The sequence below is a fragment of the Pseudopodoces humilis genome, chromosome 10 (assembly GCF_049639895.1).
Source record: "Pseudopodoces humilis isolate 2021_Gansu_Grassland_sample_001 chromosome 10, ASM4963989v1, whole genome shotgun sequence".
In the NCBI taxonomy this organism is placed as follows: Eukaryota; Metazoa; Chordata; class Aves; order Passeriformes; family Paridae; genus Pseudopodoces; species Pseudopodoces humilis.
Window position 1 is genome coordinate 14,415,661 of NC_142209.1, and position 137,486 is coordinate 14,553,146.

At 40.0% G+C, this 137,486-nt stretch overlaps 5 protein-coding genes across 9 annotated transcripts; 2 read left to right on the forward strand and 3 right to left on the reverse strand.

The window, feature by feature from the left end:
- Positions 1-7,626: 7,626 nt before the first annotated feature.
- RWDD3 (RWD domain containing 3) lies at positions 7,627-18,568 on the reverse strand. The gene is made up of 4 exons (XM_005520960.3): positions 18,484-18,568; positions 12,641-13,119; positions 11,836-11,951; positions 7,627-11,737 (listed from the first exon to the last, which is right to left on the reverse strand). Exons 1-4 carry the CDS (start codon positions 18,566-18,568, stop codon positions 11,623-11,625), a joined length of 795 nt encoding a protein of 264 aa, XP_005521017.1. The 3' UTR covers positions 7,627-11,622.
- Positions 18,569-24,946: 6,378 nt separating this feature from the next.
- On the reverse strand, positions 24,947-31,592 carry HCCS (holocytochrome c synthase). 2 transcript variants are annotated; one of them, XM_014250936.2, is made up of 7 exons: positions 31,496-31,592; positions 30,925-31,074; positions 30,088-30,236; positions 29,358-29,506; positions 28,143-28,262; positions 27,535-27,621; positions 24,947-27,292 (listed from the first exon to the last, which is right to left on the reverse strand). In XM_014250936.2, the coding sequence occupies exons 2-7, from the start codon at positions 31,037-31,039 to the stop codon at positions 27,094-27,096; spliced, it is 819 nt and encodes a 272-aa protein (XP_014106411.1). In that variant the 5' UTR covers positions 31,040-31,074; positions 31,496-31,592; the 3' UTR covers positions 24,947-27,093. The 2 variants fall into 2 exon arrangements, with proteins under 2 accessions (XP_014106411.1, XP_005521018.1); XM_005520961.3 differs by lacking the exon at positions 31,496-31,592 and adding an exon at positions 31,237-31,373.
- A 4,013-nt stretch (positions 31,593-35,605) lies between these two features.
- On the reverse strand, positions 35,606-65,592 carry TLCD4 (TLC domain containing 4). Of its 4 annotated transcripts, none has more exons than XM_088060479.1 (7): positions 65,570-65,592; positions 56,758-56,923; positions 52,143-52,232; positions 49,218-49,276; positions 47,265-47,359; positions 45,346-45,419; positions 35,606-42,044 (listed from the first exon to the last, which is right to left on the reverse strand). In XM_088060479.1, exons 2-7 carry the CDS (start codon positions 56,910-56,912, stop codon positions 41,729-41,731), a joined length of 789 nt encoding a protein of 262 aa, XP_087916605.1. In that variant the 5' UTR covers positions 56,913-56,923; positions 65,570-65,592; the 3' UTR covers positions 35,606-41,728. The 4 variants fall into 4 exon arrangements, with proteins under 4 accessions (XP_087916605.1, XP_005521019.1, XP_014106311.1 ...); XM_005520962.3 differs by lacking the exon at positions 65,570-65,592 and adding an exon at positions 61,850-62,024; XM_014250836.2 differs by lacking the exon at positions 65,570-65,592 and adding an exon at positions 61,440-61,548.
- A 10,637-nt stretch (positions 65,593-76,229) lies between these two features.
- On the forward strand, positions 76,230-96,828 carry ALG14 (ALG14 UDP-N-acetylglucosaminyltransferase subunit). Its single transcript, XM_005520964.3, has 4 exons — positions 76,230-76,629; positions 78,973-79,124; positions 83,335-83,457; positions 96,458-96,828. The coding sequence occupies exons 1-4, from the start codon at positions 76,497-76,499 to the stop codon at positions 96,686-96,688; spliced, it is 639 nt and encodes a 212-aa protein (XP_005521021.2). The 5' UTR covers positions 76,230-76,496; the 3' UTR covers positions 96,689-96,828.
- Positions 96,829-112,195: 15,367 nt separating this feature from the next.
- On the forward strand, positions 112,196-135,766 carry CNN3 (calponin 3). The gene is made up of 7 exons (XM_005520963.3): positions 112,196-112,353; positions 130,640-130,761; positions 131,211-131,277; positions 132,508-132,645; positions 133,106-133,222; positions 133,958-134,104; positions 134,660-135,766. The coding sequence occupies exons 1-7, from the start codon at positions 112,297-112,299 to the stop codon at positions 135,005-135,007; spliced, it is 996 nt and encodes a 331-aa protein (XP_005521020.1). The 5' UTR covers positions 112,196-112,296; the 3' UTR covers positions 135,008-135,766.
- The last annotated feature ends 1,720 nt before the right edge of the window (positions 135,767-137,486 follow it).

Below are 137,486 nucleotides of genomic sequence, written 5' to 3' on the forward strand. Positions count from 1 at the left end.
TTAATTAAAGTCAGTACACACTGTTTTCTCTTGATCTCCCTCATGTAGAAGCCACCTGCTCCAACAAGGGATCCAAGCAGTCAGTGGCTACACTTGGAGTTCACACGGGTTGTGAGACCAAGAGACATGAGTGACACTGCTCAGAGGAGGCTGCAGGGAGACACAGAAGCCTCACTGCAGCCTGTGGTCTCCACTCACGCTTTCTGCTCTAACACACTGTGTTCTGTCTGGCACTCTCTGATCCATTCCCTCACACTGGTTTTAGCATCAGTTTCTAGTCCAATGTCTTTTTCCTCCTCCCTCGTTTAGTATTTCGACTATTTCTTCTCTATTTTGTAATTCTTTGCTGGCCCCTTATCAATAAAAAGTGTCTTCCCAACTCTCAAATACAGTTTCAGGAAAAACCAAAGGTAAATATGCACTTTCATAGAACCATAGAATATCCTGAGTTGGAAGGGATGCACAGGATCAAGTCCAACTCCTGGCCCAGCACAGCACCATCCCCAAGAGTGACACCATGTGCCTGAGAGCGTTGTCTAACAGCTTCTTGACCTCTGCCAGGCTGGTGAAGTGACCATTGCCCTGGGGAGCTTGTTCCAGTGCCCTAACACCCTCTGGCTGAAGAACCTTTTCCTGATATCCAACCTAAACCTTCCCTGACACAACTGTGGGTCCTGTCACTGTCACCACAGAGAAGAGATCAGTGTCTGCCTCTCTTCCTCCCCCGCGCAATGAGGTCTCACCTCAGTCGCCTCCAGGCTGAACATCAATTTTGCTGCACTCAGTCTAACAGCAGCAGCTGTTGCCCAGAGCTATTTTGACTGCCACGTGCCCATGGCCAGCAGCATCCTGTCCTGTGTCTCTGTGGGTCCCCAGCTCCACAGCTGCCCTGGGCATCCACTGCCATCACACCCATGGGGCTGTTCTCCACACCACCCAAAGGCTGATGGCCGAACATGAGGAGTTAATTTTATAAAAGAGACAATTTTGTAAGCCTGAAAAAACTGATGACATTAGAAAGCTCATTGTAAATTTTACATAAAGAGGTCTTGTCTCTTTATCATGTACATAAATGTCACCCACTGGAAGACTGTTGTCACAAATGTCTCCCATGAGTGCCAGATCTGTCTGTACACGGCATATAAGATGCTTGCTCTTCTAGTATCTGCACTTTTCAGCAATTATTAATTCCTTAAACATTTAAAACAGACCTTTTCAATTGTGCTTTCACCTCTTGAGGTCAATGAAGCAATCTCAGCTTGTGTGGCTCATAGTCCCCCCTTTTAACATTCATTTTCAAAGCCATATAAAACACCCAGACAAACCAAGAGTCAAAAGCAGACTCCTGAGGCTAAGATCTGTTTTTCCCAAAAAACTCTTCCATATGTTAATATAGAACCCTTTTACCAGGTTTCAGGCATGAGACAAGGGATTCTAAAATATTCCTTATCTCAGGGAAAGCACAATAGTCAGGATTTTTCCCCTTTCAACTCTCAGCTATTCCTCTCCATGAGACCATAGGCTGCAAAGATGATAAGGAGAGTATTCTAGCAGATCTATCCCACTCTTCCTTTATTATTAAGAAAGCAAAAAAAAAATAAAAAACTCATTACTACCAAAAATGGAGGTAGGCATTTTGTGAGATAAGCCACTCCTCCACATCATGTATTCCACCAAAGGGATTCATACTGGGCTCAGTATCTTCTAATGGTTTCATCAGTTAACATTAAATTGGTTTCAGATAGGAAAAAAGAATTTTCCTTGCACTGCACTAAATAATACGCCTTTATAGAGACTGCATGAACTATATTTCTGAAGAGGAAAAACAATTATTGTTCCATTTCTGTAAGTGACAGATTGACAGTTACATCCCATGCTGTCAGTAGTATGCTGTCTAGTTGACTTTCACCATTCAGTTATTTTCTTACTGCTTACAAATGGAAAGTCATTTCATGGTAAAAAGACAAAAGGATGGTGTTTTGTAGCACAAAGCTCTGGAATTAAGGTCTTCTCATCCTCAAGACAGCAAGACAGTCCCTTGTGTCAGGGTTAGAAATACCTTTATACACAAAACCACTCATGTAACGTGGGCAGTTGACGGGATGTGGCACATAATGTATGTGGGGTGACAGTCAGGTGTCCCCAGGCACTGTCAGTACCAGCTCTCACGCAGCCCAAAACCAGCTCTGATACCCACCTAACCCATTGTGCCTGTCACAAGGTGGCCAGGAACAACCACGGCTGGGAACAGCCTCTGTTCCTTTTGCCTGGACAGAAAGGACATCACTTTCTTGTTTCTTGCAGCTCCAGCTGCCAGAGCCACTTCCTCAGTTCTGGGGCCAGCCAGATTGACATCTTGCCCATCTGGTGTCCCTTCAGCCAGCAGCTGCACCAACACACACTGCAGGAGAAAGCCCGGGAGAACACTGCTCGCAGCATGTGCCTGCCCCTGGAACAAGCAAACCTTTGTTCTTTCTCCTCTCTAGGTCATCACTGGCAAATGGAGACACTGAGTAACACCCAGCCTGTCCTGACCACAAGCACCCTCCATGGCAAGTATTGGCTTTACTATGCCAGCTACAGCTTTCCAGGGAAATGACGCTTCACTAAAAACCTTAGGATGCTGCCATCACAAGTCAATCACTACACCTTTAATTATCATTAATAATTAAATTATAATTGATAATCACTGGCCCTTTAATTACCCTCCTGCCTGCATTTACTACACAAGAGGTTGTGAAACCAAACGGACCGAAGAGCAACGTTAACCAAAGCACATTTCTGATTTTTTACCATATTGTGTAATGATCCTCCAGAATTGCCAAAGCTTCCTGTTCTCTGAAGAACTTCAGTCTTTGGTTTACCAGTGCAACATCCACCCTTCTTACTTTGTATCCTATTGTTAAAAAGCTTCCCTGTCCGACCATCCAGGAGCCAGTCCAGCAGTCCCTCTCGCACCACCGGAGCTGGGACTGAGGCCCCTCCGCAGCTGCACAGCCCACACTCAGACACACCAGGCTTCCTTACCTCAGGCACACCCAGCGTCCCCATGGCAGTCCCAGACCTCCTATTCCCGAGAAACATTTAATCATCGTGCAATAACTAAGTAACAAAAGTAACAGCTGGAGCTGGTGCCTCCCGAGAGGGACCCCGAAGAAGGGAGCGCCAGGTCTTTTATCCCCTCACAGGCCAAAGGCGGGAAGGCCTGGGGGCCGTGGGCTCCTGCCGTGTCCCCCAGCGTCCAGTCCCCGGCTGTGCCACAGGTCAAGGGCCCTTTGTGCTGCCAAGTGCCGGCAGTCCAGGCCCTTTTCCTGGGGCTTGGGCTCACCCAGAGCTCCCTGCACTGAATGAATTCCTCAGCAAACCTTTGGAGCAACTCACATCATGCTGGACCTTGAGTGGTGACCTCCGGTTTACTGATGGTTATTTGTTCTTGCTCAAATGTTTCAGCACATTCCAGCAACCCTTCTGGCTTTAACAGGAAAAAAAAACTAAACCAAGCCAAAAAGCAGCCCTTACCTGTGCAGACAATAATCCCTGAAATACACGTGCACAATCCAAAAGCTATCACTTCAGATTGCCACAAGCTATATTTTACTGTGAAAGTAATCTTTTTTCCCAGATTGTTCTGGGGTTTGCTTGTGGTTTGGTTTTGAAACTTACGAATGAGGCCTACAGATTTCTAAAGTTCCGTCACCCCTTCGTGGTATTCCAGAAGTATATCCCTTTTCTTTCTGCTATCGGAAAGTTGGCATAAATGGAAACACTTGCTGCTGGCTAAGAAAAAAAAAAATGAATTCTTATTACTATTCAGAAAATTCTGACCCACCCCTGGTTTACTGCTAATCCCAAGGGTCCCTACAAAATACTGGATAACAGGAGTTATACTCACAACTTTCTGCTGTAGTTTATTCCACAGCAGCTGAAATTTTCTAGTGCTTGTTGCAGTGCCTTAATGATTTAATAAGACATTTTTAGGGACCTGTAACCCATTCCTACCTCAGATCCATAAGAAACCTAACATTTAGAATTTCTCTTAGAACTCTCTCACATTCTACCTAAAGTAGGAAAACTTTTGGCTGATAAACAATTATCCACACTCATTTGTTTCAACTTAGCAATGAATTTCTGGAAAAGAATCCATAACTACATAAGCAAGAATCAATGTTTTTTCCCCTTTTTGTCACAGCTATTGCTAACAACCAGGCAAAAAAATCCCAGGGATTAGTTTTTCATTGTCCCAGCTGCTAAAAACTATCCAGTTTTCAAAAACCAGTGTTCTCCAGTACTGAACAGTTTTCACCCTCTACAATCACCACCTCTCTTTGGGTATGATTACAGAATTTCAATTTTGTTACCTTTTCTAATTGATTTGATCAGTTAAATAAGAGCCAGTACCAGAGCTCCTGTGGACTACTGACAGTGCTACACAGCAAGTAGCCCAGCTTTCATGACTGTTGAAAAGCTGAAACCCTAAAAAATGTCAGCATGCTGCCTGTGCTTCCAAGCTTTGCCTTTAGCTGTCCCCAATGTTCCAGCAAAAAAAAAAAACCTTTAGTGCCAGCAAGCAGGCATTACTGAGTAGAAATACCCGTTCTTCTCTGCTAAGCACTAACATCAGCTTCTGCCAGAACTCGGAGAGATGGTAACTCTGGACCAGTGGGGGGACATCTTTATTCCCACTCTGCTTTATGACTCTTCTTCTTGTGACAGATCTTTTTTTTCTCAGCTCCAATATGTAAATGAACAGCTTCTCCTGAGATTTTCTCTCTGTTCCATTATTTGTTTTAAAAAGCATTCCCCTGCTTCTTCAAAATTAGTGTGAAGGAAACCTGTAACATCTTTTAGTATCGTAAGAACAGAATTCATAGCAAGCAATTGCCATCTTCCTTCCTGTAGCTGCTTTCAAACTAATTAAAAAATTAAAGGGGTGGGGGGAATAAAGGAATCTGGTGCAATGCTGGCAGAGAAGACACACATACTGAGCCAAGTACAGTACAGGCCAGAAACTCTGATTGGCACCCTCACAACCCAGCTGAGTTTACAGCATTTGGCTCCTTGTCAATGTAAGGGTAACCCTGAAGTTCTCCTTTGCTACATCAGGACCTCAGAAACACGACTTTTGGATCTCTTGTAGCCATTCCAGTGGAGCGTTTTCCTTCCCTCTCATGTTTGCTCTTACTAGATGTGCCTTGTCTAATTCATACTTAAAAGTTGTTTCTCAATTCCATAGCAAATCCTTGATCCAGAATAGGTGTGCAATACTTAAAACTTTTCAAGCCACTGACCACCAACATCACCCAAAAATCTTCTTAATTCATGTGGAACTGAAATATATCAGGTTCCCAAGACACTAGACACTATTTGAGCAAGAACCATCTGAAATCTCCATACCAGTTGTCTATAGTATCAATACAGAAAAAGTCTTGTAAAAATTAAACACTTACCTTTATTCTCCGATTCCACAAATAAGCAGAATCTTTTTTCCCCAAAAGTGATTTGTCAACCCCCTCAGCCCTTTCTTTCCAGAATGCCCAAATTTTGTAGAAAATCTGCTCCTGGGAGCTGCTAGTCACCTCTTCCATGAATCTTCCCAACTGCTTGGAGCCACAACAGCCTGGTTTTCAAACAATGAGACTTTTGGAGTTTGTTGCCTCTACAAAGTCTCTGTCATTTCTGAGTCATTTGAGGACAATTTCTAAGAACTGCACTAATTTCTTCATGGACAGCCTACAGCTCTTGAGTGAGGTTTGTCAATTCTATACTTGTGAAACCTTCCCCTACTTGTTCTCAGTTCTACACGCCGTTTCTGCTGAAAAGAGAAAATTACAATGAAGCTGCATATTTATTTCAGAATTTCTACTTGAAGCTTGAATACAGTAGCAACTTCTTTGCTCATACTCCCAAACTTCTTTCCAGAAAGAAATCAACACAAAACCCCCTTCCTTTTGGCTTCTCTGAGAGCCACATCACCAGTGTTTTTATTGCCGTCTGTTCCTTTCTAACACCTCCACTTCCACCAAATAAAAATCAGCCTCTGGCACAGCTCAATCCATACAGCTCAGCTTCTTTCAGCATCTCACGTGGACAGTGTTCTCACAAGAAACTCAGTTATTTTACTTCAAAAAAGAACTGCTTTTTATTTTATCTTGACTGAAAGGTAGTCATAGCACCATTTCCCATAAAAATCTACCCTGCCTCTGTATACCAGCACAGATGAGTGACTGATCAGTGACCAACAAAATCATTTTTCATTCATCTTTTTTCTAAGTACAAGTAAAAAATTGTTAAAGTACACTGAGTTTACCACCTTCAGTCTTAAAATCGTGGCACTGATTTTGCTGTGCAGTGTTCCCTGGGATAAGCACATGTGCAAACTTCAGCTTATTACCCTCCATGGCACTAACATGAAAGGAATACCAGAGAGCTTTCCTGATGTAAAGCTCAGATCAAGCAGCATCCAACCATTCACCTTCTGCATTGGTGGAATTCACTCCATCGATTCTCTATGCGAAGTTCAAGAAATATCCAGCTAATCCCTTCAGTGGCAATTAGATGTTGTCAAAAGTGGTCCCAACAAAGGCCTGGAGAGCACCCTGCCTCCACCCAGCTGGCACTGAGATCTAGTGTAACACTGGGTTGGCCTGTTAAGCTCAGCTCCAGAAAACTCTGATCATTGGACAGCATCCCATAGCTGCAGGAATGTAGAAATTGACAATAGGGAAAGCAGCACAAAGTAGAGTTACTGTTCTCATGCAGAGACCTTTTGTAACAAGCCTCACCCTAAAATAACACTTTGCAATCAATTATAATAGGTAATAATGTATATACAGAAAGAATCATAAATATTTAGAATGGGAAATACTAATAAAATATTGACCCAAATTCCATGATCAGCTATGTTCTAATATAGGATACAAACAGATTATAGGTATCACATTAAGAAACACAGAGAAAATTCAGAAGTGCAGCAGTTGCTACCTTATTAGCATAAAATTAAAGCAACTGAGTGCATAATTAACTCAAAACATTAAGAGATTCATCTTTAGAGTACAACAAATTCCTTAAATTAATGTATTTTAGGCAAATTTTTCCGTCACCCTGAAGACTTCTCTTCACTGCAGGTTAGTATTTTGAAGTTAGACAACACCAACTACTATAAAAGCCAATACATGAACACAGCACAGAACAATAGCTGCAAAATGATACCAGCATATTTCTATTCCAAGTTCCATTTAAGAATATATTTAAGAATATAAGCAATCATAACTCTTGCATAAGATAACAAAAAATTAAGTATACATACAAAATATTAAACCATAACAGAGTGCTGCCAGTGTTGCCTGTGTTATACACAATAAGACAGGAAGATAATGCTTAGTACTACTGTAAGATATATTAAAGTTGATTCCAGCAATTGCACTATTTCATAATATAAGCAATTTCAGTCCCAAACTGGCAGAAATACAGTGAGTGCAACATTTCATCATCTTATTTCAAATGTACTATAGCATGATTATGTTTGTATTTTCACAGATAAAGCTGAAGAAATCAAGGGACACTAGGCTTTAAATCATCCATATGTAGAGTTTATTAAACTATTTTTAAAAGAAACAACGTAAACAAAATATTTTTTTCCATTATGAAGTTTCTTAAGCCTCATTACAGTATCTCTGCATAGAATTTATACTAATCTCAGTGGGTTTTGTGGGTCATTCACACCAGAAGTAAGAGACAAATGCTCTTATTATAGGAAAATGAGATGTAACCACAAAAATCACCCTTATTCACGAAATAATCACATCTATTTTTAGTTATTTTTAATTCATTGTATCAAGGATTTTTATATGAGCTCTTACAGTGTCCTGTCCTCGCTGTAACATAACAAATTTGGGGGGGGAGGGGGGGGGAGGAATTAATGAGACAGAGTAAGTATGAAAACCAGGCAAATTCCCAATACTGATGATGCCCCCCATTTATTTCCCTCCTCTGGATCATTCTTGTTTCATCAACCTTTTTTTGTTTTCTTCATAATTAATAAGCCAAGGTATTCAAAAAGACCTTTTTTGGTCTTTTAATTAATTAAACCAAATTAAACCTCAATTTTGTCAAAAAAACACTTGATTATTCAAGTTGTCAGCTCTATCATTCAATTTCATTTTAGCCTGATCTTTAAAGGAAACACAGGCTTTCATTTTAGCCTGATTTTTAAAGGAAACTATGGTTATATGTTTGTGCTGTCTATACAGAAGCATGCATATTTACCACAAAGTTTTCCTACAACTTCTGAATTTAAGTAATTTCAATTAAAATGAGAGGTTAAGAACCCGAAAGAAACCAGGTACCTACAACTTTGATGAAAAAGGTAACAGGTGAAAAAATGCTATTCACACTTTAAAGATCCACACAAATAATAATCAATTTATGCACAATTAATACCAGGTACAGGGGAACCCACCTGGGAGAACACCATCAGGAAAGTATCTCCTGTAGGGAAGGCTTCATGTGTGCTATAGCTGAAAAACTAGCAAGGCCACAGGAAACAAGGCTTTACTGATCATGCTGTTAGAAGACACCATATCCACAAGAAAACGAGCTTCTAATTTGTTAAATCACCCTTAATTTGTGGATTTCTTCTTCCTTGCAACTGAATTGTCAGACTCCAATAGTTCCTTACACTTCACTAACTTTTTACACGCTGATGCATTTTTCCCCCTGCTTCTTGTTCTTCTCTATCTGTGCATTTTATTCTTCTGTGTCTGCTTCAGCTCCCTTGGAAGGCAGAACATGCACCACAGGACCCATTCTGATTACTTTTGTGCCCCAGAGGCTTGCAGGCTAGCTCATCTCTTTTTACTATGAATGCAAACAAACCATCAGTTAACAGACAGCTGCAACATCCTTTCAAAAGAACAGCCTTTAAAAATATTGTTTACTTGTCTGAACAGAAGACATCCTCCTACCCTTCAAAATAAGTTACTGATTGATAGGTAGGAAAAAGCATTTGCTTCAACAGAATAAGACTGACATCAGTTTTCATGTTCTCTGCTGTCTGAACTGTATCAAGCTGATCAGATTTGTAATTCTCCTGAAGCACATCAAGCCAAGCTATAAACTGTAGTCCTTTCCTACAGTGAATTTGTGGATTTGTCCAGTGTGAGCTAGTGAATAACAAATTCAACTATGGTAAAAATCCATTGTATGAACTGCATTTCCATCTCCTGAAACACAGCTTCTTACAACTTCCTTTGGCAGAAAGATGAACACAGATCAGAAGAGAGCTGCAACTTACCCAACTGTCATTTTCTTTTTACTTGGCTGTTGCAGAATGCCAGGTCCAGCCAAATAGCTGACCAAGAAGGCATCAGGTAAAAAAAATGAAAAAAATATATGGCTTTATATTCAAGTGCAACTGGCAGCCACTGACACCATAAATGGCTTTTCTAGTAGGGAGGAAAACCTCAGTAAGTCTGCATCTAATCTTGCAAGAAAGATGATCACAACAACTTAACACCGCAATTATTTTTGAAGTCACGTACATCTGGCCAAATCTTACAACATTTAGTTTTGCAGAGAGATTATGTTTTCTTATGCTATATGTGCATAGGCCTTTTCTTTAGTTTGATACTTGTCCCATCTGTCACACAGTATAAAGAGAGGCCTTCTGCAGTTTTTCCAAACTTTATACTTCATTGACATACGATTTTTCAACACTTATTTTACCTGAGAACTGCTCGATTATGGAAACTGTAATTTAAAATACATGTTATTTTAATATTTTAAAGATACTTCTGTTTTATTCTGCTTTGTAAAAGTAAGAATTCATCTTCAGATGCACTTAAAATGATAGAAAATTAGATTTCCTGCCTCTCAGGAAGCCATTTCAAAATAATATACAACAGATTTATAAAACCTGTTCAACCCAGTCTCTTTTCTGCTGAGCCTGAAGTACTATATGCAGTAAACATGAAAGACTCATTAAGAAAAACTTTGCTATTATCTCAGTAAATTAGTAATTAGTAAATTAGTAAATCTCAATAAATTAGTAAATCAGCACCAGTGTATGAAATAACATGCAACATATATATTTGAGACACTCTATATTAGGAAAATCATCAAATTCCTGAAAAGCTTCACAAGCTTTCAAACAATCTACAACCCTTTATGCATCTGGTATATCAAACAGTAAAACATAAAAATCTTCCTAGTCTGCTTCAGCTGCTTTTCTAGAATAGATAGAGGTATGATCTCATGGTCTGAGCATGAAATAGGAAATTAGATCTAACATAATGTTTTGCCAAACCATACTTTGTACTGGTCAAACACACAAATTGTACTGGTCTTTCCCCAGTACAATGGAAATAGATTAGTTTATACTGAATTGATCAAATCTGTTTAATTACAGATTACATGAGACATTTGGCTTCTGAAGAGAAGAGACTGAACTTTAGAGAACAGTAAAGTTCATGTTTAGCTACATGCTAAAGCCAATTGAAATGGCAAATGGCAGAGCTAGTTATTAAGAAACTCACGATTGCAAAATTTTTATTACTGGATAATTTATCTAGTCTTGTTAGAGAATGGTTTCAGATAAAATAGAAACAAAAGAACACACAGTAATCGTAATAAATAAGTATCTAATCCTCCCTAGGTAAACAGAACTTGCACAATTCATAAAATTATGCGTATAATTTGTAACACTATACAGATGTAAAACATAGACTACTGATAAAAAAAATTACAGGATGGCCAATTCCAGTGATTGATCCAAAAAATCCCAAATAAACGAACAAACAAAAACAACTTGTCAGGAACCCTGAAAGATGGAAGACTGAAGTCTGTATATATACTGCTCTAACAGTTTAATTGAATCAAGACATCTAAAGCTGCACAGACAGTAAAATCAGGTGAAGTGCAAAAAAGACATCTGTAAACTATCAAAGAAACTATTACAATTGGCTTTACCTCAGCTTTTTATCAATTTAAATCCTCCAAGTGGGTTTTTTTATAAATTTTAGAATGAAAACTAATATTCAAAGAGACACTTCTCAGTTTTTTTTCAGGCCCCAAGTGGCATGAGCTTTTTCTTCAAATCAACCATCGAGCATTTATAGTCAATTAAAGGGAGAATGAAAAATTAGCAAATGAACTCCTGAGGGATATTAAGTATATGCTGTCCTCACATATTCAAATGTGTGCTCGCTATGTTTTCTTATGGAAATATCTTCATACAGTCTTCCAAAGCAAAATTAATTATGCTTTCTAACAGGCCATTATCGACAAATTCAGCCATGAGAGAAACAGAACACTGAAAAACAGGAACTGTAAAACAGTCTGACTAGAAGACTATTTTTTTAAACATTATTTCTTCCCAATCTCATGCTTGCCATGCAATTATCGCAATCAACATCACACTGCTTTGAAAAAGTTATCAATACATAAATGTCAAAAAATATCAATTCTTAATGTATTAATTGCCTTCTTCTTGCAAGAGGATGACTACTACTGGTAATTTTTTCAGAAAAGCTTCAACATTGTTTTGCCACATTAGCCCTTTTATCTTCCATCAGCATCTACAGTCAACCACTGCTTTGGTCAAAGGTCCAGTGATATACTTTAATTTTATTTTAAGAGAGAAGGCACAAACTCAGAGAAAAGAGTTGTAAGTCCTGCAGTTTCAAATTCCTTTTGTAGCTCCTCCAGTGCCGAATATTCTTTGACTTCAAACATCTGAAACCTACATTGTAAAAGGGAAACTCATGAATATGCCTGGATTTGTCAGAATGTAATTATCGATTCTGTTACTTTTCTATCCACAACAGTACTAAATTATACCTTTTATGCTGTGACTGTACTTCTGTCTCACACAGTACTCTCATCATTTTCTCTTTGCATTTCTTTCCACTTGAGTCCACATCTACCTTAGAAGTTTTCTGAAGAATCAAGTACTCCTAAATGACAAAAAAAAAAAATTCCCAAAATATTAAATGCCACCTATGATTTTCAAAGTTTAGTAAAATGAAAAAGCTCACTCAAAATGTAGTCTTTTTCTTAGAACATAGCAATCAAATTTTGAAAGTACCCATCCCAGAAAGTGCACAACTGCTTCTATTCATCAGTTTTAAATTAAATAGGCCTAACTGATTAAGAGAACTTGAGTTAGAAAAGCCAAAACATTCTCACAAAACAGTGGAAGTTTTTACACACAGACAAGAATTCCAAAGCCCAGGCATGCACTAGGAGCACCATGTGGTTTTAAGTCAAGGAAAGAGAAAGCAATGCGTTAGAAATATATCTGTTATTAATTCCTCACCAAATTTTTTTCCACTTTCTGGGGTATTTGGGAAATTCAGGAAAGTGAATCTAGGCATATTAAGGTCAGGAAACAAAGGGATATGGGGTTATAAATCCAGTGGGGAGCAAAGCAATACAGGGCACAGGTCTACAGGTATCACTGTAGATGGAATAGAATGCTTTCTTTTTTTTTAAATACAGAATAAAGTTGCTGGGTCTTCCTACTCTCATAATGATCAATTTGCTTCCAAAATTGTTAATCTTAGAAAAACACACATAAAATATTCAGACATGGAGGTTTCAGTGGTAAATCGATAGACCTAGTCAACATTCATTGTTCCTGCACCTTAATGCTGCTCCTATCACCCTGAAGAAGAATCAATATTATCTTGCCCATGAACATCAGTCTTCCAGTCAGCCTTAGATCTGAAGCCCATTTTTCCACAGTTTTCACATATTTTGCCTTTGCTCTCATGTGATCTAAATGCAAAAGGAGCATCCAGATACCATCTTCTTTTCCTTTTGACAAAGTAGTTTTTTCATTGCAAACTGCTGCTGGCTGCTTAATGACATCTTTAAGATGCTGCTGTACCCAAAGAATCAGATCGTGTACCATGGGCTCAGAAAGATGCTTCTTTGCTTGTTCAAGTAATTTCTCTTTCATATCCATACACTGGGCCCTTGTAAGCTGGTCTGAGTTAACAGAAATATCTGGCAGAGCTGATGGGTAATTGACTGGTAAATGAAATAACAGCTTTAAAAGTACATCTGTGTCCAGCAGTTCTTTCACACTGATTTGAATTCTAAATGAGATTCCATGTGTCTCTGGAAAATATAAAAAAAAAAAAATAATAAACATTAATAGTTTGCTTGAAGCTGAAATACATATATATCATTAAATCAGCTTATTTTCTTTAACAATTCAACTAAAATAACTGACATTTCCTATAAAATAAAAAAGGATTTTTTTTTTCTGCAGGTTGGGGGCTTGCAACCAATGGCTCAAACTATACCTGCCAGGAATCCTGAAATGAAACATTTCTGTACCATAGTAGAAGGAAAATTAACACATTCTAAAAAGCATTCACATCTTTTGGCTCTTCCAAAGTCTAGACAAGCCAATAATAAAGAATTGTCTCTCTCAAACACATAACTCAGCTTCCAAAGCTCAATAGCAAGGAAAAGCAAGGACAACTGAAAACAGACACTTTTCTGGACAGACTCAGCACTGCCCCAAGTTTTCTCCTAAAGAAATCTCTAAGACTTCTAACATCAATACTAATGTAAGAGAAATAGACTTGCACCAGGTATTTTTTAAGACAATCATTCAAAAGCAGTTTCACACTAAGCACAGACTTGGAAAGAAAGAAGTTAGATTCTTTGCCCCCTACCACTTGCAAAGAAAATACACTTAAATCTTTTCTGCCAGCTCCTCTATAACAATTAGACTGACATAAGGAAAACATCTCTGCTGGACACCTGACCCTAGATACTACATATATTAATATGCATCTACTCATATTAATGTAAGTTTATATATCTTCATATCTGCTCAAAATCTGTTATAGGTCTACTTAAGACTAGAATTATTTTCAGAGTGGAAAGGATACACTCAGTATGCAGCAGGAAAGGCTAAAGACCACATTATCCTGATAAATCATATAATCAAAGATGCTTAATATGTACAGTTACATAGTTATGTACAGTATTTCATGAAATAAAACTTTCTTAACTAGAAGGTTCATAGAAAAACAATACAAAACTTGACAAAGTGAAAAGTACAGACAAAGTCCTAACCTACTTTCACTCCTCTGCCATGAAGTAAGAGGGTATCAATCAGACAAAATATGATCTTCTTCAGATATTCTCTGCTTCACCTCTTTGATGCATTCTAAGAACTTCACCCCTTTTCTTTCAAAAATTGCTAAAATGTCAGGTTGAGTCACTCTATGAGGGCAGGAGAAGCCAGATTTGAAAGGCAGATGAGAGGAGAGCTGAGTTTCAGAGCAGGTCTTTTGAAGTGACTTGCACTCTTCCCCCCCACCTTACCTTACCTTCCTTCACATGACAGTCAGATGAATTACGTTTGATTAGTATTGCTGATGCCACTAACCAACCTCTCACAGTGCCTCTCACACGAAATGTATGATTTTATATTTGAAACCTACTAAAACAGTGAAATAACCTGAAAATTACTTGGACAGACAGAAGTACTTTAGAGAGCTTATCTGAGGGCTTGTTTCCAAACCTCCTTCCTGGGTCATACAAAGAACTCTCAAGGTCAGAGAAGTCACAAAATAAAATCAGAAAATCCTCCAAACCCAATAATCAAATTCTAGCAGTAGTATAAAGAAGTCTCCAAATATCTACAGACCACCACTACCTAAAAGTCAAATCCAATGGTGAAAGCAGCAGATGAAATTCCAGTGAATTCAACAAAATCACACCCAACCATGTCTGCATTTATAGGCACCACATGTCAAAAGAGTCGTTTCCTGCCAAGGAGTTTGTCTTCAATCGTCCAACACCCTATCAAAAGTTCCAGACTACCTTCAAGACAAATGTATTCCTCAGAAAAACATCAGCCTTGGAAGAGACCCTTGCACATAGTCAGTAGCTACAGAGGACCTCAAGTTTTCCCATTCCTAATCCCTGTCTTCTGCTACCCTGCCAAATGTTTTTTCCTGGGCCCCAGCAGCAGCTCCTCTGCCATTACACCGGGCTGAGCACACAATTGGAGACACAGGCAGAAAACCTGTCCTGCATGTCCTGGGGCCCCCAGCACCCTCCTGGCCACCACGGAGGTGTCTGCACACACAGCCATTGCACCAGACACAGCTGCTGCCCCATGTCCCTCTCAGGGCAGCCCCACCATGTACACAGCCACCTGGCATCTGGCTGAATGGGGTGAGCATTATTGTACTCCTGCCCATGAATCACTTTGTTTTAAACTATGTTGCCCAAGAGACTTTAAAATGCACAACCTATATAAACTGAAAAATACTACTCTATCACCAGCTTAATTACGGTGACAGAAAAACATGTTACCTTTCTGATAATCCTCCTAGGATTTTTTCACTAGCTTGTCACAACAGATCTCACCAACTCAGAAGTAACAGAGGCATAGACAGGCCAACCCGTGCCCCTTCGACAAGGGCCTCCTGCTGCAGTGATCTTATTCTTAAACCTGAAAAAATCTCACACCTTTCCCTGTGATGAACTAATCTGAAGGAAGCAGAACAGCCTCGCATCCCAAGGTGTATCACCCTGAGCCATCGGGAAAACCCCAGCCGTGCTCATTTACATCTGCTTCAGACTTACTATTAAAAAGAAGAATCAGTTCATAACGTTTGCAGGGCTACAGCATCTGAAGTTTATTTAAACCTTGCAGCATCCATTTTCTGCACCAGTGCTGCAGACACTGGCAGAACAAAGAGCAAACCACCGGCGCCCTGCGCAACCTGGCTCCAAAGAAATATTTCCTTTGTTTGCACATGCTACAAGGGCCGAGTTGTCTTCACAGCAACATGGTGATTATTTCTGAAATAAAAGGTTGGGTATGACTGTTCTGCTGGCATTTAATGTGCTAATCAGACTAAACTCAATACATTTTAACTCATTTTCCCCCATAGCTGCATGCTTATCAGTATATTTAGCTCTAGCATACTTCAGATTTTTTCTTATGTTCCATGTCAACCAGACAGATATCCCCCTCCTCTCCTGCCCAAAGGCATTTTATGCAACACATGCAGTCTATTTTTAAATTCAGAAAATGGCACCTACTAACGTACAAGCTTAGAATATCTAAATATATTTTTATAGCAATCTTGGCGAACAGACCAAAAGAGGGCAGATTAACAATTAAATTATGGATTTCTATCTGTAACACTAATCTTTGCAAATAGATATGTAAGGTAAAAAAGATATGCTGTAATTAGTTTATTTAAATTCATCCACACATCGGTTTTGATAAAAACACATTTTACATGCTGAATACTTCATTGTTAAATTCCAAAAAGCCAAAGCTTTTACCATACCAAGAGACTTGTAAAAGCATTCTTACATTCCTCAAAACCATGAATCCCCAATGGCCTCCTTTTTGATCCCATGGATCTACACACAAATTACTCTTAATGTCTTAAGAGATTGCATAACACAACAGTTTTCCTGGAAGTTATGTCTGTGCACCCTTTGTCCATGACAATTTACATGGTTTGAAGAGATAAAGCAAATATAAGCTGTAACTGGAGCAAAAGTTAATTGTATACTGACTAGAGATTCTGCAGCTCCAACAAAGTAAGTTCCAAGAGTAAGAAAAATACCAGTAATCATTGTTGCAAAATAATCTTTTCAGTTCCAGCAGAAAACTATGTAAACCAATTAAATATACCTGATTGTACCACATCATGAGCACAGCCTGGTTAAAGGCCCTCCAAGATCACAAAACATCAATATAAGTAAAATAGCCTACTCCCATTGTGCACTTGTGGCACCTCACTTTATCTCCAGGAAGGTTTCTACACCTTATAGATTTTGATAACTTATAAACACAAGATCATTTTCCATATATGAAGCACAGAGAAGAATGTGCCTATATTTCTCAACATATTTGGAGGAACAGACGTGTATATGCAATGTTCAGATATGTTCACGTTTTTTAAAATTAACATCTGATAAGCCTGGATATTGCTTTTTCAAACTACGCCCAAAATAACATTCTTGAAATTTTTCACTTAAAAATAAAGCTCAGTTGAAACATTTCATCAATCATGTTTTAAAAATACAACCCTAAATACCAATTTAAAAAAATAAAATGGCAAAATTACATGCCTTCACTGGAGCAGAAGCTGTCTCATGCGTATCTAGATACAAAATTCTGGTTTTAGATTACTGTGGTTAACTGTGCTCCCTGCAGACACTAATGCCTTCATCCAACCTCTCCCCTCAAGCACAGTCACTTACAATAGGACAACTGCCCAGGACAATGTCCAGATATTCCGAGTATCTCCAGTGAGGAAGACTCCACAAGCTCTCCTGGCAGCCTCCAGCACGCAGCCACCCTCACAGTAAAAAGTTTCCTTATCAATCCCACTTCTTTAGGGCTGAACACAGACACGTGCAGACAAAATCTGACAGCAGGCCACCACATCCATCTTTAGCAGCATTCCCCAGAACGTCACTGCAGTCCAACAGCAGGAAGCTGCTCCCTGTCCACCACTCTGCTGGGGAGCTGGGCAGAACTCTTCAATAGCTCGCAGACACTGCGGACTTGTGGAACACAATACAGGCACACTGTGTGTAAATGTGCATGTGTATCTCTCTCAAACAAGTATCTTAGTTGTCATATCTGTGGTAGGCACTAAGCAAGATTTACTGATGGTTTGGATCTGAACAGACACCAGCACTTGCATATCCTACCTGACATTTAAGCCTGACAGAGCTTCTACTGCACACTGGAACTACTGAGATTTATTCTCCCTTGCTGAAGGCACTTCTTCACGGTACCGTACAGCACAGACTGATCAAAGCCATCTCTTAATACTATGTTCTGATCAGTGGCCACCACGGCCGGTGCAGAAGCCATGAAGACATCTACACTCCCTGCACTCCTTGCCTACAGCATCCAGCAGCTAATGGGAGCAAGTACTACAAACCTGATCATTCCACCCACGGCAAACACGACATATCAGCCTCAGTATCCTGTAAAACCTACAGCCCTACACATCTTGTGAAGCCGGAGAACATCTGGCATGTCACGGTTCCCAGGGTGTCAGCTTACCCCAGAAAAATACAGAGGTGACCTCTTCTCATGCACTGCACGAGCCGTACCCCTATTCAGTATTACCGGATAAACACCTGGTCTTGTTAACGCCTACAAGATTCACCTGCTTGTTTACCCAGAGAGCCAGCGCTGCCCCTCGCTCGCCCCCAGGGCACTGCGGGGACCCTAGCTAAAACCGAGCGGGGCCCGCCGGGCTCCGTGCCCCACGCGAGGCCGGCAGCACACACACGCGGCGGGACAGGGACAGGCTACGAGCGGCAGCACCGAGCGACTGAGCCCGTTCTGCCCCGGGGCTGATCCCTGCCGTGAGCGGCCCCCGCAGCGCTTCCTCCCGGGGCTGGGCCGGGCCGGGCCGCGCGGGGCAGCGGGAGAGCCCGAGCAGGGGGCAGAGATCGCGGCCGCGTCACCTGAGGCCGCCAGCACTTCGCAGGCGCCCGGCTCGCAGTAGATGGCGGCGAGCGCCGACAGCTCCTCCCGCGCCAGCTCCGACATGGCCGCCGGCGCGCGCCGCCGCGCCCCCTGCCGGCAGCGGGACCTGCACCATGGCCGCCAGGGGGCGCCGCCGGCCCGGACCGCGCCGCAGGGAGGAGAACAAAATGGTCGCTCCGTGGGGCCCGCAGCCCGCGCCGTGGCCCCGAGTCCGACCGGCCCTGGCCCAGGATGTGGAGCGCCGTTCGATGGTGTGACACACGGGGAGGAAGAGCCGGCTCGGCCGCGGGCTGTACACTCGGTCGCAGCCGCACACACCCCTGCTCGAAGAGTTACTAGAATATAAAATAATGTTTCTTATAATCAGCTGCTGTGCTTCGCAATCTCTATTACCAGCCCTCAGACCGAGTTTGTACCACAAGAGTGCCCGAAAGATAGGCTGGAAATAAATCCCCACAGACCGGTGTCTATAGAGCAGGTATTTGTTAATTGCAGCACTGGAGGTGAGGGGGATATTTCCACCTAACTCAACCACCTTTGTCAAGTGCTGTGACAGTATAGTAAGTACAGTAAGTATTGCTTAGTATCACTATGTGATGACACCACACGCCTGAACTAATTCACATAGTATGATCTCATGGTTATTTGATAGTTATTTTGCACTGCATTTGCATCTCCCCAATTTGGGGGTCGTGGGGGTCTTTGATGAAGGCTTCTAAGGTCTTCTTCACGTCTGAACTTTCCAACTTTGTCTTTAGAGCACGCGCAGTTACAGTGTTCCTTGGTCTATCTGCTCTTAACTGGCCTAAATTCGTTGTTTTGTGGCTCACTGGCTCTGCACTTGCCAATTTTTCATTAGCACTATACTTATCTACCTCTAAATCTATTCACCTGGCAAGTTTTTTCTTCTTTTTTTGTCTATCCAGCATTAAGCAACTAGTTAGCGATACACTAGCCATTACATTGTATAAAAAGTTATTTCTATCAGGTTATATAGGTATAAAAGTTATGATTCAGGTTACATAGGCATAAAAAGATTATTTGGGTTATATAGGTATCAGGTTATATAGATATATAAAAAGTTATGATTTAGGTTATATTGATATCAGGTTATATAGATACATCAGGTTATACTGATATCTCATAACTCAAGCTATATAAGCACCTTGGAACTTTGATCAAAGTCATACAAGCATCAATTAACTCCCAGGTAAAATAATCCAGTATCTTCTATTATTACAAAATCCCTTTTAAAAGCAAGTGCTGGGGGTGGTTACTTTTCAGGAGAGTATATCCTGCTATTTCTAACCCCCTAACTTGTGTTGGAATAACAAGAACTATGAGGTGGCTGAGCAGGGGAGGAGGAAGATGCTGGGAGGGAGCAGCACAGCCAGGCTGCTGTCAGAATGAAGGCTGTGGTGGAAATTAGCCTTTGAAGTGCCTCCATTCTATTATTAAGAACTTCCTTGCCCCGGTCTTTCCCCCTTCTCCTCTGCCACTTTGCATATTCCATTTTACATGTTTAAATAAAAAAGTCGATGTAAATGTCTTTTGAATTGACACTATCACAAGACATGGAGGTCTCTATGAATAAGTTACTGCACTCTGACATTTGGAAGTCATCAAATGAGACAGTATAATGTCAGCTTGATATTTTTCACTCTATGAAAATATCAGCTTCATGTCCAAGATCTAAATTCCATCTTAATGTAATAAATTTTTGTGTATTCACAGACAACTGAAAATGCTAAATATTTAAATTTGAAATGAACATCTACAGTTACAATCTGGCCTTCACATTGCATTATTATGAAATTTTAAGTCAAGATCTTATTTCCCCTCTTTATTTCTTCAAGCACTGAAGTGTTTGATAGAATTTTAGCCATATTTTCTAAATGGAAACTTCCCCATCAACATGTGGCAAAGTTAAAAAAGAAAAGTCTTGCTTTTTCAGCCTATATTAAACCAGCTCCTATATTAAACATCCTGTCACAAAATGACTGTGCCACAAGTATCTTCCACTTTGCATGACAAGGCAAACAGAATGCAACCTTTCATACATAGGTTAGATTAATCTTCCAAGTGTTATTTGCAAAAGCAGTATCCTTTGCCTTCCACACACTACATAATTACAGCCTCAATTAGGTGTTGTTTCAACAACCACTAGTGAATATATATAAAATGGTGCATTTAGACTGGTTTTTTCCCTAGCCTGAGTGGCAAATCGGAGGAGGAGTAGACAGACATTTGGAAAAAAGTAAATTTGTAACATCCATCTGTATCTTTTTACCATCAATTCCATTTGCCACCTCCTCAATCGTAACTGCAGGCGGTGCTAAAAGCACATCCTCCAGAAGGCATTAAAGGACCACTATGAAGTCTAGAAGTCGCTGCAGTTGCCCATTTGAGGTTCACAAGATCAACACTAATGAGGAACCCATAACCACAGCGAAGGTGACAGCTGACCAGCGCAGCACAAACCAGCTTTTTGGCACTGCTGCAGGACAGCTGCAGTGCCCACGCTTTCTGATACAAGAGTGCTGCCAGCTCTAATGCAGCCAGAATGGCATTCTTACCAGTCACAACTGTCCTTACCTGAATTAAATAGCACCACTTTTTCAGAGACCTGAGAAAGAAGCTACCATTTCTCTAATAACAACTGTAAGTGGTACTGCAATGGTAGAAGTCTTACCCAAAATGGCTTGTACAAAAATAGCAGGGAGAAACCAACAGGAAACCTGTAAAAATCTCTCCAATAATAAACTAAGAGGCAAAAGCTTGAAGAAAACAGAAAGAGAAGCAACCCCAATAATTGAAAATACATGATAAAACATGGAAGTATTTCCCCCCCAGTATTCTTATGTACAGCTAGTAGAAAAGTTTTCTTTTTTCTTTTTTTTCCTGTGTTTTTTTTACAGTAAACAAACAATTTACATTGCAAATTAAAGCTGCCAAAAGTTGCATGGTTTGCTGTAAGATTAAATTCAGAATTTTTATGAGGTTTTGTTTTTCAGTTCTTGAAAATGAGGTAAAAAATTCTCATTGATATATAACAAAAGATTTTTAATTAAAGGGAAAAACAAAGCAGAGGAAAAACCTTTTCTATTTCTTTTCCTTGTATGTATTTTAGAAGCAAGTTTTTCAAGGATTTGTGATCTAGCAGTGCTTTTTAAAGGCACTTGCATTTATTCTCCATGCATCAAACTGCTCAAAGTCAATTCCCTGAGACACTTAATCTTTTGGCAGATGGAAACTCATTTTGAAAGTGAACTAATGATCAATTAAAGCATTAGCTATTTCTGCAGACAGGAGGTTTATGGGGTCATAGTCTTCAGAAGCTGGAGGCAAGAACAGCAGCATGTTTAGCAAAATAGCTAAAACTTTCTGTAGTTACCAAAAAAAATTGGCAAAACATTGGAAAACAAAAAACATTAGTCTTTTTTTTTTTCCATAATACATAGAAAACAAATGTGATGGCTTCTATTTTATGAGAGAAGCCATGGTCTAAACTGAACATCAGCAAAAGAAATAATCTAATATTTTAAATTTTCTTAATGCAGCCTAATAATTTTCCTAATACTTCCAATAAATTTGCATAATCCTTTGAAAATGGGATTCATTCCAACTCCAGTCAAAAATATATACCTTCACTGCAAATATGCAGACCCATCTTGTGGGGAGCTGCCAATGGAATCTCTGGCTCCCTGGTCATAACACGTCATTTCACACCTGCTCAAGGCCCCACCATAAGGTCTGGAGTCAAGTACTCTGCCCAGATGTTCTTATGTAATGTGACATATAAGTAGCAACACCAAATAGATGTAACTGTCACATTCATAAAAGAATCCAAGATTCTTCTCTTAGGAGTTTGACAAGCCATTTTTTCTCGAAAGAGAAGCACATATAAGTGATTAGCCATCTAATGCAAACTAAAAAGGTTGCTTTTTATGACCTGTCATATCTACTATGACCACAGATTCCTAATACTAACATTGATGAGAGAATCAATACTTACTCAATTCACTGCATAAAAATCTTCACATGCAATTTACCTTGTACAAAGGTAGAATAATAAATAGAATATATTTTCTTTCAGTGAGAGTAAAAATGCAGGAAGTTGCCTAAACATTTGTAAAAAGCTAGCCATCCTATACATTTTTAAAAAGAACATATGTAAAGATAATTGTGGGTAGGGAAGGGTATGATACTGAACAGATAAGCACATCTAGCATTGAGGAGTGTATTTTATCCTCAAAACATTCACCTTCTACATCAAGTATATTGGCTTGTGGAACCTTACTACATGGATTCTCCAGGTGCAAGCAAAGAAGACAGAGAATCAGCATGCCATATCATTTAGTAAGTGTTGGGAAGAGACATCTTTAAAAAGATGGTTCTGAAAGAGGCATTTCTACCTTCTATAAAAAACAAACTTCAGTAAAAGTCCAAATACTAGGCAGTGGTTCTTAGTCTGCCAGTTCATTTTTAGCTGCTGAGCTACAGCAATGTATCTGCCTTTACCTTCCACAATTAGCACATTAGCTACTCTTCCCCCACACTTTGATACAAGAGTGGAACAAACACAATGGGAGTGCAGAAGATGACAGACTATTTATGACCATTTTCAGAGCACTGAGAGGTCCTTTGCCACTCTCACACCTTTTGAAAGCAGAACTGTATTCATCAGTGCATTTGAGACTTCAAATTTACAGAGCACATTAAAGTCCTGATGGTAAATAAATTATGTAAACACTAGACAGAATTTCACACTAAACTAGCATGCCTCTTTCACCTCATAATTCAAAAGTGGTAATCCAGAACACTTTGCTTTGGCAGTAGAAAGAAGCAATAATAAGAATGGACACAACTATCTTCTTACAGCAACACAGTCTCTTTTACAGCAAAGCAGGGCAGAAATTTTAGGGCTTAGCTGAAAAATTATTAGAGGGATTGAAGCTAGGACCATGAACATAGTATGAAAGGAAAGAGCAAAGGTGTTTCTAGGGAACAGGGGAAAAAAAATACCAAAAGTGACAGAAGAGCTACAGCTCCCTGTTCCAAATTGCATGCAAGGGCGAATTGTTACAGGATAACTGAAGAGCCAGGAACTCCAGGCATTCCAGAAAGATCAGCCTCTGAATTACCCCCAGTTACAGGAGCACCCGTTTTGGCCAGATACTAGCAGCACAAACTGCAGAAGAGTAGAGAGCTGGTCCCTTGTGACTGAGCAGGGAAGGTGTTGGAGGCAGAGCACCCGGTCAGGTGCCCCTGTAGAGCAGCAGCAGTGCCAGGCACCCCAGTGCAGGGGAGCCACCACAACCAGAACCCATACCTGAACAGCTTCCTGCTCCAGGAAATAAAGGTCAGAGCCACTCCTGACTGCATGTGCATCACCCATGGCCTGATTACAGCTGGGAATGCTATGCTAGAACCCTTTTCCACCAGTCTCAGAGTGCAGTTTCTGGCCACTGCAACATCCTTAAGAACACATCTTCAGACCAGGAGGGCACCCCTAGCTGTTTTCATCCACAAGAGTCAAACACAATAGGTCAAACAGGGCATTGATACAATAAAGCAGAACACGGGTGAACTTTAAGTGTCTAAATACAGAACTAATTATAGAAGCAACCTTTCTTTAGTGAGTGTCTGCATTTTCCCTTTGGAATGTGCACAATGTTAACCTTAATTTGAGATGTTTGGTTCCAAAATTCTGCTTCAGCCTGACCAGGATTTTGAACCTGATGTCACTACAGAATTCCCTGAAAGAGCTTGATCAGGATACTTCTTCACTTTCTTGGGCTCCATGAACACTCCATACCTTTTTATGGAAGAAAAACATATAAAAGTATTTATTTATGCATATACAAACATTTCTTTTAATATAGCCTGAACAATAGTTTTTCAGTTAAAACATCCTTCCTAAGGATTAAAAAATACCCAATTAAAATCACAATTTTTCAAAATTACATTGGAATTATAATAATTTTAATTCTAACATCTATGCATCATGCATCAAGAAACCCAAGCCTGAAGAAGAAAACTCCATTTACTTCCTTAAGTCTTACTGCCTGTAGAAATTAATTATTTTCATTTTTTCTTCTACGATTTTTTTTTTCCATTTTCTTGTATTCCTCTCAAGCTAGCCAGACTCAGGACCAATTTATTTATTATCATATGCTCTTATTCTGAGAACTGCTGTTTCAGTTAGCAAACACTTGAATTTAGTCCTTGGGTTTTGGTTCCATATTCACCTGAAAAATGAGTATGCATATATTCAAAGATGTGACAAGAGTTAAGTTGTAGTAATTCACAATAATACATAGTAACAATATCAAATATATACTCTACATCAAGGTTTCAGCTGTAATAGACTAGAATCTCATATGACACATGCAAAAACTCATTTTAATAATTCTTACAGCTAAAAGCATGATCACCAAATACCAAAGTTAAGAAAAGTATATTTATTTGATTCTCCTTTTAGTTTGATGACAAAGTAGTACATTTCATCAACAGTAGCACAGAAAAGAACAATTTTGAATCTATGGAAGATGGAAGGTAACAGGAGATAGTAAACACATGAAGTGGCTTGTGACAGTTTCCCCAGATTTAGCAGCGATTACTATTTCCATGCTCTCAACATCACACTGCTGAAATCAACAAAGCAAACTGATGCTTTTGAAGCTTCTACTCCCTACAGTGGTGTAGCCTTTCCATATTTTGTTACAAGAAATAGAGACTCCTCAGTGTAGCAAGTTGTCAAATGCATAAACCAACAACTACAAAAAAATCCAAAACAAAAACAAACAACATACCACCCCAAAATAGTACTCAATCTTTACTGTTAGAAGAGAGGTTTCTTCATGAGTCAGATATGCTTTATACAAACTCACTTTTCATTTATCTCCTCCACACATTGCCTGTTTAGATGAAACCTTTTTCTTCCCTGTTTATCATATATATATATATATATGTATATATATATATATATGTGTGTATATATATATATATATATATGTCTGAATCACTGAAAAGGTGAAAAAGGAATGAGAAAGCGGGTATTGGTAAGAGCATGGTTTTCCTCGTAGCATTCTGGATAATATTTATTCCTACCATGCACAACTTGTCTCTGAAGTGGGAACTATTTGTGATCATTAGAATTCTAAAGAAGGAAAGCTTCCCAATTTTCTCCCTAAATGGGAAATGATTTTCCTGAAACATTAAGAGGGGCTTCACATCAAGGAGGAAAAAGAAAAAAAAGGAAAGGAAAGTGAAAAAGGTTCCAATGTCAGTTGAACATAGGCCACTTTCAGAAAATGAAATGTACAGCTAGTTTCCTGTTTAGGTTGGGGAGTTCCAAGAAGGCAGCTTCCCCATTTGAGAAGCTACAATGTTCTGTTCTCTAACTCCTTTCCCAAGTGTTTTGCACAGCACCTGAAACTTACTGAGTCGTGCAAACTTAAAGCTATTACAGTGGAAGGCTTAAATTAGTTTCCCTTACTAAGCACAAACAATAATCAATTCTTTCCACCATGCGTCGCTCTTAGAAAACACTCCAATCAACCTTCTCCCTTGGCACTTTTGATACTTTTTTTAGCCCTGTTATGTACACACCTGTAATACAACTCACTGTACTCACAAGTGTGACTGTGTAGTCACACCCTCTTGTGCAATTCCTTATTATATAAAAAAAACATGCTGTAATAAATATTGATGCAGCCAGGATGCCAAATACAGGTGCACTGCAGGAGGTTCTTTAAATAAGGCTTAGTTCTGTCCTGAATTCATTACATGATACATATTATGGACATGAAAATACTAAAATAATCCATTTTCTTACATCAGAAAACCACCTTTTAAATATTCAAATAAATAGCCATTAAATATCAATTTTATGTCCCTTTAGAAATGCTGTTTTATAAGTAATACTCATTACCTGCTTCTAAAATACGTTCTTCTGTTCAAGAAAAATTGCAGATTAAGGCATGAGTATATTCTCCTTTTCTAGACAACATACCTTCAAAATACTCATAGCAAGCTACACCTCCTTTAACTGATTAACTGAAGTTTTCTGAGGATGTATTTGAATAGGTAAAATGTCCGTGTGAAACCAAATACATGGTTTTACAGTGTAAATAAAACGTGTAACTTGAAAGAGTCCAGATCTTTTACCCCTTATTCATATGTGAAATAACTTATGAAATTTCCAGTTTTCACTAATCAAGTAATACTCAAAACTCCAGTCAGAATCAAAATTTTAATGTATTTGGAGCAGCACTGAACTCATTAAATGAAAAGAAGGCGAACTTATGCAGAATCTGAGACAAAGTAAGAAAGGCTTCCCAGTACTTAAGAAAATTAAGATACATGTTTTTGCCACTGTAACTTTATTATTGCATTTGAAACACCACAAAGCACTGGTGTACTCAACGAGAGATTTACCTGTCCTCCCTTCCCACCCCCAAAGAACAGTGGTGATGATGAAAGCAATGACAGCTGCAGCGAACTTCTATCTCAAGTCCTGATATTCACATGTCCATTGTCTAGGAGGAAAGTGGTTACTTTTTGAGTACACACCACAGGAGCAGTTAGGAAGTCCAGCGCCACCAGGCCACCTTCACTCTGTCCCAGACAGCTGAGAGCGAGTCCAGCGCAGGGCGCACGTCCAGGATGGTGAACTGGTAGTTCTTGTCCACTGCTCCGCCGTCGTAGTAATCGATAACGTAGCGCACCTCCTTCCCACAGCGGTCAACTATCCAGTCATGCCGATCAAAGGGTAGCTCATACCTGGAAAGGCCAGGGAACAGGCTATGGAGATATTTTAATGGACATTATGAACCTGGGAGAGGGTGTGGAAGTCCAATTCAAGATTCATTTGTCTGCAAGATCCTAAAAGTACTTCTCTATCTTCTGGCAATTCTAACTTGCAATACCCGCTTCGAAACATCTTTACATTAATTCTACACTACGTTTCCAGGCACATTTCTCTAGCCTCCCATCTCACTGCAAGACCTTCCCTGCCCACCTACCCCATCCATGAACGTATTCTGGCTCTTGGTGAGTACTCCTTTGCTTTGCCTCCAAACCGCATCAGTGACGGCCCACATGGGCATTCCCTGTGCACACAGTTAAAAAGGAAAACAGTTTTTACCTTTTAACACAGTCGTATTTTCAGTGATTAAACCAATATGGTAACTTGTCTTAGTAACAGAGAAACTGAGCAGAAGAAAGCAACAGTAAAAATTAATTACAAGTGACAAAAACCAACTTCTTTCCTTTCTTTAAAGCTTTGAAAAGTGACCCAGTTTCTGCCAGCACTTACTGCTGATATGATAAAGTATCTCTAATATGCTCCACACCATTGTTCTGTCAAAAAATCAGTTCTCTGCAAATCTAATCCACACATTTAATAGATTAAAGAATAGAAAACCATAATCCAAACTACTGTGTAAAAACGATCATGGAATTTCAGTGAAAATTTTATAGTACTGAATGTTTAACTAGTCTGTGTCTTGTAGGAACAGGGTCTATGCTGACCTAAAAATTAAGAATTTGCTTTACACCAGTCATGCTAAGTTTACAACTCCAACTTTGTCATAACAAATATTCCCATATGCAACATTTCATAAGTACATACATAGCATGTAGAGCTTCCCACTTCAAAATCTCCTTCCAAGCTTGCTCATTATTTTGATTATGAATCTTAATAATGTTGGTCATGTCTTCACTTGTTATGTCATCATCTTTCCACCTCCACCTAAAAAACAAGAACTTGAGAACAGTTTATAAACATTACAGCATGACTATTCCACCTTCCTAGGTTTATCTGATGAACTTTTGAATTGAGATTTAAGGTTGTATGCAAGACACAAGACAAGTATGAAAGCTTCTGCTTCATCTGCTTAAGCATCTTGAGAACCACTTCATTTTCTGTGCAGAAGTGTGGGTGTCCAACTTATCATCACAGAGATCCACAAAGTCTACATAGTTAAATTAACAGCTTAACTGCATCAGAAAGTTATCAAGAGTGTGCAAACATCACCACACCTACAGTATTCATAAAAATGCTTAGGAAAAATCCCACTTGCATTCCTAATGCACAGAAGTCCTGTATTCAACACATTTTGCAAACACTTAGAAACACTTTTCATCTCTCTTGACACTGCACTTTGACTGCATGTGTGCTTCCTTTTCAACTGGCATAACATTAACACATTTCAGTGTTTAAAGGACCAAAACTTGCATGTTCCATACAGGCTGCTTATCTCATACTGTGTTATGAACCATATCGACATGTAGGAAAAAAAATTACTATTGCTCCAAAAGTAAACCCCTGTAAAGTTCACCTGTTAGAGAATGACAAACAAATCATTACAAAAGAACAAGGAAACATCAGCACAGGAGGATTTTTAGTCTTGCCTACACTAAATTTTTGTAAATACCAAAAATATCTACTTAAAAATTTCCCCATTTCTAGCAATTCTGCAAAGTTAGATGTTCTTAGAACATCACAGAACTTCTACTATCATTTTACAGCATTACCATGAAACCAGCTGATTTTGAAAGTTGGCAATCAAGCAAACTTTGTCTACACCTGCATGGACTTCTGGGAAAATTTTCTGAGCCAGGAGCAGTTGCTTGACATTTTTTACCTTCCTCCTGATCACTAGAAGACACATGGCCTTTGAAACCAACTCACCCTTTAAAATAAAGATTACAAAAATAGTACTTTTTTAAAAGAGCTACTTTATTATTTACTGGTTAAAATCTACAAACTCTTAAAAAAAAAAAATTATACTAGTTCATGAATTCCAGGCTCACAGACACATCTGATAATTCACAGTGTATTTACCCTTTTCTTAGCATAGCATTCCAGAACATTTGCTCTGAAGGGTAGACCCATTTCTTGTCAGAATGTGCTCTAGGAATGGAAGATTCTTCTCTCACAGTTGATAATGGAAATGGTTGACCTGGGGATGGCTGCTGATTGGGAGGAGGCATCTAGAGAACAAGGAGAACCAACAACAAACTAGAGTATTTGCATTTTTTTACATTACAGTGTTTGAGAAAAATCAAAGCATAATCAATCAACTCCTACGAAGATCAAGAAGTTCAGCCTTTAAGTCCACCAAAAATTTTCTTTTTCTGCAGCAGAACTCTTTTCACAAGTTTGTCATTAGAGGACTACAGGAAAGCTTTCTGCCTAAACTTCAATTTTCAAAAGAGCAATGCTGTTTGTAGATCAGAGGAAATCTTGGAGATGCAAATTACGCTATTATGCAAAAACTAAAATCCACCAATGTATCATAAAAAAACATTTATGCAACTAGTTAACAGAGAGCAAAAGATACTTAAAAACAGGAAAATCACCAGAAATTTAAATTTTAACACAATGTTAAATAAGATGTAACTTGTTTTTAAATAAAAATTTGCACAAAAAGATGAAAGGCAGTCTCAATAACAATAATAAAAAAAGTTATTTCCCAGTTTCTAGCTTACATTGTACCACTATTTACATTTTTGGGTATAGTACTTCAGAAGAAACAAGACTAAAGAAAACACATGAAGTAAGCAAAAGTTACCATATTGCTGGGATCTATGTCATCTTTCATTTGAGATGCACCAGATTTCACAGGACATGCTACAAACTCATAAGCTCTTTCTTGATGTGCAGGAACATCATCTGTGTTCTCAGTTCTATGATCAGCAGTCTTCATGTGCATTGGACAACCTTAAAACACAACAGTAGTATACATTTTGCTACAAGATAAAAATTCTAATACATGAAATGGAAAAGATCACTGAAGGCTCATGTAAATGCAAATGGGTATTTCACTCTTCTGAGTTTTTCAACAGTTTTAACTGCTCTCTTTCCTGCATTTTAGGACACAAAATAATTATAATATCTGAGTTTCCTGTGTAGTCTTTGAATGCTCATTTCCTACCTCCATGCTGGTCCCAATACTTAACTGTTTGCACTTAAGATTTCCTCAGGGAAGCTAACCCAGTGCACTGACTGATCAAAAGAAGAGCTGATGTTCTCCAGGCATTCATCTCATTCCACCCTTCTGCTGCCCTTTTCCAGATGAGACAACCAGGCAACCAGTCACCATCTCTGTAGGGGCTCTCTGACTCTCTGTGTACCACATCACAGAACAGATTTGTAGGGCCCCAGTGAAATGGGACAACTGGGAGTGTCCCACAGGTTCTACAGCAAGCACCTCCTGTCTCTATAAACAAAGCAGCTTGCACAGTGTTCTGGAGAACAACTGACTCCTCCTAAGGAAAATTTATTTGAGAATTACTTTTGTTAAGCAAAAACCTCAACTTTATTTGAAAAATTCCTCCCTCCCACCCCAAAATTTTTATGACTGGTTTCCATGTTGAATTTATCTCATTTAGGTTTCAAGAGTGATTACCGCTCATTTTTTCCTGATGCATGGGACATTCTGAAGGTGGAGACGCCGTCTGATATTGCCTGGATGCAGCTGGTGGCTGCTCTGCAGCAGCCGGGGAGGATGCAGACAAACCCATGGCCTCTGCACACCGGGCCCTTTAACATCAAACTTCTAAAGAAAACAAAGCAAACATTCGTAACACAAAACTATACCGGTTATTTATTAAGGTGAACGCCAAGTGCAGGTGCAGTGATGCATCACCAATTAAAAAATTAATTGAAAAATCGATGTAAGTAACAAGCTTCCAGCCCAAACAAAAACCCAAGCCCCTACCAGAGCTATCCTGAGCTCCTCCCCGGCCGCCCCTCAGGGTCAGTGGCGGGGGGCTGTGCCCGCACGCGGTGAAGGGCAGCGGCTCCCGCCGGAGCGCCCCGGCCCGGCCGTGACCGTCCCGCAAGGTCAGGGCAGGCCCGCCCCTCTGCGCGCCCTCAGCGCCCGCCTGCCAGCGCCGCGGAGCCCGGAGCCGCCGCTGCCGTGCCCGGAGCCATTGCACACGGCGCACTCTCCGCACCCTCCTCCTCCTCCTCCTCACCTCGCCCGGCCCGGCCCGGCCCGCGCCTCCGCGGCGGCCCCCAGCGCCTCGCGAGAACGGGGTTCCGCTGCGCGGCTGCGCCCGCCGGCGGGGGGCGGGCACGGGGGCGGGCCCGGGGCCGGCTGCCCCGCCCGGCTCCCCGCCCGCCGCTGGCCCAGGGGCCGGCTGCCCGCCGGGCCCGGGGCTCACCCTCGCAGCCCGGGCGAGGCGCGGAGGAGCCCGCGGGGGAGCAGGGCAGGGGAAAGGAGCTGGCCCTAAATTTGGCAGCGACGGCGAACTGTGCGAGCCGAGGCTCGCGGTAAGCCCCGGGCAGCTGCGCTAGCGAGAGCTACGCGTGCTCGTAGCTCGTGCTGTGGGCTTGTCTGTGGAATCATTATCCCTTAAAACCGCAAATAATTGCTTAAGTACAGAAGGAGCCCACAACGTATTAGCAGCACGGATCGACACCGTAAAGGTGTATCCTTTTTACTATTAAACTTACGAAGATCAAGTTATTTAAGATTATTTTTAAACATCAACTAGCCAAGAAAAGTGTCACAGCTCTTTAAGATTTCCCAAGAATGTTGCCTTATCTCCGAGCCAGAAGATGCAGTTTATGTGTGAAGTACCGTGCCTAACACACGAAGATGGAGCTCACTGTGCATCAGAGGACGGAATACTACCGTCACCGCATCCCTTTTTGACCAACAAGTGATAAGACCTGACCACTGCAACAGTAGGTACAAGCCCCACAGGACTATTTTAATCTTCATCCCACCACGTGGACTCTAAAGCTGTCAAGTGCAAAAAGCAGGTAGGGAGCCAAGAAGCATTCATTATAGATGTATGACAATTAGAACTGATTTTAAAGATAACTTTTTTTTTCCAAATTCTATTTCACTGTACCAATTAAAAATAAAACTAAAGTAGAAAGAAATTTAATCTTCAAGTGCCACAGTTATTACAGTATTTTAGGATGAAGAAAATCCAAATTCATATGTGGAAGAAGGGTGTACATACGTACAGAAATGAGCTATTCTCTCCCATTTCTTTCAAAAAAGACAAATTCTAAACCACACTGAAATAGTTCTAAGCAGCAGTATTTCAAAATATGTAACTACCTGAATTTAAAAAGTTTTTATATGTTTCTCTCGAGTGTTTTTAACATAACTTTTACATGCCGTCTTTCAAAGTAGGATCTTTCTAACAAGGATATTGCCATTCAGTGTGAAGATGACATAAAAATACAAGTATAAAGCAATACCAAATATTCATCCTTTCAGTCATTTTTGCCCTTTTATAGTCTTTATTACTTAAGAGGAAATTGTTTTCTTCCCTTTCAGCATGCAGGAATTATTAGTATAGCATATTGAGCACCTTAAGATAGAAATTTAGCATCAGTTACGTCAGTAACTGAATCTCTACTATATAGCCTAGAAAAAATTCTGATTGCCTCTATCATTTCCCAATTTAGGTGTACTTGGCTTTGCTGCAGTATCTAAAGCTACACTCACAGTAAGAGCTGTGTAAGCAGCACTAAATCATTTTAAGTCTTTACTTGCTGCATGTACAGAACCACAGAACACTTTGGGTTAGAAGGGACCTTAAAGATCCTCTCATTCCCTCTGCCATAGGCAGGGACATCTTCCCCTAAGAAAGGAATGAGAAGGAAGTGTCTTTACAAACAAACTGTGGGCCTGATGGTAGATAAGGCCAGATACAGAGAGGTGAAAGAAGCAGTGGGCGTAATCATAATTCTATTGAAATTCCACTAATTGACACAGGGTCACTCAAGAGTGCGCTAAATCTCTGGATTTAGAGAAAAAGAACAGAGGCTCAAGGAAAAAGAAAAATGGGAGAGGGTATACATTAGAAGAGGGTCATATGTATTAGGCATTTTGGGGAGTCTGTACCTCTCAAGTACTTCAGCCAATGGGGAGAGAGGGAAAATGTGACCAGGTAATTCAGATAAAAAGGAGACTGTGTCCCCTAAAAATTTTTAGAGACCCCATGGGGAATGCCCCATGACCTCTCCCTTTATTTAAATGAATTTACAGAACTCCTATCTCCTTTTTGGACATAAACCTCTGGTATTTGTGGATTACTTTTCCTGACACCTACACCAGGCAGCTCAAAGCCTCATTCAACTGGCCTTGGACAGGGGCATCCACAGCTTCTCTGGGCAACCTGTTCCAGTGCCTCACCACTCTCAGAGGAAGAATTTCTTCCTAACATCCAATCTAAATCTGCCCTCTTTCAGTTTAAAGCCATACCCCCTTGTTCTATCACTACATGCCTCTGTAAAAAGTCCCTCTCCCTCTCTTGTAGTCTTTTACATATTGGAAGGACTCTAGAGCGTCCACAGAGCCTTCTCTTCTCCAGGCTGAAGAACCACAAGTCACCCATCCTGTCTTCACTTAATGGCACTGCTTGATAAGATCCTCCCACAGAGCAACTGAAATCTCTGTTTCTAAATACTTCAAGTCAGTGCCAGAAGGACTCCACAGTAAAAGATTTTCTCTGGTGTTCTCAAATGGAAAATTGGTTCTACTCCTTCCTCTCAAAGTACATAATGCTGTAGATGTCAGTGTGCCAGCTCCCTGCTTCCCACCATCACTCTCCAGCAGAAGCAACAACTGCACTATTAGTCATTGTACAAATAATAGTTTTCACCCTCTGTAAGATGAACCAAGTAGCAAATATTTTTTCACTCAATGTGAAGTCTTGTTTACAAAGAACACCAAGGTCCCAATCTCAATGAAGCACAGTCTATCCATAGGTATATTGCACTCCAAAAAAGCAGAGCAAAACAAGATACCACAGTAGCCCACCTTCTAAAATACAACATATCCATTGCAAATATTGAATACATATTTTTTTAAAATCTTAGTGCAAAATTAAAACACCAATATGAGGAGAGAAACAAAAGTTTTCAGCAAGAACACAAAGAGTAATAAAAAAAAAATTTGGGAAAATGAAAAGAAACTGCACATCCAAGTATGACAAAGAAGTGGGTATACAAAATACTTCCTATATCCTACATCTTAGGGAGAGATAACGTTTCTCACGCTTTAAGCAAGATTTGTAGAATGCATCAATTTAAGAATGGCTTACTGAAAGGCATCCCTTGTTCCCAGCCATGCTCAGTCCTTCCTTTCCACCATTCAGCATTACAAGTTGCCTAGTGCCAATACAAAAGCCTCCTACCAAGCCCCATTGTCCGTCCTCAAGCAGTTGGAAATCTGACCTATTTAGCACCTGACCCCAAAGAATGTCAGTTTCCAGAAATGCCCCCTCACTTGCTAACAGACCAACTAGTTAATGAGTAGTTTACTACACTAGCAGTGTCAAATTAGTACTTTAAATACATAATTTACAAATGCAACTAAATACCCTTCAAAAGATGAGAGGGGAAAAAAAAAAGTAAAAACACTGGACTGCTTTGTGTCCTCTTCTAGTAATTTAACCACTGCATAACAAATAAGAAAACACAAAGAAACATGGGTAATTCCTATGCTTAGAAGCCACTGGTTAAGATATAAAACAGCAGCAATCTCTAAGGATGCTCAAAGAAACCTGTAGGCTTTACCACACCATTCACACTTCCATACCTACCTTCACTGCACATGTAGAACCTAGGAACTGCCATATTGAGGAACTTAATTTCCCATCTTAGTATTCAGTAAGGAACTGCGTAGTGCATCGTATTTATAATATGCTGACAACAGCAGCTCTTTATCCCCAGAGCCTTCAGACAACTGTCCAGCCTATGCCCTGACAGATGTGGTATTACAAGACAATGCAATATAATTATATTGTCCAATACGTAAGTTCCTCCCAAATACACAGCAAAAATCTATAGCTTAAGTTACACTTATGGCCCCAGTGATGTCCTATATAGAATTTAGGAATTCAAAACTCCAGCCACCTGAGCAACAGTGGGGCTCAGACATCATACACCCATCTTCACCTCCTTTAAAACAAATAAGATACAGCATGAAATCTCAAGATACCATAAAAGCCAGTTGTTTCAGAATTGAACTCCCCCAAAACTGTTCTTTCATGATGTACTCATTATAGGTATATAAGCTCTTACCATATTAAGGAAAAAAACTCCACAAAATAAGAAACTGTGTTCCTTTCCTTTATTATGAAGTACCAATACCTTGCATACAACATGCAATTTATTGCTTATTGACATTATTGCATATATCAAAGGGAAAAAAAAATCAGCCAATATAATTTTATGCAAGCTCCTAAACTGTTCAAACAAAATACAGAAATGCTTTACAATATCACTGAAATGCTAACAAATAATTCAGATTCTTTCTTATAATAAAAAGTAAATTTAAACCCATAATACTTAATAATTCACTTTACTATGACGGATTACTTTTATCACCAATCTTCAGAATTGTTATATTGCATTTTTAAGTTCTTGTGCCATGATAAGGATTGCTACTACAACCAGGTCACATTACTAGTTGAATTTAATAATGTGATCCTGACATTTTGTGACAGTATTAGAATTTACTGCAAACCAGATTGTCAAGATTTACAGGAAATCAATCTAGCAGAATCTAGTTTTCATCCTTGCTCTGCACATAAGTTAGATAAACTCATCAAGTTTCTTCTTAGATAGATTATACAAACATTTTCGAATTACAGGCTTCATTACTTATGCCTAACTTGTAACTCATTTCTTCCAAACAGGTTTTCTAATTTGATTTTATAGCAAGTTAGCTGTGCTTATTTTACATAAATGGTATCTGTCAATATTGAAGAAAACACTGTTTGATAAATGCATGCTAGAAACAAATCCAGGACATTTGGATGTGTGGATATTAAGTGTGCAAATTATATAGCCGAGCTCATGATTAGCCCTTTTCCTCCCTTCCCCCTATGATTTGATAGATTTTTCTCATGAAACTGGAATAGGATTACTATAAACAAAACCACATTGCATTCAAAATTTTGTATCCTGTATTACAGCTTAGTACTCATATTTAAATGTTACTTTCAAACCTAGCAAATTTTTAAAAATACCAAAATTTAAAAACTTAGAAGACGGTTTACATGCAACATGTTCCATTTGGGTGCAGATTCTCATATACTTAAATATTTATAGGCTCATAAAAGCATGTCCTGTCCACAAGACAAGTACAATGTTTGACATCCCACACATAGATTAAAAATAAAGATACAATACAGAATATTTTATTTTCTTTTATATTTTCAATTTCAGTAAGTAGGAAGTTATAAATAGCACACTGAATCATTATAAGGTTGATATCAAGCCATGCTGATCTCTTCATACTTCACTCTCTCAAAGACACTTCTTTTGCTTACAACTGTGTTAAAAATGTATATACTTCGTATTAAACAGATGCCCTCTCAGTGAAGGACATCACACAATGAAACTTCTCAGAAAAAAATTTGCCAAAATATTTCTTATACCAAACAATACTATTTATTCTTCATAGCTACCTTCCATTCTTTACTGAGCAATAAAGTGCTTGGTTATTATAAATAGAGCAAGACTTTCAAAGGAGGTAGCTAGTAGAATTTTTTAATGGGTAAGAAACCTTACCAAGTGTTACCATCTAAAAGTATGACTTGATGCTTTATCCCAGGCAGCACATATTTCATCTTCTCTGCCATAAAAACAACTTTCAAGTTGCTTTCAGAAAAGCCTAAGAACTTCACCTGTCTAACACAGATTTTATCCAGGTTTGGGTGAATGCTAGAAGTTCATAAATATTATCACTATTTCTATCTGACTGCTGTCAATCAGGGTATCAGCAATGAAGTACTGTTCTTTTTCTGCCTTTATTCCATAGACAGAGAAAGCTGACCAGGAACAAACTTTCCCTTGTGGAGTTTCTTGTAGCCAGATAACGCTGTTGTACAGTAGGCTATTAAAAATATGAAAGGGGCTTACAATACTTTTCAAAGTCTTGTACACTTGCATTTTTTCATCCAAAAATTCTAGTCCCTTTCTATTTGCTTTGTTGATGGCCTTCAGCAGCAGCAGCCAACACCACACCAGACCCTAAGCTGGAGTAATTGTCAAGCAGCCCTTTATTTTCCTCTGAATGGCTCAGCAGAAGCATCACAAAACAATTTTTCAAACTTTTCTATTAAATAGTCTTTTACAGAAAGCTCGGACATACATATGCTTAAACACACACAAGGCCATGAGAAAATATCCTCTTCATACAGTAATCAACAACTGGTATTCCATTTTATACAGCTTGAAAATTTTAAAAAATAAAATTTCATCTTCCATCGTGAACAGACACAAACACCTAAACCTTTCTGCTACGTGTCAGTCTGCTGTTGTCCCAACCACAGCAGTAGGAAGACATCTGGATCTCTATGTGTGTACTCAAAGTCTCCTCCTCTCCTCTTTAAATCTGCCTGAATGCATCTGCTCACTTGTGTAAGCTTTTACTCTTAGGTTGTTAGTTCTGCACATCTTCTCCCATAGTTTTTTAAGTAAAGATGGAATTCATTCTCTTTCAAACACTGTAATTAATTTGACTTTTAATAAACTTTAGTACAAAATTTGGAATTATTAAGGTTTTATATATAAAGTCAGCTCCCCTCATTTTCCTATGCAAATATTTCATTATTCAACAGATTATATTTTTAAGTAATTATGTTATGAAATTATGGAGCTCACTCAAGATAGCATGTATTTATAGAGGTAGAGTAGGCTTCAGAGATGTAATTCTTACCACTGAAGAATTCACAGATAACCCATGCAGCATCCCTGCTGTGTGAGACTCTTCACTGAAAACCACTGAAACACTCTCTGAGAAAACGAGTATTTGAAGTAAACTTCCTCTCTGCAAGTACTGATTCCACAAATCAGTTACAGAACACCTGACCTACCATTCTCCTGTGGAGTTCTGAAAGTGGTATTTACTCATCTTTTGATGAAAAATTAAAGCCATAAAAAAGGGAAACTTGCATTTCTACATACACCCTAACCGGTACAAATAGTCTCTCCCATGATCAGCAAGCTAATTTTATGTCACCTGGTATTGAAGGATAGAAAAGAAAAACAAGTTATTTTTTAAAAGAGTCACCCCTTCCATTTGATATGCCCACAGAAAAGACACCAGGTGACATGCCAAAATGTCTTTTCTGCTTTCACAATGCATCTGTTAAAAATAGAAGTTTTAAGCCACTAATAAGATATTACATTCAAAAGCATTTGTTATGATGCTAATTATCATGCATTTACTTTTTTTTATAAAAAAGCAAAGACACAAGCTTACAACATTAAATTTTATCAATATTTCACCACATTTTAAAAATTAATAAAGTGCAATTAAAAATGGGTGTCACAGCTATCTAATTTGCTGTATTATAAGCTTTTAATGGCAGATATAAAGTGCCCTATATACTATTGCATTCAGTACGTCACAACTTTGCCACCTGTTTACTAAAGTCTTTGATGAAACCACAGCTGTTAATAGTTTTTTACATAAGAAAAATTTCTTCTGATTCATCAGGATATAATTGTAATAACTTTTTAAAAAAAATTATAAAATTTAAAGCTAGTGCATTGCAAAATAATTTTTAATTACATTAATTTTGTGCAGCAATCCAAAATACCAGCTGTTCTAAAAGAATTATCCCATTGCCCTTCAATCCTGGGCTGTTGGCCAAAGTGTAGTAACAAGAGTTTGGGGTTGTTTTTTGTTTCTAAATCTAGTTTCATCATCAACTGTATTATAGCTTGACTTATTTTTTTTTCTCCCTTATCAAACAGAAGTCTATCTAGAAGTGGAAGAAGTTGACCATTTTAATGAATGGTGAATTTAATGAACAAAATATTTCAAACACTGAAATATTAAAATCAATGTAAGAAATTATAAATTTCAGAAACTTTTCATGAATTATCAACCTATGAGTCGCTCCAAATTGTCTTCTTAATTTTTTCATCCTACTTCCCTAAAAGGAAAGGCAGACTTCTATTTTCAAGCATACTTCTCCAAAATGTTTGAATTTACTTAATTTTATAAAGGAACAAGCTTTTACAAAACTATTAATCACAGGGATCTAGTGATTTAAAAAGCAAAGAGTATTTCATATACACCTTTAAATCATAAAGGTGGTAGAAACAGCCTTTTTACAATTTTGCATTAGGTACACTGAAAACACATTTTAAAAGATGCCAGGTTCTGCAAATTAGCATAAAAGAGAGTTGCTTTGAGCAAAACAGGTCACAGGACTGACTCTCAAAGACTGGATTTACTGGTGTCCAATGAGGCACTGCACTCATTCAGATCATACAGCTCAACAGGTAACAGCTAACTCTCTCAAGGCATGAACACATCTTTTGTCCATAGGTCTGTGATGAATTAATAACCATGGGGTCCAAAAAACACAAGTACTAACAATCCTTGCTATCTCCCTTAACAAGGCAGGATTGGGAAACTTTTAGAAAAAAACCCTGCTGAGCTGAGCAATGGAACTAGACTTTCAAAAGTGCATTTTTCACAAGTCCAAACAATACCCTCTGACAGCATTTTAACTGGGCAACTAAATTCATTGCAGCTGCCTTGCTTAAAAGGTATTTCAGCATGTGCAGTCCTCTTGGGTCCTACATGCAACTTCTGGAAGAGGGGAATGCCCAGTCCCTCACCAGGGAGGTCAGCACAGGGCACTCACACCTGACTACGGAGGGGAGAGCTCATGTCACACAGCTTTATCAGAGGAACAGCGCTAATCACCCAACACGGGGTAAATATGCTATCTTTCAGTTTAAAAATAAATCACTTTAACAGATTGCTACAATAATTGGGATGTGCACCAAAGCCTCAGTGAAAATGGACACTTTTAGCACACCTACACCAAAGGAAAAAACCAGAAATTAATCAGTCACAATTCTGGTTAAAAGAAGCAAAACAAAACAAATTTACACATAAATATAGCTCTCAAAATAATTTTAAGTAAAACATAACTCAGAATTTTCTCAAACTGTATTATAAATGAGATTTAGGACTATTCCTAGATGGTGAGATTCCTCTCTGATGACCTCCAAGCCTACAAGTTCAAAGACAGAGTAACTGAGTATGTATTGACAAATGTGTGGTCTAAAACAAAAAAAAAAAAAAAAAAAAATTGTGTCTAAGGAAGTCAACCATTCCTTCTACAGAATTACCATACAGCTTTAGAGGAATTTGGCACAGTTAATTCAAGCGTGTTCTTAGTCACACCTCAGATTTCTGACTTGATTAACATGGAAAATGTGACAAAAAACCATCAACTCTTCGTATCAAATACAAATTAATTTTTGTGATAAAAGAGAAAGAAATTGGTTAAAGTTACACATCACATATACAGAAGATTTTTATATCTTTGCAATTAAATTTTGAATCCAAACAGCCAATGGTTAAAAATACTCTGAGAAGAATTGCAGCACTTCTCAAAGGGAATAGCAGCAAAGGAAAAAGCACTTCAGTAAGAACTATGCCATTTCCACACATCATCTACCATATTAACTTAAAAAAAAAGTTCCATGGGGAATTTATAATATGTACTATTGCATGTAACCTAGCACAGCAAATGGAAATCCTTCCCATCAAAGTGAGAATTTTAACAGCTTTTAAGATATCATGTGGTCTTATAATACAGCATTTTAGATAAAATTATTTCATAAATTTCCCAAAATGGTTTGCATTCATATAAGGCAGAACAAAAAGCAGTAAAAGACTTCATAGAATCAAAGCCAATTTTTTAGCTTTTCTTGCAAAAATTAAAAAGTTGTCAAGAATGAAATCTTGATTGTTATTCCTAGAAGAAAACATAGAAACGTGCCTGGAAAATTGCACCATATCAGGAGTTTGGGGAAGTTTTCATTTTCTAAAAAAACAGATATGTCAGTATTCACTGGATTTATAAAACATTTTAATCGGAGAAACCTGAGAGAAACACTTTGAACACACTGGTGGACAATAAGCAAGTAACCAGTCTGCTCCTTTCTAATTTCTGATGCTTGCAACTGCTTAGAACAGGCATGTGGAACTCATCTGTGTGAGCTTTTACTTTTATTCCTCACTGGACAGGATCCGCAAAGCGTGGCCCTGGGCGTGCAGGCAGTGTGGCTAGGGAAAGAGTAAGGTCAGTACAGAGGTAATACCTTGTTTCCATAATAGGAGCATTCCATGGCAGAAATGTGCACTGTTTCAGTGAACCCAAATTATTTTCATAGCAGAAATTTCATTTTATGTATGATTTCTAGGCAGATTTTCCATTTCTATGAGTTTTCGCTTCCTCCCGTCCAATAAGACAAATGACCTTGTAGCAGCCTTTTGCAATCTTGACCATCCACATCACATTCATAATATCCAAGACAACACTTGAGATTATCCAGGCGCTCTGGGCTGCAAATCCTAATCTCTGGAAACCTTCTGTTCCAAATGAAGAAATTACATGGCTGTAATATACAGGCATGACAGCAATCCTCACCACGAAGAACACAACCGTCATCAGCACACCATTGATGATGTTGGCCATTGAAGATTTGGGATATCCCAGTATTTCAAAAAACCACCTGCAAAAGAAGTGTTCACAAATACCAGGAAGACTTGAAGCCATCTCATTAAAAATTCTTTTACTTCATGTTTATTTTTAATTGATCATGTATTAATTGCTTCTACCTTTATAATGTCTAAATTATTGTACTTTGTCTTGTCTTAGTTACAAATCCTTCTGCTTGGCTGCACTTTTTCCCCACCACTTAAGCAGTGTATGATATCCAGAATATTACAGAATAACACATGGAAATCCTGATATGAATTGTGAACCAGCTAACAACCCATGTGCATTTCAGTAACTATTGCATAATATACAATAATAAAACTATCTTTTAGAATCATAAAGACATATATTTCTTGCTATTATAGTTTATATCAACAGCAGCTAAAATTCTTTGTCTTACTGATAGCATGTCTAAAATTGCATTTGGATTTGGTAAGCCAGATAGAGCTCTAATTTCTTGTAATTGGGATTTTCTGACTGCTTCTGTTCAGCCGAAAACCAGAAAATTTTCAGAACCAGACACTGTGAATCATGTGACAACTTGGAACATTATCCAATGGAAAAGATAAATCTAAAAATTGCCCCTCCATCATATACTGGGTCATAAGTGGTCTTTTTAAAAGTAAGCTTGCATATTTCTTCATAGATATAGTAGACAGGCATAACTTATCTATTGCCTAGCACACAGAACCTGAGGGTTGGAAAAGGAACAACAAAGTCCTCTGATCATTTTTGTCACTTTTGTCATTCCCACTTAAACCAGAATAAACAAAGTAAAATTTGTGCAGCAATGTCAGGCAGGACCAGAGCAAAATAACTTAAATCACTGTATTCATAATGGGGGATGGGGAAGAGAATGAAATAATCAGTTTTTCTCCAATAAGATACAAGGCTAAAATGATTTAACAAAAGCAGCTCTAAACCTGGCTTTAAAAGTAATTTAAAAGTAATTTTTAATTTAATTACCTACAGGTTACAACCTAGGTCATTATAAATACACCAAAAAGATTTTCCAGACATCCAGCTCTAACAGAAATATTCTAGAAATTCATTAAGCATGCAACTAGGACAATTAAAATCCAGGCACTCGAGGTGGCAGTCCAGCCCAGAAGCAGGCTGCCTCACCACAGAAACACTTACTGACATGATGAAGTGAGAGACCTGATATGTTTGGTCAGATTAACAATCAAAAGCCTTTACTTTCAATGATATGTACAATGCAGAATGTAAGAAATGGTTTTCAAACATACTGCAACATGCCAGTATAGGTAATTCCTAGCAAATTAAAAAAGAAATAATAAAAAAAAAGTCTGTAAATGTCTGTGAATAACAATTACCACTACAATTTTATCCACCACTGTTCAGAATTAATTACATAAATGCTGATACTAACATTAAAAGATCTAAATGCTTGGCAAGGAGACAACCTCCAATTAGAGATCCCTAACAACACAGACAGGAAATACACAGACAATTCTAAGATTAGAATATCTTTTTATATTTTAATAAGAGCTCTTTTGGTAGACTAAGAATGCAAACAAGAAACATAATGTAAGTCGTTATCATTATCCACTACTTACTCTCTTAAGGGTCTGATTCACTTCAGATTTAATGGAAAAAAAAAATCATGCACTAATGAGATCACATCCCTTAGTAAAGCAAGGGACTTTATTATCTCCTGCAGCAATTTTTGCTTTTCTGAGGGTGTGCTAAATGTCAGTATTCAAAGACCCATAATCTCACCATAGGCATTTTAAAAGTATAACATAAATTACTTTTAACAGCCAGACGTACCACAATTCTTTCTAACACCACAGTCTGAAAGGTAAAGCATCAGTGTAGGAACTCACTGGAACCCAGGATGATCCTATCTTGGCAGAAGCTGGGACAACAGCCATTCACTAGGATATGAATATCAATAGAAACCCTTTTTTCTTCATTAAGTTTGACAAAGTGTTTATTTAGTCTTTAGTTTCTCTGTGCACAGAGCTACAACAGACTGGTATCTCCCACTGGCATCTGCACTGGGGCAGAGGAGAGCACTCTCTGGAGAACTCCACTATCCCACCCTGTCCTCCTCTAAGTTCAAGTTTGCCAAACTAATGTTTAAAAGGGACCACAGCACAATCTTTTTTATTCCCAAGAGTTCTGAGAAATGCTACAGTGTTATAAAACACTTCAGAGACCACATTCAAAATGCAGTAATGGCCTGTTTGCAGGAGGAATAGTTTCTGTTTGCCTTATCCTTTCTCTACCAGATCTCTGGAAAAGAAAACAGATGCCACACATGTAGAAGCAGTAAAGCAGAAATACACCCTAAAAAGCATGGTTAAGAGAAAGGCATCTGATACACTGAAAGTTCTAATCCTACCTTGCAAAAAGTGAAGGAAGGGAAGAGTGCAGCTCTGCCCTGTACCAAAGCCCCTTACCTGAGGTGAAGTTTTTCTGGGGCAAATCCCTACCCCCAGCTGTGTGCTGGTGCCTACAGAGTAAGGCAAGAGGCCACCCTCCCCACAGCACCATGAAACTCCAATGACAGGTTTCCCCTTGCTGCAGTATGTGGCATTATCAGTCTCCTTTTCTGATGCAGCAGCAAATCAGGTAAAAACACTTGAACCAGCAGATGGGGCAGGCTCTAACTCTGATCTCTGCAGAAGCTTCTGCCCCTTTCTTCTCTAATCACAGGTGTGAAGATTAACCATTTCAGATATACTTAAGTGCTCAAAATAACTTGCAGGACTGTTTTTGAAAGCAAATAAAGAATATACATTTATATTATTCTACATGTTCATATGTATATATTAATATTGATCTACATGCATGGAATATTGAAAAATAAACTTTAAATTATGCAGGGCAATGCAACTCCATTTTAGGATTCTGATGACAATATTATCTTGCTTCTTTTCCTCATCCATGATACCAAGAAAAAACATCCATGCTGAAGATGGCTTTATTATAAAAATTAAATGAATATACAAAAGCTAATAAAGAATATTTTATTTGTGAATTTTTTGTTTGATGTTTTCATAAAAAGCTGACATTTCATACAAAGCCTGGTCTAATCTAAAAAGGAATTTGAGGATGAATACATTACTTATACTGTTGCAGCTATAGCAGCAAAACATTTCCATAGCTAAAAAGACTTTAGTACAGTAATCCTTAGAACAATATATATAAATTCCCTCTCAGTCGACATTCAACAACTATATAAAGTTTATATATTCAAAAACTATATAAAAAGACTTCCTGACAGAAGCAGTAATACAGATTAAATTTTAGAAGAACTATGGAAAACCCCCCTAACCACTTACCGCTGATTGACAAAAGGAGTGGAGAACTCTGCAAGGAGACGGAAGTTTCCAAAATAAGCCAAAAGACCTTTGCTCTGGTTAGCAAAACAAAACAGACATACAAAAATCAACAATGTAGATGTGAAATTGTCATTTGAGTCTTTAAGTATACATGGAATGATACATCATCTCAACTTCTTTAATCAAACTAAGTTTGCCAGCTGTGGCCACCTTTCTTGCACTTTCAAAGCAAGTTTTATCACAGAAGCTGCAACTGTCCTTCAGGTATCTCCAATCAGTAGCTTCTTACTTCAAATAAACCTTTATAAGACCTCCAGTTAAATGGCCATGAAAAGCTAACTAGAGAAGACTTGCACAAGTAGTCATAGATTACTAATTATCAAGATAGTATTACTGTTTGAAAGAATTATAAATATTTTTCCCTTTTCAATGTTTAAACAAGCCCTAACAGAAAAACTGTATGCTGAATAAAAATCTCCCTGCATTGTTTTAGGAACACATTTTGCCAAAGCGAAGACAAATTCTCAGCTCTAATTTGACAGCAGGGAAGGGGACATGAAGCCCTTTCTTCTCTCCTGCAGGTCCCTGCAGTGCCCATGGGTCAGACACTGGGCACAGCCCCTCTGTGGGGCACAGCCCCTCCGTGGGGCACAGCCACACCACCCTCTTTCCTCCAGGTGACACAGCACAATCTCTGATCTGCCTTATCAATTGGTTGTCCTGGACAACTGCTGGGTAAGCAGCAGTTTGCAGGTGTAGAGACAAAAAAATTAGATTTCCTGAACAACCTATGGAGTGTGTGGCATGATTCCTCTTTACCCCCATCAAGCAAGCAAATACCTGCTACTTCAAGCTTTTCATGTCAGTTTGCATCACACCAAACAAAATCTGCTTAACCAAATTCTTCCCTATCTTCAAAAGGCAATTTGAAAATAACAGAGGTAACTTTCTCTGAAGACAACAGACTGAGAGCAACACACTGACATCCACAGGCTGAGCTATATCCACACAGTAATAAATGCTTTTAAAAAAGTTCACATTAACATTATGCTTTTTGCTTCCTCCAGAAACAACTAACGGATTTTCTGCATGGGGGATTAGCCTTGGTAGTGGTATTATTATTTATCTAATATTCAGCTCTAATTCACTTTCATCCATGATAACATTAGTAAATTTAATTATCTTCAACCAGAGTATTTACTTGTCAGTATACTTCAGCCCCTTTAAACCATTACATGTGAAATCTGACAGTAATCTGGCATCTCAACACTTTTAATATTATCAGCCTGGGATTCATACAGTAGGCAGGGAAAACATCATTAAGGTTGGAAAACACCTTCAAGATCAAGTCCAATCATTAACTGTGCTCACCATTAAACCATATCCCCAAGTGCTACATCCAGACACCTTCAGACTCCCAGGGATGGTGATTCCATCACTTTCCTGAACACTTACCTGACCATCCTTTCAGTGTAGAAATTCTTCATACTATCCAAACTAAACCTCCCCTGGCACAACTCATGGCCATTTCCCCTCATCCTGTCCCTTGTTACCAGGGAGACAGAAGCAGAATATAACCACTTGAAACCATTTCCTTCTAACTTTGCAACTAAATATTCAAGCTTGTGGTTTTATTTAAAACCATGTTCTATAATCATATGAAAAGCCTTTCTGTCAAAGTCTCTTTACAGCAAAAACTGAGAAAAGTTTTTAAGTTCAACAAAGTTATACATTTTTGTTGGAGTGTAACATTGAAAAGGCATGCACTTACCACAAATAACTTCAAAAATAATTATTCAAAGTATAAGTATGCCTTTCATTAACCAGTGAAATTTTTTTTCAACATTAAGCAAGTGAGCTCTATAAAAGCTGTTTCTTTAACCTCATCTGCTCATGTTGCAAGGAAATACAGCACTTACCAGTACAAAATAGTAAGCATACAGAGCTGCCAAGTGATGTATTACAAAAAATTTGTCACCAATTGCCTTCCAGTAGTAAATAATAAGCAACAGATCTACAAGAGAACAGAAATAACTATAAAGAACTAATTATTATACAAACATTGACCTCAGAATAGTTTCTCTAAGTTTTAGAGATAAACCAAGATACGGCATCAGTAGAAACCCTCAGAATTAATGATCTCTGAAGAGAACATCTTTACCCTAAAGACTCTGAGTCAAAGCATTAGGCAACAGTATTCTCCCAACAATTTCCATAAATTATTACTTTCCACATCAACAGAAATACAGATGCAATAACTTTAGCCGAAGTATTTTGGAAGGAAAAGGTGGATCCTGAATGTCATTGTGACTTCACACTTATGACCTCAAAAATCTGGAACAAATGACATTAAAAAAAAGACGGGTCTCCAAGGTAAACATCCAAATACATGCAACAAATGCAGGGATCTATTACACAGAATCTCTGAATCAAAAAGTAAAACATATTAGAAAATTTGGAACCATTTACCAGAAATATTTTGCAAGAGGCATTTGGAATAAGAAGCATATTCACTTTATGAAATCCTAATTTTCTAATTACTGCAAAAGTGACATAGCAGACCCAAGATAGTGTTAAAAAGAAAGCTTTAACATAAAATAAACCAAAAAAAAAACTCAAAAAAGTCTTTACTCTCCCATGATGGTCTGAGAATTCAGAAGATTTTGTTCTCTGTACTGGAACAAGCAATTTCTGTCCCCACTTTCTGCAAATTAGTATTTTGGACTGGAATATTATTGACCAAGATTCCAAATCAAAGACTTTACTCCTGTGCCTTTCTTAAGTCCAATGTGTGCCTTGATCTCTTTTTATATTAGTTGTCCTCAGGCAGGGCTCTACATCATCTGACATAGCTGCTCACTTCCTATTAATAATTAAACATCAGCTATATAGGGAAGTGAGAGAGAATGAGTGGTCAGGTTGAGATGCCTGTTCAAAGGCATTCATTAATTCATAATGAAAGTTTAATGTATAATTATTCAAAAATAGATACTGATTAATTTAAATATGGCAGTTGAACCTATGAAAAAATCCAGACACCAGAAGTAATGCAGTTTAACTGAGTATGCTGATCACCAGATTATCACTTCCACTGGGTTGAGAAATCTAGTATCAGATAACCAAGTCTGTGGCCCAGTCTCTGACCAGAGATTTCATCTTAACATGAGAAGCTTTCACTGAAAATAGTCCAAGTCACAACAAGTTTTTGCTTTGATAAGCCAGTATTATCCCCACACAACAGAAAAGAAAGCTCCAAAGCATTTTGTAGCAAAATTCCCACACCAATTTTAGTTGACAGCAAAATTAAGAGCATAAAACATATGTAGGAATAAATAACATACAAAGTAAATATTCTAAAATTTCCATGTTTAATACATGACTGAATTTTGGCTTAAAGGGAGACTAAAAGATGAGCAGGCACAATCCTATGGCATCATTTGCCTCAGCTTGTATTAAGGGTTGCTAAAATTCTTCTGCCAGCATTCTGAGGTCACAGGAAGAAACACATGATAGAAAAGCTACAAGTTCTAGGCACCATGAAGAGAGTGAAAGGCACTGCTCTAACACCTTCTCAGTTGGCCAAAGGACAAAACTGAGCTGGGGTTGGTGGTTGCACATCAAACCATCACAAAGCCACACACTGGCATTTGCTCAGTGCTTGGGGAGATACTCCATCTTTCACATCTGCTAGCAAGATCCTGTGATTTCACCACAACCCACAAATCCAACAGCAACTTTAAAAGCCACAGTAGAAACTGTAATTGTATGCACATATCACATTTTCACCACAGTGGCTCAGGGTAAACATATAGGTATAGTGACTCAAAATAAATAAACAGGTTGTGCATGTTATATACATGTTGCATAATTACCAGAAATGAGGTAGCCTGTGGTAATAGCAATATTCAGCTTCACAACTGAAGGGTCACCCCTGTAAACATACCAAAAATACATAGTTACAGCCTAATTTGCAAAGGACATACACATCTCAAACACAATGTCCATCAGGACACATTATTCTTGGCTCATAAGTAAGAGATTATGCAATCTAGTTAAGAAGGGTTCTAATCATAAAAGTGGATTCCTTTCCCACCCAGAAGCAAGACACCTACTAACTCCCCTAATCAGGATCAACCCCTGCCTTGGCACAGAGCCTGCCACAAGAGCCTTGCTACACATTTGAACTGAAACCCAGCAAGTGCTCCAAGCTGGCTTCTCAGGAAACTGAGGATAAAAGAAAACAGCCCAGTCACTGTCTCTTAGCCCTTTAACCGACACTCTGTGTCTCCATTTTTGTTTTCTGCCAATGCTAAAACTTTGGTAAGGATGACAAAAATATCTTGCTCAGCTGGTGCTTTTCATATTCATAATCAGATGGATGTTTTATAGGGACAAACAGAGTAGAAGGATACAGGAAAGGAATTATTTGCCAGTTCTCTGGAGCCAAAGAACCTTTGAGCAGAAATGCTTTTCAGAGTAGTTTCCACACCTATCCCTTCCCTTTTGGTGCCAAATATTCAGCAGGCAAAGCTCTTAGAAGTACACACAGAACTTCAGTTCCTCTAGAATGTTCAACAAACCCAAACTTGTGAATGCAGCTCAAGAAAGGGAAGCATCCACATTACAGCAAGCAATGTCTGTTCTTCTCTGTCCTCTGTGCATTCCTACTTAGAGCAGTTTGGTAAAGAAAGTCTTTTTCCCTTGGCATAAGGATTGTAACTTAATTTTTTAATTAAGTTGTGCAACTAATCTAGCTATGTTTTGTGTAAATATGAATTCAGCTTCAAGTGACAGGTCAACAGATCCATGAAATGTGGACTGCTCAAGACAAGCTGTGAAAGCAATCCCTGTTGTAAACCTTTCCAGAAAAAAGGAACCTAACTGTGCTTACAGACAACTCCAATACAAAGATACAAAAATTCTGCCTCAGCCAGAACACAGTAAAGTGCTATTACTTAATTACTTTTTCTTAATCCTATTGGATTGGAGCAGTGGAAGGGATTTCCTGTATTATTACAATCTGATCGCTAAATTGTAAAGCTTTCTTAGTGTCTAAAACTGTTCCCCTCAGTGAAAGGGTAGTTTACAGGAAAATAGGACTCACAAAACCAGAATTCTGCTGTTAGGTGAAAAAAAATCACTAGTAGGAGAGTCTGGAATTCACTTCATCTCTTAAGATTTGCCATAGACATTCTTTTAAATACAGCTGAAATGAGAACATTTTTCCATGGCTTCAAAACTTTATTTCATGAGCTACCTATGTTGTGGGCTGAGTGCTTCTTTAGATTTAGAGTATAGATAGATAGGTTCTCATAAATTTAGCAGAAACTCTACATAGAGCCCTCGTGTCAGAACTCCCAGCTGCAGCAGCAGCATAACTAAACTTCTAAGGGGTCCCAACACACTTCAGTATATCACCACCAAGACTAAGCCTGCACTCAAGAGCCTTCATATTCTACAGAGAACACACAAAGGATTGAATTTATGAAATGGGTTCCTTGATAACAGTAGACATGACCTATCTGGATGGGACAGGGAATGGTTCACTTCCCTTCTTTTTACTCCCCAGGGAATGGTCACTTTGCATCAAACCTTATCTAGGCTTTCTAAACCAACACTTCAGCAACATATATGGCTGCACTGTCCATCTGTCACATCCCTTCAAGAAGAGTCCATGCTAGAATCCCAAATTATTCTCAATAAATGGAGAACTTTGAATTTAGTCTAAAACCTTCCAGATTTCCTGACCTATCCCCTTGAATGGAAGGTGTGATGGAATTAATGAGCCCTGATGTTTGCAGGCCAGTTTTGATACAAGCAAGAGCACAGAGTGACAAACAGGGAATGACTTGAATAAGCAAATGGGAAGAACTATCTCTTGGTGATTGCTAATGTATGTGTGGCAAATGACACATGAACATGCACTGGCAGATAGAACAAACAGAAGTCCTTATGACTGACTTTCTTCAAACTTCTTTGCAGATACAGGGTCACATAAAATGGTAATAAAACATCAAACTTGAAAAACTGCAATGACTGTGAAATGAACAGTCATAGGAAAGAGCCTGTTCTCCTATGAAGCTACAACTTAATCCACTTATTTACATCTTCTCCCTCTCCTTATCTGATCTCTACCACCTCCACATTTTCTACCATGTGATTCTCTCCACCACAGAAACAATTTCTACATCATCTATGTTAGTCTCTAGTACATATAGAAAAAAAGGAAAAGTTTTATGAGAACTCCTAGACCATCAAAAAATGTCACACAAAATGCTGATGCTTCTCTGGAGCTTACCAATGCTCCAGTCTTTGTTATGATCTACTGTATCTATTTTCAGGCATTACCTGACAGTAATAACACATTCTCTCTCCATTGGACCCAAACCCTTTGCAGGGCTCAATGGAGAACTTTCACATAGATATTTACACTATCCAGATCTGCTACAGCTCTTCAATTTAATTTTAAAATGATTACTGCAAATAGCAGAGTTTCAGTCATACTGACTTACAGTTATAGTTTATTCTTTAGTAATTTAATATGCTATTTCAAATCAATTACTTGTATTTTATCTATTCCACTTCACAGAGACACACTGAACTAAGACATTAATACTGACACAATAGTTATCAAATTTTCAAGTAGTACAGACATAAAAATGAACACATCATAACTGCATATTTTAATGGAAAATGAAACAATCATTCAGTACTTAATATATTGCAGGATTTTTTTTTTTCCTTCTCAAATATGTTATTTTATTGTGTAACCACAACATATATGTAACATGCCTTACCAGAGATGGTCAGCATTAACAGCATCATCGTACAATAAAATATATAGGCAAAACCCGCCAACCACCAAGGCGTGGAATGTGGACACTGTCCTGAAAAAGAGATCACAGTCACAAGGAGGTACTGCCATTCACAACTTCCCGTACTGTGCTTAAGGCAGGGTGTTTCCAAAGGCATTCTCAGCTGCAACCAGATACTTCTGTGGAAGACAATCATCTGTTCTCTATGCTACATCCAACCACTTACACAATAACAGGTGGGAAAAAAATAGTCAAAAAGAAGGAATCTCTTAGATTGGAGTGGGATTGGCAATATTAGATACAAAGTAGAGTCTTAAAAGTAACAGAGATCTAAACTTTCCTCCAATTATCCCATATATTAACGAATTCTTAAAGACAGTATGACATCTAGCTGTCTAACAAATGTTTTCTGCATTGCTCCATTTGCTGGAAAATGCGTATGCAATTTCATACTCAGATTAGCCCAGGAGTCCTGCAACAGCAGGTTTCTCCTTTCAGGCACCAAATTAAAAGACCTATAATAAGTCTAGTTTGGGTTTGGAAGGTGGCGTTAAACAAAAAATCATGGTAGATTCTGGTTTTCAAAGAGAAAACTTGTATAACAATACATTGTAGCTGAGTAGCCAAGGTATAATAGCTACATATTTATATCAATTAGAAGCTTTGTATTGGACAAGGGAAATATGAAATAAATGTCACAGTAATCAAAGTTGCCTTGTCCCTACCCGGGTACTAGACACACTTTTTTCCCCAAACACAACAGTCTCCAGTTTACAGGCTGCATGCACAGTGTAGACAAACTCTGCAGGTTAGCAAGCATGCACCTACAGAGAAATATCTACTTACAGAAACCTCAGCAGGGTTTCTGCCAGCACACAGGCCAGGGCCACTCCTGCCCTTTCAGGCTACAAGAATTCTTGGAAGGTAGAACAATGCAATGGGCACGGGTCCAAAATGTGCAACCTTTCTGCTCTAGCCATGGGTTTAACATGTCTATAAATTGCACCTAATACTGTGTAGCTACTGTCTGCTTTCCCACTTTCCAAGTGTCACTAGAAAGAAAAAAAAATGATGTGAAAAAATATCCATAGGGAATCACAGATATTGTTTGAAAGATGAAAACAAAGTTCAGTGCTGTATGATTTGAAACACTTCACACTATATTCACAGCACCAACAATATACACACAAATGCACCAATGCTGTTAGTTATTATTCTTGTCTTTGTACATGTAGAACACATGTATTTGGAAGTGATTAATATTTTAGATGTCCTTAAGGCACTCTCAGGAGTCTAAGCTCTACCATGCAAGATTTGAAGAAAACATCTTACTTCCTGCAGAAGACTTTCTAAAGTAAAGAAAGAGGTTATAATCCCTACTTCATTTCCAGGAGTTATATTATTATCTATTGGAAACAGAAGATTCTTTAACTTTTCATAAAGGAGACTGTATTTACAGTTTGATTCAAGAGTGCCGCTGTGCTATTTTCAGCAGCTTTTTCAATAGTGTTCCAGAAAATGAATGGAGATTAGTATTATATGAGTAGTCAAAAACTGGATGAGAACAATTAATAATCATTACAGCACAGGCTGCACTTCTGCCCTCTCTTCTTTTAACAAAGAAAAAAAAATTTAATTATCAGAATTTCAATGATAATTAATAGTTTAATTAAAAGGTCAACTCTTGTAACACAGGATTTAAAAAGATAGGAACTTTTTTTTTTTTTAGAAACAAAGCAGAGCATGTGATATTAGCGTCTGAGAAATACCTGGATTTTTTGAACTTGAGAAGACAACAATGCTGCAAGAAGGAAAATTTGTCCTAAAATATAGCTCATTAGTTTACAGCTGTAATTTGTCTTTGAAGAGTCTGTTTATCTGAGCCTTAGTGTTTAGAATACAAGCTACACACAAGTAAAACACTTGATGGTGGTGAAATAAAAGGAAAAAAAAAAAAAGAAAAGAAAAAGCAGCAGATTTCCTCTTTAACTGGACTTTGAAGCTTCTCCACAGAAGACAGGGAAGAAGGGAAATAGTACAACAGTCCATTTTAATAAGGAATCTAGGTCAAGCTATCAAGCTCTGTACATTTCCTTGAAATTTTTGTCAAAGCTTGCATCCTTTAACTCCTCATTAAGCTGCAAACAAAAGAAGTTGCACTGCTAGGTTGCAGACTTGCTCCTTTATTAGTATATGTATTTTTAGTATTCTATTTATATGTATTTTTTTTTCCACAACTACTTAATAGCAGTACAAGCATGTATTATAGGAGAAGTGACAGGAATATATGCATAACAACTTGAAGAGTTCTACTACATCTGTGACAAAATATAGTTTTTAACTCAATTTGAGTGTCCACATACTTTAGATGCCAGAAGCAATTACTTTACTGGTTCATAATTCTTGGAAGGTCAGAATGAACAAACTGACAGCATGGAAAATACAGTCAAGAGCTGCAGCTCAAACGCTTGATTACAAAGCTCTCCAAACTGTAACAATATATTTTCAATGCTACAGCTCATTTCAGGCAGATGCCCTCTTCCAGACCCAGCTGAGCTGATAAAAATGCATAACCATCCTCTGTGCCAGTTTCCTTAACACTGCCAACAGAATCATTTGTGTGTGCACTCCCTACACCAGTTCAATATAGAACAAAACAACAACCATCTACTTGTAAATAATTTAAATGAAACCAACTGCTTTTACTGGGGCATAGTAACATCTCTACCTGCAGAGCTCTCTGCAGAATAAATACATACTCATCTGTATTCTCTGAACTTGCAAGATACTCCTGGAAGCCTCTCTTCAAAGTACTGGGGTGACAGGGCAGTTTGACAAAACACTGTGTTTGGTTAGCAGAGCTGAAGTAACACAAGCACAGCTAGTCTTTCTTTCCCTTCATGCCCTCCTCAGTTAAAACATCCACAAGATGCTGATGAACCATGCTTTGTGTTTCACGCCTTCTAACTCCTGAACTGGATGAAGCCTGGGATCACAACCCATCCGTGTGCTAACATCTCCATCCTGCTATCAACCCAAAAAAAAAACCAAAAACATGTGCAAAGAGAAAAAAAAGGACATAGTCTGGGGTACTGTATCAAGTTGAGCAGTTAAACACCTCATTACAAAGTAGCCCAGAGATTATGGAGCAGCTTATTTCCTGCACACTTGTGATGTGTAAAACAATTCATGTTATTATGCAAAGCACTACACCAGCGTAGTGCTACCAGGCATGGGGTAAGTTCTCATAAAGCCTATTATGCAGTTCAAAGGCCATTTGATGTGGCTTATAGACAATAGTTCAGCTTCACAGGGGAACAATTTAGTTTACTTCCCCTGTCTGCCTCTATTGTTAATTGTAACAGAGCAATAAACCTAAGCCGCACTGATACTGTGAACTGGCATTCTACACGGTTGTTCTGGCAGATAGGTAATTATTCAAAGAGGGAACTGAAATCAAGATGGTGCCTTTAAGAACACTGCAAGTGGACATTTGCCAAACTGAAGGGCAAGGCTATTTGAGTTGCTAATGCTGCCTAGAACAATGGAAACAACTTTAAAAGCATCCACCTGATGCTAAACAGCACTGAGGAGGAGTAGAAATGCAACTAACACACTTTGAGTGCAGTGACAAACATACAGTACACATTTTTGAGCTTAAAATTTGGGAAACATCTGAAAAAATATTTTAAAATTGTAATAGGCTCCTCAAAGTTAGACTGTACCAATTAACTTCAACTGGAGAACCTTGTGTGCTATATACACCCTCTCAGAATAGTATGTTGCAAATAAAACCTCATTGAGCATCCCATTTTCAATTACTGTCTTATACTTCCCTTAAGGCTTAAAAGACCCATGGGTCAAACAAGTTTCTAGAAGTCCTGTATCTGAGGAGACAAGTGAAATGCAGGTGGATCCATCCCACTTATGAAAGTGCAGAAATACAAAGGGAGTGAGGAATGTCTTTGGACTGAGTTTCCACAACTCCTTCCTGCATGTGTACCCTGCGTCTGCTATAGCTCTCCCCTCCTCCTGCTGCAGTCTCCCTCCCCAACAACAGACACGTGAACCTGACTCTCTTCAATACTACACCAAAGCTTCATTAAATTCCTTGGAAAACCTTAATCTATATAAAACAGCTTGTAGTGTAACAGCACCAGCAGAAGAGAGAGCAAACTGCTTTGCTCCCAAAAGCATGTTGAGAGATACACTGGGATTTAGAATAAATAGCAATAGTTTTGATTTTCATACATGTTTGGAAAGGAATTTTTTATCTCTTCTCTTTAGCAGAAGCATTGCAGACCATCCCTTCAGCTCACTACCTCTCACCAGTAACCGCTTTATTTTTGTATTGACCTTCACTTGGGCATCACTGTCCAACAAAATGTTTAATGTACAGGTGTTAGTAATGCTTTGTTTCCGTGAAGGGGCCTCAATATTTCACATGCATTATTTGTTCAGTGCCTAGAGCCAGCCCTCTGATCTTTACAAACATTTAGCTAATAGGGTCTTCTTCAGTCTCACACATACACACAGGTGGTTCAAGTGTCCATGATTTCAGGTAGGTCATTAACTCCTGCTGTTTTGAACACTCTACCTTGAATTCCATTCGATCTTCCTTTTTTGGCTGAGATTGTTAAAACCAGGTGTTATTCGTGTTGACACCCAAGAACTTAAAACGTGGAACAGGAGCTGAAATACAGTAAAACTGGCAACAGCAATGCCAATAGTCAGGTTGCTGAAGGAAGCCATTGTTCTTCAGCCTGTGAAGAGAAGCAGAAGGTAATTTCATTCTATTCTCCATTTAATTATTTTAAGCAAACACAGAAAGTATTTTTGACAGCAAACTTATCAACAGAAGTATTATTCACTAAAAGTTTCTACTTAAGCATTAACAGTATAAAAGTATGCCCTAGCTTTTACACAAGTGGAATTTTGGTTTTGTTTTTTTTTTTAACATTTGCATATTATACAGTTTTGTGGCCTAAAATTGCATGTATTTCATCCACACAGAAAAGGCAGCGAAGACCACTGACCAAGGCAACTGCCAGCTCGCCGTTTCAAGAACCTCCAAAATTAAAACTTGTTTCATCATTGCCAGATTGACTACTGCCAACAGAATTTTAAAAAGCAACAATGAAATCAGATAAGCACAGAAGAGAGGTTTTTGGGTCAGCCCAGAGAAGCAGCAGCCTCACTGCAGCTCTGTTTGTACACTTTCCAGAGACAGTAGCTCTAAATTCACACTGTGCTCGGTCGAGAGCTCGTGACAGTCTGTAGGCTATCGCATTCGAGCTTGCTTCCTTCACAAAAGCCTAACCTTCGCACACTTTCACACACCGTGGAAAGCTTCCTATCATCAGAGCTGAGCGGATGTTCAGCTACTTCATGAGGTCTAAATACCAACACAATTCCAAACATAAGCGTAGGTCACTAAATGCTTCAGTCATTTTTCCTGAGTCGCCAGTATTTCCAGTACAGAATGGTCTTTTCCCAGAAGCCACAAACTTGTGACATGCATCTCCAATTTGACAGTGGTTTACACTCCAAGACCGGCAAAAATTACAAACTCAAAAACTGTCAATTTATATTAAGTTGAACTGGAAAGAGGAAAAAAAGCCAAATATTCCAAATATTTAAATAATTCTTTTAATACCTATTAAAATCTGCTATCACTTATCTTAGTTTTGCTTAAGAAAATATCTAAAAATTAAATTAAGACTTTTAGGACAGCATAATTTGATTTTATTACAGCAACCTAATGGCCAGCAAAAGTGATACAATGATATAATACATTTATGTCCACCTTTATTTCCCATGCATTACAGAATGAGTGAACATGCCTTAGATTTTTGAAATTGTATCTGCATTGCAGATGGTAAGAAACTTGAACTCCAGAAGGAAAAAACACAGGAAAAAGACCACCATAATAACAAAACAGTAACTTTATAAAAAATTAAGTACAATATTCTCATTTTGGGGTGTAAATGGTGAGTATATTAAAACACATAGATCAGAAAAAGTACACTTTCAGCTTCAAAGATTTAGAAGCAGAAGGTTCAATGGTCTCAAACTTTTCCCCCCTCTACCTCTTTCTTTTCTATTTATTCTCCCAGAACTGAAGACAATAAAAGTTCCTCTGACTAGTACCCACAGAACTCCATGCATAAAAACAGAATGCAGGACAAATAAGAGCAGATTTGCTGAATAAAACCTGCCTCTACCATGTCAATTTCAAGTGCTTACTTCAGACCCACTTTAATTCTGTCCTAGGGACGCCACAATTCTTGGAACACATTTAATGGGCTCCTAGGGCCTACCTTCCTGCCTGCCCAGTTGAACCCAAAAGGAATCCAGCTTGCATGCTCTGGGACAGCTACGCAACACAAATCACAGGTGGTGATCGGAAGAGTCAGTTCATAAATGCATTTTTAATCCAAACTAAAATTTTTATGTAAACACATTGCAGTGCATTGCATCAAACTAACTGATTCCAGTTGTTTTCTCGTGACCTGTTCTAGTGCAGCAGCATATAAGTCCTGCATACTTTTTAACCAAAACTTCCAATTTCAATTACCATCCTGAATATTGAGCGTTCTCGATTCTCCACACACTTCTCCATTTGCCTCCACTGACCAAGAAGACACAAAATACAAACCAAACTTTATATCCTTTTTGAACAGTGTAAAGTACCAGAGACAACAGGTTTAAGCTCAATTTTCTAAAACCTTACAATTTGAAGGAATAAAATGATTTAGTAGCTACGAGTTTAAACTCACTGAGAAGCACTGTACAGTGTCCAGTTCCAGATTCTAACCCCAGGGATAAAACTCTGTTATTACATTATCTCATCTGTAGCAACCAAGTCTTCTCTTGGACCACATAAGGAAAAAAAAAATATCAGTTGGTTTAATTAATGAAGGAAGCCAAAATCCAGGTTAAGTACAATTCTCTTCAGAAAAATAGCAAAACCACTGAGCATTAACAACACCTACTTTTGACTAAAATATAGCAATTCTCACAATGCTACATTTCATTCATCTGCAGCATCTACACTAGTATCTCTGAGTTCCAAAGACACTGACATAATGTCCTGGGCAAGAGAAAACCATGTTTTGTTTTGTTTCCTTAGTACCAGAAGATTATATTAGGTAAGTAATGTTTCAGCTTTTGACAGGTGTTCATTTTAGTACAGATTATGGAATTAAACAAACATCCCTTGAAAGAATTGCATTAGAAGACTAGAGGGAGCTGGTACAGGGAACTCATTTTTAGAGAGGTACTTGCATGGAAAGTGCATGACCTGATCTTCAGCAAATGCCCATGCAGGAGAATGGTACAATGGTTTTAGAGAAGAGAGGCAGACAAAAACTTATTCTCTAAGCCTCTGTGGCTAGTCTCACAGATGCTCAAGTTTTGCAAGCCTGATTTCATATATGCTTATCAAGAGGCTGTTTATGTGTAGTAACTACCAAGTCCAGAATAGTTTTATGTTTTAGCTCAGCAATTAACAGTGTCATATTTTAATTCAACCCAAGGACCAGGTGTAAATACAGTATTTCACACATGTTCAGCTATAAACACTGTCTCATATTTATATTGTTATTTTCTCATATCTCTAGGTTGTTTTCAACTGTATCCTGTTTTACATGAAAATTAACCGGGTTTTACCAGATTTTCATTTACAAGAAAAATTATTCATGTTGCTGAACCTAAACAGCTTATTGTATTGTGATTGTTGACTTAAGACAAGCACAATTAGTTTCTGATTATAATTTTCCTTGATAAGAGGCCAAAGTTAGTAAGCCAGGCAGCTTCAACTACATTGTGGTGTTTTTTCCAAGTATCTTCTTGTAGCTGTACAGCAAAGTCTGATCAAGATAGAGAACTTCATGGATTATGTATGCACAGACACTTTATCACCCAAACTGCATAGTCATTGATTACTGTTCTGTCAGCTGATAGGGGTTTGAGCTAATGGGAGGCTGGGAGGGGAGGAGGTTTAGTGTAACTACTTTGTAATGCAGGAAAAACACTGTAATATACACGTTGCTTCCTCACCATGAGTATTTGCCTTGCTTACCCAAAATTACTGTCTTAACCATTTTGTTAGACAGTAACTACATATGATCAGAACTTTACTCTTGTAGCTTTCCAATGAAGCCTTTAGGTAAATAAATATTACCAAACACTTGAAACTAACATTTTTAAGCAAGGTAGTGCTTACATGGCTACTGTGATTTCAAATTACTCTACTGACCCAAAAACTTTGAAAAGGTTAATAACATAAGTTTTTTCATCACACTTCGTAAGACCTAAAAATATGTTGGTTTTCATTTTCTATTAACACGCAGCGGTTTTCCTTCAATTCTGTTTCTGCTTGAAATTTAGAAGAAAAAACAATATCCATTCACTCCCAATATGATAACACCATGAACTCCTGACAGAAACAAGTTGGCATTTAATGAAAGAGGATAAAGGAGCAGGAAAGCTATCAAGTGTTGTACCATCAAAAACATTAAGCATTTACGTTCTCCCCATCTTATTGTTCTCACACCAATTTTTCACATTATAAAAATAAGAAATGTAACAGCATAGTCACCAGACATGGTAAGAAGGTGCAGTGGAAGGTTTAAGGCCCACAGCCCTTCTTACTTTCTTCGGGGCTGATTTCAAGATGCGTTGGATCAATTTCCAAACAAGATTACACCGTAAAGCTGCTACTGATACCAGGACATCGCATGAAGTACTGCGCTCTCCTGATCCGCTTAAAACTGAAAGCCAAATCCAATAGCTGTAAAACTTGTCAGACCAATTTGCAGAGAGCAATGCTGGACTACCGACTGCTTCCACATTTTATGCCCAGTAATAAAACATCTGCAGTGCTGGAGCTTTGCTGTGCTCTTGGCTCTGAATGGTATTTCCTATGCGTTTGATATCTTACTTAGCTCAATAAACCCCGTAAAGGAGAAACACAACAAAATTCAAGCTACTCACACTTAAGCCGTTCCCTTTTCTATTTAAGGCTATTCACACCCTAAACTCCATTCAGCTTTCTGCTCTTACAACACCAAAGCAACCGGCAGATAAAGCACGCTTCTTGTAAAGCCAGGGTACTCAGGGTGAGGTGGCCGCTGCGATATCATTTGCCAAATTTCCTCAAACCCCGCAAGCGGTCTGGAGCCGCTAAGCCCCCGACAGGGAACCCGCCCAGTCTCGGGGGGCGCGGGGGGCCCCCAGGCTGCCCGCGAGGGACGCTGCCCCCGAGCCGGGCATTACCTCGCCGTCCCGGTCACCCGCGGCGCCCGCCGTTCGCACCGGCCCCGAGCGGCCGCCGGCGGGCGGGCAGGAGCGCGGAGGCAGCGGGCAGGAGCGGGCAGGAGCGCACAAGCAGCGGGCGGGAGCGCACAAGCAGCGGGCAGGCGGCGGCAGGAGCGCGCAGGCAGCGGGCAGGAACGCGCACCCTCCGCGCTCGCTCCGGCCGCGGCCAGGCGCTGCCGCGGCGGCGGGAGGAGGCGGCCCCGTGCCGCCGCCTGCGGCTTGCGGCCCTCGGGGGCCGCCCCGCGCTGAGGGAGGGAAGGGGCCGCACCGCGCAGCCCCGCGGGGCGGGGGAAAGGGGCCGCACCGCCCCCGCCCCGCCAGCCCCGGCCTCTCAGCGCCCCACCGCCTTCCCTCCCCGCCCGCCGCACCTGGGAGCGGGGCTACGGGGGCTGCGGTGCCGCCGCCTCCTCCTCCATGCCTTCCCCGCGGCGTCGGGGACGGGACAGCCCTTCCCGGGCGCAGGATGCTCCGGCGGGGATCGGGTTGCGGCAGTCGTAACCTTAAAGGGGCCGAGCCGCCGCCGCCACCTGCCGCCGGGCTCCGCTCGCCGCCTCCGAGGGGCCGCGGCTTCCCCGGACCCTCCCTCCCGGCCGCCCGCCCCGCGCTGGAGGCCGCCGCCCCCTCTCCGCAGCCGCCCCCGCCGAGGGCCGAGCAGAGCGGGGCTCGATAGCCACGGAAATGGTCCGGGACCGTCCTGCGGCTCCTCAGCGCGGCCCGGGCGGTCACCGGACCGCCCGCGCGGGCAGTGGGCCCGCCGGCCACCGCCGCTGCCACTGCGAGCTGCCAGCGTGGGCACACGGGCCCTGAACGCTGCCCAGGGTACGTGGTGTTGGTGCTGGGGCAGGTTAAAGGCCAGTCCGGCACAGCGCCTCACCTCCCAACAGCATTTTAGTCACTGCGTCTTTCACTTACACAGCCCGGTTGTCTGAAATATGTCACGGGAAAAAATGCTGATGTGACCGCTCGTGCCCTAGGAATCCATTTATGCACTCCTTGGGAGAACTGTACAGCAGAGTCATGGGGAACACACGCATCCTAGAGAGAAAAGGTATTGACAATACTTGCTATTTACTAAATTCAGTGCTGTGATTTATGACAAATTATTTTTTAATTTTGTTTTTAAGCTGTTGTGTTGAAAAACAGAACCAAAGTTATGCTGACAAAATTAAATATGATAGATGTAGTCTTTCACCAACTAGAAAATGTAATGTTCATGACTGTTCCTCTTGGCATTCTTCTGCTATCATCCACATCCTAAACCACCTCAACTTTACACTTCCATTAGTGATTTCTGATCAATAAATTAAAAATTCTAACAAAATAAAGATGAAGGTATTAATATATACTTCACCCTGTAGTTTAAGCTGCAGCTGACAATCATCTGCCCCACTATGTACACTGATCTCTCTTGCAAGACATCTCCCACAGCAGGAATGCTGTGGCTTAAGCCTGAACAGATTGGCTTGTCTTAATGCGCCAATCTGCAAAATGCAGAAACCCAGGTGCTGATTAATGAGGCATTGAGCCATTCCTGCTGCAGAAGTGGGAACCTGTGGGAGGTGGGCAAGGCACACCGCCAGCATCTCTAACTGTTTCCAGCCAGCTTGGCCTATTCCATTGCTGGGCATGAATCAACTACCAGGCATTTGTGTAAACATCAGAAATACTGAAGTTTGATTTCCTGTGGACTTGTGTCTTATGACTGACCAGCTTTTGAATTGATTTTTGTAAACAAAATTTTACAAAACGTCCTCAGACAAGTGAAGGGGATCCAGTTCCTGCTTTCAACCTCCTACCATTTCAAAAAAAGATGGACAAATAAAGACAGCAATATAATTTCAACACAATATCAACACAATCACTTAATTTCTTAGTGAAATTAAGATTAAAATGTCATGCTTTACTCTGATGCCATATCATTACTGATATAAATGAATACTTCAACCTATTTTCTACTACATCTGCAATTTTCAGTGAATCAGAACAGCCACTAAATCCTAAGATCTGCATGGTGGGATCATAAACCACTTTCAAGATGACATAAACCATAAAAATTCCAAGTGAATTTTTTTCTTCCTTAATTCACCACCCAAAGAACAGCCCTCACTTTTTGCTTAATACAGTATCAGTATTCAAAGTTTCTTTACACATACTCCTTGCTCTTTTAAGTTGTAACAGCTAACAGCTGTGACACCAGTACTCCATATGGACAAGTAGTAGACTTCTGGGGTGGCAGAGGACCTGCAGTGGCACTAAAGGCATGAATGGTTGTCCTCGGGCCTGAAGGCACTGGCAAGGACTCTTTCCTCTCATGATTTCCTCTCAAGAAGCAAAGGCCAAAGGCTCTGAACAGCAAGCTCTGGCAGATTTATCTGCTGTGTTTTAAGATATGATTTCTCTCAACTGCCTGAGGTCATGATCATTCTAGGAGAGTACAACAATGAAAATAGTATTTAAATATTCCAGCCTGTGACCTGGAGTCTCCACCGTAAGAGTGTGATAATACCTAACAGAAGAGTAAGCCAGACACTTGAGAGCAGTAATGTCTTAAGCTGAACAGGTAACTCTGTGAAAGACCACTTATCAGAGCTCTAAGCCTCAAAACAACCCACCACCATTATGCACTTAAAGGTTAGGAAGCATCTAGAAGACAAACCAGACTCTCCCCAAGCCTCTGTATCAGGCCTGTGTAGCACACAGCCTACCAAAGAATTCCTTTGGCCCAGTGTTCTGCGTAGGTGAAAGAAACAAGTTTGTCCTGCCTCGCTGCTCTCTCCTTGGCATGAGATCAGCACGTTGTTGAGCACGCAGCAGATTGTCACCAGAGGCAATGGCCTCTTTCAACAGCCCCATAACATGTGCTGGGTTGAGAGCTGCTGACTGCAAAGCTGAGAATGGTGATGCACTGAGGATTCCTGACTGGCAACTGCTCTCCACAAGAGCACACAGCAGGGTACCTCTCACACTTCAGACAAAGAAAATTGGCAAATAAAAAAGAATTAGCTATGGGGAAGCATGAAGGCATTGCAGTAGAAGGGAGATGCGTAGACATGGTTAGATATAGCTACCATATCCAGGGTGCCTTAGATTGTTCGTGTGTCCTCTTTTCCAACCAGAATTGTTTTCCAGGGAGATTTTGAGAACTGTGTATGTCTATGATTCTTGGTATCTAATAATCTCATTATGTTACTGCATATGTCTCAACCTTGGATGTCCCATGTTCAGCAACCCCAAAGACCTCAGAGCAAACACCATAGGCCTATATTCTATAGGCAGTGTAATGCAACAAAACTAAGGGAGTGCTCTACCACTCCTAAAAAGGGTTGAATGAAGAGACCACACAATTACTTTGAGCATTTCCAGTAAGTCCTAAAACTGCAAGTCTTACTGTACTTGCATGATGCAACTGGTGCACTTTTTTCTGCATCAGAAACAGAGTAGCCAAAGGGTGAGATAAAGAGCCACCAGAGCAGTATCACAGCCAGCTGGCTGCTGTACAGTGACCATAATCTGGCTTTCACAACTAATACACCTCTTCCTCCCTCCCTTGTGATGTGCAGCCACCATCTTCCAGCTGCTGCAAACCAAACCTGCTAAATGGCAACTGCCAAAAATTTTCCTGGGTAACAGCTGCAACTTCTGTAGTTCAAGCTTCAGAACAGAAAGGAAGTACTGGCAAAGGCCTTGCTAAAGTGAGCTGCAGAACAGAGATTCAGCCACACAAGGCAAAAAATAAGAGTACATTCCATATTAACATATATGCAAAGCAAAGGTAGGGAGCACAGGGAGATATCATAGTAGCATTTTCAGGTAGCAGCATAATTGTGTTGGCTTCTGCTGAATCATTTATACTATGTAATCTCTTACATAGGGCTGTGCTTCTCATCTATCCTTAGATTACAATAAAACTTCTTGATTGTATTGATGATTTTCAATTTCATGTCAATTACACCCATTAATTCCATAAATGAAGAGCAAATTTGGATAAAATGGATGGGATTTGTTACAACAGGGTAGTACCTGGAAGGCAGCCCAAGAAAAGTAAGTCAAAGTCTACAGTAATCTATCCCCAGCTGAGTTGTACACACCTGTTCCGTACCCTTCTCCTTCTGGAATTACTTTCAGAATGATGCTTCAAGTATGGTAAAAATTTGTTGTCAGATGACTGCTCACACTAAAATCTGCAAGAGGGATATGACTATGAAAGAAAAATACACAGTAACCTTTCCAAAGTATGCCCGTAATTTCAGAATCGTGCTTTTCCAGAGCTGAGCCTCCTACTGCCAAGAATGAACCTTTATCATGATTGCTGTACTGAAAAGTGAGACACAGGTGAGAAAGAAAAATACTTTTGAAGATTACTTCAGTTGTGATTTTAAATTTTCACAGGGCGTAACTAATCTTTCTGATAGATCCTAATGAATGTTTAAAGCCTGAGCAGTTTATGAAAGAAATTATATAACATGGTGTTGTAGAAGCAGTGGATTGAATTCAGTGACCTAAAAAGTGCTCACATTTATTTCTGTCTTAGGAAGTTCCTAGGTCTACCTGCCAGCAGCAGGATATATTCCCAGAAAATCAATTATACATGTAAGCAAAAATATCATGGAGATTAAAGAACATATGAAAGAGCAAGCTCAACTCTTCTTTCAGAACACTGTGAATCAAGAGTAACTTCACTGAAACCAATGAGTTACAGTGGTGTGAGTGAGAAAAGAACCAGCTCCATTGTCTGAAAATTACTCAGACCACCCATGGAGTCCAATCACAGGAACTGCAGGCAGCTAATATTGCAGCATTTAATTCAGAAAGCCCAAGACTGAAAAGAGAAGACTGAAAAGAAAGGATCAGAATTTTGTTTCGGTAAAAAAAAAAAAAACAACCTGAAAAATAGCAGGAAAATGGTGAATGGAAAAGAAAACAAAATACTCAATTTCTAAAAAAATCCTCCCTCTCCAAAAAAAATTTGCATAGACCAAAGAACAAATCTGTATGCTTTGGGCTTTTTTTTAACACCCTGCAGGTACCCAGTTAACAGTGGCTGAGCTGTATGCTTCCCTGAAGGGAAAGTGTTATCTTGGCTTTACAAACAGCAGACACATTTTGTGAGTTGATGCATACTGTGCTACACCTACTCAGATGAGTCTTGCAGAATGAGTGTCACACCTTTCCAGCACAGGTCACTGTAACATATCATACCACATTTTTAGGTAATAATGTACCTTCCCTTTCCCTGCTTTAGTTTATTCCCTCTAAACACACACTCCATTTTTCATCTGAGGTCAGTGAGTTTAACTTTCCCAGCTCCTGTCACCTCCCACTTGGGAGAGCATTTCTGCCAGTAGTACTTACTGTCCATAAGAGAACAAAGCCTTGTTTCTGGAAAGCTGTCTGTTCATGAACCTCTTCCTGGCCCTTCTTCAGTCTTCCAGTTTTTCTGTCTTCTCCATTTATGTGTCTCATCACACCCTGTCTCTTCCATCCATTTACACCTCACCTGCAGCATTACCCTCTCCATTGGTATTATTGACCTGATTAGAACTGTCCAGAAGCCACTGAGGACCTGTAAAACAGCACATTGTGAGCTTACCATGCTGCACTAGAAACCCCTACACTGATGCACCACGTCAGCATTATGACAAGACATCAAACCATATTAAGACAGATGTGCTGACTATTATCCACAGAATTCACAGGAACACAATCTCTCTTTTTCTTTTCCAGGTCGTTCTGTCTTCTCTCATTCTGTCTCCTCTTTTTTTCCCCTCTTCTACTTTTGTATTCTATTTTACTATTACCTTTTCTTTTTCTGTCACTTTATTTTCTTCCTCCCCACAGTTATTCTCCCCTGGCTTCCTTCACTGCCCACCGCGCATTCCTCTGCACATTTTCTTCCCTCTGATGTGCCTGCACAAAGGAGGATAATTCTCAAGAAGAACTGCAGCTTTGTTAGATGTGTCCTTGGCTCTTTAGTAAACAAAGCTGTAACTGGGTGCATCTTTGGGATCTCCAAACCAGAAAGGTCTAGAGAAAGCATTTCATTCCCAAAGACTTAACCCAGAGAGCTCTGAGATTTAGAAAACTTCTTGGTTCCCTAATCTCTGACATGAAGCACACCACAAACAGCAGGAGGAATCTTGAAATAATACCAGATTCTTTTCTTCACATGCACATATTTCCTTTTGCTTTGTGAGTCAAGGCTCTTAGCAACAAGAACAGTAGAACAGGGTAGTGACTAAAATTTGATGATGTCAGAACAGCAGAAAATGGAAGAAGATGTACTTTGTAATGGCATACAATTGGAAAGAATAAAATTGGTGCCAAGCAGTGCTAAAACCAAACAAAATGTTTCCCAATAATTCAACATCTAGAGGGTCAGAAAGCAATCTGGGTTTTAACGTTCTGACTGGAGGTAATTAAAATCAGCATAATTCGAGTGCAGAATAAACAGTGCTTGTTAATACATGGTATTTTATTTTATGTGGTAGCATCAGACTTTCAGGTAAAAAAACAGAGCACGTGCTTTCGATGGCATCACTCATCTGTATTCTAAAGACAGCTTCTAAGCCTTGCTTAGCCCAGTCTAAACTTTGGCACATGCCCTAGCAGCTGCACAGCATGTCACTGTGCCTCTTTCAGCACACACCACAGCATGGAGACAATGGTTTGTGAGGATATTTTAATGGCAGATGTGTTAGCCTGAACAGGTCAAATAGCTTTTTCAGGTAATATAATTCCCTTTGAATGCTTTGTTAATTTTTTCTAGCTTTTTCAGAAAACTTTCTATCACATTTAGTGATTTTTTGATCCTCTGTTGATCTGTAAAATCCTTGTGGAAACAAGGAAGGAAAACAGCTTGATGACACAAGGAAACAACAAAACCTGGGCTAGACTCACTTTATATATATGTCTAAATGCTGTTGAAATCTATTTTAAAATACTGAATAAGAAAGCAAGAAATTGTTTTCCACATAGTTCTCAAAAACAGTAGTCAATAGTATTTGTAATAATTACATATTTTTCAGAGAACATGACTTTAAAACTGATATTTCTTAAATATTACAACTTTTTGATTTAATATTTGGGGATAGATATTAAAGTGGTATCATACCTTGTTTCAAAAGTAAATATAATTTGTCTTAATTCTGTCAGTTTAGGTCCAGAATGTACTATTAATTTTTCCTTTATTACTAATAATGAATTCTAGCAAAGCCCCTGTTTTTTAGCACTGCTACTTGTTAGTATTGTGACTATTTTCTAATTCTGCATTTGGACTATTGTAGATTCTTATCTAGGATTTAATTGTTAGTTTGCTTTGATATCAGGAGCTCTAGTGCTTCCCCTCCCAAGGCCTTGTTCTGTATATTAATTCATACAGACATATTTCTGTTCCTTTGGCAATTCTAGTCATAGGAAGGATATCATGCTCTGTATTGTTCTTTCAAATCTAAGATTTCAGACAGCAGTCCTGATAAAAACATACAAAAAGTCAAGAAACTACAAAATAAATACAGCAGTGCTAAAGTATGGAAGGAAAGCTTACCTTTCAAATCAAGTGAGGAATTTTGTTTAGGCTTCTACTTCCAATGACAATATTCAACACCACACCTTACTGATTAGACAAATACTAGAAAAATACTGACTGTAAAACCCAAGAATACCTAAAAGTAAAGAAAATACAAAATTAATCCTAATTCTATATGTGAGATGTATAGAGATAGATAGATAGATAGATAGATAGATAGATAGATAGATAGATAGATAGATAGATATTTAAAAATGCTAAGGTGGAAGAGTTTCACCATGAAAATGTATCATGCAAACATTTTGAGTGGATTTGAAAAGTCACTTTGTGAATTGCATCAAATACATTGTCTAACTGAATAAATTGCAGAAAAATTGCATTGTGATACACACAAATTAGAATATCTTGGTTGTGGTTTTTTTCAGTGTTGCCCATATACTTTTATTTTGTTGAAACATACTCATTTTTCTGTAATAACTCTATCGGGACTGCTTGAAGAGCGAACATTTCAGCACCTGTTCATCTGATTTGCTGAATAAGAGACATTACATATCTGGAGTGCCTCTGGCAATGTCCTCTTTTTCTGTTTGGAAATTATGCTCCAGTGGAAACTCACCACTGAAAGTGGACACTTTACAATTAAATGGAAACTGGACAACTGTAGCTGCACATACACAGACCAAAACATTCCAATCCAGTGCCATGTTCTGCAGTGCCAAGTTAGCTCTGGCCCACAAATATATCCACTCTTCAGCTTCACTTGGAACAAACCTGGTTTTTCTTTTGTGTGTACAGTACTCTTTAATGATGATTGCAGTTACAAACAATTCATCAGTTAAATAATAATAATGATAATAATAATCATAATCATCAGGACTTATACAAGCTCTTGGCTTGACTATTAGCTACTTAGCAATTGCTTGTATTTACAGTTGTATCACTCCTTAAAAACAAATGTACAATCAAAAAGACAACATATTTTTTTCTTCAAAGTATTCTAGAAAGAATGAAATCTAGAAAGTATGAAATCACATGTAAGGTTTCTTTTTGGAAATTATTTATATTATTTATTTGTTTTAGTCAGTATTAGTAAATTGGAAGCTGACATAAAACTTGTGTTTCCACATGTGTAAAGTTTTTTCTTTTCAGTAATATATTAATCACAAGTCAGCTAAATAATTAATACTATAACTTAACTCTAAGCAATTGTCTCATTACCACTGTTTAATTCACAGGCGCTGGAGTCGAGCAACTAACTCTCTTGACACCTTAACGATGCATTAAATTCACAGTAACTAATGCAAATGGTTTATAATTTCCTAACATTCATTAAAACTGTAATAAAGGCAAGGACATTCTTTCCTTGTACTGTCAAACGGATAGAGAGCAGTGTTACACATTAACTGTGGCTGATGAAAAAAATTGGAGTGGTATCTGTTTTTAAATCTTATCACATAATTAAAGAGTGTTAAAGTACAGTGCAGAAGGCAAATTATATTTGCAATAGCTGTACTTTAAACTGTGCCAGCTTTTTCTTAACAGGGCTTACTGTGCTTGACATATTACATATTTTAACTGAACAGATAGAAGAAAAAAAAAGAATTTCCTATTTTGAAACCGTAATATTTTGTGTTGAAATAATTATACACAAGCATACAGAATTTAAAACACTGAGGTATGTTCAGCAGCCCTTCCAAACTCTGCAAAAATTTCAATTTATCTCCATCAAGAGCTAGTGAAGTCATTACATCCAATTCACTTCAATAGTACTTGATCAAATCCCCAAATCCACCGCCATACCTGGCAACATCCCCAAAACAATAGTCAATAAATGACATATTTTTAAACACAACTGCATAAAGCAAAGATGAAAGAAAAATGTGAGAAGAAGAAAATGAAAGACGGTGTAGAGCAAAACCAGAAGACATCTTCCCTTCTCTTTTAATATGACCAGTCATTTCCTGCTCCAGCATGGCATTAATTCAGTGCTAGACTTTTAGAAACCCAAACAGCTCAGAAAACTGTCCTCACTTTCAGCTGAGTAGCATTTCCTTCCAGAGGAGGGTGTCAGTTCTGCTGCATTTTGAATGCTCACAAGGAGAGGAGGGAGAGAATGCAGAAGGATGGGGTGCCCTTTCCTCAAGCCTAAGAATGCTGAGGGCTGAGCACTCAAACCCAGAGCCGTGACAGCAGCAGCAGCCCCACAGCTGCCTGGGTTTCAGCCTGACAGGAAAAGCTGTGCACCCAAAACAAGCTGATCTATGTCCCTGCACAAGCAGTGGTCAAGTTTTCTGACAGCAGGAGCCCAGGAAAGGCTAAACCAATGTGCATTTCTCCTCATCGTCCTTAGAGATGCTTACCTGGAAAGCTCAGAAAAACCCCAGTCAAAAAGCAGCAGTGAATATGTAGAGAATCCTACATGCTAACCCCCAAATATCCTGCAAGTTTCATTTAACATTACAGATCACAAGACAGATTTTCAGGAGACTAAGAATAGACTTCAAATCTATTTTTAGGTGTGTTTTTTTTAAAAGGCCCTATTTTTACAGGCACCCAAGTGACCTCCAGGCCACTCAGTACTTCTAAGAAACAGCAGTCTCTTTCTCCTGGCCTTTTGAATAGATAGAAGAGCATTCTTTTATATTACATTACATTAATGGGACTGCTCCCTGAACACTCTACCCAGTAATTACAACAAGTTGCATTATGTAATTTCAGTGCTGTCTACTACAAAAGTTTCTGCTTCATAAAAGCACACTCAGAATGCACCCAAAAGGTTACGACACCGTGTGTCATCAAAGCCACACATACCAGCCCTCCAGACATGCTCTCAGATGCAGCAGGTTAAAGAAACATCAGCTGGCAGTGTGGTCATGCCTGTTAGAGAAAAACATTATCCTTACAAATTGCTACTTTGATTCTAAATTCGTACATGGTATTTAGACCCAAACAAATTTCAAGAAACAACCTCCTCTCCCACTTCCAAAGACTATTTTCAGAAAACTTGACATTGCCAACAAGAGGGAAATGTTTAAATAGTGGAGTGAAGGATACCTTATTTATTGAGCTGTTGTAAACTCACAACCACTTTGCTGTGTGTCACTGAAAATTAAAGTGTACAGAAAAGCAAATGTGAATGGGAAAAAAATTAAAATTTTAAGAAGTATTTAATACAGAATAAGTCTCATTATTTGGGGAATTTGGTTCCACTTTTTTGGTATTTAGCACAAGCATTGTTTAAGTGTTTGCAAGTGCTGTATTTTTATGTCTGAACAAAAGAAACTCAAATATATACGAGAAATGCCCTTATACCAGGAAGCACAGCACTAACTGTAATGTTAACATAAATATTACAGCTGTTATTGATTGCAAATACAAATCAGATCTTCTAAGATTACATTGCTTTAATTCTAAGGACTCATAAGAAAGTGAAACTGTACTTGGCCCAAAGCAATTGAAAGTAGCCGCTGTCTAAAGGGACACATTTTGCCACAGACTGGCTCTAACATCCTAATTCTGCCTTCAAGTGACATCAGCCAGTAGTTTGTCTCCAGTTGATCCCAAATAGTCTACTCCACTGATTAATTTAAAAAATACCTTTCCTTCCCAACCACAGAACTTGTTACAACTCTTAGGATGTTATTGCTCTTCTAGAGTCTTCCAGATGCAGTTTGCATTTCTAATATTAAAGAAGAACTATGAGAAACCCAGTTAGAAGGTTTCAGGTTTTGTCTAATCAAAGAGCATACCGCTTCTCACAGTGTTTCTAAAAACACCATAAGCACATAAAAAGAAATAACAGCTTCCTGAAAAAAAAAAAAAAAAATCAAGTTTACTTATGTAACATATCTGTTCTCACAAATCACTTCCATTAAAATATGCAGAAACTAAGATACATTCTACATTACAATTTTTTCCAGTAGCAAAGCCCAAATGATTCCTGTCATTTTTCTCACCCAACTGCTTCTACCGTTTTGCTAGTTTACTCATCAGTAGTGCTGATGCAACTGTTGTGGAGCTGCAATCTAAGCCAAAACAAAAAAAAAATGACCTCATTTTAGAAAACAACAGTACACTCACTCTTGCTCATAGGAGTAATTTTAGAAACTGTAATTAGAAGGGAAAAAAACCCCAAACATCACAAGTATTCAAAGTGCCAGTTAAGAAATCATGAATATAAGGTGTATTTCAGTTGAATGGAAAAATTCTTGTTTAACAGTTAAGAATTAGATCACATACAGGTGGAAACCCAGAAAGGGAATTACTGTCAGATAGCCAAAGCAGTCTACATTTCATTTCAGGGAGAAAAATAGTTTTATTTATATTCCAATTACAGCCTTTCCTGTTGGAGACAAAAGAACCTGAAACACAAAGACCGAGCTTTGCTCAGTTCCCTTTAGTACCCAGCAGTGTAACTTTCAAAGGAGACATGCACCCCAGGTACCAGGAGGCTTCCACAGAAAATATTCACATATAAAAAGGAGAGCAGCACGTCTTTCTTTGGAACATTGTCTCAAAAGTGGTACATGGAAAAAATACTGTACCTATTTTTTCCTATTCAAGAGTTTCAGAGTTGAACAACAGTGGCCAATTATTTAGAACAAGTGTGGTTCATTTCTCCTTCAGTGAAGAAGTTCAAAGCTAACTTCCTGCATCAGTAGCAGAGGTGTCAGAGGCAGCCTCTGCACCTGCATCACTCCCTGTCAAACGTCTTTTCAGAGCAAGAGCACCACCTCCTCCCAGACATCAAGGGTCACTCACTCCCTTGCAGACTGGAGAGCAGTATCCAGCACTAATCACTGCCTTCCTCATGGAATTCCTGTGTTTCACCTGCTTCACATTACTTAGCTAACATGTGCTAAACTTTGCTTCTCATATTAACTTTCAATGCACAGCTGATGCTGAGAGATTTCTCAAGGCACTTCCCAGAAGGAATCATGGCCAAGCATTCAGCAGACACCTGGAGGAGCAGACACCAACCCGCTTTCTTCAGGAGTGTTAGAGTTGTTGCACTGAAGTCTCCCAGGTCCAGAACATGGTATCAAGGGAGCAGGGATTTGCCATGATGAAAAAACGCAAATAAACCTATGTCCTACTGAGAAAAAGTATAATAAGCAGTGTTACACTGCAAAAGGGATCTTCATGAGCACTGCTCAGTTTTCACAAAGGAAAAAAAAAATCCACAAAACTTTATTGCAACTAGGTATCAGATTGTTGCCTCAGTCTTTAGTTGTTTTGACCAGTTTTACCAAATTCTGAATCCTCCCTCAAGTCTTGCAATCTTCCCTGGATACTACTTGAAAACTATATCCCTTACTTTTGCAAATTTAACAATGAGTTAGCAGACTACAAGCACTAGCTGAAGGAGTTTATGAAGCAAACTCACTGCTTAGCTTTTTAGACTCCTTGAAAGTCAAAACCTTTGCTTTGCATCCAAGAAACTGTCTACTCCAAAGTACAGGTCTGCATCATTCTTATTTTTTCATCTTATTTTTATATGCCTTACAGCTTCCCTGTTTTTAGGTCAGTTTCTCATTAATTTCACGGAATACCTTTACAGAAGAATTCTGTATTAGAAAGGGAAGTGTGTACATACAGAATAAATAATGTGAAAAGGAGAAAAGTGGAAGTTTTTTTATGTCAATCTCTGTTGCTGAGTTTCCAGGACTGTTTCTTGGAACAAGATGCCCAATGAAAAGCAGTTCTTTAACATTTGTGGTAGGAAAAAATAAGAGCAAAGGAAAGATCTTGAGAAGTCTTGAAAAAAAGCCACCTTAAATAAAACAATTGCTAGCTACACCTGCTCTGGCAACCAGGATAAATTCTACATCAATGACATATATTTTCCTTGAAGAGACTGCAAGTGGAGAAAAGATGAACATAAACAAAATTACTGCTTAAATTGTCTATAGAACTTACAGTCTTGTTTTAACCTAGTAGTTCATGTCCTGAAAAGGTATTGTGGTACTTTCTTCTGTCATTGACTTGCACCTCTATTGTCCCTACTTATTAGCTTTATGTAGCTAATTAAGTGGAAATCAAAATGAATTTTGGAAATTTATGCATCATCAAGAGAACTTTTAATTAAAACCTTGTTGCTTCCAAATGTCAACAATGACTAGGCAGTGAGATACTTTTTGTGAGGTTACTAATTTGGGTGGGAGACAAGCTTAACATGATAATAATGGTTTTAATACTCTCTGCTTAAACCAACTGCAAAATTATATGTTACAATGATGTAAAGAGAAAAACATAATCTCTAGAACTTTGAAGCATGAATCAGAAAGATTCCCTTCAGATCTTAAGATGGCAAAGGATTGTTGGAGCTTGTATCTTTTACTTGTACGACATGCAGTAACCATTGGAAGCCACAACTGGCATGTCTCTGTTAAAAATGAGAAAGGGACATTAAGCTTTCAAGGCTGGTAGGGATACCAGAAGTCCAGTTTGTTCAGGAGTAAGAGGAAAAAAAACAGCCAGAGAAACCATGGCAGGCAGATGAAGAATTGCAACGTGTTTGGTCTATTGTACTTGAGGTACACAGCTGCCACGTTTCATGTTTGACAACTCACCCCATAAAGCAGTAGCGTCAAACCTCTCCATACAGCTCCAGAGTTCATTGCTCCTGATTCGCAGGTTAAGAGGAGGGCCTTGCTCCCTGCCAGATAATTTAAGGACAATGACGAATACACTCTTTCCTAATCATAAAATGCAGTATGTTACTCTTTCTAGCAAAGATTATGTCGCATCTGAGATTAGCCCAGGGGCTGAATCATCGCTATCTCCCAACAAAGGCCGGATGCTGACAGAGACAGAAAGAGTGCTGATCTATTGCTCTGTGCTTCTTACTGAAATAAAAAGCTTAAGTATTACCATGAATGAAAACAAGAACCACGGCAGGCAGTGAAGTGTTAATATTCTTTATTTTATGCATTATTGCAGGCTGTGTATATTACAGCTGTATACCTGGAACAGTATCACGTGCACGCAGGAATCACGCTCCCGCAGGAAGGTGCGGGTCGTGGAGCCGCACGGCTCCTGCTGCGGCCTGTGCTGAGGCAGGCGGGTCTCTCTCTCCCGGCCCTGCTGCGGCCCGTGCTGAGGCAGGCGGGTCTCTCTCTCCCGGCCCTGCTGCGGCCCGTGCTGAGGCAGGCGGGTCTCTCTCTCCCGGCCCTGCTGCGGCCCGTGCTGAGCGGGCAGGCCCGGCCTGCGGGCCCTGACAGCGCCGGCTCTCGTTTACCCCCGTGTTTCTCTGGGACGCCAGCTGGAGGGCAGCGGGTTCTAGCGGGTGCCCAGAGGAGCGGGGAGCCCCTCACGCCGCATCACCGCATCCAGGGCCCGCCGCGTCCCGGGCCCGCCGCGTCCCGCTCGCGGCCCCTGCCAGCCCCAGAGCCACCAGCGCGCTTAGAGCGCGAGGAAGTTTGAACCGCGCCGGCCGCCGTACGAGGGAGGTGTCACTGCCGCTTCCGCGAGAGGTGGCCCCACCGCGCATGGAGCAGCTGCCCGTCGTCGTCGTCCTGCTCCTCCTCCTCTCTTTACTGCTCGTCCCGCTGGTGCTTCTAGACAAAAGATGCCGCGGTCGGCAGACGCCTCCGTTCAGTCTTCTGGTGGTGGCGGGCTCTGGTGAGTGGGGGGTTGCCGCCGGCTGGAGCGGATGGCGCCGTAGAGCCTGCCTCTCCTGGTTCCTGAAACTACGAGTCCCGGCATACAGCGCGGTGGGCAACCAGCGCTGCGCCGCCGCTATGCCCTGATGCGTGCCGGGAGTTGTAGTCACGGTTGCCTGTGTCCGGGGCTGGGGCCCCGCCACAGGGTAACTCCTGCGGTCCCCCCGGGCCGGGCTGGGTGTCCTCGGGGCCGCCGCCTGCCTTTGGGTGTTTTGGTTCTCGATTTGAGTCACTGGTCACGCACGAAGGCATCGATAAACTGGTGCAGGGCTGACCTGTGCAGCTGCTCGGTGTTCTGACTGAAGATTACCGGCGGCGATGCAGCGCTCGGCGTTTCAGAGACTGGCACGCCCCTTACATACGTGGCATTTTGCAATCTATCCGAACCACGTTGCTGTGATTTACTTAGCAGGGTCGCTCGTGGATCCATCAGAGACAAGAATGTCACCCCTCGCTCATGGGGGTGTACACATCTGCTACTCCTTGTTACGTTGTTATCAGAGTTGAAGGCAGTTAATTTACCTCCAAAAATTATTTGAAAATTTGCAGTTGACAAATACAGGCCAGCTGTGATTTCAGCACCTCAATATCCCTTTGGTTTTTCCACACCAACTAATTGAGTGATAATTCTGAGATCTTTCTGCATCTGAGTTTCACTGGCAGGTTTATAATTCTTCAGGTCATCTTTACTTCCACTAGGGCTGGAAATGTGTGTATTTTCCTTCAGTCCTTTGGAATCTAGTTTGTCTGTATTAAAAGAATATTTCCATCATACATCATACATCAGCTTATCAGGTGAAATAATACATGTCAGTTAAGATTCATGTAATGTTCAAGCCTATTCTTTAAGACTTTTAAGCTCTTCTGTGAATGCTCAGCTGATTACATTAAAATTTGTGAAATTTTCAACAAACACCACTCAGGAGAAAATATCTCCAAACGTATTTGAAAAATACAGCATGAAATTGTGTGGAAAGGTGGCAAAGTCTAGTGCATTGCTGCAACACAGCTCTCCTTGTTGTCAGTTGTTCGCCAGCTAGGAGCGTTTAACCTGTGCAGCACAGGTCTCTTGGGAGCCTAGTGACCCTGAACAGCAGGAGGTAGTAGGAATACATTTAGTTTGCTGTTTTGGTCTGCAACGTCCAGCAGAGTGAAAAGCAACACATCCAGTAAACACATTTATGGGTGTGGTTTCATGTTGGTCTGATGCAGTCCAACAGATAAAAGGTGAGACTGCTCCACTTCACCTACACACAATCTTCCTACTCCCCCCCCTTCCACTCCTACATAAATATCCCTCTAACTGCTTTTCAGGGTAGTCAAATGACAAAAAAAGAAAATTAACCCAGCTCCCAAAAAGCACAGTATGTACACCTTCCCCTTTTTTCTGGTTTAGTGCCAGTTTAGCTCCAGGACATAGTGACCCTGCAATTAGAAGGTTGCGAAGTCCCGTTGAAGGGCAGTGCTCAGATCAGTGGCGGGAGCAGGACTGTTTGTTCTGTCAGCACCCAGTGGCTGCATCACTGCCAGGTTACACTGCCAGGTGACACTGCTGGGGCTGACAGGGCTGGGGCTGCAGAGTGACACTGCTGGGGCTGACAGGGCTGGGGCTGCAGGGTGACACTGCTGGGGCTGATAGGGCTGGGGCTGCAGGGTGACACTGCTGGGGCTGACAGGGCTGGGGCTGCAGGGTGACACTGCTGGGGCTGACAGGGCTGGGGCTGCAGAGTGACACTGCTGGGGCTGACAGGGCTGGGGCTGCAGGGTGACACTGCTGGGGCTGACAGGGCTGGGGCTGCAGGGTGACACTGCTGCCTGGCTGGTTTCGGTATGATGAGCTGGGGTAGCACAGCCCCTGCTCTGGCAGGTGGCAGCACTGGGCACAGGGCAGGAGCAGTTCTGCTTCCAAGGTGCAGCTCTCAGCCAGATCCTGTCCAGCTTCATTTTGGCCATCACCCCATGGGGTGGCCTTTGAGTGCAGCCCACAGTGTCACTCTTTGCCCGATTGTTCTATGCCATTTACAGGACATTAAACACAAACATCAGACTCCTGTGTGACCCTGGTTCGATCCCATTTCACTGGAAAGCGTCCATCAATACTGCTTCCCTGGGAGCTGAGTTCCCTCCTTGTTACCTAAACAGTCTCAGCCATCCTCTAATTGAATCCTTTCCGCTGAAGATACTTTCTCACTGCTAGTAGTAATACTAATATGCTTTAAAATGAAAAGTGACTGATTCAGCTGAAGAAATGGAAAGTTACAAAACTCTTCAGTTACTAATTGCAGTTTGTTTTGTTTTACAGGTGGGCACACAACAGAAATCCTGAGGTTACTTAGCTGTTTGTCAGAGTCATACTCTCCTAGACATTATGTTTTGGCAGACTCAGATAAGATGAGTGAAGCTAAAATACGTTCTTTTGAACAAAAAAGGGCTGAAACATTCTCCAAGTCCCAGGTAACTTGTTAAACACTCACGTAAGAAAAATGCTCTTGGCATTCTAATTCAAGATAATTGGGAAAGGATTCCTTGAAAGGACATTTATACCAGCTAGCAACCGAAGTGTTACTTGTAGCTATAAGAATACTGGAGCAAAAATATTGCAGAGGGGATTTTTTTTTTTTAGTTTGGCATTTCCCTCAGTGACACATAGTATTTTTTTGAAAGAACCTATACAGAAAAATATTTTATCTAAGAAAACCTTAATTTAAATTGTATTGGCTTTGTGTGTTTCTAGACTGTGTCTTGGTTGTGTTTTTAAAATAAAGTATTAAATGTGTGTTTAAAAGGGGTGCAAGGCCTCTGAATGTCAGGTTTCTGGCTAATGACCTGAGTAAATTCTGAACTCCTAAAAATCATGAAAAAATCATTAAAATATCTTGTTTAATTTTTTTCTCAGATGCTTGCTTGCTTTCAGCTAGTTTGCAGTATGGTTAACAGGCAGCAGCATAACTGCTGACCTAAAGTGAAAATCTACTTTCTGCTAATTTCACTGACATCCAGTGAAATTAGTAGAAAGTATTAGCGGTATAAGTACCATGGAAATGAGTGTTCTGGCTAAAAAAATATTAAGTCCTTTTGAGCAAATAGTACAGCACACAGTAAATTAATTATTTGCATGGTGTTGATTTCATATGGTGCACTTCCATTGTTTCCAGCAGTGCTGTTGGGACAAAAGACTGTGGGACTCAGTACCAATGATTTTCAGAATAAATCCTTTTAATCTAAGGCAACTGCTGCTAAGATGAACCACAGGCTCACTAAGGAATGAAATTTTTAAGTTTGTTTACCGCAGCTTTCACCTCTCATTGTGCACCAAGGATGAATGTTTATTAATAAAGTGACCAGAGGTATTTCCTGTTCAGAGATATCTTGCTGGATAAATAGCCTTTCACACAGTTGTACTCATTTACCTGATGAATGTCCAACCCTAAATTATTTGATTTCCTGAAGAAACATATTTTCAGTATTAAAAGGTTATGTAGTTTTCATAGCTCACTTATTTTTGCTAAGCAGCTTCTCTTTTATAACCCCTCCAACTACTAACAAATCCTGTAGTTATGTTTTCCCCCAACACTGAAAGCCAGAGGAGCATTTTTGGCTGTATGTGAGTTTGATGTCTGGATAACAGATGCTTCTTTTCCTTTGACCATTCTCTTTCTACTGAGCAAAAGTATTTAGAGTGAAAATGAAAGATAATTTTTGGAAAGTAAATATCACATATCAAATATAAATATCACCCATAACATATGTTTGCTGAATTTCAGAGTGTGCTTTCACACACACACACACACACACACACACACACACACACACACACACACACACATTGCATGTGTTTTGTTATTTGGGACACTGGAGATCATGAAAAATTTGAAAATTATGTTCTAGTAGCTTCTTGCAGCTTTGCATAAATGAAAGGGAGAAGTCTGAATGCTTCAACACATGATCATTCCCTTCCTCATCTGGTTAAGGATGTAGATTTTTCCAGACCTAGGGACCAGATGGAAGACAAATTACAATAATGATGTATCAGAAAGCCAGTGATGTAAGAGAAAATTAAACACACACACCTCCCCACCCCCACAAATATTTTTCTTTTGGATCTGTGCTCTAGCTGTTCTCTAACAGCTATTCAGGGAGAAGGAAAGAAAGCCAGAATGAGCATCTCGCTTGCAAGAAGAAAAATGCTGCACCTTAGCCCACTATGTCTCTTGAAAAAGAAATGAAAAATGTTTCCTATGAGAAGTCTCTGGTCCTGCTATCACTGGCTTCTTTGTTCTCTGTTGCCCCCCACCTGCAACCATATCTATTCCACATGGATGCCTGCAGAGCTGTTACTCAGGGAACCTTCCATGCTCACAGAGAGCCTGTTTCAGCTGCCGGCGACATACTCTAGCAGCAGAGAGACAACTTATATTTGTTGACTGAAGAACATGAATTCCTAGACCCCCACTGGTCATGTCTGAGATGAGCAACCAGATTAACTTACCTTTACATAACCCTCTTCTGACAATATGTTCTTTTCCATTTCTTGAGAGGCACTATGCTAAGAAATCTTGTTTCTCATCATGGAAAAGAATTATGTAAACTCAGTTTCTTTGCAAGCATTGCAGTATTTTCAGCTGAGCATATTATAATAATTCACTGTTTTCCACCAGCTTTTTCTTGCATCCTTGCAAGCGGCAGTATTAACTAGGTAAAGGTTTTGAAATTACATTACAGACTTGCCAGTTTGGAACATTTGTCTTCAAATTAGAAAAAAAAATTCTGAGTGCATTAAAGATGTAAAGAAAAAAAATGCAACAACATGACACAATAGTAGATAGGGGAGAAATCTTTTTCTGGTATCAGACATACTATGCAGTATTCCAGCAAAATATACAGGATGTAGCTTTGGAATGTTGACAGTACTTCATGAGATGAGAGACTGGGATTACAGAAGCATCTGGCAGTGGCTTTTTAAACAAACAAACAAACAACAACCCCCCCCCAGTTTTGTTTTTTCATTTTAATACTTAGGAGTTGTTTGATGTATGGACTGAAGTCCTAACATGACATAGACACTGATGTGAAGAGTTTCCAGCATGTTTTGAGAAAAGCCTAGATAAAATCAGCTTGATCTTGACTTGAATTCTGCAAGTAAATTCCTACTTCGATAGTGTTTGGAGTTCCTGCCAAGTTCTGCTGAAATTATTTGGGTTTTTTTAATGATGATGGAAATCACATTCAGTTTTTTTGTCAAATACTCTTTCAACACCATTCTTACAGTGAAGGTTCATCTGAATAGTTCCACTGGACCCTGATCTGCCTAAAGCCACCTTATCATATATTTCTTGCAGGGCTGAGTGCTACACAAGGGTCTAAACTCTACTTGGAGTCACTTTTTATCAACTGAACTCTTCCAAAGCTTTAAGAAACAGAGGTAGAGATAACCAGAAACCTGTTGAATAGGGAGCAGGGGGTATGTTTATTTTTCCATAATCTGTTGTCTGAGTAATGCAATCAGAGTTTCAACACCTGCAAATAAAACATAAAAAAATCAATTTGTAACATTTGTTAATGCCTTCCAGTATGACAGCTATTCAAGAAATGTATCACAGTGGAACAGGATAATGGCAGTCAAGAAAATTAACATTCTGCATTTATAAGTGTTGGGAGGTTTTTTATTCTTTCCACCTTCTATTTAAAAATAGTCCCAGTTACTGCTATTCAAGAGAGATTTGTAGTTTGTATTTACCATACAGCTTTTGTTAACATCCTCTTTCAGAGGCACAAATCATCAGGACTAAGCTATCACAATTAGCAATGTACACATGAAGTAACTGCGCAGTTTTCAATATTTGGAGTTTCTCACACCCCATATAAGTTCCTCCAGAGTGGTGGTGATCTGGTGTCCCATGTGAAATGAGGAAACAACCACTAGCCACATGTCAGCATCACTGAATACTGCACTGCAGCCACTACACTTGTCTTTCATTCATGCAGTCAAAAATGTCATTGGCATCAGGAGCGCCTTCTGACACAGCAATAATTCTTAGGTGCAGCTCCTCTCCGTGGAGGTAAAGGCACCTGCAGGGAGGGCAGGCAACTGCTCCCAGGGTTTCTAAACAAAAGGAAAGCATCTTTGCTTTATTAATTTGATACCTTTTACACAAAGTGAATAATCTATATTTAGGGAAAGAACAAAGAAAGTTACTTCTTTAGCTATTTTTTATTTAACGATAAGATTTTCTTTCCTGTTTCTTTATGCAAATATTTTACATTTTGACTATACATCGTGCATATCATTTGAATACTCACTGAGTACTCATTTAGAGGATGGTGATGTCTGCTTTTACACTTTGAAGGCCCTCCGCGGGCCCGGCTGAGCGGCTGCTGCGGTCGATGGCCGGCACTGGCGGCCCCGAGCGCCCGCGAGGTGCCGCCCTCGCCCCGCGCTCCCGGCGCGGCTGCCGGGACTGGGGGTAACCTGAGACGGGGCTGAGCAGCAGCTGCACACCTCCGAGTCCTCGCTGTACTTTACTTTTTGTACACAAGCGTTTCCAAACGAAGAAAAGTAAAAAAAAAAAAAAAAAAAGTTGGCACAGACAGATTGAATAAGAAGGAGCCACAACATTCTCCGAAAAGTAAAAGTAACAGCTCTGCTCCTCGTGCTCTTTTCCAGTTCAGCCTTGATCGCATTCCCAGAAGCCGGGAGGTTAGGCAGTCTTGGATCTCCTCTGTGGTAACAACACTGTACTCCGTACTGTACTCTCTTCCTCTGACCTACAAACGGAAACCAGATTTGGTAGGTAAAGTTTAATTTATTAAGAACTTGCTAATCCACAGCGTAGAAGCATTTGGAACATGCAGACTGCATCTCATGTGTATGCTTAGGTTTACAATTCACAGGAAAACTATTTTTATTGTTAAATTAAATATAGCAGCAATACATCAAGGAAGAGAGAACAGGTTGCACTGCTGGCGAATTAGAATAGCAAATACCAGTTTTCCCTCTCAAAGTTTGCAAGTAACTTCAGAGAGTCACTCCCTTGTTATGCTGGTAGAGCCAGCAAAAACAAGATTGCTGCTCCCTGATATTATCTCTTCAGGATTGCAGCAGCACAAACTATGCCTGAAAGCCTGGTTATCCTGTTGGCTGGACTTGCTTCTAAAATGGTATGACCAGTCTGGCACAGACAGGTTCAGACCAGCACAAATATATACAGATTCAGTTCTTGTGCTTACATGGACTTTTGAGTTACAGTGCATATTTATTTAATTTTTGGCTGACTGACATTAATTATCCCATCTAATGACAAAAAGCATCACTGCTGAGGTAGCAGCTCCTCAGCACTTGAGTAGCTTTTTCAAGCTGTTCAGAAAACTGCACTCTCATGCTAATTACATTTATTTAAAAATATTCCACACACTTAAACAAGTCAGAAGCATTTAAGGTTGTCAGATACTAAGGTTGTCAGATACAGTGGAAATATCCAATCAAAAAAGTTTTGTGTTAATACAAAAGGTAGTGCATAGAAAAGGTAGTGGTCTCCTAGCTTTAAGTCTTACAGTTTTGTAAGAAAAATTTACAGCTGGCTTCTTGCTAGAGTTGTTGTCGTCTTAAGGAGTCAGTAATTTAAACTTGAAGGGTTTTTTAAAAAGTATTAGTTTAGCAGAACTTCAAATTAATATTTTATGAGGTTTAAAATACTTAAATGAAACATGTAAAAACTAGTGCAGTTACAAGGTATTTTTCATAATTTAGTGGTAGCATCTATACACACACAGATATTTGTAAGGATATTGGTAAGGAGACTTTTTTTAAAATCCCTCTGTGAACTGTATGGCTAATTCTAAAGGGGCTTTTTAATGTTTGTGATATTTTGAATGTCTAGAGAGGCTGCTGTGAGTAATGTGATCTCATTTGCTTCAGTAGTACTGGTCAGTTCCTGTCAGATCAAAAGCTACTTGCTTGCTGGACTTTTCAAACAGTTTAGTGTGCAGAACAACAGGAGCAGTTTTTTTTAGCAGTTACTGTTTTTCAAGCCTATTCTGAAAACTGGAGATAAAAACTGGGAGAGGGGAGAAGGTGGCATGCTATTCTTTCTACAGTGGTTTTAACTGGGGCAGTGGTAGTAGTCAAGTTTGTTTACATGAGCAGACAGAAAAATGTGAGTAATGTATTTAGTAATCTTTGCTAAACACCTATGTTTGCTACACCTCTATGTTAGGTTAGTATATATATATGTATTTTTTTTTTACTTACTGCAAAAGAAATTGACTGGAAAAAATTTCACTGGGTATCTTAATAAAGAAAGCAGGAAGCTACTAATCTAATTCCATGTTTTCTGTTTACCAAAGGAATTTAAAGTGACAGTGAGATTTACACAGAGTTATTAGAAATGGTGTTGGAGTTGATAAACTGTGATAAGCTATCAGAAGACTAACATTTTGAAAAACACTTGTGCTTGTAAAATTAAGGGTATGTTTTAGCAAGGCCTTTAAGCCCTTTGCTGTGTTTAAAGCAACCCCTGTCTCAAAATGAGATCCAGAGAGTCTTTATCCATTGTTAAAGCACTGGAGGGGAATGCAACCCCAATTACTTTTTGTCAGGTGCTATTATCAGCCAAAATTGCAGCTGGCAGAAGCATCCCTGGCATTATGGCAAATCATGTACCACTTGAAAGCTGCTCACATACTACTACTTGTATGTACATACTATTACTTGTATGTATATCTTACTTTAAGAATTCTGCAAAATATAATAACTCGGAGAGATGCAAAGATTTTAAAACATTTATCCAAGGAGTCTGGTTCGGGGATTAAAATGCCTCTCATTGCCAGTAAAAAGACTGTATGGTATGTGAAGCAACTGGTAGTGTTTAATTGCCTTTCAACAAAAATGTTTGCAGTGAATTGAAACTCTACCTCTACTCTTGGCAAAATGTAATGCTTAGTAATGTAAAGAGCTAGAAAGGCTGGGACAAATGCTGGCATTCACAGGACTCATCAATAACTTTTGGCATGGAAATCAACAACCAAGTTTGGAAACAAGCACAGTATTACATCATGCTGAGAGCTTCATATTTTTAGACAGGAGAGCTTACGGGAGCTGTACATTTTCAGGCTAGACACTGGTTTTGTTTAACTGCAGGGGGGAAAGACAACTTCGAGTTGCTTCTAAGTAATTTAGGGTGTGTATATCATGAGCCGTCCCCAAATCCTTACACTTGCTTTCAGGATGGTCAGAAATATGTGTATGTATGAGGGAATGACTGAAGTCTTCTCTAGGCAGCCAAAAGCTTGAGAAACACAGAAATGTTGCAGTTGTCAAGAAATGCAGGACAAGAAAAGCACTGCAAAGAGAGCCCAAAACCATTAGGTGCACAAAGGGAAGATCTGGAACAGATATGCCACTTATGCCAACCTAAGCCTGTCTGTGGGGTAAAAATACCTGCAAAAGAGAAACAGCAAACCCAGTTGCACAGGAGTTACTTGATGAGCACTTGATATGTGCTTAATTTGTTGGGCACTGTGTCCCTTTTGTATCTCATAGTGATCTGGCAAGACTTCTTGGTTTACTTTTCCTGAGAAATCAGTTCCATCTAACCCTTATTCAAGACAGTAAGTTCAGAAAGAACTGAACAACTTCCAGGAGATCTTTGCTTCTTCTTCTTCCAGGACTTGACCCGTGCTTGAAGTGGGCCTCCAGAGAGTTTAGAAAATGTAAAAGTTAGCTTAGTTGCTCAGCTTGAAATCATCTTCAGAAGGCCTATTTCTGAGTTATGAACATCTGCACTCTGCAAAGTCCCTTTAGAGATATTAAGCCAAGTAACAATTAAGATGTCAGAAGTGGCGATTGGTTTGTGTTTCTATAGCCAAGAATTATAGAAATGTGTCAGAGTGTTTTGCAGGTGAATGTGCGGTGGGAATTTTTTTTACATCTGACTTAGATAGGCTTCCTATACAGAGACCTAAAATTCCAGGGAAGGAAAGGCTTGTGCCAGCACACACTGCCTACACCCACTTTGCCCCAGAAAAGCTTTTAAAACCATTCATCAGCTGCAGCCAGATTTAGTGTGCAGTCTCCGAGATTGCAAATTCCTACCAAAACAGGCAGCTGGTCAGAGAAGAGAGACTTTTGTTGTCTTCATTGAGAGAAAGACTAAGAAGAAGCATAAAACCAGAACAAGTTGTTAAGATCTATTATCTAGAAAAGGATGCAAATCCTTATTTACAGAAAATTACACGAGCTGCACAGAGATTTTTCCCAAAGATAAAGAAAATTACTGCCCATTACATAGATTATTTGATATACAAGAAGGACTAAACTAAAGTTACCTCTTTCCTTTAATATTCTTGAAGTCAGTCAGTACATACAAGTTCAAAGGAAACTGGTCTTCAGTTCTCTTGCTGCTTACAGAACCATTGTCCTTGGGCGAGTTTGCCAACCCTGCAACTAAGTTTTCAGGTGATCTAGCCTTCTGTCTGGATCATGATTACCCTGCTCATTCTGGCATACCTGAAATCCAAACTGAAAATTAAGGATGTGCACCTACCACACAGCTGAAGCTGCAAAGTATTTTATCCACTACTTGTTTTCAGCCATAGATGGATCAATGATTTGCTATCCTTTAATATAATTAAATTTCACCTACATTTGTGCAGAAATGCTGCATAAAACTCCATACATTAGTAGAATGCACATCCTGGACTCTTAGGACCAGACTTTTTTTCTTTTCTAGGGACACCTCTCAACAGTTTCTACTGCCTCAGGGCTCTACAGAGCCTGAAATAAGTAGATATTTTCAGATGACTGCTATTTGGAAAAACCTGGGTTAAATCAGGCTAAGAAGGCGGTCCTCCCACATTAGGGCCTCCTTCCTGAGGGAAGTCTGTAGTAAGTTTACATTTGCACAGCAAGTACGTGCTCTGCTGTCTCTCCCTTCCAAGCAGCTATCAGTTGAATGAGTCTCTCCTTTATAAACTTCTTTCTAGAAGCCTGAAACCTGCACAGCTCATCATGCTTGTAGCAATCGCCTCTTCTTTTATGACTGCACATCCCATCACACATGCCTGGTCCCCTGACTGGTTAAACTGACTAAGGCAGCTTCTGGTTACAGAAGTGTTTGCACAGTAAGCTAAATGAAAGGAGATCATTATTTCATTTAGCTAAGATTTTCCATTCTTTGTGGCCTGCCCAAAATGTCTTAAGTTCATAACACTCTCACAGATTACTGTGACAAATAGTAAGTTATTGTCCCTTATATCACGGTTCTAATTGGAACTTTGTGGAAAGCTACAAAATCTGTGTGGTGGCGTTTTTTCTTCATTCATTTCATAACAAGTGAACTTTGTATAATGCAGTTTTAGGACTATCTGCTGCATTCTTTTGTGCACCGAATCTTTCTGCAGTGTTTATAATTCTTTTGGACCAGATTGATTGTATGTCTGATCTACTAATGTTCTTCTAGGATCAAAACAGTCAAAATAATCAAGAGTAAGAACACTGGATTAAGAACTTCAGTGATACTAATTTCTTTGTCTAAAAAGAAAACAAAGTGAAGGCATCAATATTTGTTTAACTTCGCAGTGTTGATGAAAATGAGTCTTATTCACCCCTCCTACCTCGTGTACTTTCTACAGTACCCTGCAGACACAATGCAGAATTCCCCTGTGCTGAGCACAGATAAACATCTGAAGCTGTTCTAGTCAGCTGGTTCAAAGCTGCTGTAGCTCTGCCCTTTCTGTGATTGCTAATTAGACTTGCCTATAGACACTCCTTTTCAGAGGGAGGACAGGAGTAGCAGTAAAGATGAACTGAGATCTTAGCTTAGATTTAAGGAGGCATTTTTAGACATAAAAGAGACTTAACTCATCAGCTATCAGGTTGATTATGAACCTAATGAACACCCTGGTCACACTTCCATGTATGTTATAAAGCATAGCAGTCTTGCTAAATCTAACCACTGGTATGCAGATGCAGACTGCCAACACCTCTAGGTTTTACACTGTGAAAATATTTCAGGCAGGTATTTGATGCACATTCTTGCTATACCAACTTCAGTGATTGGGCAGTAGTCCCAGAGATATTTTATGGACATTTAAATACCATGTTTAGTTAGCCTAAAATACTGCTTTCAAGCTGAAGTTAAACAAATGCCTGATTAATGAAAGACACACTGAGATTTGCTATTAAAGGTTCATTTTAGGCCGCTAGTAGTAACATATATGAGTATATTTGAAAGTCTTGGATTGAATTTCTCCTTTGGAGTAGAAGCAGACTACTAGGATAAGCAGTACTTTTTATATGAGGAGATACAAAAATTATTTGTAAAGAGGCTCCAAAAGGTTGGATAGTGTTTTTTGTGGTGACCAAAAGACTGTGGTCAGGTTCAGATTCAGCCAAGGTGACATTGCTGAAAGCCAGCTAGTACCTAGTGTTGTAGCTGGAGATGTAGTTCAGTAACTACAATTTAATTTACTTGGCAAAGCCTTTTTACTGAATTCTTTTATGACCAACTTTTTCATCTACACTGGGTCAAATTTCTTCTACTTCCTACTAATTTGTCAGCAGCAATAAGCCACATACTCGCTCCATAGTAATGTAGATAGGGAGTTAGTTTATTCTCCACCCTGTATCTACTTTGGTAATCTTGTTCTTTTTTAAGCAACCTATCCATCTCCCACAATTTCTCAAAAGACTCAGTGGTTGTTTTGTTGGTCCCACTAACAGCCTGGGTGTTCATGTAAAGCTTTAATAACCAACATTAACATTTTCACAGATTTTCACAGCCTTAGTACCAGCCTCACAGCTGTCATTTATTATTATTTTTAATTGATCATTCTATGTTTCTCATTTTTCATTTGGCAACTGGACTGGGAAGCTGATGGAAACTACCACTCCAAAGACCTTTTAATCCCAATGACAGACCTGTCACCTGGCATACAGGGGCTGTTAGGTATGGTGCCTATGGTTAGACTCCTTAGAAAAAATTAAAGCCTGCATGTTTCTTTAGGCATCCAAATGAAGATTCTCAAACCTTCCTCACTAAGCTGTTGCCTAACTTCTGACACTCTTAATGACCCCGCTCATATCTTTTCTTTTCATCAGTGAAGCCCTTGGGCGTACCCACAAGCAGACCTGAGCTGTTTCAAGTCTTACAGTGTCAAATAGCCACATGCATAGCTAAGCTCCTCTGCTCTGCTGAAATCCAGGAGCTGGGAGCTTCCCTCACTGCTTTGTATTTGGAGGCTGATGCAAATCACATCAGCTGGGCCTCTTCCCTTGTCTCTTGGCCCCGAGGACAGTGGGTTGGTAACTCTGGGTCAGGCCTAGAAGGCGGAATTAACAATGCCTTATGCTGTTATGATTAAATCCTTACATCTAGTTCCCAGTGGTCTTGCAGAAGCTCTCCTTGTCTCCCTGGAAAAATACACTAGGTAGGGTTTTTCTCTCTCTTTGTCCCCAAACCTTTAGAAAGTGAGACCTGCATAAAAGGTGATGCTTCCCAGTCTATTTCATTCTATAATGAAAGTAATACTCAGAAACAAATAGAATCCCAGCTGTGTAGTGTAGTAATTTAAGTCCTTGCTCCTCCACTTCTCTCTTCCCCACTCTGGCATTCACTAATCTTATTTATCCTGGTTAGGTAATCTGCCTGTAGGACCACACATGCCTCTGCTTGTTTTGAAGAGCACCTCACTTACTGGCTGTATTGTATAATAACAGATACTGTACCAGTGAGATCCAGAGGTGAACAGGAAACGTTTTCATGGCAGTGCCACAACCTACAGCTGCTGACCAGCTTGAACACAAGCTGTTGCTGTAGGACACTATAACTACCTTCTTGCACCCCTGATGATTCAAGTGATTTAGGCAGTAGAAAATAAAAGTGTACCTGGGTATAATTGAGTTCTGCTTTAATTACCTGATTTACATCACACTACACAGCTAGTATTTTGGCTTCTTTTTTTTTTTTTTTTTTTTTTTTGTTCTGCCTTGCATTCTGCAGGTAAGTTCAAACAGAAAATAGGGTGTGAAGTTTTAGTTGGTTTTATATGCAGGTGGTGGGGGAAAGTGAGCTGGATAAGATCTTCACTCATCAAAAAGAATAAACCAGTAAGTAGTTTAATGACCTTTCTATTGTGCAAACAGAACCTGAAATTCTTCTTTCTCCCCATCAATAACAATAATAAGGAATTGTTGAAAAAGGTTCCTGCCTTTTTTAAACCATAAAAAATATTAACAGTTCTAAGCTAATTTTTCTCAATGTTTGAAACTTGAATTTTCAGACTAAAGAGCAAGACTCGCAAAAGCTTCCATAAGAACACTCCCTCTCAACATGCTTAAGTATTTGAGTGTGAAGTTTTTGAAATAGTAATAAAATATTAAAACCAAACAAGGGCTGATGAGCTCATGAGATAATGTAATTTACATAGCAGAATACAAATGAATACATTGCAGAGTCTCTCGTGCCACAGAAACAACCACCTCCCCCATCAAAACAAAAAACACACAAAAAAATTCATTATTCCTGTAATATAGGAATAACTAATAGGTTTTTTCCTATGCTGTTATAAAGTAGGTATTGCATAGCAGTTAAAAGGTAGGACTTGCATAGATACAGATCATTCAGTTAACCCAGCTTTGCTCCATTTTGCGTCACTCCACTTGCCTTTGCCTCTTTCAGTAGTTGTCTATCAGCAGCACCTCCTATTCCCTTAGTGTTGTCTCCAGGTGTTCAGCACTGTGAAGTAGGGAGCCCTGCCAGAACGAAGGAGGCCTGAGCAGTGTCCTAAAGGTACTCCAGGAGGCAGCTCCATGCCTGGTAAGCAGCACAACTTCAGCTCACACATGCACATCCCCCCAGCAGCAAACAGCATCCCCACACCACCATCCTCCCCAGCCCCAGGAGCAGAGCAGTTTTTCTGCTCTCCACCAGGTGACAAAAGGCCAGTCTCTGCACAAGTCGTTAAGGAGAATAGCAGGAGTTGCCAGTTTCCTATGCAAAGCAAATTGCAAATTAGTTTTCCACTTTCTACTAAATTTAGGGGACTTCTGTTGTCCTCCTTTTGACTGTTGTAATTTGGGCACATAAATAGTACTTAAACACTTGCTCTTTAAAAGATAGGCAGCAATTGTATGTTTACATACTTAGGAGGAAAAATGCAAGTTTACTGCTTTACTCATTTTTGCTTTGACCAGTGACATTTAATCCCAGTGAAGCTGCAAGCTCTGCTTTCAGTGCTTTCCCTGGTAAATGTCATTCTGCTACAGTACTGCATTCACCAACTCTAAAGCAGCTTTTATCAGCAGTGGTGCCCTGTGCCAGTGTTCCTGGTGTTCCCAGACTGCTGGCTTAGCTTATTTTCTTTCAACAGCTGTGGAAAATATCTGAAACACAAAGAATTATTCCACTTTTATATAAAAGTGATTAATAGGAAACTAGATTTATAGAGTTGCTGAAGGTAAATGTTGTATTCTGATCCTTTACTTTTAAACCTCCATTAATATACAGCTTGATTCATTTATTGTACTGCTTAGAGTTTGGTTAGATTGAATTGGCAGAGAATTTTAGTATGTAGGACTTAGTATATTGGCCTAGCTGTGAGGCCAGGCAGCCAGTGGGCCAGTTTAACAGTGAGCAGGACATTTCCTTGCATTAGAGGTTCTTATAAATGGTGTAGAGAGACCTGCAGCACTGGCTTCTGGAACAATCCATTACAGTTTCTTGGCAACGAAGTAGGGACCCCCAGTGACCAGGAAAGTCCTTGGAGAATTGCAGCTCAAGAGATCATAAAAGTGACCCAAAAATTGTCTTTGGCCCCTTTTTTTCCCCCTTTCTGATGCCTTATTAAGGAAGGCTGAACTCAGAGATTTTTAGAGGCACATCACAAATATTCTACAAGCAGTCTTGTGGCTAAAGTAAATAGATACTGAATAAAACAGATAATTTTGAGTAGATAGTTGAGGGAAACACGCCCCAATGGCTGCTTGACCTTACAGAGGCCCTGGTCCCTTCTTGTCCAAGAGATGCATGCCTCTTCCCCAGAGCATACTGATGATTGCCATGGGCTTCACTGGGATATACTGGTATTTTGCTGGTGGGGAAAAACAAAAGCTTTGGTCTTTTCCAGGTGTAAGACATTAATCATTGTCCAGAATTTACTTTTGAATAGTGTTTTGAAATTCACTAGTAGGACTGCTCATCTTCTCATCTTTGAGGAAGGCTGTAGGTGATTCAGTCTCTTTCCATCATCCTTTCCAGTTTGTGTACAGGCAGGAGCTGAACAGCAGCATTTCTACCTTACACCTTCTGCAATGGTTCCTCTTCTTCATAATGTACCTATTTGTTTTCTCAGAAGTTTCCCCTGTATTCCTTGAGGAGTGTATGATACTGGACTCCAAGCAGAAGGACCACTGGTCTCCCTTCCTGCTGGCAGTGTGAGAGGGAGTAAGTAGGACTGGTCAGATGAGATTTTTTGGAGGGGAATTGCCACTGCAATTGCAACTGCACCAGTTCTAAGCAGGACATGTCTGTAGACATGCATTGAAGGGGTTAACCGAAGGTTGATTTTTAGTTCTGACTTACAGATCACAGCTACCAGTTCAGATAGAGATCTGTTTGTGGGCTTCAGCAGGTTTGTAACAGTCTCTTTCAGGGGCCAGTTCCTAAATCCAAGCATTTGGGGATATGAACATCTATAATCAGAGTATTATTATGAGCATTTTGCATACAGAAATCCTATAGAGCCATATCTGCTTTCTCCTGTTTGAATTCATATGTGTGGAAGGGGAAAGAGCAGAGGACATGAGTTATGATCAGACCATGTTTTTTTTAAAGATGCCAAGCCCATAATTTTCCTGATCCTTTTTCCTGCATGCAAGTACTTTTCCATGGATCAAAGGGCATCTGAGATGCAGCTTACAAATTATAAACAGTCAGTAGAAAGTGTAAACTGAGTGCATCATATCAAAACCTGAATATAGGAGAGGTATTTTATTTTATTTTATTTTATTTTATTTTATTTTATTTTATTTTATTTTATTTTATTTTATTTTATTTTATTTTATTTTATTTTTATTTTGGTTGCTGTGTTTCTGTTTTGTACCTCAACAAAGTAATAACAGCAGCTCAATGTGGCCTTTAGAGCTACATAGAGGTTCACAAATAGACCCATTTACTGGTGTTTCATTACATGATCTTTTGTGAGTACACTTAATTTAGAATTCATTGTGGCACTTTCCTCTGTGTGTGCATCTAGACACAAGGATACCAAAATACCAGAAGGACTGGAGCTGCTGGCCAGGCTTAATAAAGGGAAGAAGTAGGATGAAGTCTATAGCTTGATAAAGACCATGATTGTAAAAATTCAGCTTTTTCTAAAACCTGTTCTACAATTCTCAACTTCTGGGCCCAGTAGAAAGTTATGATGGCTACCTGACCAAAATAATATCCACAACTGATACATTTTGTGTCAGACTGGGGAAAGTAAGGGACCAATATTTAAGCTTTCGTAGTAGGTGGAGGCTAAAAGGGTGCAGAGCCATTCAAAAGGGAAAGCAGCTGGAAGGCTGCTTGAGAACAGGGATGCAAAGAGAGGTGAACACCAGTGATCACAAAGAAAACTTGGAAAGAAAGGATGGGTGGGAGACATCTCAGAGGATTGGGTAGAGTACAGACAAATTGATGGAAAATGATGGCACTGAGGAAGGGACAGGAGAGAGGATGGCAATAGAACGGAGAAAGGGACAGGGAGCAGTGAAGATAAATCAATATGTGTACTCCAGGTAGTTCTACTAAAGGAAAGTGGAGTTTCTGTTCAGCAGTAGTGCACATTTTTGTCTGTTCCCTTAAAGCTAAATTTTGAATAGAAAATCAATAGTTAGACTGTGTACAACAAGACTGTATATTAAACTCACAAAAATAGTAAGTAGTAAATAATTTTTGGGGGCTTCAGGTGCTTCTTATACTTCTTCAGGGATGCCGGTGGGTTTTGCCTGCAGACACAGCAGAGCACATTATTTCCTATGCCTATATTTAGAGTACAGTAACAAATGTTATTACAAACAGAGATACCTAAACATGCCTTAAGTTACACGTCAATAGCCATGTTCCAGTATCACAGTCAACATACAAATTAATCAATCTTTCCAGGAAATACTGCAAAATACGTAATTTAGTTCACAGATCTGGAAAAATTTCTTTGAAATGCAAAAAGGCAGTGTGTGTGGTTGGTTGATGTCCTTACTAAATGTAAAAAACAGATTTTCATTCTCAGTAGATTTTAGAGTAGGATTTAAGTGTGGATGGGCTTGAAATCAGGTTCTGCGGGAGATTTGAAACCACAGTATTCTACTCTGATTTCAAAATTCTAGGATGCAAAGATGATGTGTTAAGTTTCTTAGCTATCTAATACAAAAATAATATAAAATAAGTACATCATTGCAAGTTTTAAATTTGAGTATCTGTGGATGTTGATACCCTAAAATGTCAAGATTAAAATGGCATACAGCATATTACTTGTCAGGGACTCTGAGAAATTATCAGTGAAGTCTTGTATTAATAAATAGTTCAGTTAAGATCAACAATAAAATCAGGACATTTTTAGAAACAATATTACAGTCTGTTGATTCTGGTCAGAAAACACAGCATTAGAGTCATCACATCCCCAAGCTGGATTTCTGGGGCTATGATCAAGGCAAAGAATAGGTGGGAGAATTTGGAACTCCATAGCACCAAATCTGTTGTTGCTTTTAGCTAAAGCTAGGTGCTCTTAACCAGTTTATCAGTGAGATTTTGCCATGAAGCAGGAAAGGAAATGTTCTGAACTGTTACAGCCCTGAAGCAGAAATTGAGATTTTTCTCCCCACCAGTATATTATCTTTCACAAGCTGGTGAACTTGGAACAAAAAAAAAAAAGTGACTTTATGTGGTATAGGGCCATGATTTTATAAAAGAACTCTTTATTTCCATGTAACCCCAGCTGTGCAGAAAAGTGCTGATTACATGGTAGTATTTAAGTTTAGTAAGAAATTTCTTGCCTGAAATCAATTTTGATACCAAGTGGAGTGCCTAATATACCCCAATTTAAACCTTTTTCTTTTTTAAACAATCTGTTTTTCAGTTGAACAATATCTAAAATTAAAAGAGTACTTTATTTCATTGTTAACGTTACGTGAATTTGAGATCCTCTGCTCAAAGGACATGACATGTTTTTACCACTACGCCTTCCTTTTGTATTTGCTTTTAACTGTCTCCTAGTGTTTATTAAAAACAAAAAATAAAATCTAGTCACACATATCAGCTAACAGATTCTTGTGAAGGTCCTAATTCATCAGCACATTTTTTATGAACTCTTAAGTGTTCTGCTGACTTAAGCCAACGTTCAAGATGTTTATAACTGAATCCCAGGTTTAATCCTAATTAAATTTCTTTGGCTTTATTATGTGCACAGATTTCATGACTGATATAACACAAAGCTGAGAGTGGAAGCTGTTTTGGTTATATACCCACAAGTCAAGGAATTGTAAACTTTTCCTTCATAGAAATAACTGTCCCATCTCAGAGGTCTTTTCCTCCTTCATGACATGTAAAGAAATATGGTATTTTTGACAGCTACTTTGAAATAGTTTGTTTTGTTTGCCCCCCCCCTCCTATTTTTTCATATTAACTTGCCTTTTCTGGGTCTTAAAAAAAAAAATTAAAATATTTTTTTTTGTGTAAATGCAATGTTAAATAATTCTTTACTGTATGAAGGAACTCATTATTTACTTTTGTAATGTGTTTCATCTCTTTTAGATACTGTGCAATGGACCAGGAACATGTGTTCCTGTCTGTTTATCTGCTTTTCTTCTTGGCCTTCTTCGAATAAAGAGAACAATCATCGTGTATGTAGAGAGCATCTGCCGTGTGGAAACTTTATCCCTGTCAGGAAAGATTCTTTACTACTTTTCAGATTATTTCATTGTTCAGTGGCCTGATCTAAAGAAAAAATATCCCAAGTCAGTATATCTTGGTCGAATAGTGTAACAACAGAAGATAAGCTAGGCTTTACCTGAAATAGACTCTGCAAGCTCCTCACTTGAATTCCTGTAGTAATTTATTTCCAATAATTCCTGTTAAGAAATTAGGCTGGTACTTTAAAATGAGACAATAAAGATTTCTCTACATCTAAGTAAAATTTTTGTGTATTTGTATTTATTGCTATCATGTGGGTCTGTTCACCAGTAACCCATAGTGGCTCAAAGTCTGTGCTGTCTCTGTTTTCTTCTAGTTTTCCTGCTATGTGAATGGTAATTTTTGTCTACAAATAAACATGGCACTTTGTATGAATGTAACATTTCCTGTAAGGAAGCTTTGTGTCATTTTTAAAATTGTAAGCAACAAAGTCTTTTTCTAGCACAACAGACTTTATTTCCTTTATGCTAGTGGTGAAGTCCCTTGTGAATCCTTCGAGTATAAAGGAAACAGTTATATTAGGTTGGCTTCATGACAGTTTGTACTTTACAGTCTTCCAAAACCCCCAGAGCATTAAACCAGTATTATTTTCCCTCTGGTCTTGTCTAAGCTGTCCTTATAATCTGTTGTGCACCTTTTGAAAATTCTTGCTCACTTCTTAAGATAAATAGAAAGGTGACAAGTGTCATGCTACAGGCACAATACTTACCCATTTAAGAAGACTTTCTTCAAAGCTTATGTGCAAAAAGCCTTACCAAATCAACATCAAACAGAGCAAAACTGTCAGTTGGGGAAATTGAACTGGTCCAAGCTCTGAAATAGAGAAAAAAAAATCAGTAGTAAGGGAAGGAACAGAGTTTCCCTCTTTTCCTGATACAGTGAATTTGACTTTTGGTATATCCTGTTTTCTCATTTTAAGCACCTTACTTTCAACAGTACAATATACACTCAAGAGTTTGCCATGAAAAGTGGTATCATGTACATTGGAACAATTTTTAAAAGGTATTTTGTTGGCTGTGTGTGAGAGCATACTCCAGCATTTCACATTTATCTGGCAAAATGTAATTCTACAGCTATCCCACCTGTAAAGCAATATAAACACATCTGTCATCTGTACACACACACAATGCTATGTGGCTGGCTACAGACACATAAACAAGGAAAAAAGCTCAAAGAGGAGTAGAACCTCCCTCCAGAGTGCACAGCCTGACTGGTGAAGCCAAGAGCGGCTCCTCACGCTGCCCCAGGAGGAGACTCTGGGAAGGCTTTTCCTCAGCATCGGGTGTCAAAACATTGCAGCAGCTATTCTGGTAGGGAATGGGGGGTGGAATTTAGCTCAACAGAAACAATGGTTCCTGCTGTTAGGAGACAAGGGTCCAGAGGAATTGGCTGCTTCATGCAGAAAACCATTAGGAAATGTCAGAAAACAGTGCAGAAACTTACTGTCACAATATTGCAAGGCCCTGCAGGGGCCTGTGGGGAAGCCAGCTGTTATAACCTGTCCAGCAGGCTTAATAATCCTCAGCATAAGCAGAGTCCTTGATGTGGTCACATGTGAGAACAGGGAGTTTTTGTGGGTTTTAACCAAGATTATGTCTGAAATTAAAGAGCAGTTAATAGGTCAAGGCTATGTGAGAAGGACTTTATGCAGCACATACTGAGGTCCTGGAAAATTACTTGGCTGAAGTAAATCTGATGTGTCCAAGGGCTTTTCTCCCCTGAAGCAGAGTCAGGACAATATTATCATGACTTTCTGCACAGTTGCAGCTAGTTTGATAAGTTGGAGACACACTGGGCTCTATTATGGCTCATGGTAGTTTGTTTTTGATCAGTGCTTTCTCTCCTGAATCTTGCTTTCTGTTCTGCAAGGGAACTAGAGTAGAGGGGAGAAGGACAGGCAGCCTCTTCCTCTGCTCTGGGTAAGGGGCAACAGCACAGGATCAGTGCCCTGGCTTCAGAGAAGCCAGAGCAGGAGGAGCCGGCCTTGGCCTGCTCAGATTTTATAGCGCAGTGAAAGCATCTCTGGCTGCTCTGCTGCTCCCTCAGAGCCCTCCCCAGGGCAGGATTTGGGGTTTTGGTGTGCGGCCCAACTGCGGGTTCATAAACTTTGTGAGCCTGCCTTTGAACAGTGTGGAGTTCCAGGGAATTTCTTTTGCCTGTCACCAGCACGGCAATGACTACTGCTAAAAGAAAGAACTTGCCTGTTCAGACCTGTGACCTCCTATGTAAACACTAAGGGTAACAGTAGATTTCTTCACAAGAGGCTGTCCTGAAAAACTGAATTGCTCTAGGCCATCTGAAGTGGAGGAGTCTCATTGTCAAGGATTTGGGAAGACTTTTCCCACTTTTTTTCACTGCCAACCTTCTGGGGGAGCAAAGTGAAGAGTGTCTCAGCCTATGTTGAGATGTTCACATGCATGTTCTTTACTCTGGTAGAGCACTCTGGGGAGCACAGGTTAAAATAGCACATATAAAGTGGTTTTTAATGCAGATTGTTGGCTGTGAGGGTGTGGGATGGTACCCATTCCCTGGGACTGCTATTTTCCTTACTGGTTCAAGTGCCTACTTGAGTTAAGGGCATTTACTTTTCAGCAGTTTCTAATTCATTCTAGCAAGTGAAAACTTGGATTAGAAAGGACCCAGAAGACTCTAGAGTTGAAGCAGGTATAATTGAAGTGGGAAGATCACAGCTTAACTGACCAAAGCCTTCAATGAAACACTGCATTACAGTCACAGGAGATCACTCAGAAAAATACACTTTTGCCTCAAATTCTCTCAGTTTTGTTATCAGCCAGTGACTTTCCTTGAGAAGATACTCTCAAATAACTGCTAGTTCTCTCCAAAAGCACAGTGGAGCTGAAGTAAACTAGCATTTTGTTATTGAGAAGCTCTTTCTTATCTTTTGTTTTAAGAAGGTGGGTACAACCAAATAGTCTATTGTTCTAGGGGAAAACTGCATTCTTCCTCTCCCAGCACAGAACAGAAAACAGCTCTCCCAGGGTCTAGCTAAAGACTTAAAGGTCACTGGCTGGATTCATTAAGTTTAGATTCTTGGGGTTTGCTATGTCTTGTTTTTTCTCTTAAATATTATTATGGCAAACGCATTTGCATTATATACAAGGAATGTTTGATGTTAAATACATTACCTCTTTTTCTCCATTTCCAAATGAGGAAACAATAATACCTTATAGATTTGAAGCAAAATGAGGAAGAAATATATTCTTAAAGAAAACAAATATGACTTCATGGAAATATCATCATCAAAACTGGCAAAGATTTTCAAAGAGAACAGAAGGCATCCAGAAATTCGTTCTCTGAGTCCTAGCATGGAAGCCAGATTCTACATTAATTTTCTTTATCAGATTGTTTTATCTAGATATGCATTAGCTGACAAATATTAAATATTCAGAGTTTCATCTCTTTTGACCTGGTTGTCTCCTACTGGAAAGTATCTAATGTACATCTAAAACCAGGAAAATTTTATTTTAAAAAAGTAGTAAGGGAAGGTAAAAGAGGAGCACCAGTTAGAATCTAATAAAATAACTATATAAGAAAAGGTGGACTAAAAACAGCTTAAGAGATTATTTCCATGTTATACCAGAAGAAAGCTAACAGACATATCTATTTTCAACCAATGATTCAAACTTTCACAACTCAGTCATGACCATTCCAATAAGTTATGCTCTTCTATTTTGCAAGACATTAAGGATTTCTGGAAACAGTAGTCAAAATCTCAAAAACATCTTCTGAAGTTGTACTCACACAATTCTTCAGACACCTGTTATTCCATTCAAAAATACCCTGTCATAACATAGGACAGTTAATGCCTTGAAAAAAAGACTGCTGTATACAAATACCTCATAGATCATTTTAAACATACAAGATGCAAGTCATGTTTGTAAAGCAAAAAGATCTTCTAAATCTATGCAAGGACCCCCAGAGCATATCCAGACCCTAAGTGACCAACCACCTTTTCCATCCTCATTTTCACCTCCGAATGAGCTGCTCAGTGTGCCTTAGCCAATGAGCAATCACAGACTGCATCCCAGCAGCTGCCAGTTTCCCTGGGACAGGAGAGAAAGCAGAATGCCACAGGGAAGAGTAGCTCAGAAGGAGTTAGGGAGAGGCACTTACACAGAAACCTTTACTTTGTTTAGTGCCAAGGGGCACCATCCAATTAAAGATATTTTTGCCCCACACTTCAGGAAAAAAGCACAAAAGAGTCACTGTCACCATTTCGCTCTAGCAGCTGTGTCTCTTAGATCTTAATGGAAATGAAGGGTTCTAACAGGCCCTTGGCAGGAGTCTCCAACACCTGGAGACCATGGTTGTTCAAACACATTGCATACACAGTGCTTGTGCCTCCCTTCTAATCGTATTTGTGTTTCCTTTTCCCCTCCTGATCTGAAAACCAAGTCACTGTTCTGGGCTGGGGAGTTACTGCCACAGACATGAGCTGCTGATCTGAGAGCAACTTTAGTTCTCCAAAGGAGCTCCTGCTCTCCCAGCAGGAGGCTCTGGGAATGGACGTAAGCAAACAAGGACTGCAGCCATGGCAATCCCACTTTGTTTCTGGTACCTGGTGCACTTAGTAAAAGCCTGACACGGATGACTGCTAGGTCATACATGTCATAAATGTTGGAGCTCTAAAAAGTCAATTTAAAAATTTTGATTTATAACTTAACTGTGCAATTCAGAAACACATTGTTATCTAACACTGGCTATTTTAAGTCTATTGCAGGCTTAAGTGGTAAAATTCTATTAATAAATATTTTCTACAACAAAAAATTTGTGATACCCCTTTTAACCTTGTGTAGATAAGGGGAAATTGAATTCACATTGTCCCCAAGTGTATTTCACACATTTCCTTGGACACAGATAGTCTTCAGTAGCAGTCAAGCAAGGAGCATCAACAACCATGGTACATAAGAGCTTTGATCCTGGGGTATGTGTCAGACTTAGCAGTATTAGGAATTTATTAGGAAAATAGGAATAGACCATATTAGGAAATATTAGGAATAGACCATACAACTTTAATCTATATTTCCAGGCTGACTTCAGGAAACTAGTTCACATAGGTAATTATTAGCTGGTTGTTGACTTTGGTGTTTACGACAAACATTCCCTAGGACATTAGTTTTTAAGCTTTATTTCAGCAAAATTGTCTTCATTAATTTATTAGTGAATGAAGGACAACTTACATGCTATGAACACACAGTGATTACTTAACTGAAGCTTATGGCCAGTGTGGTGGGAGGATGGTGTCTGTATTATGGGACAGAAAACCAAAGAAAGCAGAGCACTGGCAGCAACGTGAAGGGTTTTGGGGAGGCTGCCTGGCTCTCTGTCAGTTCTCTGATGGGCCTCTCCTTCAGCTGGCACCACGTGCTGTGCCAGCAAACTCCTGCCCGTGCCAGGAGCTGGCTGAGGATCTAGGAAAGTAATCATTGAGCCCTCAGGCTGCTCACAGCACAAACTGAGCCCAAGATTTTTCTGAAACTTGAATTTGACTTTTTCTGAAGATAGCATAATGGTAGTCTCATGACCACTATTGTTGAAATCAATAGGAAGTACTCAGAGGCAGAGGTCACATTGCATGGGCTGCTTGGAAAGAAACAGAATTTTGCACAAGAATCCAGGAAATCCAGTAGCTCTCATGGTAACAACTTTGGACACTTTTCCTCTCGTTGCTTTTTCATGCTGCGGTGGCAGTGGAGAAGGAAATGAAAGTGACATGATACTTGAAGATGGACCTTTGTTGACATACTTATTTAAACTCAGGTCACTATTCTGCAGAGGGTAAAATTTCCATTTAAAATTTCTTGTATCTATTTTACCCCCTTGTGCAAAAATTCTTAACGTGTTTTATAATCCAGTTCATTAACTAGTCAGACATGAATATGCATGCAACTGAAATAAGCACATTTAGCTGTGCCTAGAATAGGTTTTAACCATGCATGCACCTATAAAAAGATGCATTTGTTGACTGATAATGTGAGTTTTACACATACCTTGTGTTATCTTTGTGTGTACCTGAGGAAGAAAGCTAAACAAGATGTTTAATGTGTTTGTTATTCTCTAACAAGAGACGGGGTAGGGGTAATAATATTTAACAGAAAAAATGGGGGAAATCAGGGTCTCTCTGAGGAATGTTTAATGTTTAAAAAAACTTATAACACTTGAGCAACTAAGATATTATGCATATTAAAGAAGTTATTGTAAATTGATGAATTAATGAGTGGTAGCACAAACATCAGTTCCACCCAAAATGTTTTATTTGCAGTTTGGAGTGCTTTTTTTTTCAGTTTTTTTTTTGTTTTTTTTTTTTTTTTAGGAAGTTTGTTGGGGCTGTGGGTTTTTTAATAAAAAAGTCAGGTATTGATGACTATGCAGTGAGATGGCCTGGACTGTACTGGGTTTAGGCAACTGCTCAAAGAGATTTTCTATAAACTTCAGAGGAAGAGAAAGAGGATATTCTTAGATGGATTAAATTGCCCTTGTACTATGCAGCAAATAATTTTTAAAGGAGTACATTAAAAAGTTGTAGTATTTTTTATAATATTGTGACTTTAGAAGTATTTTAGACCCTACAGTGAAATTGCTGTGCATAATCCTACCTCTTCAATGCATCGGTGCACAGTCGGTTCTTAAAATCAAAAGAGCCCTCTGCTTGGTTTGAGAAAGAGTGGATATTTGTAATGCTATATCAACAGTCAGATCTGCTCACTTAGCATTACGGTAAATTCTACTTTCAGCTGCCAGTAGCTTGGCAATTAGAGTTTCCTGCTTTATTGTTAAACACTGCAATTGAACTCTGCTGCTTTTCATTTGTGATCCAGCTTGGGATGTCAGCTGACACTGAAATGAATGTCCTAACCTCCAATTCAGTGGCTTAAAGGGTATCTCCCCAACATTCACTGCCAAAATGACATCCAGAAATTATAATCCCTCAGCAGTAAACAGGGCCTGTTTTTGCAGGCACCCATTTGTAAAAAAGCAAGCATGACAGCTGGGAATTACAGTTAAATGTGCTTTTTATATCCACACTGGAAAGCAGAATATTAAAAGTAATGTAGCTGTATTTGTGAAGAAGCACTTAAGTGATATCTTAGCAGCTCTGCATTAATACTTGTAGTAATTCCTTTAAAAATTAACTTCATAACAAGGTATACTAAGTTAGATTTTCCAGTGGAATTAGATACAAAATAAATACCTCCAAAATTTATTGGTGGATCTCCACTATTCTGTCACTTCCAGATAGAAGATGACTACTGACAAGCAAAGGTAATTATCTCAGAGCACATCCCCATTCTAAATATACTTTTCATTAAACTCCAGACTAGAGATAATTCATGAAAATCTTCATCTAACTTTTTCTTTGAAATTTTAGTTTAATTCTACTGGAGGTAGAATAGGCAGGCTGAGGAAATACAGAGGGAGATGCTTCCATGTAAAATATTACTTTGGAAAGGCTGAACAGGTAATTCTGAGAAGAAAGCAATTATTATTGCTGCCTTGCTCCCCTAACACATTCCTAATCGGAATCTATGACAAAGCAATTAAGGTTTTACACTGGTTAGACTGAATTTGCACAGTTCAGCACTGTGATGTAATGAACATTTCTATACGCTCCTTTGCCAAGCTTTCCCTCTGAGTAAAGTTCATTATAGACCACAGATATAACTTTATTTTGTATCTGTTTACTTGCAGCTTTAACCTCCATGACCAGAATTTTCCTTTGTGTTTACAAGTAAACTTTACCATACTTTCAACTCCATGCCACAGCCCCTTTTGGAGATGGCTCAACACATGTGGGAACTGCAGATACAGAACTGAACCATCCCATTACTGCGTTTACTACTGAGCAAGCACACCTAGCACACACTAAGCACATCATATTGATGTCATTTAGTCTCAAAAAATAGGTGCTGCTTGCACTAAAAGTTGAGCAAATAATTATTTAAAATATCAGTCTTTGTTTCAGTTTGGGAGGGACTAAAAAGAAAAAGAAGGGGGAAAAGTACTTTTCCGTAGCACCAAAGAAACACAAAGCCAAAATAAACAAGCAGAAAAACCCCACCCAAACCATCAAAAAAAACCCACACTCAACATCTTCTGGAAATTCTGAAGTTTTGCGGGATGCAATGCGAGCATAAAATAGACAAGATTAATGATCTGGGATAAAGTGGCTAAAAACCTCAGCATTCTGTGTTCTGGGACAGTCTCAGTTATCTGAGCATCAGCTATTCCTAATTCCCTTCTCTCCCCCAAGTCTGAATCACATCCTCTGACATGTAGTGAAGTACATTAACAGTGACATGGATTATTTGAAACCTCTCTTATTCAAACAGACTTGGGATCCAAACCATTGTAATAACTGAATTTCCATGCCATGGTAGCCAGCCTCTGGCTAAATGCCACTGTATCTCAGTCAGTCACTCATGTGCAGCACTCAGCATTCTTTGCTTCTTTGCACCATTCCAGTCCCAAATAACCCCATAAAGCACTCTGACCATCACTTGCTGTGTAGTGTTTTGCTCTTGAAATTATCTCAATTTCTAATTATAACTTTATAATGAGATTTCACAGGATAACGAATTAAAGTTAACAGGCAAAAACCAGCACATTTTCTCAAGCTTGTGAGAATACCTTGTCAGAGGTGGAAAGTATTTCTGACAACGGAATTAGTCTCATTTAGGAACTACTGCCTAGATAATTAAAATTGGAAGAAGTCATGGAATTAGGCAGCAAGGAGAAGGTTTTTTTTTTCCATATTAACATTTTGATAATTACAACTGAATGAAGATTATTATTACTGGATAATTAACCAACCTTTTAAAAAAACAGCATTGCCCAAGAGTAGTCTTGTTCCAATAAGTGAACATGAAGACTTTAACCATCAAATAACTGATCTGTTCACAGGTCAATTGTAATTATTTTGTGTTTGGCAGCCAAATTAATAAATTTGAATAATGCAACATGAATTTGCATATGATAAAGGTTACCATGTACTATCTTGAATCAATCCTCTTTGAGGTTATTATTGGGGACCACAATGGAGAATGAAGGAAAAAATTGGTGTTAACACCGGGCCTTGAAAGACATGAATTCATCCAGACCTGTTAAGAGCTGCACTGAAATAAAAGCAGAGAGAATGTGCTCACATGGCATAAAAATCAAGTTTGGGGGTTCAGGAAGGGAGATAAAATGTTGAAATCAATCTCAGATCATGCTGAGCAGGATTCAGCCAAATAATAAATGTAATAACTTCTTCTGCATCCTGGAGAGACAGAAATTGCTTATTCAAAATATATATGTGAAAATCTGTATTTCGTATGTATATATGGAAAGTTAAAGTGGTAACTAGAAGCCAAGAATTACAGAAGCACAAAATACCATAAAGTTACAGTTTTCTCCCTTTCTCTGATTCCCTGATATATCCCCTCCAAAAGAGAGGGCAAAACTGACTCGCGAAGCCTCATAGAAAAATAAGGAAAGTTGCAGGCTTCAAAGTCATTCTGCATTAGAATTAACCTGTTATATCATTACCTTTTGCATCCATTCAGAGTTTAAAAGTGGAATACGTCCTTAATATTCAGTGTTTATAATTCTGAGGCAGCAGGCAGCAGCCCCTTCTCATCAGGGCAGAGGTGCTCCCCCAGCTCCCGGAGCCGCAGTTCCCGTGAAGCTGCAAACAGCAGCAGCTCATGTGAGCCTTGGCCTTTCCCTGTGTCACCACAGAGCTGCAGTTCAAACACAGTTGTGGCAGTAGGTGTGTGTGTGTGTGTGTGTGTGTGTGTGTGTGTGTGTGTGTGTGTGTGTGTGTGTGTGTGTGTGCCCATCCCCTGTGGCTCATCCTCTGCCGCGGGGAGGAGAAACTCTGGTGTGCGCCGGTTGCTTGGTCCCGGCCTTGGCTCATCCAGCGCTGCCAAGGAAGCTCGGTGAGCTTCAGGAGCTACGGTGTGACTGATGGGAAGTTTTAAGAAGAGCCATCAGAAGCAAAAAAAAGAAGGAAAAGGCCACTTTAAGTGCTCTAGTGTTTGCAAGTGGCACAAAGATACAGTGCCAGGTTATTCACCTACCAAAGTCTGCCTTGAGGTACAAGAGCTTAGTTTTTGGGTTTTTTTTTCACACACATGAAATAGAACAAGGAAGAAAAACACACAGTCTTGTCTTCCTTGTAAAGAGCAGTTCTGGTAGCATATGCTGTCCCTGCAGTCATTTCCTTCTGTTGTGGGTAAATATCACTGTGAATCAACCTGATGGCTGTTAACACGGAGTCAAACGCGTCGGCACCTGCATGCTGGAGACACAGGCTGGCTGTGAGTGTTTATGTCCCACTGCTGGAGAAGTGCAGCCATCAGAAGAGAGGGAGAAAGGGCACTCTGACTCAACAGATTGCTGTTCCTGTGCTTGAGGAACAGAACTGTAAAACATGTCAGGCATTCTGATTGCACAGCAAGCAATCTCAAGTCCTTGGTTGCCTTCTGCTTGTGAACTGGTTTTTGCAAGTTAAAAACCAGCACCAGCAGCAAACCTTTCACCTTTCAGGCTGGGAGGAGCCAGGGAGGGACATGTGACAACACAGGACCCCCAACAGTAATTGGGTTGCGGGTAAATTATATTTGATTTTTTTTTTTCCTTATATTACCATAGAATGTACTTCAGAACTCAACTATTCTTGAGCTATACCCCCACTGATAAGCATGCAGCTATCACATTTTAAGAGGAGGTCATGAGCCTAAAATAAATATTAAAAAAAACCAGAAAAGTCTGCCTTAAGCTTATTTATGAACAGCTAGCACAAGCAGGTAACAACCCCTGTCCCCATTCCCATAAAAGTATGGGGAACAGAGGATGACATCAGTGTTAGAATCAATGAAAAAGTGATGGATTAAGAAGCAAACATTTAGATATTTTAATAAACTGAATATATTGTTTTGTTTAAATACAGCTTAATCTCTAAAACTACAAAAATGTAGATAAGTCTTTCCTTTCAGCAAGTTATTTTATCAGAAACATGAGAACATTTATGTCCTTAAAAATTAGTCACAAAGAGTAGTCTTTCCCTTTCCAGTTAAGATTGGGCTCCCCATATTACAGCTGCCAAAACTGATGCTTAAGTTCCGTACTCAAAAGAGGGATTTCAACAACACACTTTCAAGAAAAGTCTGTGTTTGAATTTCTTTTTTTTTTTTTTCTACTTCAGTATTTTAGGTTTGGTCCTATGTGATTCTCTGAGCATTCTGGCATCATGCACATCTCAGAAAACCTCTCCATATAAGGGAATTTACTCAAGTAACGTAGGGAAAACACAGAACACAGATATCAGATAATAATTCCATCAAGGCTGAATTTGGCCCCATGATTCAGTTTGTGGTATTTGAAAGAAGTCTCTGTACTTAGTTTTTCCAGATGTTGATTTTAAGACACTTTCAAGCTACCTTTGGGTAGAATTAATGACTGTTGAGAAAATGCTGTCTTCTGTAGTCTGGTACAGAGGAAGGAGGAGTGGGCTACGAACACCTCTTAGTGGCTGTAATTGTTCTACAAGGCAAGGGGAATCTCTCACGGGATGAGAATGATCTGGTAAAGTAGTTGAGAGGCAATACAGCACACATACAGCACGGCATGTTTAATCAGAGTACCAAAGGCAATGCTGCATACCCCCAGATTGTTTCAAAGTAAGTAGAAGTATGAGCACAGCAATGTTTTAAAGGAGATATTTGAGGTAACATATGAACAAACCTTATACCAGCTTACCTAGGATATACATTATTTTGAAAAGGAATCCAAATAAATGGAAGATTAGGAACAGTTTTGGCTAGTACTAAGGGTGTTCTTTAGAGGCCTTTGTTTGCAGTTTCAATACTGCTGCTAATGTTTGGTCTTGACCATCAGTAAGATGCAAGTCTTACTGGAGTCACAAGTCATATTTATCCTACAGCAATTTTAATAACTTTAGTCACGTAAGTTAATTAAGCTAAAACATTACTGAGTGTGAGCGTCACTACCACCCTGGGACAGGCCATTTCACAACACTGGGAGTAGTTAATGCACTGATATGGCAGCCTGGGAAGACTCCCCCAAATTCAAGAGAATTGCAAAAGAGCTTAGTTAGCTCCTTGTCTCAGCTGAGGCACATCAAAGGGGATGCAAGCAGCCCAGCCTTCCTTTGGCCTTACCAGGTCAGCTCACTCACTCACTGCTGGTTTGTTTTTTTTTCCTTAATCCTTAGGAGAAAACATAGTTGTAACTCAGAAATTCTAGATTATCCCTCCCCTTCCTCAAGCAGCAGGCTACTGGCCAGCAGTGTCTTTAGCCAGCTCCATCGACGGCAAAGCAGGATGGGGCCCCTCATCCCACAGTCACCTCCTGCTGTCCCTGGGCAGCACAACTCCTGCTTTAATTCTCCCTGCACCCCTCTGCTTCCAAGCCCTGTAACTCCCACCCAGGAACCTACTCCTCTGCTCCAGGCAAAAATCACACCCATGACCACAGTCACACACACGGTGGTGTATTTATTTCTTCATCTGCTTCCACCCGGCCCCGTGGCTGGCACCACCGTTCTCCCCAGTTCAGAACCCCATTCCCCTCCCTCAGACCAGCCACACCACTCAGCAGCGCATTCTTCCTTCCCTTAGGGATCACCCTTTGGAGCTCATCCTGGCAAATTATCTTCCTGTGCGCAGTTTAGCTCTCCCAAACTATCTCCCTTTTTCCTTTAGGGAAATCATCCCACTCCTCAGCTGAGCCAGCTAATTAAACCAAGGTGCTTTATCAGGATCGGATGGGTAGGAAGGAGACAAGGCTCCACCTCTGAGATGGTTGGGCTCACCTCCACCATTAGGACTCGCCAGTCACCCCCTTGCACATCTTCAGTCACTGAGCAGACACAGAAATCAAATGTGTTTTAGAAGTTTGATTGGGCCACATTAATTCTATAGATTATGGTGGAATCACACATGGGATAATTTAAACTCAGAGAGTTTAACAGGACTACACATATGCTTATAATAATTCATGTGCAAGAATATTTGTAAGACTATGGCCCATGTTCCAAGAAAACAGACTTAGTCTCTCCAGAGCTCTTTTTCTCTAGTTTCCAACTGAAGTCAACAGCACGTGTTTATGATATTACGTGTGGTGGCTGAACAAGTTATTACAATATCACAAAGAGGATTATGATTTCAGGTAGGGAATAATTCTTCTACAAATCCTCTTTCCATACAAGCAGCCTTAGTAATAAGAAATGTGGAAAAATAGGGCAAAGATAAGAGATTTACTCATAATAAGCCAGATTGCCCAGCATGCTCCAGCTGCTTTGTAGTGCACTGACAGGCTTAAATTTGCTTTGTATTGTCAGAGTGATGCAAAACAGAATGTGTTTTTAACTACACTCAAGTATTTCTTGTACAACCTCTTCCCCCAGGGTGTGAGCATATTCCTGGTCACAGAATAAAAGGCAGCAATCACCCCAAAAGATTGGTAATTTTCTAATCAGATATTCAGTATCAACATAAAAACAACAAATCTGTGTCCTGCTCAGATGAGGTAAAACCCCCACAAAATACAGGATTTATTTCAGGATAATTTAAACCTAATTGTGCAGCAATAAAATGGTAGGCCATATTTTTGTCTGCTACTAATCAGGACCATTTTATTCCAAAATTGATGAAACACATAATTTATGGAGCTGAGAAAATCATACCAACTGTAAATGTCTCAAACTTCCCAAGCCACTGTGTATTGCAGCAAAAATGATCAAGAGCATTAACAGCGTCCTGATCCAGCATCACTTAAGTCAATGGAAACATCTCCAAGGACTTTGGAGGGTGTTGAATCCAGCCCTAAATCACATGTTCTCTGAGGTCGTGAAAGATGAGTTTATCCCAACACGAGTATCTAAAAACTAATGAACTTTCATTATGTTGATGTGAACTGCCATTTCCCTCACCCCATTCTTCAGTTTCCTGCTCTCTTGCACAGTTTCCTTTCCCCAATGGGTTCTTTAGGCAGTTCTGCTTCCTTTAATTAGGAACAGCCCTGGCTGTTTTCCTTAGAGGCAGTGCAGCGGAGAAGCGCTTTGAGCTGAGCTGATCCACAGCACCACAGCACAAAACAACCTCCGGGCAGCCCTGCGAGTTCCTCAGGACTGTTACAGCCCCACCGCAAGTCTTTTGAAAGAGTCCCGCTGGTTTCAGCCGGAGTTAAGACCACTTAGTCCTGATATTTTGCTATGACATCAAAGCGCAGACCTGTTCTCTCTGTGGGATGCCAAGTAGGTGGCAAAGTGGGCCACAGCTCCAGCAGCCTTTTACACCAAGTCCTACCAGTGGACCTTTTACGATTTTTATTTTCAAATCTGTTCGAATTAAACCGTATTTGAAAGGTTACTTTGCATGCCTGGGGTTACTCCAGCACTGAAGGAAACACACTGCTGTGTTTTCGGGTCAGGACTTCACTCAATGGACCATGTGTTCACGGTGTATTCGCTTTCCAGAGCGGCTTCAGTGCCGAAGCCAGCCGCGGTCCGCCGCTGGCTCCCAGGAACGAGCGCTCCCTGGGCTGGGCGCGGTGTAATCCCGCTGGAACGCCCAACACGCGAACCTCCTGCGTGCCCTGTGTTTTCCACAGAGGGACGGGACTCCCACGGCTCCCCAGCGGCCACTAACACAGCGCAGCGCTGTCCTTTAGTGCCTTATCGCCGCAGGGAAAGCGTGACCCGCACCAAACTCCGGAGGTGCGAGCTCCGGCAGCATCCGTGCCCAGGAGCACGTGGTGCCGAGGAGCTACGAGATGGAGACGAGCATGAGCCCGCCGTCCTGCTACACTTCAATCGCTCTCGACAACTCGCACACGACTTTCCTCCCTCTTGCTCCGTCTCCCAGCGTCGTTCCAAGTTTCGTGATACTCCTTTAAAAGGAATTTCACAAGTAGCTCAGGCCACGGCACAGCGCAAGAGAGCGGTTTTCGTGAGCGGCCGAGGGTTTCCCGAGCACCCAGCCCTGCCGCGGCCGGTCCCGCTCCGCCCCGGCTCCCCAAGCCCTCCTCTCCGGCGGCGGTCCCGCACCGCCCGGGAAAGGCCCGAGGGCGAGCATCGCCCCGAGCGCAGTCTCCGCCGTCCTCCCGGTTCCCTGTCCTCAGTGCCGTCATCCCGCTCCGGCGGGGGCTTCCCACCGCCCGCGGCTGTTTCCTGACGGGGAGGGGGGCCCCGTGAGCAGCCGGGCAGCGCCGGACCGCGGCCGCCGGCCCCTCGCCGAGATCCCCCTCCCCTCCCCGGGGCCGCCGCGGGCCGCAGCAATCCGCGGCGGGGGCGCATTCCCCGGCGGCGGCCCTCGGTGCCCGCGGATTCCTTCCCGCTGACGTCCCCCCGCTCCGCTCCGCTCCCCGCCCCGGCCGGACCCCCCGGCGGGGCCCGGCGGCGGCGGGGGGGGCGGGGGGCGGGGGGGGCCGGGGGGGGCGGGCGCCCCTCCCCGCGGCCCCGCGCCCCCTCCCCGGCCCGCCGGGGGGGCTGTCCCGGCCCCGCGCCCCGATTGGCGCGCGGCGGCTCCGGCGGCCGCGGGGCCGGCCGGGGGGGGAGGGCCAAGAACTTTCCGCGGCCGCGGGCGGACTCTCGTCTCAGCCCGGAGCCGCCAGCGCCTGCGATCAGCGCCCCCGGACCGCGGGAGACCGCCGACATGACCCACTTCAACAAGGGGCCCTCCTACGGGCTCTCCGCCGAGGTCAAGAACAAGGTACGGGCGGCGCGGGATTCGCCGGGCTTTGTCTGCACCGGGGGGACGGGACGGGACGACGCGGGGCTCCGCTGCCTCCGGTTGCCGGCGGGGTCCCGCCCGCCCCGCGCGGTGGAGGCACGCAAGGATGCGCCCGCCGCCGGCCCGGGACAGCGCCGCCCTTCGCGGCGCCGCTCAGGAAACTTGCGGGCACCGGAGAGCTGTCAGCGCCGAGCGGACCCGCGTAATGAGCCGCGATTCGCGTCGTCGCCCGGGCTGCACCTGCCCGTGCCGGCAGCCCTGGCACGGGACATCCCGCTCGTGCCTTCTCCGCCCGCCGGAGCCGGGCGGGGTGCGGCGCTGGGGCCCGCAGCCATCCCGCAGCCGGCCGAGCGGAGCGGAGCAGGCGTGCCCCGGCGGGACAGAGCCGGGCATGGCGCGGGCGGGCCCGCGGAGCGCGGGGCGGTGCGGATCCCGGTGCGGATCCCGGTGCGGATCCCGGTGCGGAGCCCGGTGCGCGGGCCCCCGCGCGGCGCATTCCAGCCGCATGACATCATGGGCACGGGCGGCGCGCGGCCAATCGGCGCCGGGCCCGCACAGACGCGCATTGTCCGCCCGGGCCCGCCCGCGGGGGGCACAAAGGCGGCGGGGGGGGGGGGGGGCGCGCCCCGCCGGGAGGCCCGCCGGAGGGGCGGCACCGGCAGCCCGGCACCGGAGAGCCCGCTTGAAAGCGGCGCTGACAGCAGCCCCGGGGCCGGAGCCCGTTGTGCGCGGCTTCGCTGAGGTTTTTCTCATACTCTTAGGAACAAAAGGTGTCTCACGTTGCCCTGTTAGACGGGCCGCTGCCTTGCAGCGAACAATTACTTAATAAGAGTGAAAACCTTTGCAATGAAAATTACACCGCTAAACAAGCGGGGCTAAGTTGGTTCTCAGTGTCTTTACTCACGGGCTTAAAATCTAAACGTGGTCTTTAATAACCGGTTGTTTCACACGCATGTCTGGTTTCAGGCTTCAGCAGATCCCCAGATCCTGTTTTACTTGTAGCTAAGTAGAAAGGAGAGCAGGGAGAAAAGTAGTTACTTTAAACATTGTAATTTATGCTTTACAAAACAACATTTTGCCTTGTTTTTTGTTGGTTTATTTTTATTGGCTTTTTCAGGATGGCTGTGGGTTGTGCTGCAAAGTTTGATGACATCATGTAACCAAATGTCTTCCAGAGTGTTTGCTTCCAGCATCTGAACTTAGTGATTTATCTACACCATTACACACTGAAAAAAACCCCAAAAAGCCGCCCAAGACTAAAACGTGTTGTGTATTACTGAATGTGAATTAGGAAGAAAGTAGATGCCCTTCTACTTTAAAGGTTATTGACAAAATGATGTCGGTTTAACAGTGATCCCTTAATGGGGACAAGATGGGAAGGAGTTCTTTGTTCTTTCTTTCAGTTTCTTATTGCCATCAGCTTCCTTAGGGCCTCCTGAGGAGCTGTTCCAAGCCTGTGCATTAGCAGAGGGTTTGAAACTGGTGTATTTCACACCTTTATGCAAAGGGCCTTCTACCTCGTCTTGCTGAGTTTTGTTTTGCTTACATTCTCTGCCCCCAATGCAAATATTGCAGAGGGGTGGATGCTCTGGGGCAGCTCCAGTTTACTTGTTTGCAGGTTTCTGCTGTGTTCTTTGAAAATGTCAGTGTGGCAGTGCCATAGAAAACAATTCAAGTGCACCAAAGACAAATGAACTCATCTCCTTTCTAAGAACCCAAGCAAATGAAAAAACCTCCAATGAACAACCAAAACTCCAGAAGAGATGTAGCCTTGAGCTTTTAGAATATTATTCTCACTATAAGAGATCAAATTTCAAAGGGATTGTTACATACAGGTATATTGTGTACCTCCAATCTATTTTGCATGGGTTTGTGGGTGAGATGTGTGTCTGCTCTGTATAATTTTAGAAGATTAGCAGATAATGTCTCTGTAAAGATCAAAAATTCCTTTTCCCAGATTTTTCTATCTCATGAAGATTTGAAGAATTAGTTTCCAACTTTTGGAGGATCAGTTTTTGCTGCCAATTATGATCACACTTTCTAAAATACTGGCCTTTGTGCAAACTATTGCGTTAGGGTTTTTTCATGTGCTGTTGGGGTAATGTTTGTAAGTAGCTGTAGAACCTCCTTGCTTGAATGATAGTTACTGTTAAATACCCTTGTTTGAAATTTTCAGTGCTGATCCCCAAGCAGGGTTTTTCTGCAGTAAACAGCTTCATAGTTATGCTGCCTGAGGGTCCAGCTGTGCTGGGTAGAAAAATCGCTTGGTTTTGGTTTTTATTCTTTATTTTCTCATTTGACATTGTATTAGTGTTCAGAGAGACTTTTTGTTTGCTATGGTATTTGAATAGATGAAGATAAAATGTCCTGATGCTTTTTAAGAATTTAATTTAGTTGAGGTTCAGGAGTCAGTCTTTAAGCTTAAAATCTATGTCTAATTTGCTGTTTAGGGCTGCTTCTTTTTTTATTTTCCTCTCCTTTTGAGGCTCCACCCTTCTCTTGTTTTGCTCCTTACCTTAATTCACACTAATCTGGTCTCTGTTAGGGATCTCTTTTCCTCATTCCTACAGAGAAGGCATGAAGTTTGTGTACTAGTTCCCAGCTGTAAGGAAACTTGTCTGCATGAGAAATGTGTAGGTAGTCAAACTAGTGTAATCTGTTTGAAGCTGTTTCCCTGTTTACTTGAGATCACAGAAGATAATAGATCCAAAACAAATATTCAGTGGGGAGCCCTTTAAACTGATTGAAATGGATGGTTTCTTCTGCAGGCAAGAAATAATTTTCTTCTTGAGCAATGGGGGAGTTTCTGCAGTACGTGAGGTTGGCATAGCATGAGATGGTGATGCAATTAGATAAAGCTGCAAACTTGATTTTACGTTTGTCTCTGATTTATGCCCCATTGTCTCGCTGCAGAAGGTGTGGAGCAAACAGGAACATTGGACAGCTGCAGGAGAGGTTCCAGTCCATTCAGCTGCTTCCTAGTGGCTCCACCCTTCCCATGGAAATGTTATTTGTATTGGGCAGGCATTTATCTTCTCTCTCTTATGTTTGATACAGTGCCAGTTTCATCTTCATAAGAAAGTGAGGATTGCCAGGAGGATGGTTTGTGTGGGGAGTTAAATTAAATTTTGTATAGCATTTGGCTACTGCACGTCCCTGACTTTCCCTCTGAGCCACCCCTGTGTCAGGAAGCTGTCAGTGGGCAGTTCCATTTCCCAAACTTTTTAAAGACAGCAGAGTAACTGAGGTGAGTTATCCCGGCCTTGCAGCTGCCCCCTGAAAGGTCAAGCCCTAGCGAAATGGAAGAGGAACAGAAACAAACTTTTTAAAGTGAGGGCTGTTAGACAAATGAGGCCTGTAAACAGAGTATCTCCTTATTTTGCAGGCGTGCAGGACGGCAGTAGTGTTTCCTGCTTTCCTTCTTGAGGGTGAATACAGGTTAATGAAAAAGAATTGAAGACAGTGGTGAATAATGCAAACCATTCCTAGGTATGATTATTGTGTTCCTCTTGAAAGTGCTAAGGAGAAAATTCTTGTCATCTATTCTACCTGCTACAGACCAAGTAAACAGATTTAATTGCTTAGTCCAGAAATTACTTTTTTTTTTTAATAAATATTTTTATCTAGGAAGCAGATATAAATTATTAACTTTCAGATTTTTTACTTAGTGATTTAATAATGAGATAAGTTTTGTCTGTTTGTGGTTGAACTGTTAGGCCCTCTCCTTCCTCTTTCTCACCCCTTCTTTCAAAACAGAAATAATACCCTTTTTCATTCTAAAAAGGCAACTCTTCCTACCGTATATTTACTCTACCATTCTGTGCTTCCTCTAGACTATTTTCCTTTAACAAACCTTTAGGTTTGCTCACCAAATGTTTTGAACCCCAGGTAAGAATGTTTGCTGCTGATAAAAGTGCATTTCTATTAATGTTGTCTGAAATGATGTAATAAATATTGAGACTGTACTGGATAAAGGCAGTGAAAACTTAGGCTTTGAGAGCAGAGAAGAATATCTTCTGTCATCATAGGTGACAATGTAAGATCTCTGCATTCTATTCTTTTGTATGTAGACATCTACATAAATTTTAAAGAAGTAATATCTTTCATTTACAAGTTTTGAATTGAATTCAGATGTTTAGTTTAAAATAAAATCAGCCTGCATGACCATTTGCATGACACAAATCTTCATTTTGTTGCAAGGGGAATAAATAAAAATCTAATATTTTGGTCCTTTATACTGAAAGGAATTTCAGAGGAAATGGCAGAAGAATTTATAGGAGCAAGCATTAAACTTCAGTTTGCTCTGGTTAATTCATGGTTTCTGATAGTTGATCATGACTCTTGAAGTTAACATTTCCTAGTTAAATATCAATTTCTCTGTGGAAAGCACTTAATCTTTACTCTTTATGTCCAAATTTTGTGTTTTTTCGAAGAACTGTGAATTTCTTCCAGCTGGATCCAGGCATTGGTAATAGATCTGCAGTTTAAGTGAGCTTCATAACTTTGTACTTAATGATACAGTTTTGATAATGGAGTCCATAGCAAAACTGTCCATGAAACATGAATATGACTGTGGAATAATTCCATAGCTAAACTTACAATCAATCAATGTTTGGCACAATAACTACATGCATCACTAAAAACACATTAGTGATATAAAATATGTGACCATCTATTTTGTCAGTTAGTCTTAAGCATTTTTTTAATGCTTTTAATGTATCAGCAACCAATTTATTAGAATTCTCCAATTTGTTTACAATTTCTCTGCTGGTTACTTGGTTCCGATCCTTAGTTTCATTTTGACTGACAGTATTAAAACTCAGTTAATTAACAGTATTAAGTATCAGTTACAACGCTGCCCTCCACTTCCAGATCATGCCGTGTTCCTTTTCTGGGCAGACGCCTCCTGCGCTTTTGAGAATGTGTTTGCCACCTCAGTTCCTGAAACATGAGATTAGCCTCTTGCTGGAAATTTTGCAAAGGATTTTTTTAAAAGAAACCCAGTGAATCACTGGCTTTATTAAGCTGTAGTAACCAATTAATTTGTATTCTTCTAGTGTTAGGTCCTGTGTGTGAGGAGTTCTCGTACTGACTGAGAATCAGTATTAACGTGGATGAATTTGATTTTTTTGTTGTTGTTAAACAAGGAGGGTAATCCAGCAGTGGAGGATCATAACTACAGTGTTTCCACTCATCTTCCCCCTTTAGTGTCTATCTCAGTGTGCCTATTCTACCTTGATGTGTCTAATCCATTTGCCATTTTCACTGTTACGATCTCAGGACAGGTCTGTTCTCTTAGGAATGGTCAAGTAGAGGTTTCCAGTTCTGTGGCCACCCCAAGGGAAGCATTAACACTAGAGCAGTAATCAGTTGTCCTGCAGATTAGTGCAGAGTGATGGTGATGGAACCCACGTAGCATTGGTTGACAGTTCATAGCAAGGCTCCATCTCTTACCCTGAGCAGAAGCACGTGGCTTGCCTTGGAAACACTTCCCTTGCCAGCAGCTTGGATGTTGGCACCCGTGCCTGTTCTGGAGCCTCACCTGAGCCCACAAACAACGGGGCTCGCCCTCGGGAGCCCTCGCACAGCCCCACCTGGCAGACATGGCCTGTCCCAGGGTCACAGCTCAGGAGTCCTGGGCAGATGTGTGAAAGTGGCTGCCCCAGGACATCTGGCAGGAAACCACTGACACAGGAGTTGGCTTCCTTTGCCCACAGGTTGTGTTCCCCAGTAAATCTTGACTCTTCATTGCCAAGCTGGCGGTTGTCTTTGGCAGTGCTCAGACCTGAGGCGCGGAGCAGCGCGGGCTGGGTGTCGCTGCCTGTGTTAAACCCTGAGTAAGGGGTGTCATTTCCAGTTCTGCCTCTCGTCTTACACTGTTTTTTCTGAGAGGAAGGTGATGACTGGCATGGCATAGCCAGGATTAGCTCCTGCTGCCTCATGGACGTGGAGGCAGAGGTGGAGCCCCACGAGGCTCTGCTCCTGTGCATGGGCACAGCACAGACAGAACTGCCAGTGCTGACCAGCACGGGGCACAGGAGAATGAACAGTGAGGTTGTTTGCTGAAACTTTTGTTATCTTTAACCTTAGTAAGCACCCTGTGTCTGCACTTCCAAATTGAAAGCATTTTCTGCCCATGTATAAAATTATTTACTGTGACCTTGTTTATGGTGGATTAATAAACTTTTAGTAAATCTTATACTGGTTGTAGAAAATCATAAAACTTGCTAAGGTTAATTTTTAAGGATATGAGACCAGTATTTTGCATCCTCTGAATGCAAGCTCACAGTGTACCTCCTATGACTAGAACACTTCTGAAGAAAGCAAATAGAGCTTGACAGTCATGACAATTAAATGGGATTAGCAGCCTCAGAAAATAAAAACTATGATTTGCATTACAGTAATGCTTGCTTGTTTAAAATTTACAAATGAATGTGCTCTTTGTGTGGTTTCAGAGTTAGACTTAGTTTAAAATTTAGAGAAAAATAATTATAGTCCTGTTGCTGAGTCAATACCCATAAAAGATAGATGGATGGATGCACACGTTCCTGTGGGACACAGCAGCACATCACTGATTTTTGTCTCACCTTGTCTTTTTTTGACAGAACATTTATTTGGATGCTTTTTCTTGCCTGCAAATAGTTTATAATTTGCCTTGGAGAATAAAGGATAGAAACTTCTTTGTACTCAGAATTGTTAGCTTCTGTAGCTGCACAACACGGTGCACACTGGGCATCTGACACGTCCTTTTAAGGCAAACTTTGTGGAGATTCCCATCCCCTATGGAACCGTACAGGAAAGGCCTTCAGTAAAAATGGGCTCGAGGCCAGGACACGTAGGGCAATTCGAAACAGATTTTTTCTAAATGAGATCATGTGAAAATCCTTCTTTTTTTCTTTAAGAGGGACTCTTTTACTTAAAAATGCTTTTTGTAAGTATCTGATTCTAAACAACTGTTAACTTGTCTAGCTATGTTCAGCAGCAAATACTTTCTTTTGAGTAAATACATTTGGTTCTGCAGTAATGCCTCATAGTAACTTCTGTCATTGTTTCTGTTTAGTGGGGTTGAATGACAGTGATTTTCTCAAAAACTGTTTTGGCTTTCTTCAGGTGGGTGGTTCTGTGTTTGGGACACTTTTTAAAGCCACAAAAACCCCTTCCCTCCTCCCACCCACACTCACTCTCCTCACCCCCTTTTTTTCACCCCTCCTCCTCATCAAACCAGTGCAGATTTTAGTAGTTATTTGGAGGGAAACATAATGAAACTTCTTGTTGGTTGTACAAAACTATCTCTTATCCCAAGTGGACGCTGTTCTGGATTATCACTGGCAAAGGCTGGCAGGCATCAGTGCCCCTGGAGGAGCTGGCAGGAAGGGAAGGCCAGTGCAGCGAGGAGGAAGTGCTGCTGTCACAGCCACGCTCTAGTGCCCTGCTTGGACAGTGCCCAGCACCTCACCCAGTCCCAGCAGGGCCAGGCAGGCTCTGGGAGCCTGAGCTTGCCCTGCTCACTGATACTCACTCATCACCAGGCTTTAACCATTCACTGCCTTTGCTGCTTCCCTTCCAAGACTGCTCTGCATTCTGGGGTCAACACGGGGTTTTTCTTTAGGCAGACCTTTATTTAGACAACCTTTTGGTTACTGAGTAATCCTTAGGAGGTACAGTGAAACTGTGTGGCTTGTGCATACACACAGGACCTGAACACCAAGTATTTGCCTAAATATTTCTGCACTTTCTTGCTGTTCTGAAATGCATGAAGATGGAATCTGATCTATTGAAAATCCTAGCTGGCTGATTTATATATGGATTCTAAACAAATCTTCTGGTCCTGCTTTGCATGTTTGTACCATGGCTCTTCCCAGGAAAAACTAGATGTTACTATTGCAAAAACCTTACTTTGCTTTCCTGTTAAGAAAGCTCTCCTGTTATATTGTTTTCCTGAGGATATTTCCATTGCTACAGCCTCTTATTTGTAGACAGCATTATCTTAGTGTATCCCTGGTTTTGCTTGAATAAGAATAATTTAGTTACAAAGTATTTTTCTGTTGTCACTAATCAGTTGGCCATATACTAAAAGCCTTCACAGAAGAAGGTAAAGTATCAAACACACATGCATTTGGGAAAAGGGTTTGGTTATAGTTAAATGTTCATGGTGAAAAGCAGCTCCTGCCTTGCTGTTGACATGGACCCAGCAGAATATTTCCCTTCTTTGTTGAGCAAGGGCAGAACACAAGTCAGAGCTCAGGCCACTACACAGCAGCAGAAGGATGTGTTGGAGCGGGACCTGCACTGCAGCTCCTGTTGAGATTCCCACTGCGTGACCAGCCCGAGCTGCCACTGCTTCGGTTCTCTTCATAACACTGCGGGGGATCAATTACAAGTTCCATTATAGATCATAATTGGAAGTCAGTGCTGTGTTAAGTCAATGAAGCATGTGTAGTTCAGGCACATATCTGGTGTGCTAAGGCTAAATGCTCTTTGCTTAATTCTGCAAGAAGCTGTTCCCTTACCTTGCTGACATTGTTGAATTAATCATGCCCTTTTTACTATGGTCTGTCTTGATGGCAACCTTTGTCATTAGTAACTGATGGCTTGAAAATGTCTGTGATATGAAAAGCTACTTCTATTTGAAAGAATCTAGCTAGTTTTAATAAAAAAAGTAAACAAAGATTGTGAGATTAAATATCAGTGATAAAGCACTGGCATTTGAATGGATGGAACAGAATTGGAACAAAATACAACTGATGAAGTTCAGTCAGTGCACCTGAGCATTTTGTTGTGCTGAACAATAATGGAACCTTAAATAACTGAGGATTGAGACCTCTCGCATTTACAGCGCAGCCTTGCCCACACATTCTGCTGGGTGGGTATTTCAAACCCACTCTCAATTCAGGAGTGCAGCATAATGACACAACTTGCCTTGTGGCGTCCTGAGTTTTGGATGCTGTGTGTATGTGCATCTCCTACCCACCCCCAGCAGTGCCAGCTGTTCTTTCTGCTTGTGTTGAATTGCTGAAAAATAGTGCTTTGAGAGCTTCTACAGGATATTGAATCAGAACCTGTTACTTTGGAGTTTGTTTCTACTACTTTCACACTTGTACTTTCTTCTTAACCATGAACTCAAGTGTAGCAGGCTTATGGCTTGATTTGTACATTCCTAAAATTACATTTTCATTAAATAAAAGGCTGAGCTAGAAGGTCATGTAATCATAATTTTTTTCACTTTGTCTTACTTTTCTTAGACTTTCTTCTTAAGAAGTATATTATTAGAAAATTAAATTAAAATTTTCTAATGTGTTTATCACCCTTAAAAAAATATATATATAATTATAACACTTTTTATGTGGTTAAAGCACAACTCGTCTGGGTGGCCAAATCCAAAATATTTTTGAATGTTTCCTGGATTATAATCAGTGTTGTGCATCACCACTGAACTTAAATTGGTCAGAGATGTACCCAGGAGGAGGGGAGGGCCAGGAGCAGCAGGTTATTGTTGTCTTTCATTCTTTGTGCCAAGTTCATTCTTGCAATATTTTTGCTGGCGGTAAAGCAAAACAAGAGCATGAAGCTGTTGAAGGTCTTGTAAAGCTCAGGGTGTGAAATCTGCACTACTTGTGCTTCTAAGAAAAATAGCAATGGGGAAAATTACCTCAACCAGAAAAACATGCTATGCATGAATTGAAAGATTTTGATCTACCTTTATGAAAGATAAATTTAGGCAGCTCCTAGTAGCTTGAAGCAGCTAAGGAAGTTCTCAAGAAATCATGTTCTCAAGAAACCAAATCAAAAAAAGCCAGATTGAATCGTTATGTGCAAGCATGGCAAGAATGAGAGGAATCTGTGTTTTCTTTATGGGTACCTATCACAGGCACCTGGGTGAGCCTGTTCAGCTAATGTGAGTTCACGGAGTTAGAGCGGGGCAGGCTGCCAGGTGCCATCCGTGCGGCCGCTGGGAAACACCCGGAGCTGGGAAATGCCGGAGCTGGGAAATGCCGGATACCTCAGGACCTGCCGTGACACCTCTTCATTTCCCAGTCAAGCCTGGGGCTGGCATCACAGCTGGCAGCAAGGAATCGGGTACCTGAGCTAACTGGGTGGGGGCAGATTAGAGTGATTAGAGTAGAGTCTTGAGGTTTACCTTTGGAAAAAGTGCTGAGAAAATGCAGCATGGACTGTGCCTTTGCTGGAGGGGCAGGAGGAATGTGCATTTAGCTTTTATAGCAACACTTGCAGTGACAGACTTCAGCTTTCTTTAGCCAGCTTTTCTGAGAGGTTTGTTTGAGTTATCAGTTACCTGCTTCCTGCTGTAGAACATAATTACTCTGGTTTAGGTAAGTGAAGAGGGTTTGAGGAGAAGAAAAAAGGTGTGGCAAGAGAATGAAATAATCAGACTCTGCAGTCCTATTTGGAAGGTAAATTTGAAAGACTTGTTAACACAGTTGGGCCTTGAGGAAAGGCTACCAAGTCACAATACAGTTTGCTTATAAATTACATATTTGAAAACCATTCTACTGAGAAGAAAAGTGAATAAACTTGAAACAATATATAATTTCCTGGGCTTCTGTAGTTGCAATAGATGAGAAAAGTATTTTGAGAAAGATTGAATGATCATTGATGTTACTGTTTCTCTTTGCAGACTCCTTCTGGGCTTTGAGAACTACTGTTACACCAGTTGCAGTAACAGTTGTCTCAGGAGATGCTTCCTGGGTTACTGTGTAAAAACTAAATTGTTTTCAGATGCTTTGGATTTTTTTTTCTGTTTATGCACCAGAATGTTCTGTATAATTTTTTTTCCCTTTCCCCCACAAAAGAAGATTAACTAGGCATCATGGAGGTTTGTCAGATTACCAGGATTTTCCATGCAGCACTCTGTGTGTTGTCTCAGGAGACCTTACTGCTCGTGATGTCAGAGCCTGTCCAGATTTGCTGTGTCATATCAGTCATACTGGGGGTGGGTTTCAAAGCAAGGAGAATTCCATTCCCATCAGGGACTAACAGGCTTTTTTTGTCCATTGGCTTGGATCAGCTGTGTCTTAGCTGAGAACAAATTTCATATCCCAGTGTTTTTTTGAAACAAAAACCAGCAGTGGTTTAGCATAATAGACAGTGAATACTACTGGAAGCATGTTCTGTGAAGAAATACAAATAGTTCAGCAGTATACAGACTAAATAAACATAGCAAAAGAACTGGATACCAAGAAATATAAAGTATGGTGGCATGACCTACATGCTACAGTTGACAGTGGAAGCTGATGGCTAAGGAGAATTGGAGTTACAAGCCAGGAAGTTGTGACTATGGTAAAACATGGTAAGAGCAAAAAGCAGGATAAAAACAGAGAACATTTGGGTAAGTGAGGGCTTGTGGCAGCTGCTGAGAGCGAGAGGGAGGCAGCACTCAGTCCAAGGGCAGGCGTGTGTCCGGGTTGTTGATGCACTCTGGGGGAAGAGATGGTAGCACTGGCTTCTTGAATAGCTTGCAAAATGTCATAAAGTCCTGCTGGACAGCCAGGGAGTAAAACACTCAGTTCTTCCATCCAGCTGATCTGGCAGCAAGCACTCTGCATGGCTGCAGGTATCTGTACTTGTAAGATGACTTGGAAACTTTGAGACATGGTTTGTTCTCACTTCACAGAGTTTAAACTGGTGCCTATGGGAAGAGTGCCAGGAATTTTGGACTAATGCTCATCCATCTCTTCTTTAAAGATCATAGCCTGAATTTTGATTTACAGAGAAAACAGTGAGATATTGGCAGGGTATCAGTTACACATAAAATCCAAAAAAATACTGTTGAATATTAAGCAAAATGGATACAGCTGTAAATTTTTCGTGCTAAGTAGCGCTTTGGGATATAGTGAGATCTTTCAGTGGTAATGTTAATGCAGTGTTCTCTGCCTTTCTGTACAACAGTCCATAATGACAGAAAAAAAATGCATCTTCAAATACCAGGGCATGCTGAATGGTGGCTTTGAGTTTTTGAAGTACTTTCCCCTTTGGTTTTCATCTGGATTGTCACATTCCCATTACATTTGGGGTTCTTGTGCACAAATATGACTCCTCTGACATTTGCTTTTGCATGCAATCCAGGTCAACATACATGAAATTACCAGGGGATTTTAATTTGTCCTTATGATGAGAGCTCATTGGGTTGTAGTTCAAATGGCAAGAAGTTTCCCTTGACAATCAGCTCAGTACCCTCTCACTTCCTCTTCTTACCCACTTCCAGTAAAAAACTTTATATTTTTCCACTCTTGAGTCCTCTGTCTCAATTTACAGTGTGCAATTTGTTTACTCTCTGACCAAATAATCAGTGTTTATGTCCTTGCCACTCCAACACCTCTGAAACGGAAGGTTAGACATGTACAATAATCTGTTTGCACCATAGAATTTTAGCCAGAAAGTTTTAGCTTGCCTGTATAATTAAAAAATAAATAAATAAAATCCTTTTCCCTCTTCTCTAATGAGAATTTACTCTTCTGTGCCTTTTTCTTGGTTATTCACACAGCCACTAAGCTCTTAACACTTTTTGTCTCCCAGGTATTTTTCTGTGTAAGTTTTAGGTGATTCAAAAGTGTGTTCTGTAACAGCAGGTGATGAACAGGAATTCTGGATAACAACTTGGGATTGGCTGTGGTCTGCCTGACTCCCACTTCCGAGCAGTAAGAGCTGTAAGGGCTGTCAAGAGCTTCTTCTGCCTTGATACCAGGAGAGAGTTTTGCTTTCATCTTTCCCCATACCATCATAAATCCTTAAAAGGGGGAGTAAAAAGATTTCATCACAAAAAGTGCCAAGTAAATAAAAAAGAAGTATCTTTGGCCTCAGCAGGACAAATCACTGCTGAAGGTAGTGCTTGTTTCAATGCAAAGGGTGTTTGCAAAGGCAGCACTGAGACCACAGCAATTCAGTTTCATTAATTCTGAATTTCTGAAAAGTTGATACAGAAACAAATTGCTGCTTAAAATTGAAACTACAACCTTGGGTCTTAAAACCAGGAATTTTTCATTTGTTGTTTTTATTTGATTTCAGTAGTTTATCATCTAAATGTGTAAAATTAATATTAAACCCTCTGGCTAGACATGGATTAAATTCCGTACAAGATGAATATGCTCCTATACTTATTAAAAATTCAGTAAGCTTCCTCTACTCAATCTTGTTTTTTAATTGAAAAGTTAGTAATTTTGTGTCACTTTAAAGAACAATATGGGCCATGCCAAATTTCTCCCAACAAAGAACATTAAAATCCAAAACTTAGGCCTCTATCTATTTTTCTGTCCACTTTGCTGAAAAAGCATATATGTAACCTCTTCCTATCCTATGTTGGAGTGAAGTCCTGGTTATTTCTCTTGCCATACATGGCCCTGTACTTCATTTACATTGAAAAACCAAAATGTACAGCCTAATTGCTGAAGTTTTATATGTATGTACATCCTAAGTTTTGTCAACAAACACAGTTCCTTTAATAGAGTTGTTGATGTACTTCGACAAGCACATGCTTTTCTGGTTGGAACTTAAGACTGAAGAGCAGTTTTTTTCAAATGCCTACTAGTACTTTAAATTTAACATGCTGCACATTAAAGCCTTGACTCCTGCTGGGGAGGGCAGGAAGCCTGCAGCTTTAATCAGAAATTTCATCAGAACTAAGAAGTGCAAGCTGTTACGACATGATGTTTAACTTCAAAAGTTTTCTCTTTTATACCTTCTTTTTAACTTAGTAAGATCTGTGTTTGCTAGTCCCAGTGTAAAAAGAAGTGCAGTGTGCTTAAGCTCTTCCTTGAGATCCTGTTACAGTATTTTTCCAGAGTAGCAGCGATACAGCCAGCTGAACTCTCAAACCGGAGATTTGGCACACACGTAGCCCTTAGCGTACAGTGTGTACTGTGTAATTTGGAAAAGATTAGTATAAAAGGACAGTTCAAAGTCCATATGATATCAGTTATGGTGTGAAGTACTGGTTAACATCATCACTCAAACTGAACATGCTACAGGCACAGAGTAGCTTCAAGGGACACGCAGACAGATCATTAAAGTTGGCCAGCAGAACTTCGCTAGCTTCCAGAAATTCATGGGCTTGATAAAAGCAGTGGTGATTGTTTCTGTCCCTGTACTACGTGGAGGGAGTTTTACACTCTAAGGTCTCCCAAACAGGAAAGTCCCTCCACCTGAACAGAGCTAGGTGTGAGGATCAGGTGTGAAGTTGCCAGAGGAATCAAGTTTAACCCAAGGATTCCAGCCTGAGTCATACATTGGCATTAATATATGTATAACAGTTTGTCATAGGTGAGTAACACCCAGCCTTCTCCTTCTACAACCTTGGATCACCTTGTATAACCTTTGATCACTTGTATGAACATTAGTTTCCTTTCAATGACATTTCTATTAAACCTGTACCTCTGAGGCATCAACAGAAAGAGCAACATTGACAACTTTATGTATCTTTCAACATTTGTCAGAAGAAAGAAACAGTTGGCTCCTGTTATCTGATATTAAATTTCTGTAAGATCTTACATCCATTGCTACAATTGAATTATTTCTACAGTATTCTGAAACTGTAGAGGTTTCTTTCATGGCACTGATGATACTTTGAATGAAGCTGCTTAGCTTAGCTACTGCTTTCATCTTCAGTAGTACAATATTTTCTTTTGCTGTAGACTTCTAAGATTTAAGTATCTTCCAAGAAGGTTCAGTATTCATAAAGGATCAAATATTGGCATATTTTTGATTAATACTAATGGAAAAACACTTAATTTTTTTAACATTTGTATCAAAGATTCTGGCTTCACCTCATAGATAGCAATCAAAGGAAAACTGGAATATCTCTAATATCCACATGTGGAAAATATGAAATATTCAGTAAGAGCATTACATAACTTCTGGTTGTGCCATTGGGAATAGAAGAGCTAAGAATTCAAAAAAAGCATAATGCCTTATTTCTGATAGTATCTAATCTGTCACTCCCTGTTTAATCCCTTCTTCCCATATGTTTAAAGCCTGATTCTAAAGATTCCACATCTATAGCTTTTCAGATAGATTGAATATAATTTGCAGAGAAACTAGCACAAATTTTTTATTTTTTGTAACTTAGTTTCCCACCAGCTCAAAAATCAGAACAAAAATAATCCTTTTAGTGGCAGTGAGAACTCTCCTCATGTGTATAAGCATTTTTTACTTCCTATCTCTAGATAACCACTCTTGTGATATACCCCAGGGCAATTTAAAACCTCTTGAAAAGCTCAAGATTTGAACACATGGTAAAGTACTCCAACATAAAGTAAATATTTTTCAGAAGTGATAAAATTCTACCCGATTACTTCTAAGGTCCCCAAGCAATGGGGTCAGCAATTTAATATTCAGTTCAGTTGTAATCTCACATATGGAATATGGAATGTACTTATTATTAAATGAGGAATATTTCTGCCTTTTTTTCCTTTTATATGCTTGCCAATAAAGATTAAAATAGCCATACTTGCAGAAGTCCTTAGGGTTGTCTCTCTTACTGGCTTCCATTTTTACTTTTTTTAAAATATTGGGAAGGAAAATATTAATCTTTAAACTATGATTACAAACTTAATTTCTTTTTTTTTTTTTTTAACCAGCATTTAAAAATAAGTGGTAGAAAAATAAGTCCAGTTCTATTCCAGATGATTTCAACTGCAGGATGGCTAACACTACCTTTAAGCTACACTGAAACTGCCTAAACTTTCAGAAAGCACAATGTTCATTATGTACATAACTAAAGAATTGTGGAGGAGGTTAGCTCAAGCCCTGCTTTGTACCCACATGCATGCTAGAGTGATTTTATCACAGTGTGAGCTGTCAGCGTACGAATGACCAGCCCAAATTACCTGCTGTCTTCTAACTGGAGCATTAGAATAGAAAGTTCTGGCCTTTCTATAAATCCTGTTCCTTTGTTTGAAGTGGGGTACAGAAATAAATTATACACTCTATGTCTTGCCTGTACATGTAACTTGAAGTTTTGTGGGTGAGGTCACTTTTGCAAGATTTTAATAGGTTCTCTAATGTGTAAGAAGAGTACAATGCTACAATTCAGTCTTTTGGGGAAGATGTTTTGGTATTTTTCTCCCTTGCACATGTATTTATTTTCACACAAAATCAAACTGACTCAATTCTGTCCAAGACTGCTTCTTTTCTGTCATTTTGAACAAGCTGGTTGGGTTCTGCCAGATGTTACTGGGGAGAAAAATTAAGGCTATGATCACGTAAGCTTTGCTTCCATAGGAAGTAAAAATATCCATGAAAAGTCATTTGTAAGCTAATCACCAGGTTAGGAAGGAGAAAGATGACAGCTGACTTCTTTGTACAGCATTTTCAAGATCTTACCCACCCCTTGCTATTATTACCATCACTGGAAATGAATGTGGTTGTGCTGCTGCTGTGCCAAACTTAAGGGAAGTGCAAGGTGCCACCCAAGAGATGAGACCACAGCCATGTCCTTTGAAGCTGTGACCTTCAGTTAGCTTTTCTAGTCTGCTTCTAATCTTAGCTAATATCCAAAAGGTGTGATTAAAAAATAAAGTCATGGTATTTTCCTTGTCAACTTGTACAGAACGCTGCACAGAATTTTACACCTTAGTCAAGATCTGAATGTAGGAATGGATTAGTCCATTATCCTGAACTGTAACTAAGGCACCATAGCACTACTATTACAAATAGTCTAAGGAAAATAAGTATTACTCAGACAAGATTTTGAAATAAAGCCAGAGATACAGGAATTTTCCATTCCCCTTAGAAGAAAAGTAGGGAACAGAGTACTGTAATTTGTAGTTTGGTCAGTTTGGAGACAGGGATTACTAATGCTAGCCAAAATGTAGCAATTGCCTCTATCCAAGTAATTCAGATATGTTGGAATTATAATCTCCTTCAGTAAAAATATAGCTGCTAATAGCTGGCCTTTCTTGGCTGAGGTCTTACAACTATATGTAAAAGGTCTCAAATATACATCTTGATCTAATGTCAGTGGCTGTAGGTGAGTTCCTTGTTAGGTGTTTGTAAGCAGCTGGTGTAGCTGAGCTGACTTTCCACGTGCTGGAAATACTGCAGGAACACTGTGTGCTTGGTTTCTCACGGTAGCTGCCTCACTTCCCACCTTGCTCACTGACCCACGCAGGACAACTAATGAAGGTGGAAGTGCTGCCAACCTCTGCCCCAGTGGAGGTTATTTATCCAACACAATCTTCTGCTCAGATAGTTCCTTTTGTTTGCAGGAAAAGTAGTGATGGTTTCAGTGATAGAATCCATTTTGTCCAAATTGCCAATATTGAAAAGGATTGCAAAGGTGACAGGTTTAGCCTGAAGGAAGTTGGAGCTGCTTTTTGGTGCATTCAGGAGGAGGAGAACAAAGGGCAGAGTGAAAGAACATGGATGCTGTTGACAGTTGGTGTTGACGTTCACTGCTTTTAAGCATTCCTTCCACATGGATTGATTTCTAGTGACTGAAGCATAAACTTACACACAGAATAGTGAAGTTTGAACATCTGGAAAATTAATTTTTAAGTCATCTTGCTAACAACTCTGGGCCTCTGCTTGAAGCCTTAAACTTCAGAGATTATTGCAGGTTTTATTCCTTTGCAATTAAAATATGAGATCACATTTTATTCCAAAAGAGTCTTCCAGGAAGGTCAAAGAGAAAAGAAAGAGCAGGGATACTAAAGGTTAGCAGTAAACCAAGACACACACACACAGCCCCCAGAATCCCCAGGGAGATAACACTTAATGTTGTAGCAACAAGGAAAAAACTTACTAGGACATCTCCATTAATCATAAACTAGCTATAAAAGCAAACTCACTATAATTTTCAGCTGAATAACTTCAAATCGATTATATAAGATTTCTCATGTAGAAATCTGCATGTGAGCAGTACTACTGATGGCATGGCAATTCAGAATTCTTGTGTTCAAAATATACAATTTCCCTTCCTTACTTCCTGCCAAAGTACAACTTGGGTCAAATATTTTTTCAAAAATCATTCCACTGCAGCTGTCAAAAGACCTTTCAGGAGCTCCAGGAATTCTTACTCAAGGAAAAACTGCTACATGCTTAAAAGTGCTTTTTCCAAACAGACATTTAGTAAAGCCATGAAAATTACAGTGAAAGGGATAAAGTACTTACATCTGTACCCCAATGTATAAAATACAGTTTAAAAATCCAACAATAAAATTATGGGATGACAGCTATCTCTGAAATGGAATTGGGGTGGGGAAGAGATGGAGATTTCTCTCCTGAAGTAACTTTATGACTGCTTGTGTTACAGATTGCCCTGAAATATGACCCCCAGATAGAAGAAGATCTGCGTAACTGGATAGAAGAGGTTACAGGGCTGAGTATTGGTGCAAACTTTCAACTGGGATTAAAAGATGGCATAATCTTATGCGAGTAAGCATTTATTAAGTAACCTTATTTTTAGGAGTTTTTTTCTTTCAAGGAACTAAGAAGGGACTTTCTGAATATTCCCCTTCAAAAGACATCAACAGTTACAGTCAGAGATGGCTGACTGTAGGGTGGGAGACAACTTCTTGGATACTGTTGGAAAAATGAACACTTACATCTCCTTTATATTTCAGCTGAGATTTCAAAGTGTTTCTAAATTTAATGGTGTAGCTCATTTCTATAGTAATCAAGTGGCACACAAAAATTCTTACAGTTGTTTGGACTTGTGGGACCTGAGAACTGAGCTAGTCCACTGTTTGAGCCAAGAAATTAACCATTTTGATGAAACTAATGCAACTAATAAAGCATGAGTGAAAGTATTATATAATGCCTGCACAGATGGTATAAGGATGAGATTTATTGTTTAAGCATTTCCCTCTTTTTCACCTTCCCAGGCTTATAAATAAGCTGCAGCCAGGATCAGTGAAGAAAATTAATCAATCAAAACTAAATTGGCACCAGGTAAAACAAAAAATAACCAACATCAGAACTACACCTCTAACCCCTTGAACCCTCAAACAATACTTTTGTTCTGTATTAACAAATTTGCTGTGAAAATGGTACATCTTAAATCTCAGTAGCACCAAGTTTACATATGATACATATCCAAGAGTTGAGGATGCTGCTGACATGAGCAGTGTTCAACAGAATGCAGCTACAGCTGAGGTGGTTCATCAATGGCAGTTGAGTACCTGTATTTAATAGCAGTACTTTAGCTGTTCAGGGAAGTATCAGATGAAAAAACAACCTAGAGCCCTATAGCAAAGCCTTTTTCCAGTTAAAAAAAAAAATAAAAAGAAATCTTTTTATTAAATCACAACTGAGTTTTCCATCCAGGCAGTGCTGCAAGGCATTAGGCTGACAGCTTGCCTGTACCTAGTCATCTCTGTATGAAGTATCCTCCTGAGAAGGTGTCTGGAGAGGATGCAACATGCATTTGGAACAAGCATTGGAAGGGTTGCTGCCTAGAGTTACTGCCTTTGCTGTTGCTGGGTCTAGCTTAATACTGTTATGTCAACCTCCTTGTTTTCTTGGCATTGAATGCTTCTAAATATGGACGAGGATTTTTTGTTTTTTTAAAGTTTTAATACCTCTTAGAACTTCAGAAGGGAAGAAGAGATTCAGTCCTTATTCTTTGTATTCTGTATTGCTTTCCACTTTCTACAGCACACAGTGCTAAAAAGTGCTAATAAAACCCAAAGCTTATTTGTCCCAGTAGGTGAGCAAGATAATGCCTTCAGTCCATACAAGGTTCCCATTCACATAGTTATGGTTTTATTTTATTCAAAATTATCAGTTCCTGAAGTCCAATAGCATGGATACTATGTCACATTTTCTGATTTTGAAGCAGGTTTTAGATTAGAAATTCTCTTGGAAGGGACAGACAGTTGAGACAAGTTTTCTTATCAAAGCCCACTCTAACAAAGTATATGGTACTCACTGATGGAGGCATGCCAGGCTGGATAACTTCTTAGCGTGATTTCTGAAGTCAGCATTAAAACTAACAAAAAAATGATCCCAGACCTTCCACCAGTCACTCTTAACCATGCCAACTCTTTTGTCCAGTTTACACAAAGCAAAGGACTTGAGTAAAACAAGCAAACAAACCAAGCAACACCAGAAGGCTTTAAAATTACTTTATTTCTGATTTCAAGCACTGTGTAGAAAACTGGCTTTTTTGTTCCTGTTTAGCTGGAGAACATTGGGAATTTTATCAAAGCCATCCAAGTCTACGGCATGAAGCCACATGATATTTTTGAAGCAAATGATCTTTTTGAAAATGGAAATATGACTCAAGTACAGACTACTCTAGTGGCACTGGCAGGTCTGGTAAGTATTTGTACCCCTGGAGTTGGCCCAAATCCACATGCCAGTTCAGATGCACCCTTACAACCCATGGAAATACAGAAGACAGCATCCAGCCTGTCAGGAGAGGACAGAGAGTACGGAGGCTCTGAGATAGTGCAGAGGTTGCACTTCAGAGGGCTGTGTGCTCCCTCGTGCCCCAGGGAAGACTTAAAGCTCCGAGTGAGGGCTCCTGACTGCTTCCATGTGCATACACGGAACAGGGGAGGCTCACAGGAGAGCTCTAATCCCTGCAGAATATCCTTGTGACTCGGGTGGCTTTGGAATGCCACCTTCAGATGGTGAGGAGAACTGGTACCTTCTCAGCCCTGACACATGGTCTCATGGAGATAGACCTGCTTCGTTTGAGAGCCCAGGCTTAGGGTGTGGAGACTGAAAATACACTTCAAACACTGAATATTCTATTTTCCCTCTCCCTAAATAGGCAAAAACTAAAGGTTTTCATACTACAATTGATATTGGTGTCAAATATGCAGAGAAACAAGCACGGAGTTTTGATGCAGGAAAACTAAAAGCTGGTCAAAGTGTAATTGGCCTGCAGGTAAGTATGAAATTCAAGTTTTCAAGTTAATTTGTTACTGTTGAGAACAGCTTTCTTGCTTTGATTAACTGATACATGTTTATGCAAAACCAGGTGCAGAATAACAATATATTCTTATCCTGGAAGGAGGAATGAGCTTTTAATTCTTGTAAGCAGTTGATTGGCTTTATAAGCTCAAGTCACTGCCTGGAAGGTCGGTTTGTTTGTTTTAAATCTGCTGTAAGAGTGATAAGGAGAAAAGGAGCAGCTAATATTAGCAACATCATCTCTGTCTTTTAAAGTGGTTTTAAAGTAGGAGTCTTTGGATAGCTAAGTTCTTTGTATGGTAGAAACCTTTTTTCCTCTCCTCTTTCCTTAGTAATCATAAAAGCCCAAGTAAAATCTTAAAATTCCTGTGGTAGAGAAATTGTGGCAGTATAAATTAATCATTACTGTCCAAGGTAGAAGTTACTTTTGACATTTTGAGACATACATCCATTCCAATTGCAATGAGGTTGTGCAAATAACAGTCACTGAAATGCCTTAGGATGACAGTTGCCTTTATTTTTACTTTTGAAACTCAGTAAGGAGAAGGGGTAATTTATTACAGTGGTCAATCTATATGAAGAAAACAAGCAATGAAATTACTTTTTTTTGTGTCAGCCATCACAGTTACCAACCACATTTTTTTCTTTAGAATACACTTAATGTACAAATAAAAATAATTTTTTCTGTCTACCTCTTACCCCAATAAAGATGGGCACCAACAAGTGTGCCAGTCAGGCAGGCATGACTGCTTATGGAACTAGAAGACACCTCTATGATCCAAAAATGCAAACTGACAAGCCATTTGACCAGACGACAATTAGCCTACAGATGGGCACTAATAAAGGAGCCAGTCAGGTAAGCAGGACTGTGTGTTATGTGCAGGATGGACACAGCTCCCAGCCTGGTGGGACAGGAGAGGCTGGAGTGGTGCCCAGGAGCAGAGTCTTAACAGGCAGCAGTGAGTGGGTATGGTTCAGCTGAGCTCTTAAGCAGTAATTGAGGAACTTGAATCTCTTAGTGTAACCACTGTGCTCTGTACTGGGTGTCTTAAGGCATAAAAATGTCCCGGTGCTTCTAGAATTTCCTGCTGGCAGTGTTATAGCAGGAGAAAACAGTAACTTCATTTTAAGTATTAACTAGACAGAGGCAAAAAAGAAATTGCTTACTGGCACTACCTTAGTCAGAATACTTAGCATACTCTTTCCAAAGAGGAACATAAACTGTACCTTTCTGCAAGGACTTTCTTCTGTGCCATACCTACAGGTGGACGCTTGTTACTGTGCTGTGTTTCATTATACTTGAATTCTTACTTATGAGCACTTTCAGTGAGGCATTCTAGTATGATATCATAAATCTAGGAATCACAACTCTTCACCTTCTTACTGAACCTCTACAATCTTGTTTTATTAGGCTGGTATGCTGGCACCAGGTACCAGAAGAGACATCTACGATCAGAAGCACATATTACAACCTGTGGATAACTCAACTATTTCGTTACAAATGGGTACCAACAAAGTAGCTTCACAGAAGGGAATGAGTGTGTATGGGCTTGGACGGCAAGTGTATGACCCCAAGTACTGCGCTGCACCCACAGAACCTGTCATTCATAACGGCAGCCAAGGAACAGGAACTAACGGGTCAGAAATCAGCGATAGCGATTATCAGGCAGAATACCCGGATGACTATCACGGAGAGTACCAAGATGACTATCAAAGAGATTACCATGGTCAGTACAGTGACCAGGGCATTGATTACTAGCTTTGCATCGAAAGTTCAGTATTAGTCCATTATTTTATTCAGTAAGAACGAAACTAGCCTTGTGGAATTGTTACCTGTCTTTCCTACACACTACACTTAATGTACCTAAAGAAATACTGCCTTACATACATTCCTTTCTCCTTTCTCTGCCCTTTCCCTGTCTAGTTGCCTTTAGTGCTGTAACAGTTGTAGTCTACAGCATAAACAATAACTGCATATGAAGTAAAAGGAATACTGTGAAAGGGGGAGTGCTCTCATACAGCCAGGTTGTTTTTTAAGGAGCTATGCATTCTCACGATCTCTACTTAAGTAGGTTTTACATACCGAGTTAAGCCTTCATTTTACATATTTACAGCTTTTCTCCAGAGGAGGTAAAAGAATCTCATGCTTAAAGTTACATGTGGTCTTTGGCAATTAAATTTAAGATATCTCATTAGTGATTTAATATCATTGCTATTTTTTAAGGTATTGTTTGCTAATGGTAAGTCTTGCATTAGACATAATTGTGCATTTGTGATTGTGTATTCATTCCATTATCAACACTGACCAAACTTAGAAATAGCTGTCTTACTAAAAAGGGAGCTTGTACAAAGTCTTGAGCCAACAGAAGTTCCATGATTGATGGTGCATTTACCTTTTATTGTGCCATAATATATCCATGTAGAAATGCTTTTTTCTTCCTTGAACTGTATTTATTGCCACACTTCTCAAACTGATCCCATTGTATTTTTATAAATAAATATTTTTTTCTTAAAGGTACGTAGATGATCTTGTCTCATTTGTTATGCTACCAGTCTTAAAGATTAGATACCATAAGAATTATTCCCAGATAAGCATCACCTTTGCCTGTGTTAAGGGTAGTGTAGAACTCCCGTCTGTTGCAGTTCGGGTTCATTCTTTTCCATGGGATTTAATCTAACAATCTTGTAAAAATCTCTCAGGAATGAGTGACACTGACTTAATGGGAGAGGAATGTAGGTCCTTCACAGCCACATTCACTTCCCCTCTTCATGACTCTGAGGTTATGACCAGAGATCCTTAGCTGTTCACTAAATCCCTGCCATTTTCTCAAGGCAAACAAAGATTGCACATATTTATTGCTGCCTCTGTTTCAGCCTGTTGCCTTTATACCATCACTTGGAGAATTCAAAACACCCTTGCTTTAGATTATGTAATGAGATACACAGTCTTTTTTTCCACTGGTCTGTAATCCCAGGTACTCTGCTACTAATAGCAGAACTTTATTCCTAAATGGAGGATGCTTTCTTCCTCACCTTGGAGTGCAGAGAAGCTACACTAACTTACCTACACTGTTTTTAAAAGGAGAAAAAAGTGCTTGTCAATGTTGGGGCCAATGTTGCAGTTTCTAACTTCTGTAAAATAATTCAAGGTTGTCTTAAAAGCGTTCATTGCAGTTTAAACTTACTACATTCACTTATGAAATGTTTTACATTTGCAAGTTCTGGGTTTATGAAGGATTTTTTCCCTTGAGACTGGAAATTGTGTGTGTTCGCTTAGTTTCTATCATTGAACATGATGTGGTCATCTGACTTTCAGCTGACCTATTTGTTGTGTAAGTCTTAAGCTTATTTATTTTACAGAATTTAAATTAGAAAGGCTCTCTAGAGGTCACTGGTCCAAGCCCTACATCTGAGGCAAGAGAATTATTAGCAACAGATCTGTTAAGACCTGCTCTTCCTGAATGATACTATTTCTCCTCCTTCAAAATAACAGTATTTAATTATTCAGAAGTGTTGTATTGGATGCTAAAAAGCAGTTCTACAATCAACAGCAAAGTCTTTGTTGTTTTTATAGTTTGGGTGAAAGCAATCTCTTTTTGAAAGCCTGGCCATGCCCTCCTTCCTTTTGAATCTAAAACTTAGTCTTTAAACTACTCGCACACCCTTATTATGTACTTGAACAGAAGAAACAAACAACACACAAGCTCTTGTCAGTATGCATGTTTTCTTTCATCCACAGAGGGATCCAGCAGAATCACCACTGAATTGAGAGTTTGAAGTAGACACCAAGCAAGACCAAAATCAAGCTTAAACAACAGGCTGCAATACTTAGCCATCTTCTGGTTGAAAAAGTTCTAGCAGACACCAGTAGTCCCTGTCTCCTATTTTTAAGGAATATAATTTTAAAAGTACCTTTCATTCTACTGAATCTAATCTTCCATAGCTGCAGGAAAGATGAGTGCACACTTTCTGGGCTGCATTGCAGGGCAGACCTCAAATTACTGGAAGTGGCTTAGCCCAGCCTCAGAATCAGAAGCTCTGTTCCCAAGAGCTGTGCCTACATACAGCTGCCTGACTACAGCCCTGAGAAACAAGCACTAAATAGCACCAGCTTCTGTAGCAGAGCCTTATCCCTCTAACTCAGGTGAAGGCTCCTGCCACACAGGAACGCTACAGCTGGAGGTTGTTGACACAATTGCTAGCGCAGTGTACGTAAGATTGGGAGGTCTTGAGTTGTA

What these genes read in the sequence shown, in the direction of transcription:
- TLCD4 (XM_088060479.1), bottom strand. Translation starts at nt 56,912, where the DNA reads ATGGCTTCCTTCAGCAACCTGACTATTGGCATTGCTGTTGCCAGTTTT. An exon ending in AAGATCGAATGGAATTCAAG is followed by an intron (nt 52,233 to 56,757) that starts GTAGAGTGTTCA and finishes TCTCTTTTTCAG; the next exon opens with GACAGTGTCCACATTCCACG. An exon ending in ACTCCTTTTGTCAATCAGCG is followed by an intron (nt 42,045 to 45,345) that starts GTAAGTGGTTAG and finishes CTTCTTTTGCAG; the next exon opens with GTGGTTTTTTGAAATACTGG.
- ALG14 (XM_005520964.3), top strand. Translation starts at nt 76,497, where the DNA reads ATGGAGCAGCTGCCCGTCGTCGTCGTCCTGCTCCTCCTCCTCTCTTTA. An exon ending in AAACATTCTCCAAGTCCCAG is followed by an intron (nt 79,125 to 83,334) that starts GTAACTTGTTAA and finishes GCTCTTTTCCAG; the next exon opens with TTCAGCCTTGATCGCATTCC. An exon ending in ACAAACGGAAACCAGATTTG is followed by an intron (nt 83,458 to 96,457) that starts GTAGGTAAAGTT and finishes CATCTCTTTTAG; the next exon opens with ATACTGTGCAATGGACCAGG.
- CNN3 (XM_005520963.3), top strand. Translation starts at nt 112,297, where the DNA reads ATGACCCACTTCAACAAGGGGCCCTCCTACGGGCTCTCCGCCGAGGTC. An exon ending in GATGGCATAATCTTATGCGA is followed by an intron (nt 130,762 to 131,210) that starts GTAAGCATTTAT and finishes TCACCTTCCCAG; the next exon opens with GCTTATAAATAAGCTGCAGC. An exon ending in AAAGTGTAATTGGCCTGCAG is followed by an intron (nt 133,223 to 133,957) that starts GTAAGTATGAAA and finishes ACCCCAATAAAG; the next exon opens with ATGGGCACCAACAAGTGTGC.
- HCCS (XM_014250936.2), bottom strand. Translation starts at nt 31,039, where the DNA reads ATGGGTTTGTCTGCATCCTCCCCGGCTGCTGCAGAGCAGCCACCAGCT. An exon ending in GCATCAGGAAAAAATGAGCG is followed by an intron (nt 30,237 to 30,924) that starts GTAATCACTCTT and finishes TTGTGTTTTAAG; the next exon opens with GTTGTCCAATGCACATGAAG. An exon ending in TGGGAAGCTCTACATGCTAT is followed by an intron (nt 27,622 to 28,142) that starts GTATGTACTTAT and finishes CTGTGTGCACAG; the next exon opens with GGAATGCCCATGTGGGCCGT.
- RWDD3 (XM_005520960.3), bottom strand. Translation starts at nt 18,568, where the DNA reads ATGTCGGAGCTGGCGCGGGAGGAGCTGTCGGCGCTCGCCGCCATCTAC. An exon ending in CGAAGTGCTGGCGGCCTCAG is followed by an intron (nt 13,120 to 18,483) that starts GTGACGCGGCCG and finishes TATATTTTCCAG; the next exon opens with AGACACATGGAATCTCATTT. An exon ending in GTGATAGGAGCAGCATTAAG is followed by an intron (nt 11,952 to 12,640) that starts GTGCAGGAACAA and finishes TTTGTCATTTAG; the next exon opens with GAGTACTTGATTCTTCAGAA.